General features: G+C 38.2%; 3 protein-coding genes across 7 annotated transcripts; all 3 read left to right on the top strand.

Annotated features, from left to right (window-relative positions):
* Window positions 1-53,645: 53,645 nt before the first annotated feature.
* On the top strand, window positions 53,646-60,524 carry LOC309570206 (uncharacterized protein). Its single transcript, XM_082276856.1, has 2 exons — window positions 53,646-53,776; window positions 60,384-60,524. The coding sequence occupies exons 1-2, from the start codon at window positions 53,738-53,740 to the stop codon at window positions 60,477-60,479; spliced, it is 135 nt and encodes a 44-aa protein (XP_082132982.1). The 5' UTR covers window positions 53,646-53,737; the 3' UTR covers window positions 60,480-60,524.
* Window positions 60,525-60,793: 269 nt separating this feature from the next.
* On the top strand, window positions 60,794-67,307 carry PTP4A1 (protein tyrosine phosphatase 4A1). Its single transcript, XM_082276855.1, has 5 exons — window positions 60,794-60,933; window positions 62,423-62,515; window positions 62,896-63,026; window positions 64,542-64,616; window positions 65,770-67,307. Exons 1-5 carry the CDS (start codon window positions 60,829-60,831, stop codon window positions 65,885-65,887), a joined length of 522 nt encoding a protein of 173 aa, XP_082132981.1. The 5' UTR covers window positions 60,794-60,828; the 3' UTR covers window positions 65,888-67,307.
* A 9,288-nt stretch (window positions 67,308-76,595) lies between these two features.
* Window positions 76,596-130,443, top strand: PHF3 (PHD finger protein 3). 5 transcript variants are annotated; one of them, XM_082302890.1, is made up of 17 exons: window positions 76,596-76,712; window positions 86,139-86,407; window positions 94,185-94,346; window positions 95,446-97,264; window positions 107,956-108,277; window positions 109,322-109,499; window positions 111,016-111,166; window positions 111,293-111,449; window positions 112,494-112,610; window positions 114,665-114,796; window positions 115,433-115,565; window positions 116,059-116,251; window positions 117,833-117,980; window positions 119,078-119,167; window positions 120,413-120,608; window positions 121,769-123,938; window positions 130,365-130,443. In XM_082302890.1, exons 2-17 carry the CDS (start codon window positions 86,164-86,166, stop codon window positions 130,381-130,383), a joined length of 6,231 nt encoding a protein of 2,076 aa, XP_082159016.1. In that variant the 5' UTR covers window positions 76,596-76,712; window positions 86,139-86,163; the 3' UTR covers window positions 130,384-130,443. The 5 variants fall into 5 exon arrangements, with proteins under 5 accessions (XP_082159016.1, XP_082159018.1, XP_082159017.1 ...); XM_082302891.1 differs by lacking the exon at window positions 76,596-76,712 and adding an exon at window positions 93,855-93,930 and having other exon boundaries at window positions 86,362-86,407; XM_082302892.1 differs by lacking the exon at window positions 86,139-86,407 and having other exon boundaries at window positions 76,600-76,712.
* Window positions 130,444-144,179: the final 13,736 nt, after the last annotated feature.

The following is a 144,179-nucleotide window of genomic DNA, read 5'->3' as shown; positions in this document are numbered from 1 at the left end:
ATCTGGCCCAAACCAGGGACAAGGTTAATGACCTAGTACTACAGGCGACTGAGTTTATTAAGGTGGCAGATTCAGAGTAAGAGACACCTCCCATGGCACTAAACTCAAGGAAGTCATGAGCAAGAATTAATCAGAAAACAATGGTGCTTTCAAGGATTTACTTCAGAAGCACTTTAATTGGACTGCACCTCCTGTATGTACCAGATCAATACTCCAGAAAGCAACCTCCTAAAGGAGCTCTTGTTCAGCAGAACACTGTTTGGAAGGGCAAATTCAGGACTGTAAACTCAGAAACGATCTTCTTTTGTCTGTTTCTACAGCAAGGCAGTTGAGTGCTGCATCAGGCAAGGCTGAGGAGGAGGAAGACAAGGGCATCCCTATTTACAGGCGAGATTGCACCAGAAGTGCCTGACTTACATAAGCAATTTGTTCTCTTGTTTGTGTAAGCAACCCAGCTAGACCACAAATACCATCCTGAGTGCTCAGGTGAAAAGTACTTGCAAGTCATTGTTCTGAGAAAATGCTCTGAAAAGCAGAGCCCAAGGCTGTGACATCAATTGCAGACCTCTGTGTACCATGACTGGATGCTGGTGAGTCATGGCATGCATAAACCAGCAGCATTTGAGAAGCCCTTCATAACCAGGTCCAGTAAAATTTATTGCTCTTAATTTGCAATTAACTCATCTTAAATTGACATAATTGGAGAATCTGACTCACAGCCTTTTTGTAAGTGTATTTTTAAATCTCATTTATAAGACAAATGCATCTTCTGTTTCTGAAATGACATAAATATTACTTTTTTTTTAAATGAAGCTATGCTTCATTTCACCCAGTAAAGGAGCCAAACCCTAGTTTGTTAGTACAAACCCTAGTTTGTTTGTTGGTCTATGTCTGGCTGAGAAATGAATCAATACCCTTAAATCCTACCCTAAATGAACTTGTGTGCAAAGTTGTGTCTTACAGCACAAGTGACGATTTACATCAACATGCTGACTCAGATCCTGCCTGGAGCCACAAATGGGTTTATGTTGCTGTTAGAGAGACCAGAGTCTTTCTTTGGCCCCCTTCCTCTTTCTTTTTTCATATAAAACCACCAACTCTAATTCTAATCTGGACTGCAGAGCAACTTCTCCTGTGTCAAGGGAGCTGGCCTGGGGTGGAGGTGGATGGGGCTGCACGAAGCAGCAGAGGCAAGAGCAGGCGCTCGCTCAGCAGCGTAAGGAAGTGTCGCTAGGCAACGAAGGTAACCATGGATACCTGCATCCCCAGCGGCCCGCGGGCTTCTGAGATTAGTCACTCATCTGGAAAAACACTATAAAAAAAATAAATAAAAATTCATGCGTTACAATGCAACACTGCATAAATGTTGTTGTAATGACGAGATTCAGTTTAATAGAGCTTACTTTACTGGGACCTGAGGTTTGCTCCACCCCAAGACTCGGAGAGCTCTAGGTCATAGAATCATAGAAAAGTTTGGATCGGAAGAGAGCCTAAGGGTCATCTAGTTCCATGCCCCCCCCCCCCCCCCCCCATGGGCATGGACAACTTCCACTAGACCAGGTTACTCAAAGCCCCATCCAGCCTGGCTTTGAACTCTTTGAGAGATGGGGCATGGTCACTCACTTTCAAACATTTTGGGCTGCAGCATTAGTGGCAGAACCAGATCTCTGGCCAAGGGTCACACGTTTTTAAATCCTTCATTAGGGAAATACCCCAAAGCTTTAAATGCTACAAGAAAAGCAGTAGAGCTCCTTTACATATGAATTGCCCAGGGAGATTGACTGTCCCCTCCCCAGAAGGCTGGCATTGGTGTTTGGTTGGTAGGTATGATTTCTTGCTGATTAATGTCAAAGTTGTCAGTAATCATGTGCCTACAACTAATGTTTTCGCATCTTTCACATGCTGGAGGTTTCCAATTAGCAAAGGCAGCTCAAAAAGAGCAGCATCCTGGAGACCACAGCAGCAGGACAAAGAGCAGCCAAGGTCACCAACCACCTTCTTTTCGGCTCTTGCAGGAATGTGATTGTGTAAATACACGCGCATGATTCTAGCAAAGCCAGAAAACCTCCAAAATCCTTGGCAGTCTGTGGCCACTACACCCTGAACAAAATTCCCTCCCAGTTCCAAGCCTGGGAACCCATTCAACCCTATGCTTATGTGCCTCATTGCACACATCACCTGCGATACTGGTACTACCAGTCTCTTTCCTACCACTTCTTTCACCTAACTCAGAATACTTGAGTCAATACAATCAATCTGTAGTTAGCACTGGCATTCACAGGAGCATGGATTTGTCCTTGCACAAGGGATGTACTCAAAGTGATTAGCTCAGTCATTCCTGATGGGGTCTTATAAACAAACGATTGATTCCTGGGTGTTTGAGGGATGTTGATTAGAATTAGAATTTACAGCAACAGCTCAGTCTTACTTCATCAGAAGAAACTGTAAAAACATAAGGAGATCAGCTGCTTAATAAAATGTCATCTTTCTTATCATATGATAAGATGATATGCTGGCTATTTAAAATATGAATGTAAAGGAATAAGCAAACCAGACAATGATAATACACATGCTATATATATTACCTCTCTTGCCTTAATTAAAGTAGTTTACTTTGTTTACCATTCGAATGAGGCAGGCCATGTGACCCACTTTAATCTGCTTATTCAACTTCTTTATTAAAATCATGCTTTTCAGCTGTGATCACTAAGCCAAATAATACACAGTATGAGCAAAAAGCTTATGAAAATCTGTATAAACTATTTTGATCAGTCTTAACCAAAAGTTGAATTTGGCTTCAAACAATGAACCTTTTTTTCTATGAAGCCTTTTAGGAAATCCCACTGCAAAAATTCTTAAGCTTAAATGGTAGCTACTGAGGATACCATTTGCTTGCTGGAAACATTTATAAAATTTGATTTACTGTGCATTGTAGAAAAACAGAGAAAGGAGAAAAAAACCTTTTTACTCAGTTATATATTTGCGATACTGACACAGTCATAAACTACACTTTGATCAATCTTGTGGTTCAGCTTCAGTGATGTCAACTTCCTTGGACTAAAGCATTTGTAAGTAGCTCCATAATTTAATAGATTTTTCTTCATGAAGCCTAAATGTATATGCACATATATACAATGTCCTTGCACTCTCACATGTACTTGCACAGTTAGCAGAGATTCTGATTTAGCAAGCAGGAAAAGGCTTTTCCTCAATCAGAGATGTGAACAAGGAACAAAGTGGTTGAAGCCCCAGAAACAGGGGGTTTCATTGTAAATGATGCATTGTGGAGAGAGAAAAGTCTTAGACTAGATAATTAGGATTAATACATTTTATATAAAGGTAACAGCCATCTAAAAACAACCCAAAAAAAGACTGGAACAAGACACATTATAATGGATGCATATTATCAAAACCTATTTGATTTAGAGCTGGGCTACAAATCTCATCACAAATTTATTTTCACATGACTGCCCAGAGTTTCTGCTTTAGCCTGGCTCAGAAATGCCTTGGCCTTTCTCATAGTGTTACTGAATTTCTTCTCCCAAACCCAGTCAAAATCACATCAGACTGTAAGAAACGAAGGAATAGATTATTTACTAAGTAAAAAACCTATATTCCTAAACATTGAAGCTGATAAGGCTTGTTTCCCTTATAAATCTGTGCCTTGAACTTGTTTGATTTTGGCCAGACAAGGCACAGGAAACACTGCTTTTCACAAACTGTGCTGCCCAAATGAAGTTTTCATTCCAAGCGTCAGGCCTTCTTTTTCATGCACATTCTAATAGAGTATACATGCTTGGTGCAGACTTTAATTAACAGACTTTCTGTCCTCTAACTGTTCATTTATTTGCATGAATCTTGGGGCTTAATTATCTTTGAAACGTCTACCACTTTGAAAAAACTAGTAGAAATCAGACAGAACTTTCCAGCTATTAGGGAGGATTCAAAAAAATCACTATATATGCAGAATTACCTCAGCACATGCAGTGGTATAAACCTCATTTCTTTTTGACAAACAGACAAAAAACCCAAACCTTAAAAAAAAAAAAAAAATAGAATTTTGAATTCCAAGATTGGTTTAGCTGCATTAATCTGAAGGTTGCTACATAAGACTGCACTGTCTGCATTGTAAAAGATGCAGATCTGTACTTAAAATGTGAGGATTTCTGGGCCTTACAACCTGGACCTGACCACAGGAATTTACAAAATTTTTATTTAAATCTGGTTTAGTCTTCTTTGTGCCATTATCACCTGGGAAGGTTTTGAAGACCGATTCTTGGTTCAGATTCCCCAGTGATAGCTATTAATCTCTTCATATCTAAACTATCTCTTAAAGGTTGGAAAGCTTCTTTCTCCCATCTTCTCTTCATTATTACCTATTCACAGAAGTGTTGGAGTTGGTTCTGAGTGATAAGGAGAAGCAGCACCTCTTAACTTGCTAATGAGGACAAACACAACATCAATACAACTGTGACTAGCTTTAGAAGAATCTTCTGAGGTGATAAAACTGTTTCTTTACACAAAAAGTTGTTGAATTTTCCCACAGGGGAAAAAGTTGTATATGTGTTTCTTGTATGTCTCTGCAATATTTATTTTTGAACACAGTGTTGGAGCATAGAGTTCATACAATGTGATCAAGTCAGTGCTTTTACATTTCAAACTGCATGAAATGGACTGCATTTCACCCCTGCTGAGCTTGTGGCTGAGCACAAAATAGATTTCTCCCCAGGAGAATGCCTGGAATTGTCTGTTTTTCTTAATAATTTATTTCACTACTTAATGTCCTTCAATTTAATAGGCCAATATCTGTAATAAATTGCATTATTAACATCTGTTTTCACAACATTTTCCTCGTGGGCTTCAATGATGTCCAACACTATGGCACACAGTTTGTGAAATACAAGAGTTCATGGACAAATTCTAGCACACTAGAGTCAGGGTGGCCAAAATTGAACCCACCCACCTATAATCTGGATTTTGGGGATGAATGTGCCTGGACCGGAAGCGACCTCTCATGCTGCTGAGATTCCTTCACTTGCAAGAAATATTACAGCTGCTGGACACAAACAGGACCCTCGTCTACACCTCATCTATATCAAGTTTGTCCACATTTGGTGCCTTAGAGTGTGCAGTAGCCTGGGAGGGCAAACATGAGGACACATGTGTCTGCAGCCTTTTTTAGACAGTGTTTTCCTAGTTCCTGATCTGAGCTCTGCAATACCCATTTAAGAGACATGGGATAAAAAGCACAAACAGTATTGGGAGTACATATTTCCTCATTTTATATGAGTTTTTCTCTTCCTGGGTCCATGAATTTGTTTCAGTCTTTTTGGCATAGTGGTGCAACTCCATCTGCACTGTTGATTGTCTGGCAGCCTGGTTCTTCCCCAGACTCTGAGACAAGTAAGATGTGGTTTCATCATCTCCCAAAACAAAGGTGATGGCCAAGGTCTTGCATTTCTTGGGCAAGTGCTCTAATTCCCTATCTGTTGAACAAAAACAGGGATTTCTTCAAATGCAGCTCAGGGCTGGGAGACTCCAAGGTGATGTACCTGCTTGCAGTGAGTCCCCCATGACAGTGCTCCAGCCACTGAACAAAGTGTAGTGTAGATGACCAGGCTGTGTCTAGCGTCCATCTTGCTGAAAATAGTTTTTCAGTCTCAGGAAACCTCTAACTTTTCTTCGGAGGTAAAAATCAACTCTGGCTTGTTGCAGTGGGGATACTGCAACATGCATATATCAAACCAGGAGCCTCGTGGAAAGCAAAGTATATATGGACAGATTCGTGGTAGATGTTTCAGAGATGTTTATTTCTCCAGCTGCATGGCCAGGGCTCAGCTCAGGAACTCTCAGTCACGGGACCCCAGGGTCCTTGGCCACCCCGGGGAACACAAACCAACCAATGGGGAATGAGACTGACCAGGGGCTGGGAAACCCCGTGTCTCCCCTCAGGGCCCCTCTCCCAGGGCTCCATGGCAGGGGGGGAGGGACCCCAACATCTCACCCGTTTTATTTTAATAAAAGGAGAATGAAAACAACTGGATAAACATAACAAGAACAGTTTCAAGACAAAACAAGCCACCCTCCTGAGTCTTTAAATGTCCAAACAGATTCTCTGGAACATTTTAGGGCTGACAGAAGGGAGACAGAACTCTCCGGGCATGCTTTGTGGGGAAACTGAGGCAGGAGAGGGTTTAATTTCTTCCCTCCCCCTTTTCATCCCCCCCTTGGTAGCGGAGAGGAATTGTAGGGAAATGGAATTGTATAGGGAAGCCATGGGGTGAAAAATGGATTAGGAATAAACTGGGGATAGGGTGAACTTAGGAAAGGGTTCATATTGGGTATAGGATAAAAGGGGAAAGTAGGCTGTGGGTAGGGAAATTGCTGGGATGGATATTGTTTATAATTTTGTGCATAACGGCTGCCTTTGACTGGAATACCTCCAGGCCCAGTAACATTTGCTGCTTGTAAACCCTTCTTTCCTTGCACTATATCAAATTGTACAACTTCTCCATCTCCTACACTTTGCAGGTAATTTTTAGGGTTATTCCTTTTAATGGCAGTTCTATGGATGAATAGATCTTCCCCTGTATCATCTTGTGTTATAAATCCATAGTTGTTTTTGACATTGTACCATTTCACAGTTCTTGTGATTTTCATTGCTATAACTCCTCCTATCACGTGCTTGCGTGTTTGTCGTGGCTGCCGGTCCCGCATGGCCGCTGCCTCGCCGACTCCGACGTCTCGGCCGGGCCCCCGCGTTGCGGCTGCTCCGCGCTCTCCGAGCGGCGCTGCTCCGGCGTGTCTGGGCTCTGCGCGGCCCCGCGTTGCCATCGCCGCTGGCTCCGTGCCCTGTGAGCGGTTCCGCTCTGCCAACTCCACGCTGCTTTGAGAGCGGCCCCGTTCCGGCTTGGTGCTGCGCGGCTTCTCGTGTCGCTGTGGGAACCGCCGCTTCTCCCTCCGCAGGGCTCTCCGAGCCGTGTGCTCAGAGCGGGCTGCCACGCCGATGCCGGTTCCTGGCTGCTCGTGGCCCACGGCACCCGCGGCGCTTGCGGCATCGCTCCCTCACTCGCGGCCGCGTGGCCGGGGACCCCGAGACAGGGATGGGGTCCGCAATAAGGCGCGCGCTCCTGAGGGGGCCGGGCGCATCCAGTGCAGGCACCTCCGCCGGCACGGCTGCAGTCATGTGCTCCCGGGATGGCGGCTGCGCGGCCTCGGCCGCGGGACTATGGCCATCCTTTGCTTTAGGGGTAATAGGACCATATAAATGCTCCTGAATAGCTTCACTGACCACCATGGATCCACGCAAGGGTTCAATCACTAATGCATGTTCTGTTTGATCTTTCATCTCCCACAAGATCTCATCCCAAAAACACCCCTGACAAGATCCAGGAGGTTCAATATTAAAAAGTAAGTCTCGAGAAATATAGGAGAAATTTTTGAAAAGCCAGTTAAAAAAAAGTTCTAGATCTCCCGGTTCCATTACTTTTTTGTTTTGTTGTTCCAGGATTCCTTTAACTTCTAGGTACATTTCCTTCTGTGGCTCAGAGAGCCCTATTTCCCACGATTCTTCCATAGTCCAGAGAGAATATCCAAACCAAGATGAGAAGAGAGAGATCTAGAGTGGTTATTTTACTCACGAATCTTCCTCAGGGATCGGTATCTTGCCCGCATTCCTCCACCAGTTTGTTGCAGTGGGGATTACTGCAACAAGTATATTTCAAACCAGGAGTCCCGTGGAAAGGAAGTATATATGGACAGATTCGTGGTAGATGTTTCAGAGATCTTTATTTCTCCAGCCGCATGGCCAGGGCTCAGCTCAGGAACTCTAGTCATGGGACCCGAGGGTCCTTGGCCACCCTGGGGAACCCAAACCAACCAATGGGGAATGAGATTGACCAGGGGCAGGGAAACCCCGTATCTCCCCTCAGGGCCCCTTTCCCAGGGCTACATGGCAGGGGAGGGACCCCAACACTGGCTCACCTAGTAAACACAATGGAAAATTGCCAGAGCTTGGCTCCTCAGTGATGGGCCTGCTATAGTGGAAAAGTAACAACCCCCGCTCTAAGGTATTTAGAAACAATATGATCTGGCTTCAAGAGTGATCTTTTTCTGTCCACTGTAAAATATTCTAAAACACCAATCAATTCTCAATTAGACTACAGGGGGAAAAAAGCTTAGAAAAAATTTGTTTGCTTTGTTGATTGATTAGAGTTTTGTAGCTTTTTTTTTTGAGGCTTAACTTGTGTAGGTTGCTGACCTTGGCAGGAATGTAAATGGCATCTTGTAGGAGTGCCATCTGACTTACTTAGTTCTGATCTTTTCTTTCTATGTGAAATGCCAAACAAACCCAACAACTAAATCAAAGATTGACCCTTACGAGAATTCACTGCAAAAACGTTAGCTAACATTCTGAAATTCTTTTTGTCTGTGTAATTCACTTTCAACTTCTATATTCACTAAAAATAATACTACTGCATCATCACAAATACTACCTGCCCATGGTAGCACACGCCATCTTTCACATCTGTAGGACTGTAAACTGAATTGTTGTATGATACCTTCCATCAACATAAAGTGTTAATGTAACTTAACTGAAGGAAGAATTTTTAAGAAATCATAGAATCTTAGAATCACAGAATCAGTAAAATTGGAAAAGACCTCCAAGATCATCAAGTCTGACCTTTGGCCAAACACCACCTTGTCAACTAAACCATATCACTAAGTGCCATGCCCAGCTATTTCTTTAACACCCCATGGGATGGTGTCCACCTCCCTGGGCAGCCTTTTCCAACATTTGTAATCATCCTCAGTGAAGAAATTCTTCCTGATGGACAACCCAAATTTCCTGGGCACAGCTTGAGGCCATTTTCTCTTGTTCTGTCACTGGTTGCCTGGGAGAAGAGGCTGACCCTCACCTGGCTACACCCTCCTTTCAGGCAGTTGTAGAGAACAGAAAGGTCTCCCCTGAGCCTCCTCTCCTTCAGGCCAAACAACCCCAGCTCCCTCAGCTGCTCCTCATAGGACTTGCGCTCCATTGCCCTTCTCTGGACACCCTCCAGCCCCTCAATATCTTCCTTGCAGTGAGAGGCCCAGAACTGGACACAGAACTCGAGGCGTGGCCTCACCGGTGCTGGTGCCAAACACAGGGGAACAATCTCTTCTCTGGACCTGCTGGTCACACTATTGCTGATGCAGACCAGGTTGCCACTGGCCTTCTTGGCCATCTGGGCACACACTGGATCATGTTCAGCTGTTGTTGACCAGCACCCCCAGGGCTTTTCTGCTGGGCAGCTTTCCAGCCACTCTGCCCCCAGCCTGTAGTGCAGCCTGGGGTTGTTGTGACACAAGTGCAGGACCCAGTACTTGGTCTTATTGAACCTCATACTGTTGGTCTTGGTATATCTACCTGGTCTATCCAGATCCTACTGCAGATGATAAATCAGATTAAATTTTCATTGGTGAAATGTATGGAAAATTTGATATCGGTCCTGATATTTTATTCGTTATAAACATGAGTGGAACACAATAGAGACAAGCAAATAGTCTACTTTTGTATGTCAGTATCAGATATGTATTTTTACATATCAAGTATTCATATACACATAATGAAAAAGGAGGTTAAAATATTTCCCCATCTAGCCATCTTAAATTAGGAGTCAGGCTCATACATTTCACCAGAGATGGGATATTGAGAAATCTGGAGGATGAGCAATTGGCAGTTGAAATTTACTTCAATCAAATTGCAAGATAACCGTTGTTTAATATTCTTTTTTGAAGTAGCTTATTTTCTGCTTGACACATCTGTTAAGCTGTAAATTCAGAACTGTTCTTAGCGAGTGTCTGAGAGCACGGATTACTCATTACCACCTGATTTGCTATGGATCACAGGAAAGTACATTTGTATTCCACTGTATTTACACCACATCTGCAACATACATATTGTAGTTTAGGTCACCATGTACATGACAGTGAAAAGGTAGCATTACAAACCTAATGAATTAGACAGCCATGATCTTTTGTTAGATGGTTGAAAACATTGGCAGTCCCAGGCTGGTCATCTGTCTGTCTGTCTGTCTGTCTGTAGGAGGCTGTTGGTGAAACGTGAGCAATCCCCAACTGACTTCAGGCAAAGGTGTTTGGGCTGATATCACCTCTGTCACGGGCTATCTTGTCAGTCTTGTCTGAAAGTGGATTAGAAATTGAATGCACAAGTGTTTTGGTAGCCAAGTCATAAAGAACTAGATAGCACATTTGGGGCCACTAATGGCTTCGGCTGAGACAGGTTTAGAAGAGACATTTTCCCACAGACTGATTGATGCTTTCATATAATTTATGTTCCTCATCCAAAGAGTCTGAGTTTTCTGAAGGCAAAAGATTTGTATTGGAATGTGTTTTGAGTACCTTTCTGAGGTCAGTAAATAAAACTTTTTTTTTTTTTTTGCAAAACAATCATCTCCCTGTAAGTTTTCTAAATACTTTTTCTTGGTTGCTTAAAGCAAATGGGACCACATTTGGTCATATTCATGGGCTGTGACAGTATATGGTACAAGGAACTTCCCTTCCAGGAATTAAATGGTGGTGCAATGTCGGGGTATCGCTTTCTAAGTCACCTGCACACACATGACCCCATCAGGCACGGTGCACTCCAGGGTTTATGGCAGAACAAAGCAGCCAGACTTACTGACACAGAAACGGATTAGCAAAAAGTAAAACAGTGCTGAAGAAACACCAGTGCTTCTGGTGGTCAAAGAAATCACTTTAGAGCAGCTTTCCCTATCACCGAGACCTGAATACTGAACTGCTTATAAATGCTTCTGCCATAGCCACATCCCAGGACAGCATACAATGAACTCTGCAGAACACTACTCGACTCATTTTATTACAATTTTTATTACTTTTTTCCTTTCAGAAGGAAATTTTTTTTTTTTTAATCTAATGTTTCAACATGACAGTATTAGGTTATGCAAGGCAAAGAATTAGTCAATAAAAAGTGGCATTTAAACATTCTGTGAATAAAACATGCTGACTCTCTTTTCTTATTTTTTTAAAACTATCCATAGACTATAATCTCTGCAAGGTTGCCCTTTTTTATTTTGCAATTCTGGCAAAAATTTCCCTTTGAAATTACCGGTTCTAGCTACAAACAGAGATGAAAACTTTGCTCAGGCACATTGAAACACAGCCAACACAAAAAGGTGAGCTGGAGCCTGGGGTGGCCCCAGCATAGGGAGCACCCCATCAGTGGAACACAGCCCCGCAGGAGCTGGGAGCAGGGTTACTCAACAGCCATAGCCAAGCATGGGATGTGCCAGGCCCAGGGGCCACCCAGGGTCCTCAGCCAGGAGCAAAGGAGACAGGCTCAGAGAGGCATCTGAGGGGTCCCTCCCAGGACATCAGCCACCTACAGCAGAGGTCTGAGGTCCATCCAGGAGACAGGCACACCTACACCACAGCCCAGGATTAAGGAGAGAAATAAAGGGCAGGGATCCCTGAGGAAAAGGGTGAGGGTCCCAGGGAAGGCTCATCAGAGCCATTAAAGTCAATTCATGCTCTCAGGGCCCTGAAATGTCTCACCATAAAGCTGCAGCAACACTTGTAGTAAGTCTTTTCCTACAAGTAAAAAAATCAGTCCAAGGGCTACAGCAGTATCAGTGGTATCAAAAACATTTCTTACAAGATTGAGAGTAGGAAGTTTTATCTGACATTACATTTCATCTATCTTGAAAATCTTCTAAATGACTATTTTATATCTTACTACTATATGTATATATATATATATATATATCAACACTGGACATAATTTCTTGTCTTGCCATGTATTAAACTATTATTATCTATCCCTTACAGGTGTGTCAGTTAAGGTCTATGCTGCTGGTGCTGTACAAGCATAGAAAAAAAAATAGAAAGCCATTTTTTACCTCAGCAGAAGTTAGTTTCTGCCCATAGCACAAGGCACTATAATAAATACAGTATAAGAAATAGAGTAAATCATAGGGGAAAATGGAAAAGGAAAGACAAAGCAAGTCAGATTGTACATTAACAAAAGGCAGCAAAATGAACCTGCATAATTTTGGTTTAATTCTTCAGTTGAGAATCATACCTAATTGTCAGAAACCCCCTTTGGATGTTTATCTTCAGTGATATTTCTGGAACACTGTTTCAGCTCAGTGTAAAATTCAACTCACACGGTTACTGTTTTATTTCTTTTCCATCAAACATATTCTAGTAATAAGAATTCCTGGTACTGCATTTAAAACAAAACTATTTTCTTGATTGCCCTAGGATCTGACCTGGCATTACTCAATGTCCCCTCTGCTTACTGGCTAAGGCAGTGTCTTGCAATAATGGAAAATGTATACAGATCTGCTGTTTCTGAAGAGAAGCAGCCAAGGAATGTGAGTTGTACAGCAGATACTCTGCTCTTTTGAAATGAACTGGGAACACAGATATTGCTGAGATACTCTCAAATTCTACAGATCTATGAATTTGGGGGAGGAAATATATATTAGCAACAAATGTTTAACTTTTATAGAAGATAAACATTAATGTTCACCTTAAGCATCTGATCACCACAGTAAGTATCTATTCTGCTAGATACCCTGAATTTGTAAATAGCCTATAGAAAAAGGTAGCAATAGAGAAAATGGAATCACCTCCAACCCCAGTGTACAGGCTAAAAAGAAGTTTTCTAAAGTCAGCCAAAAGGAGCCACTTGTTTCTTAAAAAAAGGGAAGTCTGGTCTCTCTTTTGGAGATTTGATTCCTTTCCTAAACCAGCAGTTAAGTTCATCTATTCCCAGAGATCAAAAGCTGAGAATTATCCATGGATGGCTTGTATTTAAAGCCACATTTTTAAGAACTAGGCAGTGAGGCTTATATTTAAAACAAATGAAAACTGAGTACAAAAAGCTATCCTTTAATTTTTATGCATGAACATCAATTTGATGCCACATTTCTTTGAGCAAGGTGGAGGTGCAACCTCAGCACCCTCCACTACTTGAGGAAATTTAAGCCCAAATAATTTCGGATTGTACCTTAAGCACCAAAGAAGGGACTAACTTGATAAAAAGGGTACTTGCCATCATTTTTGCTCTAGTTGTCATTGTACACAGAAGAACATCGTCATTTGGCCACAAAACACAATTGCATGAGGGAATATGACAAAGTAGGCATAAACACACTTTTGGGCAAACAAGAGAGCAACCAGAGCTCTAAGCACTGATACTTTTCCAGAGGTGTTTTACATATATTGCCTATGATGCTCTAATATCAACATTCATCACAGAAACACCTCGAAATTCAGGTCACTCTTCTCCCAGTGTACAACCTAATTATGAGGTCAAGATCTCTACTGTCTTCAGTCTTCACAGCCCAGTGAAATGGTCTGCTTTCATTCTCCAAATGCTTTATTTCCAGAAAAAGCATGAGCAGAATAATTTGTTGCTCATACCACTGTCCACAGTGGGCTGAAAGCAGACAGCAGCAGAACAGATAGAAATTATCCTATCCTGGGATTTGCACATCTTTTAGACATAGTATAGCATCAGGCCTACAATAAATTGAAAGATAACAATTATTATAAAGAATATAAATAAAATCATTAATAATAATAAATTCCCTGAAATCTGAAGTGGAAAAATTCTGACTGTTCTCGTTGGAACCTTTACTTACTTTATGCTCTTGTGCTCCTATATGTGTAGGCCCTTTCCACAGGCTAAGTGGGTCTGATCTATCCATAGCATCTGTACCTGACCGAAGGACAGGGAGCTTACAGCACTGCTTCTCACAGAAGGAGGAAAATTCCAGGCTAAAACAAGGCTTTTGGACCCTTAATGCCTTAGCCTCTATTATAGTTACTTTTGGCAGGAAGAGGATAAAGTGTACTTTAAGTCTTGGGATTTACTCATCCCAGAAATAAATATAAGGCAGTCAAAGGTGTAGCTCTACAGAGTCCAGGCCAGCAGAGTCATGGATGTCAGCTGATATTAAAGAAATCAGGTATCCCTAAAGTCAGCTTGTATCCTCCAAAAATATCAGTAACAAGTACAAGGGCAAAAGTTACTCACTTTTAGATTCAAACTATTGCAGACTGAACTGCTGAGCTGCTTGTGTATGTAATTGGGTTAGAAAATATTCCACTGTACAAACTTCTGGAATTCTGTATGCTTTTCTGAGAGAACAATATATGTGAATACTTACAGGTCTCCAACATTTTTTCCTGTGTGAATCAAGCATACTGTTTTTCTCTGTTTTGCTTCTGAATTCAATATGCACATCTACTTGCTGCCTGTCCAAACCCTGGGCAAGGCAGCCTGGCAGCCTGCACTAAAGGAGAGGCAAACAAAACTCCATGGTGCATGGCTGGGGACTTCAGCCTTTCTTAAATGAAAGTGGCTTCTCTCAAAGGAAGAACAAATTGTGGCTGAGTTTTTTTATATCAGCTAATCCTTTCAGAAACTGCATTGAAAGTCAAGAAAAAAAACTGAATTATTATAATTATTGTATAGTTTTTCTCAAAGAAATAGCTCTTCCTTGTAATCATCATGCAAATAATAATACAAGCGATTGCTGCAAGGTAGAACAATAATTGCTTCTAATAGGAGATTCAGCTGGTTTTCTAAATGTGGGTTTTTACATATGAACTCAAAATCTGCATCTGACATACCACCAAGTTTTCAGCAAATTATGCTAGAGTTTCTTTATCCTCTTAATAACTTTTTTTCCCTCTTATTTCTTTACTGTCTTTTCAGGGAGAGACATACGTATATGCAGTGTTTATTAAAATGGAATCTACAGTTTTTCCTCAGTTTGTGTTGCTCTTCACACATATGCAAAGGACTACAGGTTGATAAATCAAAAAGAATTGTAAATTCTGAAAGTTTAATAAATTTTTGTGTGAATTATGATTCAATTAAACTTTTACTGAAAGTATAAAATTTAGTCTTTCCCTTTCACTTTACTCTTCATAAGTAAGTATGTCTTTCAACCAGGTAGTGGAAACAATATCTCATGACTGCAATCTCTACACATTCTCATCTGTACTGATACAAAAAGGAAGATTCTGTGCTTACTGGCCAGGAATGTTTAGGGAATAAGGCAGAATTGGGAATTGCCCCAAATACTGGTTGAACACAAAACTGGTTAATTTCCAAATGGCAATTTTCTGATTGTCAAACACAGTGACTAGAAAAATATTAGATGCAGCGTCAAAGACAGCACTTTAGATTACAAATGATTTTTTTAGCTTTATTTGTGAAATATCAGAACATTAAATATGTTTGAATAAGTCAGGATTACTCTGGTGACAGAAGCAGACTACATTTGTCCTTACGTAACAGAGACCTTATTTAACAAGGATGCCGCTCTGTCAGCAAGTCCTTACCTGTGGAAAAAGCTAACAAATGCATCTCATGAGTTTTTATTTTATTATTCTAATCTCAAAATTCAGTGTTGAAGTCCACAATTCCACTCTATTCCCGTAATGAGTTCTTATCTTGCACAATGACTTTGAATCATGTATGACCAAATTTAGGTGCATAACTGAAGTCCAAGAGGTAAAGCACCACCATAGCGAGACTCCAGAGGTTCAATAGAGTTAATAAATAAATATCTAAACTTGTAAATATTACTTTTATGTTGAATGATAGTTTAAGAAGCAGTGCAGCTTTACTACATATCTCTATTCAGATATGTTTTCTTCTATAGATAATATTGAATTTCAGCCCCTTGAAACCCTCATTTTTATTTATGAATATTTTAGTACAGTACACCTTTAAGAAAATGCCAATTACTGATATTTGCTTTGTACTTCTAAGATGCAATTTTTTATGGATCAATCTCCAATTCCTGTTCCCCATCTAAACCTTCCTTGAGTATGATATTTTTCACCCAAGCATTTCTACACATAAACAGCTGATACTTGCACAATATACTGGCATCTTTTTCTAGACAAAGAAAATTCAGTCTCCACAATAAAGATGGGTCATAGTAAAGTTTGTCTATTGCTCAGAGATTAAAATCTTATTTCCAATTAAGAATGACTATCAGACAGTAAAATGAGAAAAAAAAATTAGAAGGTTTGGCAAGATTTCATCTGCTTCTTTGATTAAATTTAAGTATTCCTTAACTTGTAAAGTGTCACACAGTGAAGCCAAGATACATTTGGTACCTATTTCTGGTAACCTGCAGTTAAGACCATATACATGCACATTTTGTGACATCTCTGCTTGTCTGTTATCCCACAATCCCAAATGGACTACTTTTATCAATGTGCCCCAGTATGTCTACCCCATAAGGTTGAAGAGCAATAAAAGACATCAAGAGAGGCCTACAGGAGAAAAAAGTATCTATATTGGGTAAACACAATATCTTGTGGAGCCAAGAATATAAAATATAGAAACTGTAGTTCTGGTGTCCCAGAAAATTGGAAGAGATTAATCAGAACCTCAATCAGCCAACTTCCCATAAGTTTGCAGAGGCTATGAACCTGATCAATCTTAGGAAACTACTTCTGTCAATAATCGAGACATATTAGTTGCAGTGATGCACACATGGACATTTATCTCTGCTTACAGTGATAACCAAGTCCTCTAAATTGGTAGTTACTGCAAATCTCTAGACACTTCCTATCTGAATTGTGATTTTAAAAAATATATTTCCCATCTTTCATCCTCCCATGTTAATCACCTACAGGGTTGCTTGGCCCACGGAACCACAGACAGGTTATCAGCTGAATACATTGCTTGGAGATACTCAAAAACCAGCTTTCTGCTACTTCCTTGAGCTTTTCTTCATGATAGAATAGAGACTGGCTGGTGGCAAGTCAGGATTTTTCAAAAGTGTAAGCATGGCTGAATTCTACCCCATAGAACTATAAGTTATTTATATTATAATGAACAATAATTACCTTAAGGAATCAGTATTTAATCTCCTCAATGAATTTAGATTTTCAAGAAGCTTTTGAAAAGAATCTGTCACAAAGGCTCTTTCAAAAAAGTTCAGTGTCAAGAGAGGAAGAAGAAAATTCCTCTCATGGTAACTGGTCAAAGAACAATCAACTAATATTAGAAAGAAATGGTAGATTTTTCACAAAGAAGGAAGGTGCCAGCAGAGTCCCTTAGGTATCTGTGTTTAGACATATGATACTAAACTAATTCTTAAATGATCTGGTTAAAAAATAAAAAGTGAGGGAAAAAATCTCCAAATGGAACAAAATTAATTACAAGAATCAGCACTGGAAATGACAAGTTGCAGAATGGTCTTATATGCCCCCTTATCTGCGTGATAGAGGGGCAGTTAAATTCATCATTCATGAAAGGAAATCCATACCTATCATCATGAAGGGGAACAAACCATAAGGTGACAAACTTAAACTTATAAATACTAGACCTCAAATGACCATGAGGAAGGTGATTCTGGAAGTAGATCTTATGGAAAGTTCTCTGAAAACATATTTTCAATATTAAGAAATGATCAAAGCCAAAAATAGAATATCAAGAACTATTATGAAACCAGTAAAGAATCAAATGGAAATAATCCATCACAAAATGTGATTCTATCCCAAAGAGACACAGTAAAACTAGCAAATAAGTATAATTGGAGATTTGGAATTAAATAAACTAAGACTTATGGGGAAAAAAATGAGGAAATTGTAGAAAATTATGAAAGAAAAAGAGGAGGAAATTAGAGAAGTATATAGAAACCATTAAAGGCATAAGAGAGGGTAGATAAGGAATAACTATTGACTGTTTCCCATAACAAAAAGGCAAGGTGGACCACAATGAAATTACCAGGCAACTGGTTTAGAACAAAAGGAAGTATCTTTTCTTTTGACACATAATAACACTGTAACATTCATTGCTACAGGATGTTGTGGATACCAGAAGTATGAATAGGCTCAAAAAGCAATTAGACAAAATTAATGGATGAATTAATGCAAGATATCCATTCTGAAAGTCCCAAAGACTAAGACTAGCAAAACTTATAACCACGGGAAAAAATAATTATGTCCGTGCCTTTCCCAAAATATCTACTAGTAGCCATTGTCAGAGACAGATCAGTGAGCCAGACAGATCTAACAAAGTTGTTCTGACACAAGAATTCAACCCTTTTTTTATTGGAAGTATGAACTTCACTCCTATTCTAAAGTGAGCATTTTTTAAAGAAAAAGTCAGACTTTCTTTTCTTTTAAAGAAAAGTTAAACTTTCTACTAGTGTCTGGATAGTGGTTGGATGGTGGTTGCAAGCTAGTGATGAAATTACTGGTTTGATGATGTCTCAAGTCTGGAAATGAGTAGAAGCTTCTGTCATTTGATGGCTGATTTGTATGATGGGGTCAGTCTGATTCCCAGAGATGAGATCATTCCATCCAAAAACCATACTCACAAATAAAACTCCAAATGAAAAGCCCATTAGTTCAGTATAACTCAGCCCTCTTCATTAGCAAGACATATGGATTGGGGTACATCACAAGGCTTGTCCTGACAACCTTGTGTGTAAGGTTGGCACAGGCAATCTTGTAAGCAAGATCTAAGGATGTGCTTCTGTAAATCCTCAGTAATGTAATGGAAAACTAATTTTCCAAAAATTATTGACACTATTCAGGATTATTCCCTGCACCTACCAGTTTTCAGGACTGGGGCCCTTGTCTAATTTTAAGCAGTGTATGGAATGAAAATTTCAGACTATTTCTCCGTTCCATGGAAGGGCTTCAATCTAGACCATAGCAAGTGACCAGACAGATATTAGTGGAGGGAGTATGAATGGAGCCCATGTTAAGAGACTTCATTACTTTCAGTGATGAGGCTGAACTGCAGTTTTGCCTACTCTTTAAGTATGTGTTTTCCTAATAGATAAGAAGGTATTGTGCTGTTGAATAGCCATGGGAAGGTGATGGGGTAGGCAGGAAAAGGAAAAAGAAGCAGAGATTCTTTCACATTTTCATTACTAATGCTTAGTTTATACAATGCTTCCTGAACATAGTGAAGGATTTAGAAACTATTGAAAATCAATCATAGAATCACAGAATATGATGAGATAGAAGAGACCCACAAAGATCATTGAGTCCAACTCCTGGCCCAGCACCATCCCCAAGAGTCACACCATGTGCCTGAGAGCATTGTCCAAACACGTCTTTAACTGTGTCAGGCTGGTTCTGTGACCACTCCCCTGGGGAGCTGGTTCCAGTGCCCAACCACCCTCTGGGTGAGCAGTCTTTTTCTAGTATCTGACTTAAATCTCCCCTGAAACAACTTCAGGCCATTCTCTTGGGTCCTGTCAGTGGTCACTGCCTTTGGACACCCTCTAATAGTTTGACATCTTTCTTATATTGCAGTGACCAAAACTGCACACAGTACTCAAGGTGAGGCCACATGACTAGTTCAGAAAAGACAGTACTACTGAGGTTTCTTGCTAATAATAAACATTTTATTTTTTCCAAGCTGTGTAACTTTTTTATTTTTCTGCATCTTTTTCATTAGAGTGTGCTTCCTCCTTGACTACTGTGAGAAATTTAAATATGGTAATAATTATTTTGTCGAATAGAATTGTTTTTCATCAATGTCATTACATAGTCTTGCTCGGAAGACAGGCAGATTGCAGGATTTGTGGATTCTGAGGTGTATTGTGCTCTGCAGAAACCATCACTAGCAGCTCAGATAACATGGATGAGAAACCAGATACAGACACAGAAGAGATTTTAGATAGATCAAGTTTAGATGGTTTCAACACTGACAAATCCATACCTACAAGGTTCCATGAGAGTAGAACAAATAAGGCTGTTTAATAACAGTTTAGCAAGTTTAAGTTGTTAAATATATTGAGAAGAGACAATCCCTTGATACCTGTTAAATTCCAGATAGTCTGAGATTTGACTGAGATGCTTTCTGCCAGTTTGTGCTTACTGCACAGCATCTTTGTAATTCAGGCACCAGAAAGTTGTAAGTTTGTCAGCAATGTCAAATCTTTACTTACTGCTGAAATGGGGCTATAAAATCTGAGGTCCAGAAGAACAGGCAGCAGTGGGAGGATGGCAGGAACTGCTTGCACAGACATGGCATGGGGGTTACATTTCACCATGATCAGCATCTGAAAGACATCAGGAAGCAGCTAATTGTCTGTAAATGACTGTATTTACCAGTTCAGCCAGGCAAATTCTAACCTAATGATACTTAAACTCAATAGCTTGCTACACAGTCAGACAGACTAAAAATAATTTCTTTTAAAATTACAGCTTTCTCACAACAAAAGTAAACAAATATGAGAGAAAATAATATTTTAATTTGTAGTGCTTGCACATTGATGGATTTCTGAGGTTTAGATTCACTCAAATGCCACTTAACCCTTCTGCACTCAAACAGAAATGGATTGATTTAGCTGAAATCTTGTAAGAGGTTTTCACTCCAGCTATCCATTTCTGCCCTCTCAGGAGATAACTGCTTACTTTGCACAAAGTTGCAAGACCAGCATACCACTAAATGTTTTGAACATATTTTCTTAGCTGTTTTTCTAGTTTTGCTTTTACTTGTTACTTAGAACTGAAGTGCATCTGCAAAAGGGGTTAATTCTGTTACGCAAATTTTTGGTAGGCTGCTCCATCTATAAAATAGGAAATAACATATTTAAATCCTATTTCATATTCTCTCTAAGGATATGAACACATCACTTTCCATCATACTTCTGTCTTGAGCCTTTCCCATTGGTCCGAAATAAGCCTGTTCATCAGTTTTGTATTTCTATCCTGCTGTGTCTTCTATACCTCATGAGGCACACAAATAAACCGTTTAATCTTGTAAATACCACAGAAGTGTTTCTGCTTCTACTTTGGCTACACTTTATTGTCTTTGCCATGTATTAATTGCTTATTCAAAATCTTTGCAATGATGTTTCCCATTCCCTGAGCAAAGGAGTAAGGCAACCATCTTGCCTCCCATTGTTTTCCTGTTAGGTTTTTTCACACTGAGTTTTTTGCAATTACAACCTGATGGAAATGTCAGAGCTTATTAGACATGAAATACTTCACTGGCAAAGCAGATCTACACCAAACATTTTGATAAACTGCTAATAAATGCATTCTGATAAATGTAAGCTTACATCCTGAGTAGACAGTAAATATAGTAAGATACAGCTGCACATTGGTGTCTTTCAGATGCTGATACCTCGCCTGGAACACCTTCCTCTACACAAGTTCCTTGCCTAGGCACAAGTGGATCAGGCAAACCACAACAGTTCCCTGAGAGCTGAATAGCATAAGCTCTGAGATACAGGGCTGGTCTAATGGAATTACACACTTCTGCTGATGCTTTTTATCTGCATCCCTTGTGAGATATTAAAGCTGTATTCAGGGTAGTAACTCAGTGCTCTTAAGTGATGCCCTGAGCGCAGCAGAGGATTAAATGAATGTTTGAAGCTGTGACTAACTTTAGCTGTTTGCCTCACTCTTTCTTTGAAGGACCACCATGGACACCTGATGATGTCAGGAAAGAAAGGGCACTTTAAAGGTTTGCGGCAAACCCTATCAAATCTTCCAGATTATATGAAAATGGCTTCATCCTTTCTGGGGATGATGACCTTGTTTCTGGCTTTTTTAATGACTTCTCTGAAGGGCACACAACCACCCCCTAACGTGTAAGGCTATTTGCTACATCTGAAACCAAGGAAAATTAACTTCAGTATCCATAGGGAGCTCTATGGCTAGCCCAGGTGGGCAGCACTATCGCTCCTCCTCCATGAGTGTGCAAGGGTATCAGACTGTATATGCTTTAGCTTCTAACTTTTTTCCATTTTATGGGCACACAACTGGGCTCTGGGTGTTCTGCAAACAGGGACATCTTACTGGTTGGATTTAAAACCCATTCTGCCTCAAGAGATAATTATGAAGCTATCACTATGAACTCCTGGCCAGAATTCTACCTCAGGCTCCATTTTGTCTATGGAACTGTGGCTTGTCTGCACAAAGACCACACATATCCCATGTATCAATGTCCCTGTCACATTACAGCCATTCAATGACTAATTTCACAGATTGAACACAGTCTTTCCTTCATGTGCAGGCACCAAGCTTGTTCAAACAAATCATCACTCTCTTCCACTTGACCTATCCTATTATCTCTGCAAATTTCTCACCCCAACCAGAATCAGTTAATCTCCAGGGAACAATAACCCCCTCCTTGCAGAAGGATTTCTAGCAGAAAGAAACCTATTACCAATCATGGTAATGTGTGGTTATGTACACTTTGCAAAACTTTGCTTTTCCAGTGACACCATATTCCAGATGGTACTATTTCTTGCCTGGGTGCTTGCCTGTCCTTGCAGTATCATGTTTTGATACACTATTAGACAAATTAATCCAGTCTTCTCTTGGATTAAGCAAATGGGTGTTTTCATATTCTTACCGAAACCGGACACTTGCCTCCTTTGCTGTGCTAGGGTTCACCATGGCCTTAGGTACTCCAGGATACCAAGGTCAAAGACACTCCTGAGCTCCCAGCAGAGCATGGCAGGATATTAAACCAATTCTCCAATACCTAACAGAGTCTCAGGTAAAAAATTTCTAGCACTCACTCTTTCTTCCTTAGCATGTGAAACATGGGAATGTCATTGTCCTCATTTAAAACTTTTGCATCAATTCACAGTCATTACAGCAAAACTAACACCCATTTTTCTCTAAAAACTCAGAAACTGAGTGGAATGAGGACGGGACCAACACAGGTGGTGATGAAGCTAGCATGTCCCAGCCAGCCAGTAGGTCTGGACCGCACAATTTCCATGCTCTAAGTGTCCTACTGAGCTCAGAAGTGATTCAGAGGCTGGGCACATATCAGTACTTACCTGCAAAAGTCCTTCCAGTGCAGTGTTTATGCTCTCACTCCAACCCAGGTGGGAAGTCAGATAGAAGCAGTTGCTACATCTGGTAGACTCAGCTTCCAGTGCAGCTGCCTCCTGGCACAGCAACTGAGCTCTGAAGCAAAAAGCATATAAGAGAAGTGGATATGGTAGATTCATGGAAAGTGAATAGAAGATTAGGGTGTTGGTTTTGACTGGGACAGAGTTAGACACAAGACAAGAATGATCACATGAAATACACAAGATAAGCTAGCACAAAATCATAATACGTGATTTTTCCAAGGCAATCAGTGACCATTCATGACCTGACCTTGCAAGTACATATTGAATGGGTCCTAATCTGGTCTACCAGATAATCTGGCTCTGCACAATAAAGCCTAACTGCTCTTATCATTAAATTTCGTATCTATGTCTAAAATCAAATAAACCATATGTTCTCAAACCTGCAAGTTGTATAAATTCATATTCGAATTCCCCCAGAGAGAAAACACAGACACTTTTGTGTAAGAGAACACCAGATTAATTTTTTTTTTGCCACTTCCTGAAAAGTATAATATGAGAAAGCTTTTGCTTTTATATCTATTTTAAAACACCATTTTGAGAGCTTTTTCCCTAACCAACAAACTGTGTGTTGACTAACAAACTGTGTTGCCCAGAGAGGTGGGCAACACAGAGTTCAGAACCCCATCTAATCTGCTCTTGAATACTTCCCCATCCCTGGAAGTGTTCAAGGGCAGATTGGACAAAGCTCTGAGCAACCTGACCTAGTTGAAAATGTCCCTGCGGGGGGTTGGATGAGATGGCCTTGAAAGGTCCCTTCAAACTCAAACCATTCTATGGTTCTATGAGAAACAATAAAGCAAGAGCTAAAAGAATGGCTTGTGTTGATGGCAAAGAACAAAACTGACAGCAACCAAACTGGGAATGACTGAGGTTTTGTCAAGACCAGAAGGTCTGTGGTCTGATAACAGAAGAATGGCAATAAAGATAACATCATGATGTATGTATCACTCCTGTTATTCTAAAAGGAAGGCAGACTGTAAGCTTAAAGATACCTCAAATGAGGAAACATATACAAAGGGCAACCCCTTCTCTAAGAATTATGAAAAGAGAAATTAAATTCTGAAACAGAAGAATCACCCTGAAATATTGTTTGATTTCAAAATGGTATTGAACAGCAGTCCAAAAACCTGTTTGATATCGCCAGTAAGTAAAAAGGCAAGAGACATAGTGAGGAATCAACAACCATATCCTTTGCCATTGACATAAACCACTGATGATCCTTGCCAGACCACTTAAACAAACATATTTTTGCTTTTATGTGGGTATGAGTGAGTGAAAATCTAGGGTTGACTGAAATCAGGGGGTTTTAAATAATTTTGTCTAAGTTCTCACTAGTAGTTTTCTCCATAAATTTCCCACAAAGCCAAGGAGAAAAACCATGGCTGTGAGCACTCTATGACATCAAACACCTAGATTTAAGTATTACAGGTATCTAAGATGTGGAACTATTTTATTTGCTAGTAAGGTCATAGCCTTAATGTCTGCTCTCAGGTGAACTAAATTGCTTTTTCAACTCCAGCTGTGTTGATTAGATTTCTATTTACTATAATGGGGCCATAGGCATGTCTATATGCATCTAAACATGAAAAATCTAAGTTGAAGGGTCTTAATATCTAGCCCAGTATCATTGTCTTTCATATGTCTTGTTCTAGATGCCATCTGTATTTTTGTGTGCCTCTAAATCACAGTTCAGCAATGCTTTTTTATTAATGTCCCTCTATCTTAAAGTACAGACAAGATTTTTAATGTGAGCAATTGGTATTTTTTATGACTTTGTTCAAGTGACAGCATTAAATATTCTCAATCCATGCTTAAATTATGTATTTCTTGAACTTATGTTTCATTTTTTGCAGTTGAACTGTTTCACACATTTAAAAATTGACATATTCATAACTGCTCTAGTTCTTTGGTGTTATTTATGCTTAGTACAAGAGGGTTAACGTAGCCTGGGTTAATATTTTCTGAAAGTTTGACAATGTAAAGATTATGTAATGTGAAATCCAGTATATCTGGAGCAATTATTTGCTGTTTAGCTCACATAGATTTTCCATTTTTCACAGATAACATGCCATGGAAAAATGTTCAGGTATTTCCATTGAAACAGATCAGATAGCATTTTACTTTTTATAGTGAGAGTAAACTCTTGTTCTTGAAAATTCTGACAACAATGATATCTGAAATCTTTTGTTTAGTCACATAGCAACATTCATATCTAATGATAAAGTAAATTTGCCCCTTATTTGGCTGGCGATAGTTCCAGTGCTGAATGAAATACTCACAATTTCAAAATAATGTGATTAAAGCTCCCCTTTTTTTCATGGTATTCTTGCCAGCTCACTATGACTATACAGTTGTGAGAGTACAGGTAGAAATCAAGATGTTGGGTTTTTATTAGCCAATTTTTGCTGTACCTGTTGTACTAGTTTGAAAGCAAACCAGTGGGAGGCACCAAGTCAGAATAACAATTTAATGGAAATTAAAGAAAAGGAAAAAAAGTAAAAGAAAACACTGGTTCAAACTGACAGAGTCAAGGTACAACCTGACACCCTGTTAGGCAGGGTGGTGGTAGCAGTCTGGTAGAATGGTGGCTGCAGTCCTCTGAAGCAGTGATCCTGTAGTAAAAGAGTCTGCTCTTCCTCAGAAAGTCCAATGGTGACTGTGTAGCTCCTGTCCCCTGGAAATCCAGTGGGAAGGGTTGTCTCTGGTGGTCAGAGTCCCAGATTATATCCACGCTGGGATGCTTGGTTCCTCCCTCTGGGTGGAGCATCTCACAATGGGGTAATGAGTCATGAGGCCAAGTGTTGATTGGGCTCATTAACAGATGATAGTCCAGAGGGAGTTATCTATGAGTCATGCGGCAGGACAATGATGGGCCATTAACAGCAAGATGGTCTGGGGGGAGGAGGCAAGGAAACACTGCCCCACCTGATCTCAACAGCTCATGAGGATGGTGATAGAATACACTGCAACCCAGGACACCTGTGCAGTACCTTAACTTTCATTTCTGTTTCTTTGTGCATGGTGTTTATTTTACTGTCCAGAATCTCAGATAATTCAGTATGCAGACAAATTTTAACAAGTCTTGTAGTTTGTAAAATGTTGCTTTTTAAATCTTATTTACCACAGTTGATTTTAGAATGATGCCCAAATCACAGAATGTGTCAGGTTGGAAGGGACCACAGAGGATCATTTGGTCCAGCCTCCCTGCTCAAGAAGGGTCATCCTAGAGCACATTGCACAGGGTTGCATCCAACCAGACCCTGTGCCACTGATTATAACCCTCTGCGACCTGCCATTCAGCCAGTTCTCAAGTCCTGATTATTCTTCTTGCTGTTACACACAAAGACCCTTCAAAACTTCATTTTGATTGTGTTTATGTTTGTCTTGATCTGGGTCACTTTAGAGAGCTTCAGGAAGGAGAATCTGCTTTGCTCCCTCACAGTGGTTGTGGTATGAAGCCAAAGAAAGAATGCTGCACTGGAAGTGCAGGAGAAATGGGAATGCTTCCTCCCAAAGAGGCACCCCTTTTCATCCCTTGAACTGGAGCTAGAACCTGTGGAGTTTTCCAAAAGGCTTGGCATCATTTCACCCACACACCTTTGACAAAGCTGATCATGGATGGGGCTCTGAGCAACCTAATCTGGTTAAAGATGTCCCTGCTCACTGCAGAAGGGTTGGAACTAGATGACTTTTCAAGGTCCCTTCTAACCCAAACCATTCTGTGACTCTACACCTTCTCTGCTGTTTATAGTGCTATAGTCTTGGGTATTCCTGCACAATTTTAATAAAGTTTTATTTCTTTTTATTTACAGAAAAAAAGCAGATGTCTAAGTGCAAGGGAAATGAGCTCTAGAGGTGATACAAGAAGCCTTCCACTAGTCCACATATATCCTGACCGTGGTGTAAGGCACACACAAATTTTAGAGTCCCATAATTATTTTTTCAAGTCTGTCAGGAGATGTATGATGCAAAAAACATCTATGGAAAACAAAAGATGAGTGGCAGAACACGAAACTCTTTTCTTTCTTGATTACAGTAACAGATTTGGCTTATCCTGTTCCATTTAATTTCGCCAAATATGCCAAAAGTCACTGTGTAAATTACCCTCAAAATGAGTCGTCCTTAGCCTAAAGTTTGAAGTGATTTTTTCGCTGTTTTGATACATCAGTATCTGTTAATGTTTAATATCTGCCTACTGTGATTTTTGAAATACATGATTTTTTTTAAAAAAAGTAGATTTTATCCTCCATAAATTGTTTTTTGTGGTTTGTTCCATTTTGCCAAACTCAGTGTCTTACTTTTCAAATGGAAAAATATAAAATATACTAAAACTAATCTAATGACTCTCTTATATCCCAGTTTAAATCTGCTCTGTTGTCTTTTCGAACAAGTAAATAATTATTTGATAACCTGAAAGTGTTTCTATGTGTCTTTTTCTCTCCTAACCCTAACCCATATTCTGTTGATTAAAGTGCTCTCACAGAAAAGGGGAAGACTGCTCCAGACCCTGATATATTAGAATGAAAATTTAAATATACTTTTCTTTTTTGCCTCCCATATAAGTGGAAAAAAACCCCAACATTGCTTTTGAGGGAATTAATATATCTACTTCCACATAGACAGTAAAAGTTTTTATATCATTCATTGGAAATTGTATGAAAGCATCCCCTAAACTGGTCCCCTAAGAAAAGATAGCTGAGAAGATGCCTGGTTTGGCAATCCTGCAGGAGATAGTTTTCAGTGCAGGTCCCCAAGCAATGCAGTGATATCCAGTGTAAGGTGGCAGAAGCAGGTCGGTGGCAGAAGTTCAGATGTTACATGAATTGCAGGATAATGCCTCTGCAAAGTTGAAGAAGTTGCCTCTACCTGAAGGAAAGACTTTTACATTAAGCATCTTTTGGTATTAGACATTAGTGCCTCAGATAATGGAGAGAACCATTATCTGCCCATCTTGCAGGGACTGTGGGGAAAATCCATGCCTTAAAAATTGCAAAGCTCTCAGTCGAAAAGATAGTCATTCACCTCGCTTTCTAGGATAACACACTGTGTTCAGGACCTATGAGAAAATGCTTAGTCTAAACAGATGGACAATACAAAATAAGGGGGTGGAAAACTTACAGATGGCACAGAAATATTCTGAGGAATGAAGCCAACATTTTCAAGTGTAAATTCTCAGAACCATGCACACAGTGAAAGAAGCACCTTCTTTGAAGGAAGTTGCTCAGAAGTGTTGACTCCACCAACACAGGCTGCCCCTGGTTATTTATTTCAGGTTTAATTTTAGTTTTAGGACTTAAGTGAGCATTCAAGCTTGAAAATGTTTGTCTGTTGCTCACTTTAATGCTCCAAACTAGGAGTAAGGCAGGTCAAGCAAGTCATGCCATGACTATGAGTCAGTCATACAGCCTGACTCCCAGGTATCAAGGTAATTTTCATTATCTAAAGAAGAATTAGAGCATCCAGCACTTGTTACGCACGGGCATCGACTGATCATTTTGGACAAAAATTTGTTGCAGGAAAACAGCAAACATAACAGTGTATGTTGAAATAGAAAAGACTTTACTGCAAGATTCTCTTCTTTTGGTTCTCTTATTTTGCTCTATTTAGTTTATCTTTTCCATTTTTCTCACTCTATTTTTATCTCATTTAACATCCTCCTGAAACTGTATTCCCAAATAAGCCTCCTATTTCTCTAATCCTCACTCAGTAACTCCTACAATGGTGTAAACAAGGCTTTGGAATCAGTGTACTGAAATTCTTCTGTGATTGATGAGTCAATGGATAAAGTGTATTCAGATTTCTGAAGGTGGTATTTCCTATCCCTGACTGACAGAATGAGTTCAGGACAGATGATTTTAACTTCCTCTCTATTTTTTTTTATCTTTTAACCTAGCTTGGATCTTTATTTTTACTCAATGCCTTACAGGACTAAAATTTCTCATTTCTCTTCTTTTCCTCTTCCTGTTCTCTTTCCCAGTTGTCTTCACAACCTTATCTTTTAGCTTTCCTTTTTTTCCTCTTTAAGAAAAATATCAATTTAACTTACACTATATCTTTATGGTTTTTATTCATATTTAAGAAACAAAACACCCTGATGGTGCAAGGAAGGACTTTTTAAACACAGTCATACTTTTTAAAAATTGATGACAAAGAATCACACAGTATTTCACTTAGTTTATGTAGTTCACAAAACAATGTTATGCACTCCAGAATACGTACCAAAACATCTAGTTTATATGTACACAATGAATAGACATATGCCCATATGGAAGGATGGGCAGGTATGCATGTCTGTGGATATATATTATCATTTCAAAAACAAGACTAGGAATATAAAATGGAATTCTGTCATAAAAACACATAAAGGGCCCAAATGGCTGAAGTTTCACTTTCCAAAAAGCAACTGGTTTATGATTATTTTCTGCATTTATTCAAATGAAATAGAGTGGTTATTAAGTTCTACCTGTAAATTAATGCCTTTGAGTTTTTTTCTGTGCAGGTCATATGGCAGTGCATTATTTCTTTTTGAAAAGAAGACAAAGGTATGAATATCAAGAAGATGTCGATATTTTCCCAAATTTGGAACAATTTTGCTTTTGCTGAGGGTAAATTCCATGTACTTTCAGTAAAACTTTTCCTGCAGAGTTGTGGATTCAGTCCCAGTATTTCCAGTGTCTCACCATGACAGACAGAGTACATTGCAGTCATAAATAAAGCCATCTAACTAAACCCATTACATTTCTTAAATCATAGCATATTTGAAGGGTGCTTAATTTTCTGTGCCAAAGCATTATGAACATGTGATCCTTAAAATGAATTCCCAAAGCAAATTTAGAGACAGACAATCATATCATTTTGTGGAAAGAACAAAATTTTTCTAAATGTTGTATCTTCTATTTTAAAGCCTTTGACAGCATGTTTAGAATAACTACATGTCAGACAGTTATTTAAAAGAGAATGAGAAATCACCAGTGTGTAATTCAGAAAGGAACCAGAATACCACTGAGTTTGCAAATCCAGAGAAGAAAGCCCCTCTTCCCAACCACGTTTTGCTTCATTCACAATTGCTACACAGCAGTACTCCTTCTCCTGGGCAGTAAAATAGATTTTTATGGAACAGTTGGTTGAAATGGCATTTTCACCTTTCCCTAACTTATGATGAAGAAAGAATTGTTTATTTAAAACTACTCATGTAGTAGTTTAAAAAACTTCCTGCACTGTTTTTCTGAATCCACTGTGGGTCTTGGGCAAGCAAATTGGAGGATGGCTTTAGAAAATGCCAGGATAGCACAGAGAGAACATGTATTCTCTTGACAGAAGAATCCCAAAAGGAACAGCAGAGCTGACATTTGACACACACTGGTTATTAAACTACATCTCAGGGAGTGTAACAGAAGTGGATTTGCCAGCCATGCCTCGGTTAATAAAGATGAACTGCAGTAGCTACTGTACTTAGTAACTCTACTGGAAAAAAGTTAATTAGTGAGATTATATGGAAAACAATTGCATTTGTCAATAGCTTTTGAGATCACTTTAACTTAGATGTAGAGTGAAAAGAAAAAAAGGTAGATTTTTTTTTTCCCAATGAAATTCTGTCAAAACAGTCCTTTAAATTTCAAGAACTCAAGTGCGATCACTAGTAATAATTAGAGAACCCTGTCAGAGATTAATCATGCTATTAAATTCTGCTGAAGATTTCTGAAAATGTACACATCTGAGAAATATTCCAGCTATGGTAAACTGGATATTTCAACATCTTTCCATTTTAATGAAAATAGTTCTTGTTATAATGTAGAAAAATAACACGAATGCTGCCACTCCTCTCTTGCAACAGTGCAACCACCTTAGTAACATGAATCCTATTTTGCAACTTCTATAGGAAATTGGTTAAAAGGAATAGGAAAAAAATGCAATGGAGAACAGAGATATTTTGTGATCCTCTTTTCTCCTGGGTCAATTCAGATCTCTTGTTTTCAGAAATTATAAAATTTTTTAATTTGATGTTACTTTTATTATTTGCTATCACTTTTTCACTGATTTTTTTTGAAAAAGTGAAAATATTTTGGACTTGTACTGATGCAATTTGAGGCAGAATGAAGCCCTTAGATTTACAGGGAGGGCAGGTGGCTGAGATAACCATAGCTAACACTTTCCAGCAGAAGTTGGATCAGATAATTTAAACTTGCCCAACACCAGTTGTTTAGGATAATAGTTTCCATGCTGGAAATCTGGCTGAGCCTGAAAACGTCTAGAAAACACTAGCAATAATACTTTGATTATTTATGAGAAGGAAATAAGGAAACCCAGGTTGTTTTCTACATAATAAAAAAAATCTGAGGTCTTTTATTGGCAATATTTTAGCCCTATCTCACTCTTCCTGTCTTCCCCACTTCCTTACTTTGTGCCACAGTTTTGAACTTGAGCAAGATATGGACATTTAAAGGATGAACTTGTCATTGTCCCTGTGAAATACCATCTTAAATGGCCACAATGTAAACTTAAAAGTATCACTGACACATACCCTCAGAGTCCTGTGAAAGAGAAGTCAAAATCCTTAGAAATTCCATAGTCACTGAACACATTTAAGTTATACAAGACTTGGAGTGATGAGTAACCTGTTCCTACACCATCTTCACAAAGTGAATGATTTAGCTCACATGCACATTCAGAATTTTTTTTCATTTTCCTGGCTGTCTCAGCTGCTCTGCCTGGGACAAAAAGTGAAAACTGCAATGTTATAACCTGTTTCTTTAAGTATTAAGCACTCACACTGTAACAGTTGTTAGAGGAACCTCTGCTCTAGACATATGGCTTGCTAAAAATACTACCTAATTTGAAAAATGAGGCCTCAGTCTTCTCAGTTAGATACATGAAATTAAAGGATCCCTTTGACCTTAACCTCTCCATACTTCAGCTTCCTTCAAATTAGATAAGGATAAAATATTCCATTGTTTCACAAGGCATAAAGTAATAAATCAATGAATTTTGTGGTGCTTCCAGATGCAAGTGATACATCTCATAGAAAAATCTGTGAGAAAGGTAATGATTCAGAGAAGAATTTCAATAGTATGCACTGTCAGCTGTAATGAATTAGGTAATATTATAAATATGTGCTTCTATGTCATAATACATAAGCACTGGAATGCCAAATTAAGATTGCAGAGGCATTTTTCATTTTGGCATTTATGAACTTTTTAGTGCTTGGTTTCTCAACCTTACTCACATTTTTATGTTTGTGCATATGTTTGTAGTCTTTAAAACAGTGAATTTTGCTGCTGCAGCACTTTAAGTCTGTAGTTTATGTTAAATTCTACAGACTCTGGATAGAAAAGGACTTATTTCTGAGTGCCACAATTGTTTCTCCTTGCAATTGTTATTAATCACTACTGAGAATATTTTGTATTTACAGTTTTTCTCACTGTATGACCTGCCTTGCATGTTTGCAACTCTTGTGTGAGCTGAAAAGTCACTGAAGAGATAATGTCCCTTACTGTTTTGGAACTTAATCTTTCAGTTGCTGACCATCAGGAAAAATAAATTATCAATACACTAATGGAGAAAGGATTCACTCTCACTACAAGCTATGAAATCACATAAATGAACAGCAGAACAGATAAAAATTTATCATTTCTTGCCCTGTTTCACCTGTAAAGGACCTTTTTACTGCCCAGTTGGTTTTAGCATCACTTGACTTTGAAGGTTTGAAATTTTAGTCTGTGCTACATGTCCACAGACTTTATAGCATTTTTAACTGCTGCCAGCTAAAATCAGCCATACAAATATGTCCTTGATGTTAAATCTAGAGATGTGAATGGAGTTAGCAGGAATGTGAATGGAGTAGCTGGAATGTATTTTCAACTTGGTCAGTTGCTTACTTTTACAGGGGTGGCTCTCAAGTAATAAAGGAATAGATTAATCTTGTAAGAAAGTGCCATATTTACAAAAACAGTGTCCAAGGAAAGCCACAGCTTGATACTTCAACTAGAATTGGAATACACTAGAAACTGCAGTATTCAATATCTTAGAGTTGATAGAAAGCTGTATATTCACTTCAATACCAGAGCTAAAGCCACCACAGAAAAACACCAAAACTAAGAGATGCTGTGGCAAATATTGCACATTGTCAGAAGACGACTTGAAATGTTGTTTTATCTGTATGCTGTTCAAGCAGGCAGATTTCTAGAAACAGCCTTTTAAAAAGTGCATAGCCAAAAAGACCGAGTCTGGACATAATGACAGCAAGTAGGTCACCAAGAAAACAGCAACACAACAAAAATAAAACAGAAATAATCTGAAGAGGAAAACTACACACAAAAAAACCCCAATAAACAAACAAACCAAAAAACTCCACTCAGGGATATAGCTGAAACAATCATTTAAATCCTAATGAAAAAAAAACAGGTTAGACAAAATAATTTCTCTAAGAGAGGTCACGATAAATCCAGATCAACAAAGATTAAAATAGAGACAGGAGGAATTCACCATAGCAAATCACTTTTACAAAGCAAAAGTCCTTTATCTCAGTGTTAAATCAGAGACAAACTAAAAGCATGCAGGAGAAAATCATATAAAAGAATAACTGCAACCTTTGGTGTAACATATCGAAGTTAAATCTGGAATACCATCCATATTTTAGTAAATGTAAAGATCAAAAATATGAAGAGAAGATGAAACTTTTGATGAATCCTGTATGTTAGAAATATCCCAAAATCCCAGACAGAAACAGAGTCCTGTGCACAAAGAAACTATTCTAAGCAATACAGTACAAGCAAGATACAAACTGAACTTGTTTTATTCACTGGAACTTTTCCAAGAAAAATGATGGGGTTTTTCAATAGATTTACTTTCCTGCTGCAAACTTATCCATAGTGAAGGTCACACAAATTATGGGTGTTATGATAGGATACATAAACATGTGTAGTAGGCATTAATTAAACACAGTAAGATTCTAGGGAACAACTAAAACACCACAATAAAAGAACAGCTTTTATACATTACAGTCTAAACTTGAAAGAAGTTAAAATTCAATTAACTGTGCACTGCATTGTGGTTCCCCATGTTATATCAATAATGGCAATGTTTTAAACTTTCCTACAAAATACGTAGAGACCAATCAGCATTACAATTAGAAGAGAGCTTGCATCCAACATTTTAAACATTATAACAAAAATGTTCTATTTGGTCTCCTTCTAAATGCTTCATCAGAATTCCCAAAACATAAAAGGAACTTTAAAAATACATTGAAAGATAGCAGGACCATGCCATCAGCATTGTTCTCTATAAATTCCCTGTAAATACCAACCAGCCAGATGCGCTGTTGCAGACCTGACTTGATCACATTTCTAATCTGCCTGTACTTTTCCAAACCTTCCTCCAGAGATACAAATGGTTTCATTTTGTCAGAATATTATCCAAAAACTGTTCCTCCTTTACACTTGGATATCTGAATAAGATAATGATTGGGATTCCATCAAGTAAGTGTAAAAATGTTTGCAACTCTAAATAGCTGCCATCTTATGACTTCAGTTAATGAGAAGGTCCCTTAGTATGGTACAGAATTAACAGAATTTTGAGTGAGTGAGAACAATTGTGAACAGCACTGGACCAACTCAGCTCATGGCGCAACAAATACTTGCAGGATGTAAATCTAATACAAACTTCAGAAATGGACTCCCTAAGAGGCTCCTGCCCCATTCTTCTCCTTTTTTTTGTAATCATTTTCTATTTACATCCTATTGATTGAAATACCAAGGTCCTGTCTCATTTAGCGCTGACCTCAAGAGAAAACCTTCACTGGATTATCTGTACAAAGTTTGCCTTGAGTCTTCAACATCAATTTAGGGACAAAGCATGGATTGTCTATTCTTTCAGTTACTCAACGATTTATTTAAAATTATGCTGGTCTTAAAATATATTAGTATTTTCTTCTCCCTCAGCATATAAATGATTCTGCCTTATCTGGAGGCATGGAGACCTTAGGAGCAAGGAAGAGGAATACAACACATATACAAGCACTGGTATGTGAAAGATAACTTTAAGCTAACTTGGGCAAGAAGTCTACAAGCTGTCAGTACTTCACTTCAGTGACCCTAAGGCCAGTAGTAAGACTTGCATTTGATTATGGACTTTGGGTTGAAAGAACACTTATAGTTGGATTCTAGGCTTTTCCAGCCACTAACAAAGGTTTAGGAGGTCTTTACCTGCTTAAATGCTAATGTAGGTGAGCAATCTGTAGCAAAGAATATAAATACATGCAAAAAATTGCTGAACTTTTAGAATACTCTCTGTATTCGTAGCTTTAGAATGTTAAATAAGGGACTTGATTTCCTTTTACCAAAGAAGAAAGAAGGTTAGTTTCAACATGGCATTTTTACACACATAAACAGTTGTTTCTTGTAGTACAATCTCTGGGATTAAAAAAATTCTCAGTAAGGAAGTTTGCTAACTTTTTAATTAGTGTAGCTTCTTTCACTATTAATGAAATATTAGCAATATTAACAAATAAAATATTTCTTTATATACCTATTGGAACAAAAACAGCTCTCTGTGAATATCAATATTTGTTAATTTGTATAATTTACTTGCAATTAGCAGATAGCAACATCTTTGGTTTCATTTTGTAATCATATGAGAGTACAAGTTTACTTAATCTTCATGGATATCAAAAAGGAAGTTTACCCACTTTTTTTTTAACTTCATATCTTTATTCTATTTTTCTGTTATTTCTCTTGACAATGCACAGCTGAATTGAGTATCTCCCTTTGCCTTTCTCATCTCAGATCTCCAAATCACTAGACAGTGAAAAAAGGTGATTGTCAATTATTAACAGGGAGTTGTCTGTACTTGTTTTACATTTTACAAGTGCTGTATAAGTTGCATTATTCTTAAATGGCATTTTGCAGAAATTGAGAAGCTATTGTTTTCTTAACTATGTTTTTGCAGTCATAACCATGGAAGAGTTAAAACCAGTAATTACTCTGGTTCTGACTCACTCTTCACTGCCTCTGAAGACACTTGTGTTAAATGAGTACAAACAGTACGTTTAAAAGGTATTTTAGCCATGAACTGAGCAGTAATGCATTGATTTTAATTTCAGTTCAAAAAGTTTGCAAATCAAAACTGCAAACACTTTTTCCATAATTTTAAGAAGAGAATAAGGCAGGTTGTACTGTTATTTTGCTGCTCTGTTCAAATGAGAGACAAGTATCTTGCCAAATCTGAAGAGTTTTCACTGATTCAAAAAAATTTTTCTGTTGAAAATATAAAATTATATCTTTTAAATACGGTTCTGTAACATCTATATAGCAAAAGTGGGTTGCAGCTGTCCTAGGAATAAAATCTAATAGTTTGGTAGGAGCTCAAATTGATGCTAGGTCAATCTGCTTCTATCAACTATTTCTACAGCATTTTATCCCAGTGCATCCAACACACATGAAAAAAAACCTTTTTTATTTTCTGCTTCTTCTTTCAAGTCAGCATTTGCCAGGCAATAATTCCAGGCCAAATTGCTCCAAGCCAAATACCATAGCTCTTAGTGGCATATAGGCAAGAGAAGATTTTTCTAAGAATTTTCTAAAATAAACCTTTGGAATGGTATCTCCGTTTGCAAAGAGCAAGTAAGACTGGAAATTTTAGGTTCCTCACTCCTTTGTGCAGTGTCTTTTTTAACCTACAACAAAAGAAAGAAGAAAAATAATATTTGAGATGGTCATTTGCAAGCATATGCAGACCTGCTAGAACTGCACTGAATTTTCTACCATTGCAAGGTTTTTGGAAGACCTGTTTTTTCCCTTAATGCATCTAACCATTTCACCCATGTCCCTACCCTCTTCTTAAAACAACTCAGTATTGTAACAACCATACTGTAACAACCACCTTTTGGCCCTTTCTGGTAAATGGCCTACCAACTAATTTCATATAGTTAAAATTAGAAGCCAAAAAGCTTTACTCATCTTGGCGTTAATAAGAAAAAAAAAAAAGAGCACAGCTTTTTAACATAACTTTGTTATTTTTACATGTGAGAAGACATAAATTACATGAAACGGAGCCTGTGTCTCTGAGACTTCAGTCCCCAAAATACCAGCAGCATTACAATCATAAAAATAGGACTCTGTAGAGGCCACCCCTGTTTAGCTGAAGTATTGCTCTCCTGACACTGTCATCCCATAAACACAAAGCTCTTCCTATTCTCAGCTCCCACTTGCAGTTTATAAATAGCTGTGGTGCTTTGTGCATAAACAGGTTGCAAACAAGATGAAAAGAACCAGCACTGGGAAACAACCCACCTTTTTCCTGGGGTTTAATTGCTGTTTGTACTGCTGCAATGTCCAGAGTCAAAGCACTTCAGAGTCCTGTGTGCTTTATAAATGAACTATGCCCTTTCCCTCTTCTTCAGGACTTTGCATCATTAAATTGGGGTCCATTAATGGTAGGTTGATCACAGAGAAGTTGAAATTTAAAATCATTTTCCTTTTTTTTTCTCCATACTATCACTCCTTCATGATTCTTAAGGCAACATTTCTGACTGGCACAAAGACAGGAAGTGAAAGTTTGGTGGGATGAGGGCAAAGGAGTACATAACATCATTACAGTGATTAGGAAGTACCCAGTGGCCCCAGTGGCAGCAGGAGTACAAAGAGGATCTACCAGTTACAGGCACTGGAAAACAGCCCATGTCATCTGGGCTGCCTGAGGAAAGGCGCTATCAAATTAGACTTTGTCTGGCCAAGACTTGTGGGACAAAGAGCAATTTATATAGGAAGCAATGATATTAAAAATCCCAATAGAAAAATGCTGGACTTCTGCCAGTCAGCGTATTCAGAGCTTTGGGAGTTTTTAAAGTGGTAAATTTCCCCTCACAAGGGAATTGCCCTCCACATGTACTCCTTTGCTTTTATTTTTCACAAAGATGCTATTAACCTTGCAAAAATCCAGTAAGCCTATAGTCAGACAGTTCTTCCCCCACAAAGCTCAACACAGTGTCTACCAGATCTGCTCTTAAGACTAAACAGCACCTGTTTTTCCAATACAGTTTTGCTCCTGTGTCCTCCCTGTCATTGGTATTTTCAACTGGAAACCCTTAGCCTAAAATCCCATTGCATCTTCTATTCAAAGAAGATCTGAAAAGAGACCCAACAGAAATATTCAAACAGCTGGTCCCAGGAACAGCTTTCAAAACTGAGGATTTGGCAACCACATGACATATATAGCACATAACAGTACGTAAGTGACTCAGAATGACAACACAGCAATGTGATACCCTGCTGCCCAGACAATAAAAAATCCTAGGATAGTGACGTGTGAAATCCATCCTGTCCAGAAATGTTGTGTGTCATGCCAGACAACATGCCAGACAGGCATTCCTGCCCCTTCATGATCCACAGTCACTCAATTCTTGCTTGAGAGTAGGCTGGATCTGGATTTATTCCTTTCCTTCTACACTGCAGTGAAATGGCTCCTGCATAACTGCCTTGATGTTAACACACTGTTAAGGGAGGGAATGTATTAGGTTTAATATTTGTCTTCAGCCTCAAATGTATATTTTCTAGAGAATTTCCTAATTGACATGCTAAATAAGGTTCCAAAAAGAATTCTAACAAATATTAAAAGGAGGAATAGAGGTAATTAGGAATTTACAAACCAGTCAGCCAACTGTAATTCTCAGCAAAATATTGCAATAAACAAGCAAACAATATGAATGCCTTTAAGGGATAGCCTAAAAGTTTTTTAGAGAATCTCTGGATTTAATCCAATTTAATCTCCTTCTAAACCAGGTAAAGATCATATGTATTAACTTACAAGAAGTTTTTTGATACTTCCATATGACCTTATTGAAAGCAATCACATAAAAATATCTTGATAAAACTAAAGAAAGAGGGGTGTAAAAACACTTGGGAAACCATTTCAACTATTTTCTTTTAATTAAAATTAATAGTTCATTGTCCAAAGGGAGAGATGATTGAGTATAGAACCACAGAAATTTTCTTTATACCAGATACTACTGAATAATGTGAATAACTAAATTATCAAATAAAAGAGTAATTTATTACCGTTGTATTTTATATTAGGTTTTGGAGAGTGTACAAGATTGAAAGGCAGAATCAGAATTTGGATGCTTGAATAAATTGAAGAATAGATTAATAGAAAAAAAAAAGAAGAAGAAAAATGCAAAGTATTATTCTGTTTAGAGCTTACCAAAAGTACAACTGCAAGATGACTTGGCAAAATTTCCTCAAAAAAGAACCTGCGAGTCACTGTGGTTCATAAACCAAAGTGAATCAACAGTGTCTCACCATTGTGAAAAAATAAGCCATACTGAGGTGCATAGACAACAGTATTGCAGACACTATATTTGTAATATTTAACTAAATTAGTAAATATGTTTTAAAAGATCAGTTTTAGCCTTTTTAAGTTAGGGGAATATTTACTGAAAACAAAGGCATTTATGCTGCATGCCTCTGTTTTTAACCAAATGACTAGCTGCTACCAACAGGAAGCTGGGCATTAGCAAAATCTTCCTTACACTCTTTAGTTCAGAAGAAAAACTTTGACAAAAAGTAATTAAAAACAATTCTTTAACTATTAATACTCAATTTAGACTTTTTAAAAATTGTGCTTCCAATTTAGAAAGGCCTTAATATAAAGATCAGAAATTATCACATACCTTGTCCAGTGAGCAGGAAAACTGTTTACTTCCATAAAGAAAATCTAATTTTACATTATAGGACTTCCCTCCCAAATTACAGGGAGATGTCAGACTTTGATAATCAACAAACATAATTTATGAAAGGCGTGAAAACATGTGGAAAATGATGCTTCCTAAGGTCTGTATTTCATGTTAAAAGGCCTAACAAATGTAAACTCTTTGTCCAAAATCATGCCTGAATTCTTTTATTTCAACACCATGTGTGGTTGAAACCATATTTTTGAAAGCATATTTAAGGACTGAGCTATTGAACCTTTTAGATAAGCAGAGGAAAAGAAGGATTCAATCTGAACGCCCCCAACAGAAGGCAGTAAACAGAACCTAAATTCCTTTTTGTTTCACACTAACATTACATCCGTAGTTCGAGTAAATTCACAGTACAGAGCTCCATTAACCCTAGAGTTGAGGGATTTGTACCTTCTAAATTGATATTAATCTCAATGCTAGCCTTTTAGTGTTCTGTTTTATATTATGCCAGATTGCTTAAAATGTTTGAAATATATTAGACCTTCTTGCCTTTTTAAATCCAGATACAAGAAATAAATTACTCATTATTAATGCACTTTCCTTGAATGTTTGAGACTTCTGTTTAAATCATTATGCATTAAAAAACTGATGTAACTTCCTACTCAGGATAAGAAGATCAGCTACTAGAATTCAGAACAGAATTTGTGATAGGGGCAGCTGGTGTACTGGACCACTGATGATACTGCTCCATTATGATTACAAAACATAAATATCAGTGAGTCAAGGACCAAAAGAGTAGTAAGGTAGACAATTCACTAAGAGCAAAGGTTTTTTATCTTGTTGGAGAGGCTCTAGTCACTCATTATATACTGAAGACATGGTACAGTCTGAGAATTAAGGGAGTCTTCTGAGAGATGCAGACTCAAACACCAGAAGATAGATGAGAGGATTAAATTTAAGGTCTTGCACTCCTATCAAGCACCCTGACCTGCAGTATTAGGCCTATACAGAGACATAGTTGTATTTGAAAACCATGTGAAGCTCCTTTTTTTTTTTTTTAAATTTCCTTAGAAGTACATAAATCATTTAAAGTCAAATAACCTTTTAATGCTGAAAAAATGAAATGAAATTATGATGGATTCTGTTCTTCATGGTTTCTAAATCTTCTCAAGGTAAGGACAACAAAAAAATTAACCCATTGCATAGGACAACTGAAAGCACCAGTCCGAGTATGGGAACAGATACTGTTCAGAACTGAGCCAACACATAGCATGGTTTTAGACACTGATGGGGCAATTTTTTTGGATAGGTGATACATTAGAGCCAATGGTAAGGAGAATCCATTGCACTCTAGACTGGTAAGATTCAGGTTACCTCGCTAGCAGTTTGAAATGTAGGTGCTTACTCTAATTGCCCATTCTTTCTCTACAGTCATGAGAAATACTGCTGAAAAGCAATTTATCCCATCTTTAATACTTATGTCAGAACAGGATTTATCAGCCTCTAGAAGGACTTCTCTCTGTCTCTCTCTGAATTATAGAAAAAGCCTAGATCACTCTCTCACATTTGACACCTAACTCATGGTGGCAAAAGGAAGCTGGATGTCTCCTACTATGGTAGGTTTCTACATGAGGTGCAGTCCAAAATTAGTTAGTCTGGTTTTTCACTTGAAGAGAAATTATTCTGATTTAGCTTTAGTTAAATGTCTGAATTTGTATAAATACCAATTCATAAATTTACTTCTGATTAGGGTACTTTATCATTTGGTTTCCTGTTCTCTGTTATAACTTTTATTATGCAGATTAAGGAGTTTCCTTGTAAGTCTCTCTTAAGGCAATGATAGTTACTTTGAAGACAACATTTTACATAATTTTTTTTCCTAATAATAACATGACAGAAGAGAGAACATAAAGATACAAATATGCAAACTGGAAAGGACAGCTCAGCTCAGAGGAATTTTGTAAAGACATTATAGGAGAAATAAGGAGCATAAGAGAGAAGACCAACTGATCCCTAAAACTAAATGCAAAACTGTCGTCCTGATAATTCAGCAGGGAGAAATAGAGCAACATATTTTCTGAGGTTGAAAACTGTAATCCTTGAAGAATGTTCTAAAGAAGACTGAAGTATCTGGGTGCACAAGATGCAGGCTTGAACTCACAGGAATATATAAAACTTAATATGCAGTCTTGTGGCAAGTAAGATAAAGATACAAAATTGCTGGTCCCTACAATGCCAGCAGAGAAAAAGCAGAAGGAAGGGGTTATCAAACACAAGAAAGTGAAAACCCTTAAAAATACAGAACTCGTACTGCAAGTAGAGAAAGCAGTACACAAAAGCAGTTAATTCATAATTGTATCAATGAAGAATGTTTAGTTTCTAGAGAATGAACGGATTTGAGTGAAGCAGTGTGTGAACAAGAAAATTGTAAGTAGGGACCTTTAGGACCCCGTTTTTTCATTATTATGATGGATAAGTAGATAATTTTAAAAATTAATTTTGTTAAAGCCATGTTATCCTCATAGTGTTAGACAGGTTGAAAAGCGCTTATCAACTGACAGGAGCAGTCATTTAGTTCACTGATAATTTTCTTCACCTGCAAGCTGTATTGATATCTCTTCCCTTTTTGTGTAACTATTCAGTATTTTTAGAAATATTTTCTCAGAAAACATAATATCTTTTTAAAATGTCTTTCTCTTTAAAAAATATTAATTTCCTGGTTATGTTCAAGAACTTTTATCCCATGTTTGCCTATTTTTTTACCTCCTTTTTACTGCAGCCTGGCTAAAGAAAGTCAACTTTATCCTCTAAGGGTTGGCCAAGCTAATTTAAGTTTTATTCCTCTCCTCTACAGTTTTTGTCTGCTGTATTTTCCAGTGAGCCATGCTGACTCCTACTGATTTCATTTTTAGTCTCCTAGTCCTTCTCATGTTTTGAACAGGAATCTGTAACATGTAATTAAGGGTGTAAATTCCCTTATGCTGGAGCTGTCTAAAGTTGAGCATCCCCAAGCAACTATTCCCTTGGAAAACATGACTTATGCTCTAAAATAATATAGATACTTTTGAAAAGTAATCTTTTAAACTAAAGGGCAGCTTCCAAAGGCAAAATATACTTTTTGTTTAACTGTTTGATGAGGGATGAAGTCATAGTTATTTGTTTCCAAAATTAGTATCATATTAGATTGTGCCTGAATAAAGCAGAGTATAATCTGACTTTCAGGCTATTTACTGAAACAAGACTAAGCTAGGATATCATTCTCCCCTAAATAAGAGTAGTGAAATTACATAGAAATTGGGAAATAGTATAGTAAAAAAGCCCCAAAATATGAGCAGTGGAAAAGTATTTATGGCCAGTTTTATTCATAATGGTACCTTAAAAAAAAAAAGTCAAGATTCCTGCATTACCTTGCAATGTATTTTATTCAAATTGGAGAGAAATTGGTAGCCTTTCTCTTGTACAAGCTGTGCTTAGTTCTGAAAGCTTCTGTTCAAGTTGAGGCTTACTGGATCACTAACAGGATGAGAGGCTTCAGAGAATGTATGGATGAGAGCTGCATTATGAACCTAACAACAATGACAGCAGAGCATCGACTGAACAGCATAATGAGCTTGTTTCCAGAGGCTGTCTCCAAAGTTTGTGGTGTTAATCCTTAGGAGTAGTGTCTCTAAAGCTCATTGCCTAGACATTTGAAAATGTCTCCAGACTACTTCTTGCTTGTTTGAAAATGATTAAGTAAAATTAGATCTTGAAATGTATATTGGAATTTTATTATTTTTTCTACAATGGAGTTTATTTAAATACTGAAATTTCTAATAAAATTACAAGCTACAAGAATGATGTCAGTAAATTTTGGAGTCTGGTTTCTTTTAGGAGTATATTTTATGTAGAGAAAATGCAAGAGCCTGCTTCTAAGCATCCTTAGTTATCCTAAAGTAATGCAGAAAAAATTATCAGTTTTACATTAATCTTGTCTGCATCCTAAGAATTTTCTTCTAATAACTAGGAGGCCTTTGCATCAAGTTCCTTTTGATATACTGAAATATTTCTATATCTGACATATTGAAATCTTTCTATATCTGACAGAGTGTCTGAAAAAAATAGTGGTTCTACTGACATCTTGAAGAGCTTCTTAACTTTTTTCTATCATCGCAAATACTGTTAATCTGAAATACTTGTTAAGACCTATTTAGTAAGACTAAGCACTTAGCTCTATATCTTTCTACTCCTTTTCCCTCCCTTTCAAAGGTCAGTTTCAAGGATATGAGTTTCACTACATACAATTATCCACAGTGGGGTTTGTCACACGACAGTGTTTTCACATCTACTCAGGCAACCTTAAACCAAACTATCACCAATTATTTACAATTCCATAAACCAAGTACATCCTGAATATACAGCGGCGCACTTGCTTACTTCAATGGCTATGCTGATACTCTCCAGTTTACGTACTGCCCTTCTGAGTGGTGTGTCTCCAGAAACAAAGCAATCAGATTATTTTTCCTTTCTGGCTCTAAGAACAGTGGTTATTTTAGCTTGCCACCACACACACCTGAGGTACTTCTGGCCCCTATAGCTCTGACTATTTCCCGCTTTCATCACAGACACATTAAACATGCTGCCCCAGTTCTAACTGTTTATGTTATGATGCAGGCATCCAAGTGATGTTTCATGTCTTTTGGACAGTACCAGAATGTGAAAAGAAATTACCACCATAATATTTTCATGACAAACTGGGCATCCATGGAAACTGCTGGAATTGTTACTCTATCCCCAAGTATACAGCAGTGTTTCAGGCAGGGACTGTGCAATTCTACAATGGGAACATTTAAACACAGATAGGGAATAGTTGCAGAAGCTCCAGAATTTTGCATCTAAACAGATGTAGAAACGAATGTGTCCCACTTTTCTCGGTGTGGAGATGTTAACTCTCATTACTAAAAAAAATTATCCATGTGGCATCAGAAACATGTTGAAGTAATAGTTTCAGAGAACAGAATTACTGCTGAAATGCATATGCCTGCAGCTGGTAGTGCTGAGAGAACATCTGAGTATGTGAACTGTAGGAATATTAGACAGGAATATACAGTTTTGGGCTCAATGGCAGGTTCAAGAACATTAGTTTGAAAAATTTAAAAAGGTGCATGGCACTAGGGATAAAAAAGCGGCAGTTCTGCATCAAGAATTTTGCACAAGCAAACTACAATGTATTCAGTTATATTTTCAGTGGGGTAAAGCTCCCTACCATTAGTTTGGTATGTATTATTTTGACCAACAGTCTGCTGAACAAAGTAATATTCTGACTGTGAAACCTTGGGAAAAAACCAACATAATCATACACATAGCAAAGGCTGGTGCAGAGTTCATCTGGCAAGTTGGAAGCAAAATAGCCTAAGACCTGGAGTACCATTGGAATGTCATTTATGTCACAAAAAGTACATGTTTACTGATAGCCTGACACAGTGTACCTGCTCTAAGACACAACAAAAGTCTTTTTTTTATGACAAAGACTTAGCGTATTTTTGATTTGCTGAAGCAGTTTACTCAAGCAAAAGGCAAAAGAAATTAGGGATCCAAAAGAATTCCAGCACTAGATCACGGAGGCTGACAGTTCTCAGATGCTTTCTTGATTAAATCCAAATACAAAAGCCACTACATATTTTTAGGGCATTTTGATAACTACTTTTCCTTACAGCTTACAGCTTGATTTTTAAACATATGTAATTTTCTTCATTTAGAGAAATACTAGTTAATCTCCCTTGTTTGTGAGCTTTAGATCATAAGATTACACATACTTTGGTTTCCAAGTGATTTGTTTTTCCTGTTAAATTGAACACAGGTATATCTCTTTTCTAATACACCGGCAATTATAATACTGTAAAAAAGAGAAATGTTCACTAATCAAAGAAACAACAAAAGCACATGTATACATACTAAGAAAATATAGTAATTTATATTTTTTAATGACACATTCTAAATTTCCTTCTTGTATAATAATTTTGTCATTTAATGGTATAAGGTCATATTTGAGCATGGAATACAACTGCAACAGATCTTCCATTACCAACTTTAGCTTCTATTTTTCAATTTTTAATTCAAATATCAGAAATAAAATGAAAGGCAATGATTTTTAGCAATAATGGGATTCCAACAGTAAATGACAAGATAAACTTTGAGTCTAGTGACAGTACAGCATATCAGCTGACAAAAGAATACAGTGAGTTATACAAGTGGATTTGAAAAATTTTCCTATCTCAATAAATTGTTATTTTGCTGCACAAAACAAAAAAAAACAAAAAACCCACAGAAAAATTAATGAGCATTCCTCCCTAGCAACAGAGAGGAAAAAATCCAGAGCGGTGTGAAGAGGATGCTGAACAGGCAGTAAGTGACTGATAGCTGCAGTAATATGAACAGACTGAGCAAAGGGATGTCTGTTTATTTCTGGCTGCAGCACTAATAATGCAAGGCAATAAAATATGTGCCTTACATTTTAGAAACATAAATGAATTTTCACCCTCATCCAAAGTAACTTCTCAAAAAGGAAGAGTTACAAATCCCTGTAATTGCTGTATGTTCTTGTAATTGCCATTAACATCTGGTATTACCATTATCAGTTTGGCAGTTTTCACGGATAGCATTGCTGAAAAACTGTAACACAAAAAAAAATATTGCAGTATTTTAACAGCAGCTGTATAGGATCCTTATGACAAAATTTCTTAGAAAGTAATAGGAAATATGGAAAGCACTATTAGCACCAAAGGCCCTGTTTGTCATTCCTGTGACTAGGCTCTGATTTGCTGCTAACATACTTGAGAAAATATTCCCAGGCCATCAGCTCAAACAGCTTTCTGAGATAAATGTTGTGATATATCCAGAATGTCAAACCATTGGACTGTTCCAAAAAGGGTTTGGAGAAAACCTAATTAAATGAAATCAAAAATGTCCAGTCTTCCTAATGTACAGGTGTTACGACCCGGTTTAAACACAGAAAAGCAAAGCAAGCTAAGTCTCTGTGCATGAACCGGAAAGAACTTAGAAGGTTCAAAATATTCCCAGAAACGAGATTAAAACCAAAAGAGGTTAGATGTTGATGCCAAAAAATGGATGTATTTTATTTAATAGTAAAGGAGGCAAAGAGAAGGGAAAAGAAAGAAAGAAAGAAATGGAAAAAAGAAGTGTGCGTGGGGGGTGGGGGAACAGGGAGAGGTGACAGGGGTTAGGTGGAAGCAGATCACCCATCCAAGGGTCCCAACGAGGTCTCGTTGCTCCCCTCCATCCGATCTGCTGGTGGTGAGGGTTCCCCGTCGCTGCTGTCACGCTGTCACACACTGCCACCCGCTGAAGAGTGTAGAATCCTGTGCATTAATACGTGTTTTGGCCAGGTGGGAATGCCCACATGCCTCCTCTTGCAGGGGCCGGTTTAACACTGTCCCTTGCAACACTGAGGGTCTGTTGCATCCTCTCTGGTGCAGGGTCTGGGGACCCCTTTGAGGGGGGCCCCTGTGATGGGCCATGTCACCCCTTCTGCTGTGGATAAGCTTCCCCCCCACCCCATGAGGACCCCTCAGCTGGGCTCCTCTGCACAGTGGAGGATGGGCGGTCACTGCGCCTCTGACCAGAGGCTTTTCCAGGACACCCAAAGGCTCTCCTCCCCCCACTCTTCTGGTGCAGGGAGTCTATTCGAGCCTGGCAGCTGATAGCCCTGGCGCTGTGATCTCCATTTTGGAGGTGTTAAGCCTGTGCTCAGTGAATGTCCCCAGCCCTGAGTTTGTTACTTTATCTTCTCTTCATCAGTGAGCTGTGTAAGGCCTCAGTCAGGGCACCATTCAGGGTGTGGGAGTCTTCTCTGCAGCTTTTGTAATACAGTCTTAAAAGTCCTTCAAGAAAATGTTTAAGTCATAAACTACAATATTTCTGTCTCTGAAAATAGGCTTTATTTACTTCAATGGGAAAAACTATCAGATAGGTTGAAAAAGAGCCCAACAAAAGAAAACTTACTAGTAAGCAATATTGTGCAAATATTTTCTGAAATTATTCATCTTTATAATTACTCCTGTAATACTTAAATACCATCTACTCAGATTATATGTTGCCTAAGGGCCAATTATGAATGTTAAACCTGCCAAGTGACTATTTCAGCATGTGCCTGTAAAGGATCATAATTTCTTCAGTCATGAAAAATCCTTCTTTACCACATCTTCAAAGTTTTAATACAAACTGGGCATTATGAAGACAATTATTTTATTGAACAGACAGAAGCAATATGAGAAATTCACCAATTCTTTCCAAAGAACAACTGAAAAAGGGCTTCATATTGCTTGTATTTGTGAAGTCTCAGTAGTAGTTCTCTAATCCCTCTGACCTGTCCATGGCCAAGGCATATAATCAGGGTTCCAGAAAGAAATTAAAATTACTTTCTCTTCAAAATACAGAAACCAGTTTTGGAGCTGAAAATGGAAAATAATTGTCATTATCACAAAAGCAAATAGACAAGATCTAGCCCAAGATCATGATGCTATACCAGAAACCTTTAGCATACCACAGCTTGTACATGAAGTGCTCATTTACATTAATAGTGAAAAAGTCTGTGTTATATCCTCACAATGAATTCAGAGTATTTTTTTGTAAATATGCATGGCTGAGGAAGCAAACAGATATTAAGAATCCACTGTAAACTCTTTCAGTTTTGATAATGTGCTAGAGTATCACAAATCGATCTCCTACAATAAAAATTCTGTATCCCTCTTCTAGCACATCAGCATAGAAATTTCCATAGCAGAAAGGTTCCTCTCGAGTACAGGTCTGTCCCACCAATCTTACAGCAGAACAGTGTTCCTTAGGTGCTATTTGCCAGCAGTACAGGGCTCCATGTGCGCTCTGACCACGTGGGCCCAGGCCGCATCCTGACTCTGCTATTGACTGAAACTTGGGACATAGGAGAGAAATGCATTAATGGTTAACAATCATGAGACTTTTTAAAGAACCGAAGAAAAGAAAGAAGCTTGAAAAAAGATTTTGACTGAAGACATCCATAAAAAATAAAGAGGAAAACATGCTAGAGCGGAGAATAAATGAGACCAAGCTGCAGAAATGAAGCTGGCATAGTAAGAACTGACAACAAGAAACTCAGTAATTTAGAGGGGTTTTATACACACAATGAAATTATAATCAGTGGAAAAATAAAAAGAAGCACTCAGTTAAGTTATTGATATTATTAAACTTTAGAAATATTAAAAGCAGAATTTCCAGTTAAGACATAATATAAGAAATTCTACAGCTTCATTGAAATAAAAATGCCATAAAGAGTTTGAACTAACTAAAAAAACCTGAAGTAGAGCATTTTTTACTAAAAGTCTTCTTTTCCTGTTAAACTTGCACTTCAAGATGTAAAAGTCTGTATTTTACAGTTTATGATCTGTACATCATAACACAGGAAATTTCAACCAGTAATTCCCATACTGAAGCCAGTAACTTGTATCTTCAGTAACTTCAGACCAAGTGAATTTGTCATACATTTATAAATCAATCTATCTTACTCTTCAAATTAAAAAACCTTTAGAGGCCTAGATTTTCTCCTTGTGAGATATCACTGCATCTACTTTTTGAGTTAAACAGGAAGAATCCTTATATGTCTCACTGTTTCCAGTCTTTGAACATTTTCTGCAGATTTGCATTCTCAGAAATTTATCACTCTCTCTTCTGTGACACAGCTGTGGACCTACCACTCTCAAACACAAATTGACACTGTCCTGCAGACCCTTCCATCCATTATCCTGTTCACCAGAGGATCACAGATCCAAGAGATGCCACAGCACTGAACATAATCTGAAGAGGGAGGCAAAAAAGGGTTAAGAGGTGGAGCAGTAAATATAAACAAAGGAGCAGGTAACAGGGTACATGAAAAATGCCACACACAGGTTCTACACAAATTGGTTGGGGTTTTATGTATATCAGAAGATCAGGTAAGGTCGGTGGTCAGATCTGCACATGGTAACTCAATAGTTAGTACTGATGCTATTAAAAAAAAAAATCCCTCTACTCCTCACAATTTCACATTAGACATCTAAGGATCACATAATGATCATTTTTATTGTTACCAAAGCACTGCCCTGGGTGTTCATATTGACTTGTCCATTATAATCCCTATACTCCTTTAAGAGTAACAAAAGTAATCTTGAAAACCTAAAAATCTTGCTTCTGTTTCTTGTTCTAGGTGTATGACTTTGCAAGTGTTGGTACTAAAAGCACATTTTTGAGTGAATGCAAGTTACTAAACAGCCTAGACTACTCTGAAGAACTATGCTGGCATCGTCGCTACTTGCTATTCATCAGTCTTTGCATCAGTCACACTTGTTTTTTAGAGTGATCTTTGATTACACTCCTCTGATAAAACTGTTTGAAAACATGAACATTTAGTGTTACAGCTATGCAGTTACTTTTATGCCAATCTTGTAATCTTATCAAAGCATTAAGTCAGCTTTCTTGGCAATAGCTGTTTTCCCTAGAACTACATTGATTTGCATTAATTACATTATTTTCCCTTAATTATTTTTTTGTTTTCATCTGCTTAGTCATGTATGAGTTTTCTATTAGATGGCAGTCTAACCCAGTGATAGTCAACTCACTTCACATTTTTACACACTGGCATAACACAGGCATTACCACAGCCTTCAGAAACCTCTACACAAAAGGCTACAGTAAATATCAGCAGATCAAAGATCTAACCAGTAGAACCTTAAGTGTATACATTAATTCTATACACATAGACTAGTAATGGACATGACATTGATAGCTATATAAAATCCCCAATTCCACTGAAATTTAAAATAGGAATAGTCCATGTAGACACAATGAAACTACATCCAATTGAACAAATTCAGATTGTGACATTTCTTTCCAGTGCACAACTGATAGTAGGTTTTTGCCCTAATGTTAAGTTACAGAAGACCCAGACAAACATTAGGAACAACTGACTGACTTTTAGAAGGACTAAAGAAGTTAAGTGTCTGCAAAAAAACATGCATATTAATTACCAGTACTTTTATTTAGTCTTTGAGTAATATTTATCTTAGTTGTTATATAAAGATACATATTTAAAACATAAGAGTAATATTTTGAAGTTTAACTTTCATGAATCCCATAGAAGTAGCATTCTCAAAACAGAACACATATAGTAGCAATAAATTAAAACCACTTCAAAGTGATACATGGTCTTGGTGAGACTGCATGTTGAAAACTACTTCCTGCTCTGGTCCCTCTGACTAAAAAATAATATAATGAAACTTTTATAAGTACAGAAAGGTTGACAAAGATGATCAGAAGTAAAAAACTTTTCCCTAATTATATTAAGATTCCCTTTCTTTACAAAAATGGCTAGCAAAGCATATAAAATATTTACACTTTTACATAAAGAGTGTGAATAGGGATTTTTTTTCGCTGTTGTACTTAGGAGAAAAGAAAGCAATCATAAGGTACAACCCACCATTTTGATTTCTGAAACTTTGTATTCTTTAAATTGACTGCTTTACTGCACAACTGCCTACTAAAACTTTCAAAAACTCTTGAGAATAGACAACTAGGTAAGGACATTCAGTCTATGCCCACATTTTGTTTTTCATTCCCACTGCTTCAAAAATGTATTCAAGCTTTTTCCTATTATAGCCTCTTATCATAAAAGTTGTATTTATCTTCCTAATACCACAATGGTGATGACATCTTTGCTTCTCCTACTGGTAGTATCAGTCTCTTCTGATTATAGCCCACAGATTTCTCTTTTCAAGCATTTATTTTTTTCTTATATGTAAAGTTCCTTAGGAGTCTCATCTCTTTCTGTTTCCTCAACCCACTTTGCTTCATCAGTTCACTAATTGGCATCTTTTAACTATCCACTTGTCTCTCTCTCCCCTACAAATATCTCTGATACCTGCCTGTATTATATGAAATAGGAGACTATTGTAGTCTCCAAGCATCTATTGCCATCTCAGATCATAAAATACAGGAACTGCGTAAGTGACAACTTGTATGACATAATTAATCACACACATTAGGGGGAGCACATAGGGTCAATCCAATAAAAATTAATATTAAATCATTAAAATTATCCATTGCATTCTTTACTCAAAAAGAATAAATCCTTTTAGACCAGAAGTTTTCTGAGCTAAATCCTTTCTTCTTTGGGTATATAATTTCAGAGAAACTGCCAGACTTATTTTCAGAGTAAACTACTGTGCTAGAGCACTCAAAGGATGTTGCAGCAGAAAGTAATTTGATTGTAAAATCATGATCAGTTTATTGTGCAATGAAACAGTAAACAAAAGCTTGCATTGTTGGAGGAAAAAAATCCAAACACAAAAACCAAACATGGATTAAAGCAGGTAAAGAGCTGTTTAATCACAGAACTCTATTCAGAGCAAATTCCTCAAACTTTACTAACGATGGAAGATACGTTGACTTTACTTCTTTTCCCCCAAAACCCTCCTATCATTGCAACCACCAAAAAGTAAACAATATTCCAAGCAGCCATTAACCTTGAGATTATCTTATTTTATAGCATTCTGAGCACGTTTTCAAGAAGTTTTATATGGAGAAGTGGAAACAGCTGCAAGTTCACCAGACACGTGCCCTAAGTCAGTAAATAGAAAACACAATGTAAATACAGCCTAGATCTATTTACAGCCCAGAAAAGCTAAGTACATTATCCTAGCAGACACATGGCTCCTGGTTAGAAATTAGTTTATGGCCACCTGAAGCCAAGTGGAGGGAAAGATAGTACAGACATGTTCTGAACAGGACGTCTCTCACGTGTCAGATACCATGAAAACCTCCTTTGGACAAACCACGGTTTATGCAGGTTGTACAAACCCAGGACATCTGGGCAAAATCACAAACCAGCCATGCCTTTGTACAGGGCAATACTAACTTGAGGAGGCTCAGATTGGAGCGGTTTATTTTTTAGATCAAAACCAACTTCTGCAAGCTCTTATAATCGGTATAGCAGCAATAAAATATCATGCAGAAGAAAGACTTAACTAGTTAAATACAATTAGAACAGTTCCAGACAAACTCAAGCTAAAAATAGGCTGTTATTTCACAAAGCTGGCAGTGACCCACACTGAAATGTTTCCCCGGTTGCCGGTGTCCAGGCAGGGACTGCCGGCCGCGCCGCTATCCCTGAGGCACTGCAGTGATACCGTCGGTGCTTCCCACCGCCGGCTCCACCTCCTCACGTCTGCCTTTCGGGAACCCCTATGCCCTGGGAGACACTTTCCCAGGAGCGAGAGGGAGCACAGGGCTAAGCGAGCCCTGTTGTTTCTGACACCGCTTCTGGCGTACTTGGCTGAGCTCCCATCTGCAACACCAGAATCACGGCTTTTATCTCGACTTAAAAGACACGGGGTAATCTGCGGGCAGAACGTTCTAAGAGCTTCCTGTCGGCATTAAACTCGCCAGAGCGGTTTTGCAGCCCGCGGCCGAAGGGGCCGACAGATTAAACCCACACAGGGCCCGCGCTGCGCCACCCCGCGTCCCACGGCCGGCGCAGGAGCGGCTCTCCCCCCTCGCCCCGCCGCGGCGGGCACAGGGCTGCGGAGCGCCAGCCGGCCGCCGCGCACCGGCGGCGCAGGGAAGAGTCTGGAACTCTCCGTCCCGGGGGAGCTGGGGCTCGCGCCAGGCGCTTCCCGGCGAAGCCGCCTCCACCGGCCCGAGCGGGCAGGGCGGACGCGGGGTGTCCCGGCGCGGCCCCGGGGGCCGCTCCCCGCCCCGTCCCCATTCACGAACCGGTTCCCGCCGGCCGCCTCCGCCTCTCGCGCGCGCCCGCCCGCCCCGCCTCCGCCGCGCCCCCCGCGGCCTCGCGCCCGCCCCAGACGCGCCGATGGCGCCTTTGATTGGGTGGGCGCGACGCTCGTCAGTGACGTTCGAAAGGCGGGGCTCGGGGCGCTCGTGCGGGAGGCGGCGCCGAGTGTCGCTCCTGGTGCAGCCGCGTCCACCCGGCGCCGCCCGCAGAGCCGCCCGCCCGCCGCAGCCGCTGTATGGTCCTTCCCCGCGCCGCCGCCGCCGAACCCCCGCCGGCAGCTCCGCGGCCTCCAGCGCCTCCTCCTCTTCCTCCTCCTGGTTCTGCTCCTCCTGCCCCCGGCGGTGGCGCCCGCACCCCGGCTGTATGATCAGGCTACAGTCTTCAATGAGTAACCATATTCCTGTGAGTGCCGCCCGCCCGCGCCCCCCGCCCTGGCCCCTCGCTCCGCTGGCCTCCCAGCTACCGCGCCTCTCCTCCCCCTCTCCCCCATCTCCTCCATGTTGTCTCTTTGTTCTGTCGCCCGGGCCACGCCGGCTGCGGGTGGCTTCTCGAAGCGCCGGGCTGCGTCTCCCGTCGGGCGGGCCGCTGGGGAGCCGAGCACGCCCGGCTGCGGCACGGCTCGGCCCCCCTCCCCCTTGGTGCCCCTCTCCTGCCCCCGCCTGCTGGCGCCCCTCTTCCCTCCTCTGCCGAGAAAGGAGGAGGTGACGACCTCTCCGCGGCTCCTGGGCGGCCCGGCCCGGGTACAAAGCCGCTTTGTGAGTCGGGCTGCCGCTTACCCCCCCGCGGGCCCGACCTTTTCCCTGCCGGGCTCTGTGCGGTGGAGTCCGCCGAGCCGGGCCGCCCGCCGGGAAGGGCAGCGCCTCGGCGGCCGTGGCTCCGCGCCCTGGGCCGTGCCGGGAGCCCCCTGCCGGGGGGAGGCCGAGCCGGGCGGCGGCTCCGGGGGACAAGATGGCTCCGCGTCGGGAGCCTGATCGAGGCGTGATGCGAACCCGTGACCGCCGCAGTCGGGGCGACGGCCCGGCCTTGCCCGCGGAGCGCTGTCACGGCCGGGACAGCGTCTCCGCGCTGGGGAGAGATTGGGACAGACAGGCCGGGAGCCCGGCTAGCCCGCGGCTGTCCGGGCAAGCCGGGGCTTGCCCGTGGGCGGCTGGCTGCCAGGCTGGTTGCCAGGCTTGGCTGCCAGGCTTGGCTGCCGCGGCCGGCGCTCGCCCCCCGCCGTAGCCCCACGTGCGCGGCTGCGGCCGGGGCGAAGGCGGCTGGGCAGCTGCTTTGTCTCCGCCGTGCTCGGGCGGAGAGTCGGTGTCGGCTGCGAGCGAGGACGTGAGTCCTTTCCCAAATGAGCTCTATGCAGTAGAGGTGGGGTATGCCCGAACTCGGGTGTGCAGCCGGTATTTTTTGGCAGGAAAAGTCCGCAGAGGAGTCATTTAAGTACACGTTGAAGCAGACATTTCTGTAACAATCTGCCTTGAGCCTCAAAAGCTCACGAATACAGTCAAATACCTTAATTTTGACTGAAACTGCTTTCAAGACCTTGCCATCTGTCTTTTCAAGGCATTTCCTTCTGGAGGTGATCACAGTTTAGCTTCGGAAGGTTTTACTTGCAGGATTTTGGTTTGTTTTCTTTTTTTAACTCCCCTAGTAATCTCAGTGCCTGTGCTGCCTAACATCTGTAACCACAGAGCACAGTGTGTATTTAAGCAGAAAAAATCAAACAGTGTATGGCTTGCTGGTGGTAGTATGCTCTCCAAAAGCAGGGAAGCAAAAAGGACAAAGAATTAACAAAATCAAGTTGTCTACGATGATAGAAGCTGGTAGCCAGCCATGCACATTGCAAGTGTTATGAGCTGTACAGTTTGGTGGCATGAAGGTCCTGTAATCTGGTGTTTCTTACTCCTGCTGGAGACAACTTTCCAATATGTCTACCTGCATCTGGTGAGTCTTTTGAAAGCAGTGACTCAGAAGTATGAAACCTGTCTCTTTGTAATCTCATAAAACTGCCAAGTCGAGACACCTAAGATTACACTTAAATGTCAGCTCATATTATTCCAGTGATGGAACAGCAAGGGGTTTTGAAATTGTCTTCAGAGTAATTTCAGGGGGCAAATGTAGAAGAGGCAATACAGAAATTACACATCCATGAGAGGAAATGTGAGAATGAGAAATAAAAATGAATGACAGATATAACAAGAGCCAAAGGAACAGGATGTCATTGTCTTACTGAAACTAAATGTCAGTAAGACGGGAAATAAATAGAACTTAGCGTTATCTAATAACTTCTATCAAGTGAAACTTCCCTGTTCTGACAAAATACATGCTACATAAGAATGTCGGATCTATCCCAGCATGTTGGCTGACTGTAAGTGATCACTTGTTTTAAACATTAACCAGAACACCCAAATAAGGATATTAGTGAACCATAAACTAACAACAGATTGTCACCTTTTTCAAAAAATTAAAACTCACTCTATTGGATCAATACAAGAAATATTTCTGTGTTAAATGGAAGTCCTTACTGCTTTCTTCTCAGTTGCAACTTTTTGTTAGGCATTCATGGCTTAATTAAACTTGATGAGATACACGCAGACAGTTATTGCTGTGTGTGCTAAATTTCTCATGTTATTGCTTAAAACATAATGGAATAGGTTTTTAGTAGAATGACAGGATTTATGTAGTTTGCTATTGAAGTGGCAGTGTTAAGTCATTTGGAGATTCCTTGCTTTTGGAAACCCAGGAGGTAGTGCTAGACAAGGGGATGGATTGGTTTCTGTGATGTCTAATTTTCTCCAATATCTGTTAGAGCTTCTTTGCATAATGTTTTTGTGGTCCAAGCAGAAGAACTTTGAACTGAGTCACATGGCCTCAATTTCATCATCTCTAAAAGCTGCATTGACTTGTTATACAGGAAGTTTTGAGATAATTTTTTTTTTCCCCCTTCGCTGCATACTTGAACCACAGGAATATCCTTCCGGCATAGAGCATGTTGCAACAAATTTATGATAAACCTTTGGTTTCTCCCTTCCCATTGGTAAGATATGAATGTGTTTTCATAGGCAATGGGTCGCTTTCCGTAGTCTAAAATGGACAGTGTTATCACTGTGGATATCATAAGACAGGCATTTATGTGCCCAGTAGATAGGAGGTACCTCTTGTCAAGAGCACCTTATGAAGGTGTGCCTCTACCTTGCATAATGACTTCACAGTTTGTACCCCTTACCCTCCTGTTCTTCCCTGACTGCCTTAGCAGTTGCTACTGAGGTCTTGAATAGTAAGAGGAAGTCGGTGGTATTTGTCATTCAGTATCTTTTTGTTGAGTAGTAATTTAGAACAATAAACTTCCTTGCAGGTGTTCTCAAATTGTCATGAAACTTAGCTTATTTTAGTTTTCTAGTTTTAGTCCTGTGGTTTCAGTAGGTGAGTGTGTGCCAGGTCTTGACTTAAGAGAATGTGAGACCACATAGTTGGTTCTGGATATAAATGTTTTTGGTCTATGAGCAGGTGGATTGAGCAACCGTGAACCATTGTGCACATCTTCTGAAGGTAAAGGGTCATTTAACTGTGTTAACAAGTGCTTTTGTTTGCATCCCTTTTCAAGATGCTACCGAGTTGTGAACCAGTATGTCTACAGCGTGGCATAACCTTGCACCTCTCTGTTTTCCCTATATCAATAATGATCTAATAGATTGCTTTCATAAACCAATTTTATCAAACGTGAGTGACTGTTTCAAACCCTAAATTAACATCCATGTGAATCTGCTTGTCAGTGAAGACAGGTACTTTAGCTTTCTGTCCCAGAGAGGGGCATGAATTTAAGCCTTTCCTTTCAAGATGCCATCCTTCTATATGAACAGGCTATTTTCTGACTTCTCCTAGCTTGAATTGTAGTAGGTCATACAATCATAATTAATGCAGCTATAATGGACAGGTTACCACTCAATAGATGGTCCTGGTACATAAACTTTAGCTTTGTTTTCCAAGTTTATTTTGATGGCTCTAACAATCTAAATGTTGGCCTTTCTGTTGGGATGGAAACTGCTACTTTTTCCAAAATCCTTCAGTGTTAAATTTCCTCAAGGAAAATTTATACGTAAATTGAAAAGAATGTGCTGGGGTACCCAACTTGGTGCTACAAATGATGAGTTGGTGTTACTCTGTTGAAGAACCTTCCGCATTCAACAGTCTGCATTTGAATCTCACTTATGCAACTTTTTGCTTTCATGCACTGTCTTGACCGTTTTGATAGCTTACCTACCAAAACTGTGAGACAATATAGTAATTTCAAAGCTGTATTTCCAAGACTTTTGAAAGCTCATGACATCGTTTTGAGTTCCTTCGAAGTCTGATGTCATCATAATTACTGCAACACTATTTTCACAGCTGATTTCTCATCTTCCAGGTCTTTTTGCTGAAGGTGGGTGAAGCCTTGTACTCTGGCTTAATGCTGTAACACAAACAGCATGCCCATATACTACTCATCTTTAATTTTTATTTGACTCCTAGAACAGAATGAAACTAGGTTGGCAAAGCTGTCTTGGGATAGTTCAGTGTGTTGCTGCCTTAAGGAATTGGTCTGCCTATGAAGCTTTCCTGTTAGTGTTGGTGAGAAGTGATGGCATTCACATCAAAGGAAACTGTGAGCTTTGGTCCTTTATAATGTGGCAGCAGTAGTTGCCAAGGCAAACAAAACAGTGAGGCTTAAGTATGTGCTTGGTTAGGTCCTTAGTTGTGTGAATTACTAAGGTTGTGATGTGTCTTATACTGACTATTAAGTCAGTAATTAACAAAATGAATTCCTTTGTAAGGGTTAATAACACATAGAACTCAAATGTAACATTGCATAATCTACTTGCTTCTACTTTGTGTAAGAATTTGAACTGTGCACCCAGTTTCTAAGATGTCATTAGCAATATGCATTAAAAAGAAGGATTTTTTGCTTAACTAATTCTGTGCTGCCTGCCCTTTTCCTTGTTTACTGGTTTGTCTGGTGTCTTGAGTACTCCTAGTTGCAGACTAAGGGCAGCCTGCCTAGAAGACTGGATAAATCCTGATTACTTCTTTCTACCTACCCACCCTAGTACGGCAACATGTTAAATGTGCATTTCTCCCCAAAATTTCCATTTTGCTGATTGAAAGGTTTTCACTCTAACAACTCCATTCTGTGTGCTCAAGCTCACTTGCATGCATTTATGTTTCTGACAGCTTCACTCCCTCATCCTTAACCAGGGCAAGGATCTGTCTGTTACTCTTCTTAGCAGTCTTAAGAAGAGATCAATATGAGATCTTCTGGTGCAGTGCAAAAAGCAGCACAAGACCTTGTGCAGCTGTATCTGCCTAAAGCCGTCCCATCCCTTTTTGCTGTTCTGCTTCTTAAACTAATTGAAAGTGACTTTAAATAAGTTACCTTCAGTTCTTTTTTTCAGTTTGTATTTTAGCTATTTTCTGGATCTGGTCCTAGGAGGCTTTTAAATGCACACCTGCCACCTTGCTAGGGCATGGCTGGTGAGTCAGATGATGACTCTTGGAGTTCTTCCGAGTCTCAATTCTCCTGGTTCCTGTTACTCTGTTGACTTGTGACTTAAGAGGATCCTTCTTACTCTTTTTCCACGCCTATTATATTTAGAGTTCTTGCTGTCTTGCAAGTTGTTAAAGATAAAAACTGAAGTAGCTTTTTTACAAGAGCTGGCAAACTTATTCCTGTAGTCTACATCACTACCAGGTGATGGTAGTATCTCTGGAGTGGCAGCAAAGTTGATGTGAAATTGTCATCTTAGTTTCTTTCTTTTAACTTCATTCTCGTGTTTATTAGCAGGTTGGGGTTTTCTTGTGTGCTTCTTTATTTTGTTTGTTTGTTTTTTACAAGTCACGCCTGTGACATAACACGCATGTTAAAACTCTTACCAGGAAGCTGTCTGAAAACATGAAAATAAGTTGACTAATCAACATAAATAATTTTTTCTGCTAAATATTTGTAGGATTGATTATGTTTCTCTCTAATACCTAAGTATATTTAGTGGACATGTGGTTCGACTTGTACCTCTCTTTTGGAAAACAGAACTTGCCTCTTCTTCCCACCTGTTCCCTAGGCAGGTATAAGCAGTAGCACTGGTAAAGTAGCTGGGCACAGAATTAACGTGTCTGCTGTAAGGGTTCCACGGTGCGTACACGTACATATGGGTCGTTCATTTGCAGCATCTGCAAATAAATACACAACTTGGAGCACTTCATTTGCTATCTTAATTCCTGGTTGCATCTTGCAGTAATTATATATATAAATGTAACCGTAGCTAAGCAGCATACCACTGGACAGGAATTACCTGTTCAATAAACTTGCTATATATGTTTTTAGCTAGGCTGTTACTGCTATCTCAGTATATTAATGAAGTCATGGTGTAAAAAGACTGTTAAAAGCATATAAGGTTGCCATTGATCTTCAGCCTTTAGTGTGTGAAATGTTTCTTAGTTAGAAATCCATGTGTCTCAAAAGCCTCTGTTCAAAAGCACACATTGTATTGCTAGGCCACAAAGACTGCATTTGCTTTCAAGGCCTCCTGTTTGAGTCAGGTGGATTTATACGCATTTTTTTTCTGTAATTTTAGGCACTGTAACTTTAGTAGATGTTGTGATGTCTCTCAATTCAAAGTGGAAAAGGCAGGTGTATGGGTATCCTGGAAGAACTACTCTTTTTATAAATACGGGAGTTCTTAAAACTTGTTGCTATGTTTAGCACAAATGAAATTGGTATTTTAATACATTATGGGATTTGGTGTTGCAAAAAGCCTACATGGAAACTTTGTAATAAGTAAATGTATTTATTTTCAAGTAATCCATGTTAAGAAAGGTAACAGGATTCTTACACAGACCTAATTCTTGGAATAAAAAATAAACCTTGTGAAACTGCTTAGTTGCTGTGTTTTTATTTTTTCATTTTGTAAAGCTTGATGTCTTAAAAATAACCTTGTTTCACCTGTACTCATTATGCTTCCCCCCCCCCCCCCCCCCCCTCTTTTTACAGCAGTTCTGTGGTGTTCTTGGTCACACATTTATGGAGTTTCTGAAGGGCAGTGGAGACTACTGCCAGGCACAGCACGACCTCTATGCAGACAAGTGAACTGTAGAAATTCATTACTACTCCACCAAGAAGCCCCCCTAAGAGTGGTTGACCAGGATAAGAAGTGTTGAATTGAAATTGGCAGAGCATTTAACAACGGAATTCAGACCTGGATGGGGTAAACCTCAGTGCACTGCCTTTCTTTTGCCTCAGTATTACTGGATTGAAGAATTGCTGCTTCTTGTTAGGAGGTTCATTTCATTTCCCATTGCTCCCAACTTCATACTTCCAAGCACTGAGAATTTCACGTGGAGTATAGTGAAGTAGACTTCAGTTTCTCTACATCACTTCTGTATTGGAATTTTTTTTAATCCTTTCATAATCTTGTTGCATGTTTAACTAAATCAATATGGCCCGAATGAACCGCCCAGCTCCTGTGGAAATCACCTACAAGAACATGAGATTCCTGATCACACATAATCCAACCAATGCAACCTTAAACAAATTTATAGAGGTAAGGCCAGTACAGAATTCTTACTGATGTATTTTTTTAATGCTTGAACAGCATGCTGTATTTAAAATTTCCTTTACTAGATTATAACTGGTGTGAAAACCATATGAGGAGATACTGAGGCTGTATATTGTTTTTTTTTAAATATTGGTGCTATGCTTCAAAGATCTGCAGACGAATCTGTTCACATATACTTTGGCCTCCACAAACATCATTCTGAGAGGAAAGCAAAGTAATAATTACACTGTCTAGTACATGGTACATTAAGTACATTGTTTAGGTTTGAAAACAGGAATTATCTAGCAGAGTTGTGTAGAACAACACAAATATCTTTTAGTGGTAGGAGCTCACATTCAGACTAGACTGAAGTGGTGTAACATTTCCTTGCACTTGCTGCATAGTGATACATATTGTGGGTCAGAACCTTAGAAACAAATAACAGGATTGCAATATGCTTTCACTGCCCAGCTTCCTTCACTATTACCAGATAATGGTTTCAATGTCGCTTAAGAGGATCCTCTGTGTCATAGCATCTACTTGAGTGAAATTTGTGGCATCCAGAGGCTTACTCTGCATCCACAGCTGCTGAAGCTACTTTAAGTGCTTTGGTACATGCTACTGACGAAAGCCAGTGGCTTGGCATATATTGCTAGTACTGAATTTATCATCTAAACCACGTATTTAGCATGTTGGAACTATAAAGTGCATGGTCGTATAAAGTGTGTGTGTATGCTAATAAGTTCCTTTCAAAGCTGCTTTGTGGGAAGGTCCAGGTTTGCCAAGTCCCTCCTTAGTAAGATTTTAGGTGTACTACAGCTACTTCTGCATGTGGTGCAGGATTATTTACAGGAAACAGTGAGATAACATTTGCTTGCCTTTATACTCTCACAAATATATTAGGTATGCTTAGGCAATGCTTTAGTCATTACCGTGCCACTTGCAGTGTGACTGATGGGTTGGAATGAAGAGGGATTGCTTTTTCTTTTTTTAATGTAGGGTAACAGCAAAATGGAAAGCTTAATTTTGTTATGACAACTCGGGAACTGGAATAATTCATTGTCCTGTCCTTGTAACTCTTAACATTAAGTGGTCTAGCAAACCTGTTGTTTTAAGCAGAGAGAGAGAAGGGGAGGACTTGAACTTCGCTCAGAATGCTTTTAGTGAAGTAATTTGCAAACCAGGAGGCTTCCTGTTCCTTTAAAATGAATGATCTTTTGGATCTGGATCTGGTCTTAAAGGAAAAAAGTCTGATCCAACATAACAAAACTTAGTCTGCAGATTAAGACTATGTTTGCAGAAAACCTTAAAGTATTTGGCATTAGCACCCAAGATTTTAGTCTTTTCAGCTTTCTGTGTTCTTTGCAGGATGTTAAGCATTTGCATGAGTTTACTACTGAAAATTTTGCAATGAGTTATTAAGTTAGCTTATCAAGAAAATTAAATGGTAAGTGAAGCTACTTTACTCTTACAATTTTTTTTTTTCACTCCCTAGGAACTTAAGAAATACGGTGTTACCACAGTGGTAAGAGTGTGTGAAGCTACTTATGACACTGCTCCGGTGGAAAAAGAAGGCATTCAGGTTTTGGTAAGTAGTGTAGAAGCAGGGTTCAAAGCCAACCTATTTCCTGCTTCACCCTGCCCCCTTCTCCAAAAAAAGATTATTTGACACCACCTTGTTAATTCTTATGAGTGTATTCCAGCAGCTGATGGAGGAAAAAGATGTGCAGACATCTTTTCTTAGTAAGGAAAAAAGGTTCAAGTTTCGATCTAAATCATATGCTTAATGAGAACTGATTAAAAGGAAGGTATTTGTAATCTTGCTTATAGTTACACTATTAGAAAATTGTAGGTTTCAGTGGTTTCCTTAGCTGTCAGCTCTTTGTCCATTGTGTCCCTGTCTTTTTTTGCCTATGCATGCAGCTTACAAGAATTCTATCTTTATGTATTTGCAATCCCGTTCTCTAGGACTGGCCCTTTGATGACGGTGCTCCACCATCCAACCAGATTGTTGATGATTGGCTAAACCTCCTTAAAGTTAAATTTCGTGAAGAACCTGGTTGTTGTATTGCTGTACACTGTGTTGCTGGTCTTGGAAGGTGGGTGAAGCTTTAAAGATTTGTTGAATTGTCATCCCTGGTCAGACTTGTTAAGATCTAGTGCAAAAGTTTATTTGAGGCAAATGTAAAACAGTCACGTATCCAGTATTGGAGTGTCCTCATGCTTAAAAGTAGTTAAGGTGGCAGGAAACTTGTATGTATTTATTAAAGGTCTTTAGGTCAAGAGTTGATGCTTCTGTCACAGCTCTCACAAAGTCTACAGAATTAAGTTAACAAGTATGTTCTTGTACCCAGTATATTGATGAGTGTCCCACTGATATTTTTGTCTTTTTTTCCTAATGGATTTGTTTTTTGGTGACTTGCCTGCTTCCTCTCCATCTCCATTTCAGTAGTATTGCCAGTCTCCTTGAACCAAGGGCATTGTAACTGTTAACTGCAAACAAGTGGGTGGTTCTGGCACATCAAGACCAGCTTTCATCCACCACCTATTTGGGGGATGAAAAGTGTTTTCCAAAGTCCCAAAGCTGTTTGTCTCATTGCTAAATGACATGAAAATTTCTAGGGATAATGCTAAATATTCTCCTCTTAGCCTGTTTTTTCTTTCTGCTGGCACTATCTTAAATACAGTTCCAACAGATGTGAGAAAATAATGGTTTTTCTACTGTTGTTCAAGACTACCTGGGAACTAGATCTGTTCAAAAAGGAGGTGATATATTCTAGCCATGGATTTCAGCATGTCCAGTATAAAATTGAGGTTTCTGGTCTTGTCTGTAAGCCTGGCTTATCCACTGCATTGTGGCTTCACACATGACAAAGTTCACTGTAGTGATGAATGTTACCAAAACAAGTCCTCTTCTGCTGCTTAGAATGATACTAGTTGGTTTTTTGTCAGAACTGGGCAGGTAATTAGTTGAAAAGATGGTCCTAGCTTTCTGGAATGTATGAGGTTTTGCTTTGATTTTTTCTTTGGAGTTATAAATTGCTAAGGTATTTGAGTTGTTTTAAGTCAAGCTTTTCTAACTGAAACTTGATTCTGTCAGAGGAAGAACACCGTGGCCAACAAGGAAGTCCTCAGGGGAGTGCAGCAGCCTGTGGATTGCATCTGTTCCTAAAACTTGTAACGCTAGTTCTAGGATTTGTCAGTTCTTATTGAACTCAGCCCCTCTTCTGACTTCTGCTTTGGCATCCTGACTGCTTCTAATGATGACTCACTGTGGAGAATAGAACCCCATATGCAAGTCTTCCTCAGAATCAATTGATTTGAAACAAATGGTTAAAGATGACTTTCATTTTATTCCTGTTGTCCTCTCCTGTTCCTAAAGTCAGAAGAATGAAGCTAAGGTGGATCACAGTTAATTTAAACCCCTATTTAAATGAGAATGGCTAACTCAAAACCAGGTGATTTAATGTCTCAATGAATGGAGAAATGCCTTCTGCCTTTTCTGCTTTCCCAGAGAAGAAACTTCAGATATGCGGAAGAGAGAACTGGGTAAATTGTTTTTCTGAGTATGCTTTGACAAAAGCTAAACTGATTTTATTTTTTTTTTGAACCAGAGCTCCAGTCTTAGTTGCTCTTGCACTGATAGAATGTGGAATGAAGTATGAAGATGCAGTGCAGTTCATAAGACAGTAAGTATGATGCTAACATGTAGCTATTCCCAAGATTCAATATGTTGATACATCCTTGGGTAGTGAAGGAAATTCTGAGTGTTACTCTTGTCTAGTATGTCTGAAATTGTACTGCACACAGTCAGTCAGTGTTGTACGACTTGGACCTGTGGAATGGGTATTTTCCTGGTGAAACCAGAAGTGGTACATAATTATTTGAGGAGGTTTTAAAAAAACCAAAACAACCATTAACAAACCCCCTAACTTTCAGTTAGATTTGCAGAGTTTTCTTTACTTATTTTATATATGAAAGACAGAATACCTTTGGAATTTAGGTTCTGTTTTCTAGCCAGAACTAATACTCGTTCATGTTGGTGGATCCTTCCTTCTTTATTAGATCAAAGTGTGCTGTGAAGTTCTTCCTAGTCTTTTCTGGTGGTCTGCTGAAGGCAAATAATTCCTTGGATTTTTTTAATCAATGTATATAAGTTGGATGAGAACAGTTTTAGTCTCAATGTTTTAATTTCTCAGGATTCAGCTATCTTTAAAAGAAGCTGCATCCATTATAAACAGTAACAGAATACTTCTTGCATAATTGCAGGCCTTTGAAGAATTAAATTCAGCTTGTACTGGTTGTATATGAAATGAGGAATAGGAAGCCAGGTACATACTCCAAACGGTCAGCCAACATGTACCTTTTTTTCACATATTTACGGTTTGAGAAAACAAAGCTTAATTTCTGTTCAGCATCTTATTATGGGAACTTAAAATATTTATTTACTTTCTTACTATTGTAGTATTCTTCATAATTGTTTTAAGAGAATGAATAACTTCAGCTCTAAAGAAGACCATCTTGTATCTGCTCTATAGCTTCCTTTTAAAGTTTCTTCTAAAGATCTTAATGTAAAATCTCTGGCTTGTGCTTATCATAGGCTAGAACACTGTCCAAAATGGTATGTACTCCTTCGAGCATGTGGTCCAGTGAGGTATTTGTGAAAGGAAGCTACCACCCTCTTTCCTGGCACTTAACTTCCAATTATCCCTGTTTTGGTTACCGCCTTGACTTAAAGGTGGCTTTTTTAAGTGACCTAAAAATATTTTTCTCTGATTGGTGATACTATTTCATTGGGCAGTAGATTAATGTTCTGTTTAAAATCTGTTTTTCTCCACCTAGGAAGCGGCGTGGAGCTTTCAACAGCAAGCAACTTCTGTACTTGGAGAAATACCGCCCCAAGATGCGTCTGCGCTTTAAAGACTCCAATGGTCACCGAAATAATTGTTGTATTCAGTAAAGTTCAACAGCCTATAGTACTTCTTTGGGAATAAAGGATGGAAACTAGAATTAAGCAGACTGCATTCCAAAGACATCAGTCTGGTATTTTTAGTAGTAAAGGAAGCTTCCTTAGGAGTATTTATTAGGCTAAAGGCTCAGTAGAAATGCAACTTCTACGTTTAGATAAATATCTGTCTATTTGGAGACCCAGTAAATGTTTTTGCTGTACCCTGTTTCTGAGCTGTCTCCTTGTTCATTAATTATCGGATGAAATGCCCTTTAATCATGCCATTGAGTCTTACCGACCTAGTTTCAACTGCTAAAAATTGGGGTACTAAAATAAATCAATCTGTAGAGAGATTAGGTGCCAAAACACCCAGCATATCAGCTACATGTTTCTCCTTAAAATGAGCATAGTTCTAATGATGTGAGAACTAGCAGCTTATCTGGACCTTACTATCTTTTTTTCAACAGTCATTTCAATATTGAAGAATATGGCCTCTAAAGTAGTCTTGCCTGCTCACTGTATGTTTTTGTCTCCCACAATCGCACTAGAATTATCAGGATTTGCACAGTCTGTCTTTTTAATACTATGAACTACAGCAGTTTTTTACCCCTGCATCTGTACTTTTCTGTTACCTGAACCTCTCCATTTTACAAGTCATTACTCTAGTTATTCATGTAGAAGATCTTTTAAATTGTACAGAAGCACACAAGTCTTTAATGTCTCCAGACAAAAAGCCTTACAGTAAAATTAATGTTGGCACTTCATGTGCAGCTTAACAGAGGGCCTGAAAAGGTTGGGAGGGGCTATTTAATATTTCTAGTAAAATGTTGCCTTTGTCTTGTGCAGGAAGTATAGAATATGCCCTTTACTTTAGTAAATATTTTTTTAAAACGTAGAAATGCTTTGTTATTGTAGCTAAAAATTCTTAATCAGAAAATTTCTGAAAAATCTTGTAGTTTTCTTTTACTGTACCTATTGAGAGTTGTTTACCAACTATTGCTTTGTTGAAAGTGTGATCTTCTTCTTTTCTTTCAGTTTTTCCTTCTTGAGTTTCTGCTATGACTTGGGCAGACCTCTGTAATATTTTGTATGCCTTTCAAGCTGCGTAACTTAATATTTGGATACTTGATAATTTGTTTTATTATGTAATTGATAAAATGGTGATGTGTATTAATGTTAGTTCAACCATATATTTATACTGTCTTGGGAATGTGTGGTTATAGTTCTGTGGGAGAAATACTTTTGCCAGTGTTCACCAGCTTGTAAAATCTAGTGCGAGAGCTTAAAACATCTAAATAAATACTGAAATGCACTTACGAAGTTTGCTGAAATGCTCATCACTTTAAATTATTTTTGTGTACTTTGTCAGCAGTCGAGGTGCCTAAATTCAGAATCTAGTCAGGCATCTGTTTTCTTCTTTTTTAAATCTGGGCCCGAGTGTTCCCTTTGCTGTAATGTTTGCTGTTTGTTTTACTCATAAATAAATGTGGACAAATATTAATGGCAGAAAGTACAGTATTTCTTAATGTAGCTTACTTGTGACTTGCTGTCCCCAGTACTGAAACAGGTTACTTGCTTAGTGTTCTTGGAGCTGTTTTTGCAGTAAAGCAGAAGAGTATATATGCATCAGTAAAGCTTGGAGAATACTTAAATCAGTACCATTAGAATTCAGGTAAAAATAGTATGATAGTGTGCTTCATTTGTCAAGACTGAAGCTATGTACAAACAGATGATGTCCCAAAAATTGTGTAAGCAAACACCTGTTATGTGAGTTTCCAGAGTGGTGACTAAATTTCCTGACGAGAACTGGAAGGTGCTCTTAGTAGCCAGCTGAGGTGATCAATGCTCATATCTGCTTAAACTATGGTTATACATCTCTTCATTTCTAACCAGTGAGGTGGGAATATAGTATCAGTCAATGAGATTTCTAAAGGATTGCTTCTGGAAAAGTTACAGCCTCATAAAGAGCACTGTATTATTTAAAAATGCCTGAAAGAACATAGCGCAATCTTTAAAGTAGTAAAATAAACTTTGGATCATCTTTCCTTTGGAAGCTGAACATGGTTTAAAAGGTATTTTGTTTAACGGAATACAGCTTCATTTGACTGAGGAAATTAGATCTTTTGGAATGACATCCAAAGTCAATGTTTCTGTTATCAAGATGGACTAGATTATGGGAACAATGGCAAAGACAAAATCTTCACAAATGCTGTAACTTGTCAGTACGCTGGGCTGATTGATATAAATACTGGTTTAACACAGATTAGTATCCAATTCAAGTTAAAAATCCTGATTTGGTCACTCATGAAAGTAGGAGAAATCTGTAAAACAACTGCAAGTAAAATGCCTGGAATTTTTTTACTTAAAATTAATACAGTTTCTGTACATAGATCATATTTTGCTCTGTCTTTACAGAATTTATCATGGGTAAGGAGGGTTGTGTTTCACTTAAGAGCTCTAACACATCAGTGATGGAAGTTTGGTTCATTGAACTCTAAACTTGAGACTGAGCTTGACTTCAGTTGATTTCAGTAAACAAGAGGAAACATTTGCATAAGCATGTGTCTGTTTAAAGCAAAGAGTCAACTTCTGAACTCTCCCTGTTTAGCCATGACTAAGGAACAGAAAATCTCTTCCTCTTTTGTAATAATACTGGTAGTTTTCAACAGTACTTGAATTGTGAAGATAAGATAGCAGATGGAACTACATAAAACAAGTTGAATGAAATTCCATGTAATTTGTGTATATAATTTTTTTTTTTCACAAATTCAAGTGAAGAAAAGCTTAAACTGTATTTTAATTACTCTATCTTAAGGCTAAAGCCTGGCATGGAAGACAGACTTTAATGTAACATTTAATTTTGGATGCTTAGAATGAGTGTATAACTGCTTTGCCCCCTCAAGAGGTATGTTATAGTACATTCTTGTCATCTGCTAGACTGGTTTGTGCTGGGGACTTAATGGCTTATTAATGGCTTATGTAAGGTGGTTTGTAAATGGTGGTAGTATTTACTGGATTCCTTAGCATGTAGCAGAAATGTTCATGGGAAATGGGTGAGAGGGAGAGTTTGCAATTAGTGCAGCAGAAAATCGATGAATTCCCTATATTCTGTCATGTGGTTGCTAAAAAATGCTGAGAAAAGGTAGTCAGACAAGGTACTTTGTTACTGATTATCCAAAATCAGGTATAAAATTGAATGTAATTTTCTTGAATCTGATTCTCAAAACTGCTGAGCAGTCAGTTTCAACTTAAGTCTGTAAATACTGTACTTAAATATATATGAAATGATGTAGAACTGTGTTTCAGACTGTACTCAAAACTAATTAATACTTCTGGTTGTTAATCTCCCTGTCTTGAGTTCTGGGTGCATAAAAATCCATTCTAGTCCTTACACTGGTGGGGCAGTTGGGGAGATAAGCAGTAATTTCTGAAGTAATCAGATCCATCTACATTATTGCAGAAGAAACAGTGAGAAAACATGTAATTCGGTATTGAGGATGAATCCGAGGTCAGGATCTTGGGCAGCAAGAAAAGTAGTAAAGCACTGCCCATTTACATGAGCATTGTTTATCCTTAAAAATGAGATGGGGGAAAAAATCTTCTGTAAGTAAATAAATGTATTTGACAGGGCTAAATTTGAGACTGAGGGTTCATAGATTACCTTACCTTAACTGTTTTTAAGATTCTGAGTGCTTGACTGCTGCATTAAGAACATTTTTTTTTTTTTAATATGTGCAGCATGATTTAAATAATTACCGAGAGATAGTACTCAAAACAGTATTTTAGATTTGCTGGGATTTTGCTGTATCATTAATAAGTGAGTATTTTATTATTTAGTATTTTATTTATTATTATTTATTAATATGTCAGTATTGGGAAAGTTAGCAAACCAGAGATAATGTTGTTCCAAGTAGATTACTATTATCTTTTTGTATGTGTTTGTGTAATCCCACTGTAAAAGAAAAAGATCAGTTATACTTCACAAGTTGAACTCAAAACCAGGCTGAAATTTTGTGGGCTTTATTAACAGCTGGGAGGGACTTAACTGAAGAAATACAGATGTTTACACATAAGTAGAAGATTCTCTTACACTTAGTGAAAGGAATTTTGCACTTCACAGGCATATGTCTCAGATCTCCTACGCTAAGAGATACCTAACATAGGTTAGATGAAGAGCTCTGTAAAGATGAGAGCGTAGTCTGTAAAGGGAGTGCATGGGATGGCAAATTCAGTTTGCAGTGTTGGTATCTACAGGTAGATTAAATAAATTTCACCTAACTTCTTAAAGTGCAATAGTTCAAAGGGTCAGGTAAAGTATTTCTCTCCACATACCCTGCTCTTAATGTGTAATAACCATTGACAATTATAATTGATTTTTTTTATTGATACGGGTTTATGTTACACATAACCACAGCAAGTGGCATTATTTTTGTCTTGATGGTCGTGTGCATGACTGCTGTAAATTCTGATACATAATGTCCTAATGCATTGATAATTATCTCAATAACAACACAAGTTCCTTATCGGTGGAAAGCCTCTTTGTGAGGTAATAGTGTTTAAATAGTGGTCTGACAAGAAACGATAGGGACAGTGCCAGAAGATCAAGTTGCCTGCTTCAATTTCTGATTCAAATGAGAACTCTTAAAGTTTAGCTGAAGAAAATCTGATACCACAGTGTTTAGATACATAATGCTCAAGACAGAAATACTCAGAATGTCAAATAGTAGACATTCCATCTCAATATTACATGTAACCTGTGTCTGTAACAAAACCTAAATGTATGGAACAGGTATTTTCTAGTGGGGCTGGATTCTTAATTTCACTTTATTGGTGGAGTAGCAGTTGTTGATTCTTATCCTTCATATAAATTTGCACATGCTTTATCATGAAGTTTTACTGATGCTTGTTCTGAAAAAGACAGAACTTGAATTACATTGGACTTTAGCAAGAATTGAAGGTGATGAACTCTTCTTCCCTATTCATAGAATCATAGTTATGATGATGTTGGGGTCCCTCCCCTGCCATGGAGCAGGAACTGCTGGACAGGGATTCCTGCCATCGGTTTGAAAAGAGACCAGGCAGGAGTTGTTTTGTTTGTTTGTTTTTTTTTTTTTTTTTTTTTTTTTTTTTTTTTTTTTTTTTTTTTTTTTTGGGGGGGAATGAGACTGAGCAGGGGCAGGGAGACCCCGTGTCTCCCCCCCAGGGCCCCTCTCCCAGGGCTCCATGGCAGGGGAGGGACCCCAACACGATAGGATCTGAACAGGACAGTGCAGCTCAGCATTGTCATGCACTTCCACAGCGCTAACAGGAAGCTACATACATCTTAGTTTGCTTTCTTAATTCCCCTGTAAATCTGTGTGTCTTTAGGTAGGGCATGCAAACCCTGAACTTGCCTTTAAAATTTCAATTCAACTCTGTAACAACTTTCAGTTCATCATAGTAAAAGCACATAAAGACAAGGGGGACATAGCAAATGTGCAAAACCATGGAGTTCCCTCATACTGCAAATACAGTCATCCCTTCACACTTGATACAGGTTTTCCACAGTAACACATCCCCTGTCTGTGCCAGGGATGGGCTACCCTACTCTCCTCTCCACGTCTTTGTAAAGCAGGACTCTTAATTCTTCCTGCCTTCTAACTGAAGTTCCTTGTAGGATGGTATGCAGGATGGGTACCTGGCAGGAGTTATACACCCCTGATGCTCTCGGATGCTACCTCAGGCCACCCTACATGGAGTATTTCTGCACTATGTCTTTATTCAGACAGAGTTTTGCTAATGAGCAGACTTTTTTCTAGGCAGACACTTGGTGGCTGTTTCCCATTTTAATCTAATCAGTGAGACAATTTTATAATATCCAATCACTTTGTGTTGTTAAGGAGGTTATCCTGATGGAGAGCATGCAAACTTCCCCATATTTGTGTTGAATTACAAGCTTTCTTATTTCTTCCATTCTCAGGCTTCATTCAGTTGTTGGATCTTGAGTTAGCTCTTTGCTGCATAAGGTTTATTTCATACCTTGAGAGTCTTTACCTCCCAAGTTCTTGACTTTCTTATTTTGTTCCTGTTTTCCCTGTCCCGAAATTCTTGGTAATTTCTATTTCACTTGTCTACTTCTCATCAAAACTTCCTTCTGGACTTCCTTAATTGCTACCTGGTTTTCTTCACTGGAAAAAAAATTAAGTACTATTCAATGGCACTTGATGTTTACATTCCTGTCTCAATTGTCTTTCACCTACCAGAGTATTTATGCTACTTTGAAGTTGGATCTCAGTAAATTCTGTTAAATGGCAAGCCCTTTGCCTTGGAAGAGGTTCTGAGCCAAGTCCAGGAAGGGAACTTGAGAGAATTATCATATACTATTGGGTTTTGAAGCATTAGGATATTTTTGAAGGAAATCCCCTAATTGGGCCATTTAGAACATAGAGTAATTTAGATTGGAAAAAACATTAGGAGGTGATCTCATCCAATGCCATGCTCGAAGCAGGGATAACTTCACAATTAAATCAGGTTATTTAGGAGCCTATATAGTCAAGTTTTTAATATCTTCAAGGATGGAGATAACAGCTCCTTCCCAGTATCTGCCCCCCAGCTGAAAACTCTTCCCTTGGAAGCTAGTTGGAATCTCCCCAGATGCAATCTCCCCGTTTCTCACATTTTTTCACTGTGACCTCCAAGACACGCTGTCTCTTCCTCTCTACATTTATCTTCTAGGTGACTGAGACAGTGGAAATTTCCCTGCTCAGTCTCATCGCAAGGGTGAACAAGCATAGTACACTAAATGCTCCAAGCCTCTAACAATCTCAGCGACCTTCCACCAGGGTTCATTCCAGTTTGTCAATATTTTCATGTACTGGGGAACTGGAGACACACTACCATATGACTGCCTTCACAGAAGATAAAAATTAAGGTAAATAGTACTGGAGTGAAATATCAGGTATTCAGAGAATTAGTAACTAGCAGCAGTTCCATAGATAACTGCCCAAATTAGTTTCGGACATAAGTCTAAAAGGCCTATTTTGTGCTGGCTATCAAAGTTTGTTTTCCTCTAGCACTCCAAAACTTCATCTGAGCATTTTTTTTTCCTGTTTTACACCAGTCTCTGCAAAAAACCTGCAACTCTGTCTCATTTTTTGGGATAATGTGTCCTTTTCTCAGTCTTGAATCTGTGTATTCCATTGAGTAATTCTTAATAGCTTGTAGCTTCTACACCTTTTACCTCTCTACAAATACCTGCCCTTAGTCAAAAAATCAATGGCTAAACATCCTTTGTCTTCAGAACCTTGCCTACCTGGCTGTATGGTTCATTTTAAACGCCTCAGTCCCTTTCACCTGTGGAATTGAATGTTTTTCTGCTGCTTTCAGAATAGGACACGCAACTTCTGTTTGATCCAACAACCGGCAGCTGCTAATGAGTCTTTTTGTGGGGAAACAGGATGATCTTGTCGTAAATTTGGTGAAAAGTGTGTAAGGGGGCACGTATTACTGTTCCCATACTAATTAAAGCAAGGAAAGGTAGGCAATTAAAGGGAAAATAGTGTCAAACCAGATATTCTTAATAAAAAAAAATGGATTTCCATTATGGGACTAGAAAATTTTAGATTATTGGCTGTCACTGTTCTGCATTTGAAAAAGTCAATTCTTATTACACAAGAAATAGAAAAGATCTGAGGAACTAACAGTTTTAAATTTTGCTGAAGATATAATTCACAGTAACTTACAATAGACTTCAAATGAGCTAACTATGGAGCCTCGTGAACTAGCGACACTGGCAAATCCCAGGTACTGTGAACAGTGTCTGCTGTTCATCCTGGGAAAAATCATGGCAAGTGCAGTATGAAAAGCAGTTATCTAATTATTAAGGGGTGTCAATGTAGTAGACTCTTTCAGAAAATAGTCATCAGGAAAAAAAAGAGCTTGTTCAATATTGTAAATTCAGCAGATAAATGCAACTGGTGCTGTAGCACATATACTTCAATTTATTTCAGAAGTCTGACTCTGCTTTGTATGACATTTTAAGTTACACAATTTACAAAGTAAATGCAGCACTTGGGTTTTAGAATCATATAAATTAAGTACCTTGCAGAAAACAGAAAGATGTTCCTGTGAGACATTGTTTGAATAGTTAATGGCCTACTGCTGAAACATATCTCAGCTTTTTCACAGTAGCAAATACTGCCCTACAGCACGGGAGAAAACCTGTTTGTCCACCACCAAACCCAATACATTCTTTATCCAGGTAAGTATATGGAGCAATCTAACTCCTTTCCACATTTTGACAACCAAACAACTAGTAATTAACACTCAAAAGCAAGCCATGTGTAAGACCAGTGTGATCATAATCTGACTGCATATAGCATATTTGAAAAAATTCCATTTAGAACAAAAAACATGGAAAGACTCTAAGGAATATAATTCATGAACCTCTTGGAAAGAGTTGTGGCTGAATAGAGACTTGGAACTATAAGCAGAGAAATTACCTTCTGCTGCTTTTTCTTGTGTTCAGGGCACTAGGACACTGTTCTCTGAAAATAAATAGGTTGCTTTCCAATGGAAACAACTTGCAAGATCTGGACTACTACAAAGTAGCTCATGTGTAAAGGGATGACATGATAAAAATATTACTAGGAAAGATAGCAGATGGTACAGTTGTAATTGTTTACACCTTGTCTGTCAGTGTATACAAAGACCTCTGTAATACCTATGAAATTTGCTATTGGGGTGCGTTTGTCTTTTTTTTCTCTTTATGCTAAACTGCAACACAGGTGCTACAGATGGGCAAGTTCATTACATAAAGGGAGTGACACAGTGTGGTCACAGCAAAAAAAAGTGCACAAACTGTTAAACCAAGATAGGTCACTGGAGTTATGTGACTTCTGACAATGTAAAGAAAAAACTCAATAGAGCAATGAACAATGATCATATTACCAGCAATGCTTTCCCTGCTGCTTGTGTCAAAAGTAATGAAATCAAAAGGGCTGAATGCTGGAAAATCTGAGCAATGTAAATTGTGTTTAACTGAATTTTGCGTCAGAAAGTAATTTCATTTCTTTGTATAATGTCAACAGTATTTCAGAGAGTTAGCACCTTGTTGAAAGTCTGTGCCTAAAAAGCCTTTGAAGAAATTAGTGTAGCCAGACCAGTAGCTCAGTTCTATGCCATCATAAGAATTCAGGGGTTTTTTTAAAGATGCTTGCTTTGGAAAGGAGAAGAGTACCTTCTGAAACTGGGAAAGTACAGGTAGAAAACTCTAGAAAACCAACTTGTGGTAACGTGCATAATTGTAACTTTGGAAGGGCAGGGAGAAAAAACAATGTTGAGTAGGTTAAAAACTGTCCTCCACTTCAAAACTGTTTTGTTGCAACTACCTTGTGTAGTGCCTGTAAATACTGCTGTGTTACCATGCCTTCAGTTTAATGCTTCCTTTCTTAGTGTGATGGTAGCAAGAGAAGTATTTAATGTATTTCAGCCTTCATGGCACCACAGAAGGCCCTACAGAATACAATCTCACAGACTCAAAACAGAATTGAAAAAAAAGAAACTAAAGGAAACACAATCCATTTTAACTTCCTCATCTTTTTTTGTCCATACATCATGTTTGCATTTCATTACAAAATACTAGGAATACGTAAAGGCAGTGCTGATATAGTAATTCATAAGATAATTCCAAATTTTATTTTTAGAAATAATATTAAAAATCGGTTTCTCTTTTGGATGCGTTAAACTTGGTATATGCAAGAACCAGCCTGCGCTGCACTTTATGCCAGCCACCAGAACTCAAAGCAGTGTAACGAATGCTGCATTCAGCTAATGCAGCAACACGAGTCAGGAAAGACAGTCCTGCTCTTTGATTATGTGAAGACCAAATTACTCCAGATGCTGATGTCCCAACAAACACACACCGTGACAGCCCCTTAGGTGACAATTTGTATGAATGTGCGCCAAAGCTCCTGCAGCGCACACGGAGAAACTGTTACGAGGAAACGAGAATAAAGGAAAACGCGCCTGCACCAAAAGGCAGCATGAGACATGTCTGCCCAGGACCGACCGACTGCAGAGACTTTTCTGTTCAACGTATAGGACCGACGAACCTGGCACATCGCGAGCTGAAGGAATCTGCCCGGGGCCGCCGGCGCACAGGACAGGTTAACAAGCAGGTTGTGTAACGGGGCTGCACCGAGGACGGGGGTGGCAGCTGCTCCCCGAAGACAAAAGGCCACATCACTACACACGCATCGGTCACACCATGTGCGTCCCCAGCCAGCCAAGACCCTCCCGGCCGGCCTTCCATCCACCCTCCCGTGGACCCGGCCCAGCCGGGCCCGTCAGCACGGACAGGCCCGCAGTTGCCACCGGGCGCCTCTCCCTGTTGCGGCCCCCGACTCCAGCGAGGGTGCCCAGGACACCCGCGGCTCAGCCAGGAAGGCTGGTTCTGCTGAAGGGGCCTCTTCGGAGCCTGTCAGGGCCGGGGCCACCGGCACAGCCCAGCACCGGCCCGGCCCGGGGTCCCGCGGCTCTGCCCCGCCCCGCGCCCCCGGCCCCTCCCGCCCGGCGCCTGCGCAGCGCGCGCGCCCCCGCCCGCCCCCATCCCCTCCCTCCAGCAGCGCCGTCCCGTGAGCGGCCGGGCCCGGCGCGCCGGACGCCGCGGGGGCGCGCACCGGCGGGGCAGCGGGCACGCGGCCGCCACCGAGCCGGGCCGAGCCGGGCGCGACCACCTGGGCGGGGGCAGCCCCCGCGCGCGCCCCCGCGGAGCTGCGCGCGCCGCTCTCCCTCCCTTTGGCGCGGCCGCCGCGTCCCTTCCCCCGCGGCCGCGGGGCAGCGCTGGGCGGCGGAGCGGGTGAGTTATCGCGGGCTGCGGCAACGAGCGGGGCAGGCAGGGAGGGAAGGAGCGGGGCCGGAGGACCCCGATGCGCTCCGCGGCCTCCCCTAGCCTTCTCTGCGCTGGGCACGGCTGGGCTGGGCCTGCGGCGGCGGAGCCGCGGCCTGTGCTGGCCAGGCCCGGCCGGGTGGCGGGGGGCGGCCCGGCGGGACGCGGCTGCTTCCGCCGTGGGGCCGCGGCACGGGCTGTGCGCGGAGGCGGCGCCGCCGCCGGCCCATGGGTGCAGGCGACCTGCGCTCCGTCTGCGGGCCCCGGGGCCGCTCCCCGGCCGAGCCCCGGCCGCCCCGCTCTGCCTGGGCGCGGCCCCGCGGCGCCGGCGCGGTTGTTGCGGAGGCTGCGACCTGCGGGCCCTGGGCCGGCCGGTCCCGGCTCCTCGCCCGGCCACCTGGCATGGCGCTCTGGCCCCGGCCTTGCTGCCTGTGGCGACCGCTTCCGTGCCGTGTGCGTGCGGGACGCTGCCGCAGGCTCTTTGGCCGGAGCCGTGTTGCTGCTGTGAGGTCTTCCACATCGCCTTGCCTGCCCTGTAGTTGCTGCGTTTTGACCCTTCTACTTTTGTCCCTTCTCACCCCATGAGCCGCCGATGCCTAGTTGTCCCATATAAACCAGAGAAACAATTACCAATTTAGACCCTGCTGTTCTTGCTCTTGGTCTGACCTGTTCCGGTGGCCTCCTCCCGTCTCCTAAACTTTGCATCGCCAACAATTTCTGTGTTCAACTCCTGTGTATAGTACCCACTGTAGGAAGTGCGGGAGAAAATGTGGTCATCAGCAGTGCTGTGGGATTCAGTGGCCTGGTGGTATTTCCACATCCTGATCTGGGATGAGGTTCTCTTTCTGAGGCAGTGCGCTTATTGCTTGCTACTGGAATGCAAATAATAGCTTTCAGGCTTTAGAGGAGCCGTCGTTCGTGTGATTGCGAGCGTTCACTCTGTATGGTGTGCACAAGGGAGACCTGTTAGAGCCTCGCGGGGTGCGTTTGGATGAAGAGCACTCTGTGGCATAGGTTAAGTTAGTAAAAATAGCCTGTACAGTGAAGCGTAAAAACCAGTAAGGAAATATAGGAATGGGGGCTGACGGGAGCTATAGCATGGAAATTGTAGTTGTGGTGTCCTTTATGTAGTTGTTAATTCATGATGTGATTTTCATACATTTGCTTTTATAAAAATGGACACTAACATTGCTAAATAGTGGAAATATTTTAGAATTAAGTGTAAGGATGATAAACATATGGCATCTCTTTAACACCACTAATTCATGGTTTGTTTTGCTTAATAAATTAATCTGTTATGGTTTGGGACACAATGGAAGGGAGATCTTGAAAATGTGGGTTTTTGTACTTCTTAGAGTAATTCCGGTGGTGTTTATAGTTAGTGTGTATCCCTCAGTGAAACTCTTCTTTTTGCTTTACCAAGTACCTTCTGCTTTTAATTTCTATAGTTGGCTTTAAAGATTACGCATATAATTATGGAGTTCTGAACACCTACATCTTTTTCAGCTGTTGGTGTCATTCAGTTTTTATGTGCATTTTACATTTGCAAACTGAAGGGGTACCTAACTACAAACCATGTTGGGTAGAGTTAATTCAACACAGTTAGCTGAGGTAATTCAACACAGTGATAAGGTGCCTTGAGGAAAACAGAAACTAATAATTCTCACCTGCCATATTTCTGCAACCTCTCTCTTAAAAAGAGGCTCACCTCTACCACCTGTGTTGTGCCAAGAGTTGAGCTGATGAAATTTTTTAGTTGTTATTTTAATTTTTTTCCATTAATTTTTCCTGGTCAATTTAAATATTGTTGAATCCAAGCTTTAAGGGGAGAGCCATGTTATATTAGAAGCTTTTTTTATAGGAAAGGCATATTTTTGAAAGATAGTATTACGAAGTAGCAATGATAAAGTTCACTGAATTGGGAGAGTTCATTTTATTGAAGCAAAAAGTGGAAAATACGGACAGCTTGTCATATCCTCCTGAGTGGTGTCAGTATAGCTACATGATGGATGGCGTATTTCTATGAAAAACTTCACAAGGCTTAGCCATTAAGCTTTTAACTCTTGCTAAAAAAATCCCAACAAACAAACCCTAATTCTAATAGGTGTTTCCAAATGAATCATTATGGGAGAGACACTGACAAATTCAAAAGGTATTACAAATGAAATTATTCTCTCGGGTGACTGACAGATAATCAGCGTAACCTGTTACACAGTTTAGCATTTTATACTATGTTTCAGCTGCAAATACTTGAAACAAGTATTCAGGAACCTGAAGGTGGAAGAGTTCAAGAGAATAGCAGTAGTAATGGAAATAAAATCTGTCCTCATCTTTTTCTTTTCAGTGAGATGTCTCTTGGTAGTGAGCTTACAAATTCCCAGGGTATATGCAGCGATCGAGAGATTAATAAAATTATGGATGATCTTTGATTATGCCTAATTTTTGCAGTATTCAGGAGTGTTCATTGGTGGGACAGTCCAGCAAAGAAAAACAGATTGTGAATGTTTCACAATCTAAAAACTTTGCAGTTTACATTTTACATTTGCATACTCCACATTTCACAGTGTAAAAATGTTTTTTAACATAACACAAGTTTTAGTACAGCACTGTGTGCCTCTTCGAACTATAAAGTGAGGGTCAGAAAGGTATTTTTTTTTGAGGAGAGGTTATACTGTTCAAAATATAACTGTTAAGATGATTTTTGATGATACAATATGATATTGTATGATTAGGAAAATGTTTCTCTATTCTTTCTGCATTTCTTTGTCTTCTAAGTGAATACCTTCTTTGAAATTTATTTTTCCTTTCTGCTCACTGAAATGAGGTACAGTTATGGCTGGTGAATGTGTTTTGAATAGGGAAGGTTTAATAAAGCAAGTATCTTGAGCTGTCTTTTCTCTTACTGCGATAGCAAGTAGTAAGAGATCTGCTCTGTCAGTGAGGGGAGCAGCACATAACTTTAGATTCTAGTTAGATTTTGGGAGGTGATTATTATTTGTTATGTCTGTTGAGATTTCAGTAGCAAGGGGTTTGTGTCAGTTGGTGTCTGAAGACTTCAGAATGAGGTAAACACAAAAACAGTGTAGAAGAGCTTCTTAACAATGAATGAAATGCTCAGATTCACATTTCCTGTTTTTTGGTCTTTAGCAAGGCTTTGTTTTGGTGCCACTAAAAGCTATATCTTAAATTTTAAATGAGGGATTAAATTAATAAATAATAAGTCGGGGATTTACATAAGGGAACAGGTGGTGTGTGGATACCTAATGGGTTGATGTTTTGGCATATAAGTTTGTCAGTGTACCTGGCCCTCCTTTACAGCAGTATTGATGTTTCGAATAAACCTGTTTGCCTACATGTTCCTGTTAGGCAGGTTTTTGCCAGTGTCCTGTTTTTTTGGGAGATAGGTGAATGAGGAAGGTAAAATTTGATGATGCTTAAAGACTACTCAGTAAACCGTATTCTATACAAGTGTTGTATCTGCTTTTTTTTTTTTTTTTTTTTTTTGAGAAAGGACACTGAAATCTTCTTTTAACTGTTCAAAACACGTTTTTCTGGCTAGATGGCAGTTCATATGCTCATAAATCACATTGCTTGTTCTGTCAAAAATATTTTGTCAGTTAATTTAGTTCTTGAAGACTGCCCTAGATTATGGGATTTGTGCCAATAAGAACCAGATGAGAAAGCACATTGGTGTGAAAGTTGTAAACTCACCAAAAAGTTGTGAAGTTGATGTCTTCTTACTGCCACTGCTACTGATGCACTATCTGGTATTGATTTTCTCTTTAATCCCATGACGTGTTTGTACTGTGAACTCTACTGGGTAAAATCTCTTGCTACAGAAGATGTGGGTCTCAGTTCTGGCTTTTGGTGCTGTAATATCCATGAACATAGTGCACGCAGCTTCTAGTGCCTAAAGCGTGGCAACATGGATACCTGGCACCTTACCGTTAATTTTCAATTAGGTACTTGCAACCTTAAAGTTTGTGTAGGAGGAAGGAGGAGGATGGTAGTAAAATGTGCATCAGGGCTTTGAAGTAATATTGTTTGGTAGGTGGGTTTCATCAAGGTATCAGTGAGTCCAGGGGGTGGTCTGACAGCACGGTTCCAGTGAACAAAGGTAGACATTTCATACCTTGAGTGCTCCTTTTGGGTACAGTAGTTGCCACACAATGTGGGCAAGGGATTTTTTTTTTTTAAGCTGTCGGTGTTATTAGCTAATTGCATGCCAATTGGTGCTGTTCCCCTCTTATGATGGAAAGTTTTTGTCAGTTATTGTTACTTACTGATTCTTCTGTAATAGTGCTGAGTCAGCCTTTCCCATTTGTTTTGATATCTAAGGTGCTGGTTGTCCCAATAACTTGTTCCTTTTGTTTACTGTCCTACCAGAGTTTACTACTTGAAGAAATAAAAGTAATATGGATATTTTTAATGGAGTCTGTTACAGTTGTTATGACTAGTGCTTGCTGTTGGTCATTTGGTGTGCATAAGCACAAGGTCCAGAGACCAAGTCTTGTGTTTTGAATGTTGCAATGCATCCCACATCATCCAGTCAATAACTAGATGTACAAAAACTTTTAAAAGCACTAGACAGATTCAGCGAATTGGAAGCGATAGACACTATTCAGAAAGGTACTTCAGTGAAATGGAAGGAATTGTAGCATTTCTATGCTATCTTCAGCAGTTTCAGACTCACTTATTCGGGCAGGTCAATAAAGTAGATAGGTTATTCAACATCTGGGATTTTTTTTTTTTTTTCTTTTGTTGGGTTCCTTCAGGTTTTTGCCTTGCCTTGTTCCCAATTCAGGCAGTTCTTTTTTGGTTAAGTTTCTTTGTAGAAGTGTTTTATTTTTTTTGAAGTCCAACTGCTGAGGACTTTCATAAACCAGATTTATTTTGAAATTGACAATCGTTAAACATATAGAAGCTTCTATTTTATGTTACTAACTTTATAAGCTAAAATATGAAAGTCAAGTTTAAAAGGTAAACTGATATATTAAATTCACCCCCTGGGCAGAGAGGGAAGGAAAGAGTGTACTTACAGTGAAACCTAACATTTGCTTAGTAAAATAAATGATGTGGGAGTACTGTAAAGAGAGAACAAAATGTATGTAAAGGAAAATAAAGAAAAATAATAAAATATCAAGACAAATGTATCTAGAATATATCCAAATATGTAGATGAAAAATGAAACACTTTTGCATGCTGACGTTTAAAGGAGACTTAATTTAAAATGGCAGTCAAGAGTGTGCTCAGACTGTCCATCAGCTAAGTAACACACAGGATGCTTGGTGGTAAAGACAAATAGTAATCGCCCCTGCCTGAGGTGGATTTTAGATAAGATGGTAGAAATGTGCGGATGCAGTTGGATATTTCCACTAAATTATTATTCTCTGCTGTAATTAAGCAAATAATACAACAGGAACTGAAGTAATTCTTTGCCTCTCTCACAGACAAACTAAGCAATGAAAAAGCGTAAAGATGTACAACATCTCTTGTCCAGTTTCTAGTCTTCCTTTCATTCTAAGATTAGTTTGGAAGGATGTGCTTGTTTGAGGTCTCAGTTTCTTTTCTTAGCAAGTGATCATTCTGGTTATTTACCTTTTAATTTTAGAAAGTCATTTAGAACTGTTAAAGGTGTGATGAAAATATGATAAATGGGGAAAAGATAAAAATCTGCTGTGGCAGATCCTATAGCATATTTATTTCATACCAGATTTGTTGGGATTTGAGGCAATAAACTTAATAAATTTATAGCTTAATAAGCTAATTCAACAATGGAAAAAATTATTTTTTTAAGCTGAAAGACTCAGACTGTAAAAGAAAACAGTGTTGAGAGCATGAAATTTTATCGTAAAAATGTGGGGGAAATTCTGGAAGTCGTATTTGATTGTAGTGCTTTCTAACAGGGTTGTTTATAGTGTTGGATCACTTAATGATGACAGGTGTTGGTTGATGAGTTACTTTGTAATTGTTGCAGTGTTACTTCTGTCACTGTTGCTCCTGTTTTTGCAGTGGAGGGGCTGATAGAAGCAAATCAGTTTCAAAAGTGTAAGAGAAATATATTTAGAGAACTGAGGAGAATGCTCTCTATACTTTAAGCTTTTCTTGATGGTGAGCTCTTCTTTTACCCAGACTCCTGTATGTTGCTGTGCTGCAGTCTCAGTTCGTGCCCTGATGCTCCAGGAGCCAGTGGGTGGGAGAAGTTTCACTGAGCCTGGCTGGGACTTGCTCCTTTGCCTCATTTATGAGCCCTCCTCACTGGTTCTGCATGCATAATACTTTTCATATCCTGTTGCTTCTGATTAGCTACCTAGTGGGAGAGCACTTGTGAGTTACTGAATGATGGGAGTAGAACTGGTATGTGCGCATCTGCCAGGAGCGTTGCTGAGGCACTGGCCATTAGGGCTCAAGTGGAGGACACAGCTGTGTTCCAGTGGAGTAACACATTCTTCCTTTCAGGGGTTAGAATTGTCTTTGGAAATGACTGAGCATGAAAATCTTAACTGTGATTTTACCTGTACTTCTGGCTATTTTTCCTGATGTTCATAGTGTTTTAAATGTAAAGTAAACCATTCAAAATTTATACACTTAAGGCATTGTGCAAGGGAAGATTTTTTTTCTTGCAGCAACTGTTTCTAACAGCCAGTTGTCTAGCTAAAGAAGCGTATCTTTCATCCTCAGTCCCACAGATTCTACACTTACTTCTATGACAGTTAATCTAGTAACGTTAGAAATAATTTTCTAAAATAGCTTGGTAGTGTATGAATCATGAAAAGAATCGCACAATGTTTTTTTGAACTAGGTAAAGCAAAATTTTATTTTCATGTGTTTTGCTGGCATAAACTTTCCATTTTAAAAATGGTAGAAAGAATTCTTTTTGATTAGATTTTCTGGTAGTAGTATTTTTATGTAAACCCGCTGACTTTTTGATGCAAAATTTGGATAGAACTTACGCTTGATCATAGGCTCATGCTCCAGAAATAAAGCTTTCAATAAAAATCCTCTTGAATTTTCTCTACTAGCTACTTAGATGTCGTTGAAGGTGGCTGTGGCCACTGCATGTATGGTTGCTTTCACATTTACTTCACAGTGCTTTTAGTGTTCCGAATGGCTGCATGGTAGTCTTACAAAACTGTAGGTAGTCTTTTTTTCTTTATCACATCACTGAAGACAGAGGTTAATTTCTGTCAGGAGGGATTTTTGTAGCAAGAGAAAATGTTCTTCTCTGGTTTTGCTACTTAACATTGGTTTTAATGAAGTGGTCATCACTGCTTTGGGAACAACAATATTTGAGTAACAAATATATAAATGTTCTCAAATCCAGAAGAAAGCTTGGGGTATGTTATTGTAAATGTTTTCAAAGCCTCTGCCACTTTTTAATGTTGGATGCAAAAGGTTTCTTGCATTCTCACAATATGTAGAGCATGTTCTATTGCAGTGTCATTGACACTTGCTAATGTCAGGGTTCACCATAATTTTATCCTGTGACTCGTGTAATGCTAATATGAAAAAAACCCTGTCATTGCAGGAAGGTGCTTTAAAGTACTGTATTGGGGCATTTGTAATTATTTCCTTATTGGAGTCACTGCATCTCTTGTAGTTTCTCCTGTGTAGTATCAGATTGTTGTAACTACTTGGCATAATAATAAAAACAGATTATACAGTGCAGCATAGTACTTACTCCATTAGTTTGCTTCTTTGTTTATTGACAGATTTGGAGCTTTAGAAACAATGTTGACTGCTGTAGGTGCTAGTTAGTGTATATGTAGATGCCCTGCATTGCTTGATAAAACCGGTCAATTTTTTTGGTGAGGAAGCTTTCAAATTATGACTTGCTGCTGAAGTGTATTACCTGCTTACTAAATGCATGTGATTTGGCCAAACTTTACTTCTTGCTGTCTGGTCAGTAGGACCTTGTGTAGTGGAGTGCTTTGTTGTGGTTAGTGTGTAGAAATTGGAAAGATACCATGCTCTGCAGAGACACAGTGCCATATCTCACCATTGTTTTCTTCTGAGCTGCCATATGGGAGAAGGAAGAAAGACTGTCATGTTTGAAAATAAAACCCCAACAACCCAAAACCCCACAAACAAAAAAACCCTAAGAAACCCCACTCAAACAAAATGAAACACTGTTCGTGTCAAACCTGTAGTTTCTGTAAATTTGTGAAATGAAATGAAATAAAATAAATGGAATAAATAGGGTTGAAATTATAACAGAGCCTGTATATGTATCTGGCTAGGGTATTCCCAGTTGATTGCTAAAACAGAATTGTTCTGTTGATGTGTCTAACAAAAAAAACTCTCATGTGGGAGGAGGATGATGAAAGAAGGAGCGGGAAAGTATGTGTGTCCTTTTTCTGTTTCCAAAAGTTTTAACAGCTTTATGTGTCAAAACTGATCTTTCAGTCTATCCAGTATGCCAAATTAAGCCAGGCAGTCCAGCACTGCTCCTTTTTCCTTACCTGTAAGATCATATTTTTTATAGTTATCTCTCTCCACGTTGAGTATATGCTAAAGCAAAGTGTTTTGCTGACTTTTTTTCCGTTCTGTTGTTTAGTTATACATTCTTATTAGTTAAGTCTCTGCTGCAGTAGTTGCACTTCTGTTGCATTGGAAAGAAGATCTAGAAAATAAAGAATTCATCTTTGAATACAATTCGTTAGGTAGACTTCTAGAAGGGCACCTAAACTTCTTCAAAACTGAAGTTTCCAAAAGGGTCCAACTCAGAATTCTCATGTACTTGATTGAGATCAGATTTTCATATAAAATTTTTGTAATTTTTTTACTGTATTGATAGGTGAAAAATAATAGCAATGAAACCTTGCTGTCTAAAAATACTAGCTTGATATGAAGTACTTGGTGGTTGCTCTTTGAACAGAAATATAGTTCTTCTCAGTAGTATTGGTAGTAGTAGTATGGCAGGCTCTGGAACCTTCTCAGCTCCACTTTTGTTAGTGGAAGCTGACCTCACATTTTTACATTTAAAAAGAAGAAAGAGTCATGCTCACAGTGCAGCTATCCAGGTTCACTTGTTCTTGATATCCTCTTCCTCTGGTGTCCTACCCCCTTGGGTTGGTCAAGGTTTAAACAAATTTTAGAAAGGAGTTTAGTTACCTTTGTTATACACACTCTGTAGAAGTGTGTGTAGAAGCACTCAGGTGCTGATAGAGTAGATTATATTAATTTAGCATGGAATTTCTTTTAAAAATAATTAGGGAGTTGATTTTTAGTTATGCAGAGGGCCTTACTAAGCCACAAGCATTTTTTATTTTTTATAATTCTAAAATACCTTAAGCATTATTTATAAAGCACAACAGCCAAAAAATTTGCTGGTGTCTTAGGTGTTTTACAATTTGTAGCTTATTTTCTTATGGTATTTTTCTTGTCTTTCTATAGGGCTGAAAGACACACAGGAGTCTTCATGGATATAGTTGATACATTTAACCATTTAATTCCTACTGAACACTTAGATGATGCCCTATTTCTAGAATCCAACCTGGAGAATGAAGTCTGTGAGGATTTTAGTACAAGTCAAAATGTCTTAGAGGATTCGCTGAAGAACATGCTCAGCGATAAGGATCCTATGCTAGGATCTGCAAGTGCCCAGTTCTGTTTGCCTGTTTTGGATAGCAATGACCCCAATTTCCAGATGCCTTGTTCTACAGGTAAATCTTAAACTGTATTTTAAATTGTAATCTTAAAAAATTGTAACTTGAGTACCAACCCTTTTTCATAATGTAGAAATAATAAACTGGGATCTCTGTTGCCTTGCTGCCCTTTGTAAGCACAAGCAGGTCTTTTTAGTTTTGTAGTGTAACAGTAGAGGAAGGTTCCTTATGTGGATCAGAAATAGCTTAGGCTTTGTCTCTCAATTATTACCAGTGAAAGTCAAGATTTGTTTAGATACTGTGCTTGATCACTGAAGTCTCTGGTTGGCTTAAAAAAATACTGTATTTCTGGATTAGCAGTAGGAGCAGGAGAGTTGTACAAATTACTGCTCTGATGCCAGGGTTATTCTGTTAGTGCTAGGCCTTCTGGTACTGAGCTGATTCCGAATTCTGGGTGCTTTGCTTTGGTTGGCTTCAAGACCCTGGAATGATAATAAAATTCTTTTTTTACTGTTCGAAATACCTGATTTGAAAACAATTTAGAGCGAAGTTTTAAATATAAATAATTTCAGAAGTTTAGAAGATAAAAAAAAAGGATGATCCAATCCCTAAAATTATTAATATTTATGAATATTTGGAATAATTACACTGAATTTAATGCAAGAGACAAAAATATACTCTGTTCGTAGTAGTGTTCTTTATTTGACTGGAAGTTTAAAAAATACAATTTTTAGGCTCATTACTGAGAAATGTTGTAGATTAATGCAGTTACATGATTATATCAATGTTTAATTTTTTTTTAGTTAAGTGTTATGAACTGTTTCTGAAAATCTTGATAATTTCCTTATATAATATATATTTTACTAACAGACTAAATTCTCACCTTCACTAAATTAGGTGGTATTACATCATGGAAAACTGTAAATCAAAGATTATATTGATTAAGGCAAGGAAAAAAGCAACCTATCAAGCAAAAAAAAAAAATTTGGGTTTTTTTCCTGCTTCAGTAGATTTTGAGTGTGGGTTTGTTTCCTGCTCTTTTTCTTATTGCTGCACGGGTGTTAGTTTTTTTTGAGGGTTTTTACAGGCCTGATCCAAAATGGTTACTCATCAATATGTTTTGCTCAGCTTTAGGGTTTATACTGCACATCATTCATCGAGAACTAAGCTTTTTATTAATACTAAGCTCTTTTTATGGTGAGTTACCTGATACCTGACTGTACGTGAGGGATGCTGGTAGCAATTGATTGTATGTCCTTTAAACAGTTCAAGTGCATGCCTGTAGGAAAACACATAGATAGCCACATCCATCCAGAAAATGCAGGTTTGGTAAGTTGAATTACAACTACATGTCTTGGGGAGAATAGTAGCATAGAATCATAGAATGATGTGGTTTGCAAGGTGCCTCTAAAGGTCATCTAGTCCAGCCTCTCTCCAATAAGCAGGGACATGTTCAACTAGACCAGGTTGCTCAGAGCCCTGTCCAATCCGACCTTGAAGGCTTCCAGGGATGTGATATCTACCTCCTCTCTGGGCAACCTCTTCCAGTGTTTCACCACCCTCATAATAAAAAAGTTCTTCCTTACATCCAGTCTGATTCTAGTTTAAAACCATTGCCCTTCTCTGTGTCGCTACAGGCCATACTAAAAAGTCTATTCATGTTTTTTTTATAAGCCCCTTCTAAGTATTAAAAGGCTGCAATGAGGTGTCCCCCTATTCTCCAGGCCAAACAACCCCAACTCTCCCAGCCTTTCTTCAAGGGACGGGTGCTCCAGCCCTCCAGTCATTTTTGTGGCCTCCTGTGGACTTGCTTCACCACGTCCATGTCTTGTTCCAAGTGTCTCAGTCAGCAATACTGATATATGACAAATAGAAGGAGTATGACAATAGATGTTTGTTGCCTATCTATTGATAGGCAGAACTATATCAGTACCAATAAAGCAGTCTCATGTTTATCTCTTGGCCTGAATCCAGACTGCAGGATTTAGATGATTTCTTTAGTTAGGTGACACTGTTGGTCAAAGACCAAAGACAGAGCAGACCAAACTTGCTGAGCTTGCTCTGTAATTGCCACTGAGTAATAGAATGGGGTTAGAGTAATAGAATGGGGTTATCTTTTTAGCTTTGATTGAATAATTACATATTTAGAGAAGAGAACAAGATTCTTTGCAGGTGATCCTGGTCATGGCTTTGATCACATGTAGACGTAACTCTTTATGACTCTCACAACTCTCACAGGCTGGAAAGGGTAGAGGTCAAATTATGCTGAAATCCTTATAAAATGTGTTTGTGTAGGGTGATTGCTAAACTATAAAGATGTAGTTAGGTTGCTGGTTATGAAGCTAGACTGAGGATATTGCTGGTCTTACAACACAGTTAAGAAGTTCTGTTACCTCTCTGAATCAAGGTGCAAACTGTCCACATCTTACTCACTGCAGCTCATAGGAAGTTGGCTGTTATGGAGGGCTCTTCCTGTCCTGAAGTAGGTATTAGCAGAAAGACCTCATGTTGATAGTAGAAATTGATATAATTGCTCTCCTTGCCAGTTAAAGTACAGAATTTGACAAAATGAAACTTTGGAGAAATAAATGGAATCTAAATTCATGAAGCAATTAGAAGTGCCCCAGGTCATGTTTTAGGTGCCTCTCTGCTTCTTTTCGTCAGTTTGATCAGGTGGCTGTTCTTCCAATCTGTGCATGGCCAATGCATGTGAGTGGGTGTGGAAGCGTGCTCTTGGGGTTGTGTTGATTTTTTTTTTTACCTTATTGAACAATTCATTGATGAGAAGTGGAAACTCTGAAGTTTAGAATATGACCTAACTCAAAGAGCAACACACTTATTTCAACTTTGAATGGTACCCTAGTGATAGGTTTTCTGTTTTGTTCTGTTCTTGCTGGAAGACACGCTGGAAGCTTATCCACCTGTGAGCACAGCAGGTCATAGTGGTCACATGCCAGTGAGCTAAGCAACTTAACATTCATACTAAATTGGTACTTCTTAGCTATCACAAACTCTGTAGCTTTTCAGGATGTCATTTACTGGGGTAGTTTGATTTATTATACTTATAATACAGGGAATGGAATGATAATTGCATATCATCTGGAGACATTTCTAGATTTCATATTAAAATCAAACTTTTAACTAATTTAGTTTATGCGTATGTTTATTAAATCAGGTACTTACCATAAATGATGAAGACTGATGCTGTAAGAATATACAAATGTGTTAGGTACATGCTTTTAATTGCCCTTTTTTTCCTGTCCCTCTGGATTGCTTCTGGGTAAGTGTTTCCATCAAGTGCCATCTGCTTTTCCGGATTTTAGCCTGTGTTTTCATGAGTATTGTTAAAAGCAGCATTACCTCTGCTAAAATCATGATCACCTACTGAATCTTTGGAGCCAAACCAAGTTTTCTGACTACAAATACTCTTTTCTTTAGCTAGTGTGATGCCTGGCTGTATTAGGCATTTCAGCCTCTTTTCACTGAAGCCAAGTGTAGATGTATTTTTCTTCCTACATTTGAAGTAATTTGGAATGTAACTTTGAGATTCCAGCCCAAAATTTGGTCTTCAGTTGTTCTTACCTCTTTATTGCCTTCCTTCCTCCAAGCTGTCCATATGAACAGTGTTTTATGACCAGTAACTTTTCTGTATAAAATTTAATTTTACTGTATTGGTATTGAGAATCTGGAGAATGCTTATTTTGTGCCTTTTTCTGTTTGTAGGTGGCAAAATACCTGTGTTCCCCAGCTTAGGTCCTCCTGAAGTATTTAGTTATTTATGCCTTTGGATCAGTTTCATGGGTGGAGAGAGATTGGATCTGTACTGATTTGCAAAGCAATTTAGATTAGCTCTGTGATTTGTAAATATGTGAAGACTCCCTTCTTAATAAAAGTAATTAATTTACATTAAAGTACTTGGTTCGGTGCAGTGTTTTTACTTTGTTGTTGAAATTTGTGCTTTACTGCTCCTTATTTCCAAAGTAACAGGCTTGTGTCACTAAAGAACCACAAATCAGTAGGCTTGTGACGTAGCTCCATCTTTGTAATAAAATGGGTATGCGGTCCTCTGTCAAGATACATGCTGTATTAAGTTTATTAATCCTAGTTGATTTTCATATGTCTTTATTCTAAAGACTGTAAAATACCTCTTTACAACACAGACATTAATGGAGAAAGGGAGCAAATGTTTAGTTAATATTTCATGTTACTTACTATGATTCTTTTTTGCACTGGGGAGTCAGCTCAAGGTACTTGCAGGCCAATTCTCAGTTCATGGGGTTACAGGCAAACTTTAGTAAAACAGTTGGAATTTGATGTTTACTTATGTAAGTTATGTCATCAGTCATGCAATTTCTCTTAAAAATACATTTTTTTTTAACAAAAAGTATTTTTAATCCTGTTTCTTGAATATATGCATCACAAATGTCAATAAGGGTAAGGTTTTTCATAGAAAGTATACCATCTTCGTTTACAATCTTGAGACTTACTGACAAAATATCGCTGTATATGTTTTGTTGCTTCACTGGAGTTTATTAGCTCTTCTGAAGGCTTACCTAGGTGTGTTAGTTACTGCTTTAGAATGTAACTGTTCTTTTCATGGAAGCATAATGTTATGTCTTTATGTTGTTATTCACATATAACATAGTGGAAATTTTAAAATGTTCAACCATTTCCATATAATCTGTGATGCTTGTATGGAAATTGTTGTGGACTTGCACATCCCTTCCCTTAGTGTGATTCAGCTGGACATAGCATTTTACAGCAGTGCAAAGCAGGAACAACAATGATGTTCTGTTTGATGTGCTTACCTAAGCAAAAGAAATCCAGGGCTAACATGTACAGGAAAGAAATTTACTTCTACACTTGAGACTTACCTTGGTCAGTGTGTCAAGAAACTGAGTATTTCTTTCTTAGTTGTGGCTGAAAATAATCAAGGGAGGTCTTACATTAATAAAGATTTATAAATGTCACAGTTTTTGATGATGTATTTAGGGGTGTTTTCTTCTCCTTGCCTCCACTTTCACCAGAAAGTAAGGCTTATTTTCTTCAGTTTTACATTGCTGAAGAATTTAAAAATGGTCATGGTTTTGTTTTAGCATAGGAAAAACATTGCTTTAAATTTGCAAATAGACTGTTTTTACTGTATGTTGTTCTGTTATGGTATAACATATATAAAAATGAGTCAGTAGTACAACACAATTGTTTGGAAATATAGATACTTTATAAGTAATGGAGAAACTCAAAATAGTAAGGTGAAGGTCAGTGGTGCCTTTTCAAGTATAAATATGTTGAATGTGACTCATATTTTTCTTATTTGCAGTCTGTTCAATTGTACACTGGTGTACAATTCTTCCTTTTCAGATATGTTTTTTCTTTATTTTTCTAATTTCTATACTTATTGCTGAGATAATCTTTAGATATTTGTTACTAAGATGATCTCTTTTTGTTTAGTTCTTTCTGATTTTGCTTTTGTTGGTTTACTTTTCCTAAGGTGGTTTCTTTACCTCCACTTCTCCTTCATAATTTACTTTCCTAGTCTTCTTTGTATCTATTGCTGTTCTCTGCCACTTTCTCTCTTCCCAGCAGGGTCTGTGTGTGGAATGCTCCTCATCGGGGGCCTCATGAGGCTGTCTGTACTAGCTGAGTTGTAGCTCAGGTGGTTTGAAATTAGCAAGATTCTGTGCTTCAAATTCCTCTGTAAAATTAAAGCTACAGCACAGAGTCTTGTAAGTATGAAAATACTTTAATTCTAATATTTCAAACTGAATGTGTCCCTTCTGTTATTAATAAAGGAGAGTGTAAAAATTCATTAACTTGAGCAAGAACATTGTAAAGCCCAAGGCTCTGTCAGCCCTTAAATATACTCCAGAGTTGTTTCAGAAGCTGTCCTAGTAGTTGTTATTTTTCATGTTGTCTTCAATAGCTTAGTAGTTTAGTTCTACACAGAAGGAGCAGAAGTGGACCTGAAAGGAGTCTCTTTTGTCACAGTCTGTTCCCAAAAACCAATTTCGTGTTTTGTAGGAACACTATGAAAACACAAATACCAAAGTGCAGAGCTGCTGGGAGGATATAATCTTTGAGAACACGAGATTGGGCAGCTGGAGTTAGGGTGAGGGTCCATCTCATTCAGGTTTCCATCTTGGACCATGGCCGGTATTAGATATTTAAAGGGAAAATAATGTCTAATAGGGCAGTTACAATGTCATTTTTTTTTGCCAATGTGTCCACTATGTAGCTTATAGCAAATAAGTGATTAAGGAACACTCTTGAGTGGAGTAAGACCAACTTTATCAGCCTCATGCACCTTGTGTGTGATATCTGTATGTTTGTAAACACACACAGATGTAGAGGTGGTCCTGTGGATTGGAAAGTGGAAGTGCACGGTAATTTCCACAAACACTTTTCCTTGTAACTGATGTGTACCATGCAGTAACTAGAAATTATGGTTAGAATAGAATGAATGACCACAGATTGTTAGCTTAAGAAAGTCCAAGCTTTCAGCTCCTGGCAGCCATCTGATTACAGAGGTTCAGAATGCTGATTGCCTGGTGCCATGATCAGCCTTCCTTAAGAGGCCAATAAAAAACTTTCTAATATTTGAACTTCTTACAGCTTGCTTGGTTACTTTTATTTTTTTAATTCTTCATGGCAGGTGATTGTAGATTGATAGACTTGGTTACTGTCAGTCTTTGGCTTCAGCAGTGTTTTACAGCTTCCAATTTTTGTTATTTTAAAAGTATGCTTTTTATCGTAGTGCCTTCACAAGGGCATTGGTTTTTTTTTTTTTTAAGTTGCAGTAATATCAGACTTGAAAAGGACCAGGAATTGACAGATTTTCTGAGCTAGTCTAAAAATTCCAACAATTTTTAATTTAACTTCTTGCTTTTTTGACTTCTGTGATTGATGTATTTATTTATATCCATTATAAGTAAGCAATTCTTAGAAATTTGTAGCTATCTTATATGTGTTGTGTGAATTTTTCTTAAAAATTCTTCAGGGTAGGTGTCTTAATAGTGAAAAACAGGCATACTTGATTATTTGGAACCTCTGGTATATTTGTCAGACCTTCCTATGTGTTTTGTAAAATCACTTGGGTGTTTGGCTTGGTCTCACAAATTTTGCATCCCATGGGGACCAGGATTCACACATAGGAACTTTGGATAGGAGAGCCTACCACTGCAAGAACCTAACTTAGAGCAAGGAGAATGGCTGGTATAGTGACCTGACTGCCTCTTAGGAAACCTGTTTTCAAGAGCAGCCTCTGGGATCTTTCTCAGGTTAGTGGAGGGTAGGAATTCACCAAAGACAATGTTCCCCATCTCTCCTGGGAGGTTACTGGTTGTTGCACCTAAAGCTCTTTCTAAAAGGCATTAAAGATGCAGATATGTGGTATGGGTGGGGCTGAGAGTTTTAAAATGGTATTCTGTGAGAAAACTGTGATTTTTGAACTCTGCGTTTCTGGATCAGCTCTTTCTGCTGTTTACCTTTCTTCACTTTTTCTTAGGTGGGAAGGGACAGTGAGGGGCAGCTGATCCTCTAAGACTGGGGACCTTCCTGTGGCAAAAAATCCCAATAAAAATGTGAGTCCACAAAAAAGCTATAAGGACTATCTACAGAAGTTTTAAGCTTTGGGTGATAGCTTCTACACTGAAACTACCTCACATGGGAATTTTCTGTCCTTCATTTCTTAATTTTTTTCCCCTGTTGTTTGATTTTAGATGGCCAATTTATTTATTTTTCATTGTCTCTTCCCCCGTCTTGCTCAGCATTATATCTCCAAGGCTTTTTGACCATTTTAAGTTTTAGGCTTTTTCTTGTTTGTTTTTTTTTACAGTTATTGGTCTTGATGATACTATGGATGGAGAAGAAGTTAAAGAGAGTGGTAATGACACCATTGATGACGATGAGCTTGCTTTACCTAATAGGAATTTGAGAAACCGTGCTGAAGAAGCATCAGTCACATCACCAAGGAAATCACCACGTTTAATGGCACAAGGTGATCGTAGATTGTGTTTGCACATTTGAAGTCAATTCAATCTTTAAAATCCCACCCCCAACAAATTATAAATTTAATTTGGTTGTGTGAATTCCAATATAGACACTTCCTTTTTTATACACTGCAGCTAGCACCTGGCATTCATAGGGTATGAGTCAGTTAGAATTCCTCTTTAATAACTATTTAGTGTCTTCCTTATGGCTTATGGTCATTAAACTAATATTTCAGATTTTGATCCTTTTACCTACCAAAGATTAATAATGTGGTTCTTCAACAACAAAAGATGATAGAGTTGCAAAACAGCATTGGAATATTAGGTTAGCATGTCTATTTCCAATTAAAGTTTTGATTCTATTAATTTTTATTTGCATATTCTCTTTTTGTTTTAAATTAGGTTATAATAATTGCAGTCAGAACATCTTTAATCTAAATATCTCAATATACTTAATAAATATTTTATTAAAATATTTTCATTGTTTGTAGTAACTAATTGATTATAGTTAGGGGTTTTCTAGCTTGTGGAAGTGGAATTATTTACTGCTATGCTTTTTTCCCCCTGTAGAGCAGTTTGAGTTAGTAAGATAAAATTACTTAATATGGAGATCAGAATTTAAATAAGAGCCTGTGGTACAAAGCTGGTGATTATGCTGTTTAGAAAGGCACTGGAATGGTTGTTTGTTTAGAAAATGTAAAAGTTGTCATCAGGTGAGAATGTGACTGGATCTCAGATTCGTAGACTGTTCTCTAAAACACTTTTAAACTTCAGTTATACTTCTAATCACAAAATAGCTTGTGCAATTTTTGTTTGAGGTAGAAAAGTAGAGTTGGTTTGATTGTCTTTCTATCATCACTTGCATTTTGTTCATACTATTTAGAAATTCCATAACCTTTAGAATAATGAGATTTTACATCCAAACTATGTCAGTTTGAAATTTGAAATGAAAGTAATTTAGTTTTGGGGAGGTTTTTAAGTAAGTTTTAAGTTCTCTTTGTAGCCAGTAAGCTAAATTGGGGTAAGTCAGTTTTATTCTAGGTAAATCTTGTATTTGCAAAGAGAAGGAAGCAGAATAGCTAAGAGACTTTCTTTTTTCCTTCGTAGAACCAGTACGGAGTCTGCGGCAGAGCACGCTAGCCAAGCGTTCGAATGTTGCTCCTCCTGTTAATACCAAGAAATCTTCTGTAAAAAGTGGATCTGCTCCAAAAAATGGACAGAAACAAGACAGAAGTCCAGTTAAAGAGACAGATGTTGCTGCACGCTTGAAAACGGAGCAGCCTAGGGAGGTTAGGCGTAGTACAAGACTGTCAGGACAGGTAGAAGGAACAGCAGCAGCAGTAACAGCATCTCAGAGTAAGACAAAATGTCTGCCTGGTCCTGAAGATGTGAAAGAAATAAAGTCTGAAACCCCTGAGCAGGCAAAAGTTGAAGAAACATCCCAAGAGTTAAGTTGTGCTAATTTAACAGGACCCTGTTCTCCTTCTCCTGGGGAAGCAAAGGAAATAGCAGAGGTTGCCACAAAGACTGGTTCTGGGAGTGCTGAGTCTGTTTGTTCAGTATCTGCAGATACTGAAATGATTCCAGTTAAAAATGAAACAAGTGATGTGATTGATTCAATGGGCTTGGAAAATTCTTCAGAAGAAAAGACTTGTAATAAAGCAGAGGAATCAGAGAAGAAAACAGAAGAGCATAATAAAATTGAAGTAACTGGAAAAGATAATGGTTCATCTAGTGCTTGCATGAATACAGATGAAATTTGTGAGACCTTTTCAACTTCTTCCAGCTCTGTGAAAGAGGGGGTTGATTGCAGTTTAGGTTCTCACAATGTGGAAGTTCCTGATGAAAATACATTGTCAGTAAAGGAATTTGTAACAGAGGCTGGAGGTGATGACAAGGGAGTGGAGAAAACTGAAGCTCCATCAGAGAAACTATTGGACAGTACAGACTGTGATAATAAAGACTTGAAAAGCAAAGAATTTACTACTTCTGACCCTGGAAATAGCATTTTAGAAAGCACTGTTGTTGACCAGTCAAGCCAAAATGTGCAGCAGCAGATCAGCAGTGCTAAAGTAAAAGGCCCAGAGGCATCAAAATTTCAGGATGATGAGAAACAAATTGGTATTTCAACAAAATGTGGAAAGAATGTTGGGCCCCGGCATAGTAAATCTGTAGTACAGAATAAACAAAACCTGACTGCAGGTACTCGGCAGAAGTCGGGTACAGTGCAACAAGAAATGGTGCGGTCAAGAACGAGAGCTGGTGTTGCTGTTTCAGGCCTTCACGGTCCCTCTTCTGCAAATCTGAAGCGAAATGCGGATGAGCAAGAGAGTCATCAGCATCCAAATAATCCAGTTAAAATTAGGAAGAAACAATCTGATCTGGGTTTGAAAGCAAAGAGTAGCATTTCTGGGGTGACTGTAAAAAAGCAGACCAACACAAAGCTGAAGAAAATACCCCGAGTCCAGGCTTCTGGGCAAGCCCAGAGGTCATCAGTTCAAAAAGCAAGTGAGAAATCTCCTACTCATCAAAGCAGTTCTAAAGATACCCACCACTTTGTGCATTCATTGTCAGGCCATGTTTCACATCCTGGTCAGAAGCAAGCCAGCAAACACCAGCTTGCAACTGGGCTAAAAGCAAATAGCTCCACAAAGGAAGAGGGAGAGACTAAAGATCCCCCTGTTGTAGAACATCTGAAGGAGGATGATAAAGAAAAAAACAAGCCAAAAAGAAATGATAAGAATCTCCAACCTCGCCAGAGAAGAAGTAGCAAGAGTCTTTCACTTGATGAACCCCCCTTGTTCATTCCAGATAACATTTCAACTGTTAAAAGGGAAGGCTTGGAACATACCTCTGCTAGTGAAAGCAAACATATTTGGGTGCCCAGCAAGCAGTGTGGCTTTTGCAAAAAGCCACATGGCAACAGGTGTGTGTGGCAGTGTGTCTTAGGAATTTATTACTGGTCTTGGAAGATAATTTTTTTCCTTTCACCAAATGTTTCATGCTGCTCATGCCAAAACAGAAAGTCATAGTTTTGCAATAGAAGTCTGTATGTCATACAGTCAGTTAATTTCCTTTGCACTCATACACTTTTTTTTGGTCATTTAAATAGAGCATTAGAAACTAGTTTGGCCCAAAAGTTTGAATAGAAATGTTTTATTATATAAATACATATTTTGATAAATGTATAATTCTTCTATGCTGTTCAATTATGCGCTTTAAACTTGACTTTTTTTCGTAGAAAAGAAATTAGATATCTGTGTTCCAGGTTGTCATTTCCTTCTTTCCAGAGACCTCTTACGTGGAAGGATCACCATCAACCAAAAAAATGAAATAGTTGCTTACATATGACTTTTATCTGGTACAGGTGCAATTCTAATACTAGAGATACAGAGGGTTTTTTCACTTTGTGTAATCACTGCAGTGAGGTTTCATGTAACAGTAATTAAGTAGTTGACAGGGAGGGGAGAAAGAAGAACATGAAAAAGCCCCATTAAACTTCCATGTGGGCATATCTGAAATTGCCTTTAAACTTAATAACGAGATTGTGTCTGAAGTTGATAATATCCCTCTGTGACAAAAGATACTCTACACTGTAAATGAGCTGAAAAAGACGGTAGGGTTTCACTCATGATCTATCAGTCCAAGAATAAGAATGCCTTTATTACCCTTACTGTGTTTTAATATTGAAGTATTTTTTTTATTGCTGTTCTACCTGCTAACCTACCTTTTGTTTTTTTAATATCAAATTGAAGATATTTGTGATTAGTCCTTTGCTTATGTGAGAGAAAGTTTTAATAGTAATTTTTAGACACTGTGCTTTAGAACTCCATACATCAGAGTGAAATATAGAACAATTACCTTTGGCACCTGGGATTTTTTTGGCATTTGTTTGTATCTAAAAAGCCCTTCCGAGCTTTATTGACTCATTGTATCATGTTTGAAAAACAAATACATGAAAATTAATTTACTGTGCAGCTATAATAACTGCATCATTGTGGCCTACCAAAAGAATTAACAGTAGCTTTGCTCTTCCTGGTTGCTGAGGACTGCCTGATTGAAGGGGTGCTCAAATTTAGTTCCATGTGGTTTTATTTAAAAAAAAAAAAAAGAATTCCTTTTATTTTTAAGACTCCCACGTGTGTCTTTGTAAGAGTGTTTAATTTTAAACAGATTGCGTTTCCTTAGCTTTTGTCATCTTGGGCGTTACTACGACAGCAGAATGGTGTGGGTAGCCTGTATTTCAGTGAATTGTTTACATCTCAAAAGGCTGCTTTCTGGATACAAAAATGCTTCTTTGAATATTTTTAAAGCAAAATATGATATTTAGAATTTAAACTACTTGATAGCTGTTAAAAAATGCAGCTTTGAGTTGAACTAGTCCTATATTCTTTCTGTTTTTGCTAATGTTTTGAAGCATTCTATGGGTTTTCTTTTTTCAATGTCTTGTTAGAGTTCAGATTTTTTTATTACTAAATGGATCTAACCAGTATGGGAAGATGTGGCAGTGACTCAACTAAATCTGCTTATTTTAGTTTATAACATCAAAGTAGCATTACAGGAGATACAGGGATACACAACAGTATAGGATTAAGTTCAACAAACCCAGTTTTGCATTGCCAGTTCTTACTGCTGCCAGAAGAATAATATAGTGTATGAATCACTAGCTGAGGTTGGATTGAGACAGCCCATGAGTTGCCACAGATGGTGATTAAGGGTATCCTCAGGTTTGTAATGTCAGTCTTAAGTGGTTTAGGGTTTTTGTTTTGGAATTGTGTTAATTTATATGTTTGCATTGCGAAGCTGTTGATACAACCTGCCCTTTCAGCAGAAGATAATCAGGTTTGCTAAATGTAGAAAGATTCTTAGCACATAATCACAGAATTTTTGTATATAGAATGTGACTGAGACACAATAGTGGTATAAGGAAGCTTGCAGTATTGAGCCTCATGCCTAATAGCAGAAAATTTAAGACTGTCAGTGCATCACTTTTTATCATCACTAGTCTAAGTAATAAAGTTCTCATTTGTTCAAATTACTTTGTAGTTGTATGCTACAAATAACTTAAACCTTGCAGATTCACTTGCTATCATTAAGATACAAGAGGGAGCAAAAGTTGTATCTCAAATGCTTTGGCATTTTGTCCTTGTTTAATTATTAGTGCAAGAAAAAGAAAACACTTTTAGTACAATGCAAAAGAGAAGAAGTGCAAGATGATTAATTTGAGTTCTGTCTCTTGGAAACCGATCAAAACCGTCAACATTTATGGTAATGGAAAGGGGGTTTTAATTTGCTGTTTGGACTAATTTTCAAGGAATTTTTGTTTCCCTTTTGAAACCAGCTAGATGGTCACTCTTACCCTTTTTTCTCTGTCCATTGTATTGGAGAAAATTAGAAAGTGTAAGACACAAATGCTATCAAATTACTGTTCAAGAAATATCAAAGGCAGAACTAAGATCTGAAACAACATTTGTATTTATATCTTGCTCTATAGTTATTTCAACTTTGGAAATTTTTGTCAATGCTGTGGTACAAATTGCTTATAGGAAAAGAAGTTAAACTGAAGTTGCAGCCCCAAACAGGGGAAATAATTTGCCAAGAGCTTTGCAGGATGTCATGTTAAAGTAACGTATTTAAAATTCAGGATGCAGAGTAGTAGTCACTTGAACCTTTTGTATTCCCTGTAACAAATGCAAAGCCACTAACTTGTTGTTATTGTAATACCAAGCTTGGAGAATTGATTCAGGTTGAAGATAATGTGTGGAAATCGTGTAGTCAGCTTTCTTTGTGTACAGAATTCCCAAAGGGCGATGCTTACATAGGCCTTACACAGACCCAGGGTAATTCTACTCTGCCTGCTAGAACAATAGTAGAAGGATGGTACTTCAGTGTTGTTTTATTTCAGATCAGCATGTGACAAATGGAGTCAATTTATATCTTGAGGAATACATGCAGTGATTTGCTGGCCACATGGAAAGTCAAAGTATGCTTACCTTGTACTGCAGATATAGTGGGTTTGTCTGGGAAAGGGGGAATCCTGTTTTATAAACATGAGATTTGCATGATCAAAAAAGTTTACAAGTTATACAACATCTTTCTTTGTAAGAGGCAATGCTTGCTTGCTTTCTGTTAATAGGTCATCATTTGGCACCTGAGCTTTGAACAATGACTTCATGCTCTCTTTTCCATTTGTCTTGAAGTTTATAAGCTGTAACCATCATAGCTGTTTTATATATATTTTTTTCATTACTCACAGAATGGGTTGTCAGTGTTTCGCTTTAGGACTGTCTCAGCCTGTTTGCTTGATGTATTGTGATGTACCTTTGCTACATAACTAAAAAAATAGCTCTTTCATATGAAAACTAAACCTTGTGTTTCTGCACAAGTCAGGTAATGACAATTTAACTTTCTGTAATTTTCAACACATCTGAAAGGGTATTTTTTCAGTGCAGGGTTTGAATTGTTGTTACTCATAGTATTGTTTTCAACATGTTTGACTTTGCCAGTGTTTTCCCATATTACTGTCACATGTTTTCTAATCAGCTAATAACAGAAATCATATGCAGAAATTTTCATTCATCTGTCTGCAGATGAAACATGTATGTGTATGGATACACATATCACATCAAAAAATGTTAGGCTGAAGTTACTACTCAAATTCCTAATGAATCCAAGCAGTGTTGAAAATACTAAGCTTTGTCACAAACAATAGTTACTTTTCCAGAAGACAGATTAAAGGTCTTTAAAGATAGTTGAATTTTAAAAATAATATTTAATTTCTTGGCATAGTGCTAGGTGAAGATGGTAGCTCTGCAGACATTGAGAAATATAAGATTTCTTGTAACATCCGTCTGATGTAAGGGCTCATGTTGTAAATTTCTCTGGTTTTCACCATAGATGTTCAAATTCTCTGCAGGCTGGAGGGCTGAACTGGTTCCTTGCTTGTACAAATAGACAAAACTTAACAGATATTTTTCAGATTGTCTGCCTTGTCAGCAGTCTGTCTTCTTTAACAAGAAGTTCGATCAATTTTGGATGAATAATTCGTAAAAGACATCTTGAGATACTCTGTTTCTAAGCAAATGTTCTAGAAAGCATTATCACAAAGGAAGTTTATAACTTTAATGTATTACTGGTGACTTCCTCTTGATTTCAACAGTTCCAAGTAAGATTTTTTTAATAGGCTGTGGGAGTTTGAGGATTCTCTTCTGCTGTTGTTTTGTGGGGGCTTTTTTCTGGTTTTGTTTTGTCATTGCTTTGGATTCGATAATCCAGTTTGAGTGGTCAGACACAAACTGACCTCAGGCTTCACAGAAAAATTAAGTGATACAGGACTAGATTTTACTTAGGGTATTCCTTTCTCCCCACATTTCAACTATGCTTTAATATAGAGGAAAAGTTAGTAATGTTGTAGAAGGTAATTAGGAAGTGCTGGAGTTGATTTAGCAAAGGTATTCCTGGTCTCTTGCTTACACATCATTCTTACAAAGTTTCTTCGCAACTGTAGTACAGAAGAGTACTTCGGTTGATTGATGCAAACTGTTTTTACGTGTAGTAAAGATTATTATTAGCTCATTTGTATTTTGAAAAAAGTGTTAATTGTCAGTAAATTATATTGGATCTGGGTTATCATACAGTTTGCACAGCCAATACAGAAGAGAGTGGTTCAGAAAGGAGCTTAAGGCTCCAAACTTGTAGCCATCCTTAAATTACAAACACGTATTTTTTTTTTTTTTTTAGGGTGGTGGTGCCTGGCATCAGTGGATAGTATACAGCAAACAATTTGTTGTGAGAACATTCTTCACAAGGAGCTGTAATTAGAATAATGATGGTGCCTTAGTTCTAGTAAATGTTCATTAAATAGTATGACTATGCTCAACTATAGATGATGCAAGATATCATCAATTTACAGTAACGGATGATGCTTTTAAATTTTCTGCCTCTGTTGCTGCTTTCCTCCACTTTGAAAAGCCTTGCAACATTAAAAACTGTCATGCTTGTCCACCCACAGCTGTGGAAAAACAGAATGACATTATAAACAAAACAACATTGTAATGTATAATTAACAAATAGAAGGACTCCACTGTGATTTTTATTTACAGTTACATAATTGTATTAGTAGGTTTTATATGGATTATATTACTATGCTGCAGTATTGGTAGGATTATTATTAATACCAGTAGCATTAGGGAATCAAGCAAATGGATACCATAAGTTGTCTAAAATAGTTATAAAAAATGAACATAAATACAAACTGCTTATAAATGCAGTTTATAAAGCATATGATGCTTATCCTGCAACATGCAATGTGTGTAGAATCAACTGGTAATGGAGCTTCCCTTAATGATTTTATATATATATAAAATTTTTAGTGCAGATTTGTAATTAATGTTAGGAAATGTACTCATTTTTTTCAGGGTTTTGGGGAAGTTCAGTGGTTTTGGCTTGGCTGTCTGGCATATTTAATAAATTCGTCTTTAGTTCAAAAAGCATAGGGTTGTTTGTCTTCCTGCTGCTTCGTTTTTGGAGAGTTTCCTGTAATATGAAAAGCAAAGAAAATTATGCTTTTAAGAAAGAGAAGAAACATATATGGGATAAAATATGGGTTATTGAAATTTAGTACTTGGGCAATAAGTTTGCAGTGTCTCTTTTGTATGCTGCAAATTCCATGTAAAGAGATCTGCTGATAGTGAGTGAGATAGGTTTGTGGGGTTTTTTCTAGAGGATCAGAACTTGAAAAATCATGTCACTTGTGTTAGACTTTGTCAAAAAGCAAACAAGTGGAACTGCTCATGTCTCTGTGCTCTGACAAGGTAGTGCAGATTTTTTTTGGACATACACACATTTCAATTGAGTTTTATATCAAGCCATGCTACTTCACTGATGTGGAACATACACTCTGCTAAAGCTGCCATGCCATGAGTATCTTGTCCCTGTTTCAATGTTGGCCGGACTGTAGCATCAGTGCAGCAGAGAAACAGTTGTAATGTTAATGCAAGTGTACAACAGATCTGTAGAAGATTGGTGAACAGTGCTATTAAGGGACAGAAATGGAGATGGGGGACTTGCTTTAAATACTGAAGTCTTAAAAAATGAACAGTGAGTTTACTCCTCTTAGATGAGTTTGGGGCTAGGGTGTTGTTTTGAATAGTTTGGTTTGGGATTTTTGTTTGGGGTTTTTTTGGGTAAGGTTTGAGTCCTGTTGTGGTATTTTTTCCAATTACTATGTACTGCAAACATGAAGGATTCAAGAGAAGCAATTGCTTCCAAAATAAATTATTTTTCTGTGGCAATGCAACTTACATTATTAATTAATTTAAAAATGCTGATTACTGGCCTGCGCTGAACTACTCTTGACAGCTCCTGATTTTTTTGTCTTTAGTTTTACTCATGTATAGCTTTACAGTGAAAAACTGTGTTATGAGTAAGGTGGTTTCTGCTCATTTTACAGTAATGAATTTCTCTGTAAGCTTGCTGCTGTTACATAACTTGAATGTATGTAAGTTAATTTTAAAACATGGCCCATATATTTAGAAAATTAATTGTCCAAGCCTGAGTTTTTCATCTAACAAATGAATGTAGTTTAGTACAAATAACACACCAAAGAAACTCTTCCGATCATAAGAGAGATGGTGGCAGGATTGTGTTGATTATTTTGTCTATTTTTATGTTTCATCTATTACTTTCTGATTTCAAGGTGTCTCTTTTCATGCTGAGATGTGGACTACCAAGGGGATTCTTTAAAGGAATGACACAGTAGCATACTCTATGCAAAAGTCCCAATGAGCTATAGTACTGTCTGCTGTCACCTGTCAGTTATTTTTAAATTTTTCTTCAAAAAAAAATTTTATATTAAATTCCAGTGAAAGCAAGTCTTTTATTGAATGTGGCATGATTTAATATTTTAAAACATATTTTTCTTTCTCTTTCAGCTTTGCATCTTTCAGTCCAGCCTTACAACATGGGTAAAAGTCCTGCACTTCAAATTTGAAGCTATCTGCAGTCAGAAACTTTGATGTTTTACTAGTCCAAGATATCAGAACCTCTTCAGTCAAAAATAACAACTGTACAAGAGGACATCCTTGATCCTTCAAATCAGGCTTCAGTTTTTCTTGACACCACTATTTAGTCTGAACCTTGCCCATTACCCAATTATACTTGTTACAAATTGTAGTTGTTTTGTGTGCAGATGAGCGAAACAGACAAAGATATAAAAGTGGCCTTATGGTAAAAAGGATTATTTATATTGCTGGTATCAAAATCAGTATGTTCTCTCCCAGCCTCAAAAGCTGCAGCCTTGCAGTTGACTAGTATGAAAAAAAAACCCCAATTAGTAGAAATAGTGAATTTTTTTAAGCAGTCAGCACTAGTATTTTTATTACTATTTTGTATAACTAGGTTTAAACAAAGCATTGTAAACAATACATTCTGTTTTATACTACAGGCATCATGGACATTTCCTGATTCTTTTTGTAGTCTTGGTTTCTGAATCTTGATTTCTGAAGTTTTGTTGTGTGTGTTAAAATATAGTGTAATTGAAACCTTGTTGTGAAGACTGGAATGAAGCCAAATGAATCTTCCATCTTCAATAGTTTGCTTGAATGACGTCTCTCTTGGTGGTAGTTTTAGTGAAGAATGATCTCTTCTGAGCCGAATTCATTGTAGGTTTTTTGACTTTTAAAATTTTTATTATTTATTTGATAGACCTGAAAATAAAGATCTAAGACTGGATACCTATCCTAGTGCCTTACTTATACACCATCTCTATTACCCCCTTAATATGTGTGAGCTAAGGTTAAAAATTCCATGTGCTGTCGGTTTAAAGTTGAGGATGTGCAGCATCTTGTGTATTTTAGTTTCATCTCTTCAACAAGTATCTCTTTTCTAAATATGAATCAAAAGTTTATTTTGGTTACTAAATGCTGCAGTCCATCTTCCTCATTTAACAAATTGGTCTCTGATGCCTGAATTTACAAACTGAGGAGAAAAATATATATATTTTTAATAAAAATTCAATTAATGGAAGTTGTGGCTTCATGATGGTGTATTCTTGGTTTCCTTTTGTTTTTGAACAACAGGCATTAGTTCCTTAGGACACCAAAACACCTTTTAAGCATGATGCTATACTGTATGCGTTGACCTTATTTCAGCTTTTGCAGAAAATCTTACACGGGGAATTTTTGTAACCAGTTTCAGTGTTCCCAGAGCTTTACTAGTATTTTATTGCAGTGCTACAAGATGTGTCCTATGTAAAGCACCCGCTGTGTGGACCCTTGCAGTTGTGAAATAAACACTCATATTTCCTGCCTTTGCATGTTTGGCTCTAGGCTCTTGGAAAGGAGCAGTCAGCTTTGTGTAGAAGTCCTATCGCTTCTTTCTTGTTTTTCTGTTGTGTTTATAAATGCTATGGTATTACTCTGCTGAGACCATCAGAAGTAATTGCCCCCTAACAATACCTTTCTTGTTTTGCACTTTGCTGGAACATGAACCTGAAAAGACTGAGATACTGACAAAATGTGAAGGAACCTCTGCCTTCCTAATTAAAATTATGAAGTAGATGGACAGTTATTGTTTGGTAGTGACAAGTAATACTATTAATGTACTTGCAGCTCAGAAAAAGAAAATTAAAAATGAGAAAATACTTTTCTTCCCAAACTAGTTTAAAAACCAGTTTCTTCAAATCTGTCAAACATCATCTTAGGCTTTTTCTTCATCTGATGGACCTTTAAAACTTCTCAGATTCATTTTGCATCAAAACAATATTTTCTTCAGCAGAATGTAATATTTTGAGTAGGGAAGGACAGAACATAAAGACAGATTTTTCTTCTGTTCTCTTGTCTCAAATGTCTGCTGTTAATAAGGATTTTCATCTCTTTGAGATACCAGTAGTTTTTGAATACAATACCTGCATCAAGCCACCTGGAACATTCATTTACAGTTCTGGAGAATGAGGGTTGTTCTAAGCACATCCTGTAATTATATGGTTTTCCAAAGTAGGTAAGTCAGCAGATAGCAGATCCTAGCCTGAGTAGGGGCATACATATGTTAGGAATCATTTGCTTAGAATCATCTTATGGAAGAGATCTATAAGGTATTAGATTAAAGAAATAGGGTTTGCAGGTCACTGTATTTAGCTTGTTAAATGTATTGCTGAAACAACCAGGTTTTCCTGAATTACTTTTTAAGTCAGGTTTGTCTTCTGTGAAATTTCAAAACCTAGCAATTCAGTAAATAATTTTTCAGTATTAACAAAGAACTTGCACTTTCCTTAATACACTTGCAGTCTTTCTGGATTTTCATCATCCAGACTATATGTAAAAGTACATATCTTGAACATAGTTTATGTAAGTATAAAACAAAATGAAAAGAAAGAAATAAAAATTAAACAAAAAACCCAACAAGCAAAAAAAATGCACACACAAACCAACAACAACCAGCCCCAGCCTCAGCCCCCCCCCCTTCCAAAGTATAAAAGGGGAAAGAGAATGTAAGTGGATATTGCAAGAGATCTTCCTACATCATTTGAAAGCTGTTCCTTGTTGCCAGGTTCAGTATTTGAAAAAAATAATTCCTACCATGTAAGTCTCCTGAAGCAGACTTTTTTAGCCTGTGGAACTTTAAAATTCCACTTTGCTAAATACTTGGACTAAAAATTGTACCTATCGGTGCAATTTGGTATTCATAATACCTGATGAAGTTTTCAAAATGCTTCCACTAAATGGTCAGAAATTATGCTTTTAGATTAGACCAGGTGATCTTTACAATGCTTTGAAAATACTGTCTGTACCTAAAGTTGATTCCATTTTTAAAATAATGCAGTTAAGTGACTTGTGAGTTGAAGGGTATCCTTTAAAAGATAGTCATTTTGGTGTTTGAAACATTCCTTAAATAACTGTTAGCTCTGGATAAAATAGGTGAGTAGCGCAAAAGTGTGTACCTTGTTTAAAAGAAAACAGTCACTGCAAGCTGGACAGGTGGTTTTGGAAGCCAAACTCCTGGCCCTGTATTCACCAGTAAAGAGAATGAAAAACAACTTTCTAGAAATAATTTAGTAATAGTGGTCTGAGGAATGAGGTGTAAAGTAGCAACTAATTTAGACTAGGTTGATACGCCTGTACCCATTGTGTTTGTCAAAACGTTTAAAGACCTCATACTGCTGTGGAAGATTGCAGCTGCTGCTGTGTTTGTGATGAAAGATGACTCATTTGTAGGAAAGTGAAGGTAATATTTTGCAAGAAAATTCTCAGGTCTTTTCAAACAAGTTGACTGTTTCTGAGAGTTTTGGTTTTCTTTTTTAACATTCATAAGAACATTAATAGTAGTCTGAAAAGAAAGTTGGTAGGATTTGGAAGCAAATTAGACAAACAGTGAGGTTTTGATCGTCTCTTGGACTACTGTAAAAAACAAAAAGGCCAAAAAAATACCTCTCGGGAAGATCATACCATGTCGTAAGGCTGGAGATGGATGTAAAGCACCAAAGAAAATCGCTTGCTAGGTAAGAACAGATTGTTGAGATGCACAAATCAAAACAAGTATGGTATATCCTGCTGAAGGTGCTGTATCTTTCATAGTCCTCTTTCACAGTTTTCACTGACTTACATCTTATTTTGCTTTCAGGTTTATGGTAGGTTGTGGTAGATGTGATGATTGGTTTCATGGTGATTGTGTTGGATTGAGCCTTTCTCAAGCACAGCAGATGGGTGAAGAAGATAAAGAGTATGTCTGTGTGAAGTGCTGTGCTGAAGAAGACAAAAAAATGGAGTGTTTTGATCAAAATGTACCAGATACACAAGTGAAACTTGAGCATAAAGAAGAAAAAGCAATTGAGTGTGAAAAACTGGGGGTATCGAAGCAAACAGCTACTTGTAATCAAAATACGACTGAAAAAACAAAGCAAACGGAGGACATTGGGAAGCACAAAGTCAAAATCTTCAGACGGGTGAGTCTTAATGTTTTAAGTTCTCTTAATTACTGGGGTTAGAAGGTTTCTGCCTGTCCCACTGCCAGTTAATAGACCATGTTTCAGATGTCTTTGTGAATCTAATATAAAACTTAAATTATTTGCAAAGTTACTTCATTTTCTAACTGGCTTGACTCTTTCAAGATGGTATGGCTAAACTCTTCTTACATTGAGCAGGGATATGTGCATGTGACGTGGTTATAGAACATCCCGAGTTGGAAGGGACACATAAGGATCATTGAAGTCCTACTCCTGAGTGTGTATCTAAACCTATACATACAGGTGTATGTAGAAATGGTGAAGAACCTAACGCATTTTTCTTCCAGATTTCTAAATGCATTATAGGACATCTGCCAATTTGTTGTATGTTATAAGCTGCAGATTTAAAGTATCTGTAAAACAATATGATAACAGTATTTTTAGTTAAACCTGTTTTTATTTCAGGTTGTATGTAGAAAAAAATGCCTAGTGCTTTGATTGGGGCCTTTCTACTTTTTATGTTTAATTTTACTAACCAAAGGATAATTTACAAAGATTATTGAGACAGTTCTTTAGTGTGTTAGTGTATAATGTCATATTCATGATAACAATCATCAGTAATCCTATCTTATTTCTGAGTAGTAGTATTGAAATTCTGGAATGTAAGCTGTTATTTTTAATTTTGGTTTACATATGCTTTCTAAACATCAGTGACCTCTGTGGCTAAAACAGGTTAAGGGATGTTCATTGGTATCCCTGACTTTTTTAGAATAACTGTGAATTTAGTGGTTTTCCAACACAGAGCTTAAATGCAAATTGCCTGTGCTGTATCTTGAGCCAATATTTAAGAGAGATTGTTAAGCAATGCTTGGCAGTAATTTGGGATATTTTTCAGTAACTCTTTAGAAAATTATATGGTGGTACATACATCCAGGGTATACATTGTACAGTGTAAAAAGGAAAAAATGGGAAAAATGTGGTAATTACGTAGAGGTTGATTGTAGCATTCAGTAGCATGCTTACATATGTAAATGTTTATTTCAGGAATCTGGGGATGGGAAGAACTTACCGGAGTCCAGAGACTCAGATACTAAAAAAGGGCAGCATGTTCCTGCTCGGAAAGGATCACAAACTGCTGTAATTCCTCGGCGGTCCCCTGAAGATAAAAATGAAAAAATAAGTAAAGAATCCATTAGTACAGTGGAAAGGTCCACAAAATCAGGTACCAATGTTTGGGGATGTCCTCCATGCTGCAATTCACATCTGTGTAACAGTAAAGGATGATAACTTTGTTTATAGCATCAGTTTTTCAAATCACATGCCATAGTGGAAGTGATGATGATCTGAAGAGCTGTTTGTTCCCATAACATTTATGATCTTTTTTTCTCATTTCTTTTTAAGTTTTTTTTAGTAGGTAAATGTGTCCTAGGTAGATGTGTGTTTGCTGTTTCAATAGTGGAGGATGCTCACATAATCAAAAGTGGGAGAAAAAGTACATCGATCTCTCTGTACTAAGCTTTATTTTACATTGCATGAGACTTTGAAATACTCTTTCATAAAATTCTATGAAATGCTTTGTATATATAAAACTGATTTCAGTGCTGTATAATTTATATTTTGACTTACTGATGTCTTTTGCACAAATTGACAAATAATTTTATCAACTCATTTCAAAGGGGAACATTATATTGCTTGCTGAGTCATCAGATTTTCATCTAAACGTCATTCAAAAGTTGAAGGGACATATTTTCCCTCACAGCAACCTCCATCCTCTCCCCAGCTCCCTTCCAGGAAGGATTTTTCTTCTCAGATCGTTGTAATGTGAAGTTTTTGTCATTTGGGACAGAAATCTCAGCAGCAAAGCTAGTGAGATTTTGTGTGAGAACTGTCTTTACTCTGAAACTCAAGCTTTGAATTTTTGTCTAAAAATAAATATAATTTAGCTCTTCTGGTCTTTGGCCAATGCTGATGCATTCTAGAAATCTTTATCAGTCTTCAATTTGTTCCTTTTTTTCTGAGTATAAAGTGAAAAAATTGGTATTATTTATTTCCCATGCTTTCCTAAATAGAAGGGTACTGCTGGAAATTAGTGACGTGTTCACATGCTGACACAACTGAGCTTTCAGTTGACCCTCTGAAAATTAGTAATTTGGCTTTAATGATTTTAGTTTGATTAGAGTTATCCATTATTTTTATTATGTATGACACAAAACTTAAAATGACCTTGAGTGTTACCTGAATCAGAAGATGAGATAATTGAAATAATTTTGATGGCTAACAGATGCAGAAATGCTACGTTTAATGTAAAATGGTATTTTAAAGTAAAGCTTATTATGCTTATATGTGCTTCATAGTATATTATTTCTCAGTTTATTCATTGAAAAATTAACCTATGCTGTTACAAAAATTCAGAGTCAAAAAATCATCCTTAAGATCAAGCTAATAAGCACTGGTCATCTTGGTTTAGTGTAGAAGAAAATACCATAGGTCAAAGGGCAAACCCCCTGTTTCTGCTAAGGAAGTTTTTATTCTGTATTAATCTAAGTAACATAAAATCCAAACCAAAGAAGAGAAAAACCCCAACCAAACACAAACCATCCATCCTGGGGTCCACTCCTTGATGGTCAATTCTTAGCAGTTTAGAAGTAAAACTTCGTGAAAGTAATTCCATCAGCGGCAAAAGTTTATAAATAAAGTTACTTCAGTATTTTACAATTTTTAACTGTGTGTTTTGATAGGTGTGCATGAGAAACAAGAAGTTAAGAAAAAGAAAAATGAGAAAGGATCCGTTAGTGCAACACACCTGCCAACTGTGCCAGCTTCCAAACCTTCTGCTGATCAGATAAGACAAAGTGTTAAGCAATCTCTTAAGGAAATTCTGATGAAAAGGTAAAGATATATTAAGAAATTAAATTACTAATTTGTGTTTATGAATATTTTCATTTGGAAGGCAGAGGAAAAGCTGTTAATTATTTGGATGTATTTTGTAATTTTTGCCATTGTGTTCTCTTACAGATTGACAGACTCCAGTTTAAAGATTCCTGAGGAGAGAGCAGCAAAAGTTGCCACAAGGATTGAAAGAGAGCTGTTTTCTTTTTTTCGTGACACTGACGCCAAGTATAAGAACAAGTACAGAAGTTTAATGTTCAATCTGAAAGATCCTAAAAATAATGTATGTGTGATTTGTCTGTTGTCCTTTGCAGAAATCATTGATTTGCTGTAGATTAAAGGAACAGTCTTCAATATAGAAACATTATAAATCCTCCTGCAATTTAACCTGTTCAGGGAGTTTTTTTAGGTTTCCTTGTTTTTATAATTTTGTTTGCTCTTTGGGCACTCAGTGTCCTCTGTGTTCTTCCGCATTATTAATTCTCCAACTCCTTGCTCCCAGTGTACCTTTTTTTGTTTGGTTTTAAAGTGTAGTAGATACAGCCTGCCTCGTTTGTGTTTGTCTTTACTACTGATCTGTTATTTAGATATTCCTGTTCCCCCCATAGTTCTTTGATGTTTACTGCACTTACTGTTTTTCTGTCCAGGATCTTCTCACTGTGCTTTTTCACACCCAGATTTCTCAAGCTTGGTCTTCACTCTCTATTCTGCTTTCTATGAACCCCTTGTTCAAAATCATACCTCCTCAGCTTCTGTCTTTTGTCCTTTATCAGTTATTCTGATCAAGTTGCTTTGTTTATAGTATTTTGCCCTTACAGGTAGCCAACTGTAAATTGTAAGAACTTCTATGTTAACTTTTATCTAACAGCTAACTTGTTTTCTCTTTGCTCATACTGCTAAATTAGTTCGTTGTCTTTTTTTTACCCTAGGACTTCATTTAGTTAAGAAGCACAGATATCCTCTTTGGTACTTTCTTCTCTTTCTTGTATGATGCAGAGGATTTGCACCTTTTCAAAAAAAACAACAAAATGTCTGAGTTACTGCTGCAGTGGGCATAAACTCTCTTTCTCTTTTGAAATGGTAGTTAATTATACATTGGATCATTAAGGGTATATGTAGATACATTGTTATGTAGAATAAATGGAGCTCTGGAATGAAGCTTTTTATGTTATAAAATCTAGTACTGCTTCCTGCAGTGGAGATAATTACAAACCCACACACTCCATTTAACTATACAGAGCATGTTGCATGTTACTTCTCTGATTTATTTCCTGCTTCAAGCTGTTCTTGTCTTGATAGAAACAGTTACTTTTCTTCTTTCTTCTAGATATTATTTAAGAAAGTACTGAAAGGGGAGGTTACTCCTGACCATCTAATAAAAATGAGCCCAGAAGAACTGGCTTCGAAAGAACTGGCTGCTTGGAGACAGAGAGAAAACAGACATGTGAGATTTGTCAACTTATGTAGTTTATTTTATAACCTAAGCATGTTTAACTTCTGTTTGCAGGTTAAGTGTATGCAGAAAGAACAAAATGGATGTTGCACAAAGCAGCTCTGACCAAGCAGGAGGATGTCTATAATTAATTTAGTATTGAAAACCCAAAGATGTTGTTAGGACAGAAGTGAAAGTGTAGTCAAGAGTTTGAAAGGAGGAAACCATGAACTTTCCGTTGCCTTGCAACTTTGTTGCTGCTTGCTCTTTCTTTTTTCTGTCTCAAGAGTGAAGGCTTCTTTGTCCTTATTTTCTGCAAGATTTTAAAGCAGTTGCTGAACTTTATAAACACCAGTTTCTTAAAGAGGGAGAGAGATCTTTTTGGACAACCCAACCAAAGCAGACTGATGTTGTTTCTAACTTACTGCTGAAGCGTTACAAATCAGCCCCCAAGAAGTAAATCCAGAGCTGAAAACCTGATCTGCCAGTCGAAAAAGCAGCCTAAAGGGACAACAAAGAAACAAAAAAACCCAAGAAAGTGTAGGAAGTTTACTAGGTTAATTTAAGCATGACTTCTTGAAACAGAAAGTCACTCTCTAAAACTGTGCTGAGAGTTTAGAAGGAGAAACAGGAATAAGAGGACCTGTATTATTTTTATAGAAAATTCCTTTTTGCTAGACATTGCCCCATTTATTGTGCATTTAGTCTGACTATAACTGCAGCTGCTTGGAAATGGCCATTTAAAATTTTGTAGTTTACAAAATGTGGATTTATGTTGACAGAATCTTTGGTATTTATATTCCACATCATAGAACCTAAAAGCACGATATTTGGGTAGTGTAAATTCATCTGTGTGCTCAGAATGAATGTTTGGTAATAACTGATAAGGTAGAGTGGGATGCTGTTTCAGAGACTGCAGTGTGCATTGCAGTAGTAACTATTCCTGTGTTTTTTCCTTGTCATTGCACATTGTGGCTAGACCTGTTTATGAATCATGATAACTTTTGGTACTTTCTATGCAAAAACAGTTGTTGATTATCTTCAAGTTGTTTCAAAGACCTATAAAGAATGAAAAGTTTGTTTATTCTGTATCTATCCAAAGCCCATTTTTTGTAGTGAATCGTTTTTACATTTATTTTTATAAAAATCAGGGAAATTCTGAAAACAGACCATGCAAAGTGCTATTCCACTGCTATGAGAAATGTCTTCCAAACAAAAGTGTATGCTGCTCAAAAGATTGCTGAAGGGTCCCAATTATTTCAGAGAAATGCTTCAAAATTACTATAAGCTTGTAAAATAAATAGGAATGTATCATCTGATGGTATTTTTCATGTTACTATTTAAGCAAGGCATTGAGACTGCTACTCACTATTTTTTTTTTTTTTCCCCCCCAGGATGTTTAAAAGTATGTTGGTATTTTTCGGGCAGATAAAACAATCATAGGATCCTTGTTTCCTTAGTAAATCAGGCTTAAGATATTTGGGACAGCCAGCACAACCCCTTCCTGGTGTAAGAAATGGAAATGTGCTTTAAGAGGCAATGTTAGAAATAATGCTTTATATATTTTATTTTATTGCAAGAAAGCAAAGCAGCAGTGCTGATCAGAATTAACATCTCCATTATTTTTAAGAGTACCTTTAGATTGTTTTTTGAGGTGAAGCATTAGATTTATGTACTAAAAAGAAGCTCTTGAAAAATGATACAAATCTGCATATATTTATGTCTTACCTTGTCCCTATTATTACGGGGAAAGAATGGATGTATTTTTTCTTTCTTATTTAGTTCTTGGGAAATCAGAATTGCCAGTACTTTAATTTAGGGTTGAAGGTTTGTTTTATAACTTATTTAAATGCATGCCTGGTAAGTACTTGCTTCTACACTGTAGGAGAAGTTGGACAGGCTGCTTGCATGTTTCCTTTATGAAGCTACTTGACACTTGCAAAATAAGAATGTATTCCTTTTCTTCCTGGAGGGTTTCCTAATTGCAATACTATTAGCTCTTATATTTCTGGATTTCCAAATTTTACTGTATGGGAATAATTACACATAACTTCTTGTTTTCACAGACAATTGAAATGATTGAAAAAGAACAGAGGGAGGTTGAAAGAAGACCTATCACAAAAATTACTCACAAAGGAGAAATAGAAATAGAAAGTGAGACACCAATGAAAGAACAAGAGGAAGTAATGGAAATTCAGGTAGAAAAGAAAGCATGGCACTATAGTGTATTTAGTTCATAGACAACATGGTTATAAAGTGTTTCGTTTATGATTTTGTTGTTCAGGTCTATAATTACCTGTTAGGTCTGGTTTGAGTTTAATTTTTCTTTTCTCTTCTTGGCCTGGTGATTTTGTTGATTCCTTTCCTTCTATGTTGTGTCTGTGACTGTATGATGAAGTAGTAGAAAACAGAAAGTAGAAATTAGAAAATATTCTAAATGTTACCTAAAGTTTAAAAAAAAAAAAAAAATCTTCACTGAAGTAGTCATTGGACACTGGAATTATCTGCCCAGGGAGGTGGTGGAGTCACTGTCCCTGGATGTGTTTAAAAAAAGACTGTACGTGGCAGTCAGTGCCATGGTTTAGTTGATGAGGAGGTGTTAGGTCATAGGTTGGACTTGATCTTACAGGTCTTTTCCAACCTAGTTCATTCTGTGATATTTGAGAATACTGATTAGTTATTGTAATGCATTTGTAGATTTTGTGATAGAACTTTACAGATGAAGAAAGTTTATGTCTGAAGGGAGGATAACACCATAAAAATTTTAAGGAATATTAGGAATATTAGAAGAGGGATAAAAAAAAGGCTAACTGAAATGTGTTTACTTTTCTTAGGAACCTAATATGAAGTTATTTGAGAAGTCAGAGGAAGCTGAAAAGGATAAAGAAATAAATGAATCTGCATCTCCGGACACCACAAGTCAACATAAAAATCATCTCTTTGATCTAAACTGCAAAATCTGCATAGGTAATTTGGGAAAGCACATGAAAATAAATAGATCATGCTTCTATAATTTTCAGTCATAAATATCAATATACCTCAAGAATTAAAATAAATGTGAATTTTTACTTAGTTTGCTGACAAAGTTATGGAAGGAGTGTTTTACTTCATAATTTACAGAAGAGACTATTAAAAGGATAGTCTATTGGCATAAACTTGTCTTCTTTTTTAAAAAAATGAGCTTCAGAGAGCGAAATCCCTATAGTGGATGTACATACTACTGTTCATTCCTCATTTCTTTATCCTATGCCATTGCAGTGGCAAATTTATGTTTAATACTGTATAAACATATACAATGTATTAATTTATACATTATATAAATATATGTAAAGTATGTGAGTTTCTTATCCTATCGCACTTCAATGGCAAAACTTCTGGTGTGTCTTCCTTGTGTTCAGAGGAAGTCCTCTTTTTGTTTCTTTAATAAAAAATGAAAGCCATTGCACTTGCTTTTGTGCAGGCCGAATGGCACCACCTACTGATGACCTCTCTGCGAAGAAGGTGAAGGTGTCTGTTGGGGTTGCACGGAAGCAGTCAGACAATGAAGCAGAGAGCATTGCGGACGCACTCTCCTCCACATCAAGTATTTTAGCTTCAGAATTACTGGAAGATGATAAGCAAGACTCATCAAAATCATTCACACCTCTCCCAAAGTAATAAAAGCTGTAGAAACAGTATTTTTAAATGAAAGACATTATTAATCTTGTTAAGCTATTATGTCTAAAGCTGCTTTTTTAATGGCATTTCATTAATCCATTTGGGTACTCGAAGTTGTACACATTTTAAGAACAGAGTTCTCTGCTGGAGTAAATGATGTGCATTTATATACATAATGCTACATACATTGTTGTCATTGCAAACTTCTAATTACCACATAGTTTACTTTCCCCAAGAAAACAACGTTTTCTGGTGCAACAAGGTTTAAAAAGAGTTCATATTACAAAAAAATCAGTATATGGATTTCATATTGCCTTTTGCTGTTAAGGCATGTAGTATGTATAATGCTTCATTTAAATAAGTGTGCCTTTGTATATGTGTATATATAAATTCAGGGAATTTGAGATTGCTCTAAACAGAGCATTTGCACTGATAAATCAGGCTAGTTTCAAATTCCAAAGTAGTGCTTTTCTAGAAATGACGGGTAACAGCAGCTTGTTTGATGTTTTGCTATATTTGCTGTCAGCTCTCTCTTCATTTTCTTCCACACACTGCTACTCGCTAAAAAGGAAATTGCAGTTTATGAGACTTTCTTTCTGGTTTGAGGAAGGCTTTTTTAGAAAAACATCAACTCCCAATTATTTAGAATTGACCAGAGTTCATGCTGAAATTTTGCCTTAATCAGGGCAGTGTGATCTTTTACTAAGGACAGTGAACTTTGGTTTTTGAATAGCTTACAGCAAATTCAAGGTAATTTCCAGTGTAGACAGAAATAAACATAGGTTACCCTGTTACTGTAACAGCACAATATCTGGTACTACTGAGCAACTTAAAACTGCTAATAGCATGCCTAGTATATTTTGATAGCAACATGTTGGGAAATGTTGAAATGTGTAATCTTTTTCATAAGGAAACACTCAGGTTGAGAAACACTCTCCTGTGAAATTATTTAAGTCATCCCATTAATTTTTTCAGCTGCTTTGTTGACAAAACTGAGGCTTTTTTTCGAAGGGAGGAAAAATGGTTTTCTATAGGTGGAATTGGGAGGAGGCACTTACAGGAGGTGTGGAAATGATGCATAGGTGAGAAGACATGAGGAGCCAGTTTGTGGGACGAGAGAGTAGGGTGACATAGGCGTTCAGGTGGTGGACTGACAGTGGTGGCACAAAATGTAGGGGATAGAAAAGCAGGATAGGCCAGCAGGCAGTGTGTTGTCGTCTTGTCCCTAGCAGGGGAAGATACTGCTGTCTCTGCAGCACCTGTGCGTGTTTGTGTCCTCTTCAATAGCATTTGATAATTCTTGAACTAAACAACTCCTCTGTTTTTAAAAGGTAGATTAGTGAACTAATGTGCTGCTTATCTGACTGTCCTTCCTGTACCACAGAGGTACTCCACTGGAAGATGAGAAACGTGGTTGACTGCTGGTCTCTTTTTGTTGACCCTCAAATATGCTTAACTGAAAAAGAAAATTCTTGATAATACTGCATTTCTGTGATAAAGAAAAATGATGATTTACACTGTCTTGCATGATATATCATGTTGTAAACCAAGTGGGTTTTTGTTCGTCTTTTTTTTAGGTCAGAAACACCTGGTACTGTGGAATGTGAAAGTCTGTTTCTGGCACGCCTGAATTTCATCTGGAAGGGCTTTATCAATATGCCTTCAGTAGCAAAGTTTGTTATTAAGGCTTATCCAGTTTCTGGCTCCTTTGAATATTTAACAGAGGTATTTATATTTATTGCAAAGAATGAACAATTCATTTATTAATTTTGCCAACTTGTTTACCTTATACCCTAATAATAGTATAATGATGGAAGACAGTGACACATGATCGTTTTACTGAATAAAGTATTTGTGGGAGGACATAGGTTAAGGTCTATGTTTGTAAGTCAAGCATTCATTACGTGAACCTCTGGTTCATCTTCCCATCTATAACAAAAACCTGCGTAATGGGGTTTATTTTTTTTGCCTATCTGGTGGCAGTTCTTGTCCTAACCTTGCATTGTGACTAAATTGTCTCTAAAAAAAAAGTTTATGTAACATTCTCTTCTGTGTCTGAGAGACAATAAAAGCATGCAACTGCTTATAATAGTTGTCTTCATGTCACAAAATATGGATCAGAGAGCTTATAAGGCTCCATTTTTCTTCTTGACAGCTACACAGGATGCATCACCTTTCTGATTAAAGGGGCTTAGGTCTTCTATTAGTAAGATTGTCTTTACTTTGCTGTAGATCTTCAGGGAAGTGCAGGCCATGCAGTAATCCTTAATACTAAAGGATTGTTATATGAGTATGATGCACTTTTCAAAACTCTTCTGATTTATTTCAAAAAATTATTTTTGTGAAAGTCTGTTTCTTTTTCTTGGGAACAGTGAACTCAGTAGTATCCATGAAGAATTTACATCTGTATATACATGCACATGTAGGTTATGTTTTCTCCTCATAATGAAGATGTTGAAAGTTTATTATATACATGGGTTGGAGCTCTCATTGTGGTGTGATCTTACGGATAGTTTGAGTGTTCCAGAGCACAGTACAGTTACGTTTGCAGTTAATGTTACCAGAAGGAATAGTTTTGGCAAGGTATAGATGAACAGTATTGAACAATAACTAATTTAGTACATATCATTGACTTTGCACTGATATCTTAAAGGTCCAGAGTTTAAATTTTTTTTCCTGTTGTAACTTCTACTGATATTTTTAAATTATAATTTAAGAAACAAAAGAACTAAGTATGTTTTGAATTTATGAAACAGATACTGGATGAAGGACTTACCACAATATTTATGTTGGATTCATATTTCTGTTGTCCTTTCTCATAGGATTTACCTGATAGCATTCAAGTAGGTGGCAGGATATCTCCCCACACTGTCTGGGATTATGTAGAAAAAATCAAAGCTTCAGGGACCAAGGTAAGAATTTTACATAGTAGACTTGCTGTTTAATATGCATCTTAGTCGTTGTAAAGACTTGGTTTTTTTCTCTCTGAAACATTTGCAAAATAGGTGAACTTTAGGAATATCTCATGGTTATGTTGAATGGGATGGGTGGCAACTGCTGGCAGTTACTTTCTTCCTACCTAACCTTAAACTGTCATTTGCTGTGTGAGAATACTTGTCTTCCTTTGACACAGTAACTTGCTATGAATGACTGGATACAACTTCACATCTCAAGTGTTACCCTTTCATTTTCAGTAGAGTTACATTGTGCAAAAAAATCCAGCTTTTTGCTGGACTTGTCCCAGTGTGTGCCAGTTGTCCTTGTGCTGGGAAACCTAAAACTAGGAAGTCTTTTCCAGATGCTGTTTCACAAGTGCTGGATAGACAGGAATAGCCATTTCCCTTGGTCTGCTGGCTACTTTGATTCTGACACCAGATTGCAGTTGGCCTTCTTGGCATGGATACATCACCCGTTCATACTCAGCTTGTCCACCAGGACCCCCACATCATTTCATGCCAAGCCGTTTTCCAGCCAGTCAGTCCCCCAGCCAGTCCTGGTGCATACGGTTACTCCAGCTCAAGTGCAAGATTTTGCATTTTGCCTTTGCTGACATTGACAAAGGTCAGCCTTTTTTTTCAGCCTCCTGAGGTCCCTCTGAATGGCCACCAGTCCTTCAGCATGTGCACCACTGCCCCTGCTTAGGTGCCATCTCAGTTTTGCAGAGGGTCTTATGTCCAGACTTCCAGGCTGTTCATTAAGCCATTAAACAGCATCAGCATCATCAACTCCTGAGCTGGGCTTTGGGTGTAATTCTGGGATCTGAAGACTGGTCTTACACTATTATGAGTGGATATCTTGGGCACAACAGACTACAAAACGCAACTTTCTAGTAATGTTTAGGGTAGGGAGTAGAATACTTCATTGGAAGCTGGCAAGCTTCCCTAAAACTTGTTATTTAGCTGGCTGTTAAAATATTGTCTCTTTTGTCACGCACTTCAATTAATTTTTTCATCCTAAATGCTTTCTATTTGTTTTATCTAGTTCTGAACTAATTTTGGCCATGTTTCTGCTCCTTCTGTCTCCTCTGTTCTCTGCTTTTTTGGCATAGCTTTTTCTCCTCAGCAGTGCTCTTTTAAATAAAGAGCAGTCAGTAAAAAAAATAACATTTCACAGAAAAATATGCTTGACCATCTTTTTCTCTCTCTTCTTGTAACCAGGAAATCTGTGTGGTTCGCTTTACCCCAGTAACTGAAGAGGATCAGATCTCCTATGCATTATTGTTCGCCTATTTCAGCAGTAGAAAACGTTACGGCGTAGCAGCCAATAACATGAAGCAAGTGAAAGATTTGTACCTCATCCCTTTAGGTTCCTCAGATAAAGTCCCTCATCATCTTGTGCCTTTTGATGGGCCTGGTAAGTACAGCTTGGAAATTGGACCTTTATTATTGTAACGCTACTTAAAGAAGTTGGCAACAGAAATATAAGAATAAATAAAATTTTAAAATGCAAGCTATTTTGTTCAAATATGTGATGAGTTTTCCATAGTATTATTATATTAGTTTCCTTGAAAAGACATTAATTACCCCTTACTAGATTATTCTGATATTTCAAAGACTAAAAGATTAGTGTGTACAACCTTGTTTTATGTCTGCTACCCTCTTTCTCTAATACAGGTGGCTTTGTAGGTTTCAATGTCAGTAAACTCAGTCACACAAGTGGACTATGGTAGAAGTCATGAGTTCCAAATTGATACTCTCAATTTAAAATAGTATTTTTCATTATTTGAAACATACTAACCTTTTTTTCTAAAGTATTCCAAAGTTCCTTACAAAAAATTCATTGAAAGTTTAAAATGTAGATGGGCAAGAAAGAAAAGGTCTGGAAATGGCTCTCAGTTGTTCTGCTTACACCTGAGTTATTTTGCATCAGTTTATCTTGGTTATAAAAACTTGTAGATGATCTCTCTTTTTGAGATAGGCAGAGCCAAAATGAAGAGAGAATGAGCTACAACTCAATTTTTTTGCAATTATAAGAACAAAATAGATAGTGAAGAGATAGGTAATAGTGTGCCTTGAAGCACGGTGCCTTTCCTGGAATGAGGGAAACGTTTCTGAAATTTGCTCTTGGTAAATCTTTGAAGAAGTATGTCTAACACAAATTGATGAGGAGGCTTTGAGTTTGCAAGTGTTCTGTTTACTTTTTTTTCCTATTATACCTTGCTACCGCTGTTAGCATGTTGTAGCTATGTTAGACTAACACAATGTTTAACTTCTGTGCTGTTTCTGATGAGATTAGATGCCCTATATAACTCTTGTATTTTCTATTTGGAAGTTACAGTGTATGAAACAGTTTTAATTGGCAGTGCTTGAAGTCATAATTTCAATATTGGAAATACATATTTTTATTATTTTAAGTATTGTTAATGTTTAACATGACAAGCAGAACAATTTCAAATACCATAAGATTATTACTTTCAATAGTACACTGTACGTGTATGGGGGTTATTTTTGTTGAATTTATTACCTTAACCACAATACAAAGAGATGATAAATTGCTGTTACAATTTTGTGCAGGGATTGAAATACATCGACCAAATTTATTACTGGGATTGATAATTCGCCAGAAAATGAAGAGGCAGATTACTGCTGTTTCAAGTGTTACCAGTAGTTTTGCAGATGAAGCTGCTGAAAGTACCTTGAGTAGCTTGCCACCAGAGAAGAAAAGCAAGCCAAGCAAACCTGAAGTCTCTCATCATGATTTGGCACTAGAAGAAGAAGAGGAAAATAATTTTTTTAATTCCTTTACAACTGTGCTACACAAGCAGAGAAATAAACCACAGCAGTCTAATACAGATGATGCTCCAGCAGTTATTGAACCGTTGGTGGAAAGTACCAAACATGAACCACCAAAGCCTCTCAGGTTTCTTCCTGGAGTCCTGGTTGGATGGGAAAACCAGCCTTCTACTCTGGAGCTGGCAAATAAACCGTTGCCAGTGGATGATATTCTTCAAAGCCTGTTGGGTACGACAGGGCAGGTTTATGAGCACAGCAAGTCAGAAGTAGGTCCTAGTGAAGACATACCATTATTAAATGAACAGGCAACCTTGAAAGAAGAAACCATGGATGTTGCTGATGTAACTGCTGAAGTTAGTGAAGCAAAGACTAGTTTGGATGATCCTCAAGAATCCACTAATGCTGCTGTAACTGTGGATGCAGCAGTTGTAGGGACCTCAGGTTCTTCAAGAAGTGCTGGTTCTTTGATGGGGCTGAGTCTTAAGGGAAAACCTCCAGATGTCTCCACAGAAGCATTTTTAGCAAATTTGTCTGCTCAGTCACAGAATAAAGAAACTGAAGAAAGTAAAGAAAATGACCCAAAGCGACAGTTACTGGAAAAGGATAGTGTTGCACAGGAAGTTAGAAGGAGCACAAATTCCAGCTTTTCTTCTTCATCAAATTCAGGAAAAAAACCCAATGAGAACAGTGTTAATGTAGGCTCTGCTGAAGGTACCACTGCTAATACTTCTAAATCACCACCATTTATTAATCTTAAAAGAGACCCACGACAGGCAGCTGGACGAAGCCAGCAGACTATTATTTCAGAAAGCAAGGATGGAGATATTAGCAGAAATGAAGACCGACAAAATGCTTCAGGAAATGATCAAGGAGAGTCAGAGAATAAACAGCCTTCTGGAGAAGGGGGCTTAAACATGTATCAAAGTGATGCACAAACCAATGAAACACAGTTCAGTTCAGCTGCAGCTAAGGCAGATAACACAGTTGCATCACAAGCAGAAGATACCAAACACTCACAGGAAGATGCACTGATGCAAAACATTGAAACAGTGAACTCATTTAGAAGAGGACCAGCCGCAACTTCATCTCATTTTGAAACTGAAAACTCTTCTCGTTCTGAATTTATTTCCAAAGTCCCAAACCCTATTGCAAGTGGCAGCTTCTCATCTGTTGGACCTCCGCAGCAGAATTTTCAGCATCCTAAATCTAATCCACCTGGATTTCAGTTTCAGGCTCCTGCACCTCATAACTTCCCTCCACAAAACAACCCTATGTTTGGATTTCCTCCTCATTTACCACCTCCGCTTCTTCCTCCTCCTGGCTTTGGTTTTCCTCAAAATCCAATGATGCCATGGCCACCAGTAGCTCATTTATCAGGTCAGCCACCACAGTATGCCGGACCCATTGCACAAGGGCTACCAGTGGCTCACAAACAATCAAGATTTTTGGGACCAGAAAATTTTTTTCAGAGTAAAGACAGTAGGAGGCCAGAAAGACGCCACAGTGATCCGTGGGGCAGAGAAGAACAGCATTTGGAGAGAGGGTTCAGCAGAGGCAAAAATGATCGACAAAGACTTTACAGTGAAACCCATCCCCAAAAAAAGGACAGACATGAAAAAGAGTGGAGCAACGAAAAATACTGGGAACAAGATTCTGAAAGAAACAGGCGCAGAGACAGAAACCAGGAAAAAGAGAGAGAGCGGAAGAGTAGAGAGGAAGGACAGAGAGACAAAGAAAGAGTGCGATCTCCACACAGTGATAGAGCTGCTGATGGAAAAAGCCCCCGAGAGACTAGAAACCCAGAAAAAAAGACAGAGAAGCCTAAAAGTGATGAACAGGCTCATGAAAAAGATAAGGAGAGGGAGAAAAGCAAAGACAAGCATAGAGAACGAGAAAGTGAAAAGAACAGAGAGAGACATAGGGACCACAGTGACAGAACTAAAAGCAAAAGGTAAAAAGATGCAGGCAGTCTTTTAAAATTATTTCAATAAACTGTTAGAATAACATTGTAAAACTTTGTATGACAAAAAAAAAAAAAAAAAAGAGCCTGCTAGGATTGTGCCATCTTTTTTATTCCGTGTTGGTGTTTTGCAGAAACAAGTCTGTGTTTTGGTACCACTCAATGTACCAATACTCATCCTTTTTTTCATTATACCAACTATCGCTAGAAGTAGGAGTTTAATATTTTTAAGAATTTTACATTGCTGTATATTCAAAATTTTAAAGATTTCTTTTATTAATATGCAATAAAGGCTTAGGAATTTTCTTAGCTGAGGAAGTTGGCATTAGTAAAGTCTGCAATATAGTTGCTGCCTTTGGTAATTTGTGCTCTCTTCTGTTTTAAGATGCTCTGATAATTTTAAAGGTGGTTTTCATACAATAACCTTCTTTTTAAATTGCACTGTTTTTAAAGACTGCAGCAAAGCCTCAGAATCCACACATTACAACAAAACATAATATGCTCGGTGGTGTGAAGAGTTTGGGTTTTTTTTTAAATTATTCAGTAGTACAACAAAAAACTCAAATGTATTTCATTATATTATATTTCAAGTATTTCCTAAGCATCTGAAGCAGTTTGTGACCAGAAATTGGAAGGCTGAGCTGCTCAAATGTTACTGCTTTAAACTGCACTTGTTTTAATAAGAAAGCATTTCTAACCTAAATTCTTGAAAATTATTTGTAGTAGTAAATTCATTTCTCCCACCATTTTCCATGCTTCAAAAACTTGAATACCTAAGCTTGTACATTACTTTGTGTTTTGCTATCCTTTTTACTGTAAAATGTAAATATTTTAAGGGATATTTTGATTCTAAAATGATAAAACTTTCTCACATACTGTGTGTGTTTGATTTCATAGCTGTGAAACTGTAGGCTAAATGAATATAGAAGGCTGAGTCACAGAATGCCACATTTGTTGTACACTTCATGGCTCGGTTTGTTTTGAGTTCTGGAGAACAAAGAGGGGGGAGAAGGTCAGAAGTGTTTGTACCCTTGGAACTTCTGGTAACTTCGTATTTTGTGGACTACCATTCACCAATGCCAAACAACATGCAAACATGAAAACAAATCACCTACTCTTATACTTAAGAGTATACTTATTAAAATACACTGGGCATCTCTTTGAGTCTATCAGAAACAACAAAAATATTCCACTGTATAAAGAAAAACTGAGGTTTATTGTTCCAGTTTTCAGCATTTTGTTTTTCCAGTCTGAGTACACAACCTTACTATGCTGCTGACAGAGCATTTTGCACTTTGCTGTAGAAAAGCCTCTTCTTTCCAGAAAGGTCTTCCCAGTTTAACAACACCTTAATTGTTGGTTTTAATTATGAATATATTTTAAGGTAAATTTTTACTTGTATACCTTTCAAGAAACCTCACAGTCAAATTGGCTAAAAATCTTGCACTGAATGAAGGAGGTGGTAGACTTTTATTAAGTGATGTTTCTTAGGCTCACAGTTGAGAAGACTAATTTTAAAAAATCCTCAGTAACTAAAAGAAATATTCAAACATCTTTAAAATAAAATTAGTCTTTTCCAAATTAATTCCATGGTCTGTGTAGCAGTAGTGCCATTGACTATATCTGGTAGTATTATACATGTGTTTTGTTGTTTAAGTATTTACACCAGAGTTTTGTAGGCACAGAAGTGCACCAAAGCATTGTTCTCATTTTTGGAGTAAGCTTTAAACTGACAGTTCTGCATGTGAAGATTTTCTTTCAATCCATTGAAAAGTAGTCTACTCCAAGTCCACTGGTGATCTGCCTCTCACATGTGCATCCATCTCTGCTTTGAAAATAAACTGGAAGCAGTGAAAATTGCAACTGCCTGTATGGAAGGGATGGGAATGCTTTCTGCCAGAACTACCAGAAATAATTTGTTTAAAAGAATATGTAAACATTTTTCAAGTTTGCTGAGTGCTTTGCTACCTGCCTTGTGTATGTAAAACCTGAAGAGAGCCACAGTAAAACAGCTCTTGAGGGAGAGTTTTGTTAAGTGTTTAAATTAACAAACAGCAACAGTCTCCAGGATTTGTTCCTAGGATGTGAGTTAGTGTAATGGGAATAAATCCTGCTACTACAGGAATAAAGGATTTTACTTCTCCATGGCCTTCAGTCACTGTCCTTCCAACATTTGTGTTAGCTGGAAGTACTCAGATTGCTTGTTCCTTGTTTTACACTGAATCACTGCTCAGATCACAAAAGGCAATGTGAACTGCTTAGAAACTGGCAGTACACCAGAAGCCCCAGAGAGAACAGGATAAACCTTAAATATGCTCCCTTCTCCAGCATCACATGGTCATAAAAGGCCCTACTTAGAGAAACTGGAAGAGAAGAATGTGGGGACAGCTCAAATGCCAGGTGGGCTTCATGAGCTGCCTTTTGGGAAAAGGTGCAGAAACTGTTGCATCAGGCTGATCACTTGAGGGCTCAGAGCAGCTGAAGAAGATAGAATGAACCTCACAAAGATGTTTGCAGATGCTTAGTAAAACATCTGTGGGTAGCTCCCATGCACTTTAGTTATCCTTAAGTCACCTGTAACTGACTTGACAGTGCTTTCATTGCTACACACTAAGTATGGTGATGTGGAAGCAAACGTATGTCACCTAGTTCTAGATGCTTATGGCCTTTGCTCCATAATGCACAACCCATCCTCACCTCCCTCTCCACCCCAAAATAGTTACTTGTTTCTGACAGGTACATGCTGATGACTTGCTTTCAGAGAATTTCCATGCAAGGAGGTGATGGTTTATTATGTGCTTTTGAGCAATAGTAAAGTGAAAAAGGAAAAGATAGGAAACAATCACTATTATTTTTATTTAATAATTTTACTTATATACTAAGCCAGCAATCAAATGAGAAATGTAGATGCCATCATACATCATGGGTGTAAGCACATTAAAATAGAACTTGAATTTTTTTTTATTGCTTCCTAAAGTAGAATATAACACAGCTTTTTGAGAAGGAATGGAATTTTTGTATTTATGTATGAACAGCTCTATTTACTTTTGAGATTAAAAATTAATGAAAAATATATTCATAGAAATTTGGTTTACTATGACCAAAACCTCTGTCTCTTAACAGACTCAGAAAGGAGGGAGAACAACTTCATTACCTAATTACTCTTTGTGGGCTTAACAAGTAATTACAGCTGTTAAGATTTTAAAAATTCTCTGCAGTTAATGTGCTTTTTCGCTCAAGTACACCTTTTCTTCCCTCACCAATTTCATTTTTTACACTTGACCATAATATTATAGAACTATAAAAGAAACATTCTAGTAAAATTTAAGCGTTGGAGAAATAGGTAACAGTTGTCTGTTCTCATAAAGCAACAAACAACACTTGAATGATGGTTGGCTTTATAAGCTTCACTACCTCTTTGTTTACAAAACTATTTCCAGCACAATAAAGAAAAAAAACCTGCAGACTTTCCCATTATTTTAAAGTAAATGCTAAAGAGTATGTATAAATAATTCTAGGAGTAAAACAGTTGATCATATTTTATATGCTATTAATACTCCACATAAATTTGTCCCTTATTACTTTTTAAGTGCTTTCTTACATTGGTTGCTGAGTCATACACTGCCAGCTAACACAATAAACAGAAGGAAAAGGAATTTTATAATTTTTTAAAAGTGTCTTGGACAGTTTTTTCAATTAATTTCCAGAATTTCCATCATAAATGTTGTACCCTTCTGCTTTCATTAGCTGAATCTTTTTAGAATCTTGGAAGAGCACAACATCTTTAATTTTACCAATGAATTCCTTCTGAAAAAGCCCTGTAGTGACTGTATTGACTTTCCTGCCAATTTCAAACCCACCAAAGTAGCAAATGCCACCGTAGTTTAAAGCAGTGTATTTCTTTTGTGGGTCAATATCTTCAAAAAGGATTAGTTCCTCATCAAGATAAACCTTAATACAAGTTTGGTTTTGGACTACAGTAATGAAATGCCATCTTCCAACAGAACAGGTAAAGTATTTGCTGTGCATTAGAGGAACAGAGATTCTTTCTCCAAGATTAATCACAACTTTTAAAGTTCCATTGGCAAGACCAATGGCAAGGAAGTCATTATCTTCATTTTCACTTTTTCCCATCCATGCTATTAAGCCTTCAGTTTGATTGGTAGTAAAATTTAAAGAAAGGCGGCTGTACTGGAGATCTCTTTTTCCATAAAAAGGATCTGTGTATTTAATGTAGGAGTTACCAACAAACTTTGCTATATAAAATTTGATTTTGTTATCGCAGTACTTACCTGTCCAGCCTAGTGCACATACACAGGTATATGAAAATGAAGAAGGTTGAGGAATACAGAGCGCGTGAGACCCACACATATTTTGTGAACAGTGAATAGATTGTTCACACGTGGTCCCTGTCCACTCTCTTGGGCAGGAACAAGAAAAGCCTGAGTTTTCAACTAGACACGTTCCATTATTTTTGCACACAGTGTAACCACAATCTGTTCCGTCACAGTCACCAATGTTGGCTCCACCTTTGGGGTCAGTCACAGTAAGCTTCAGTTCCCTGTTGTTTATAACAATTTCTCGAATACAACCAGTGAAACCTGTGGGTTCATTTTCTATTGCCATTGGATTAACAAGGTTTAAGGAGGACACCCCTCCAACAAAAAAATCTGTGTGTGTGTCTAGTGCATTCATTCCAGGACTAGCTTTTTGAGTAACGTTTATGCCATCCAGGTCCAGGTAGCCTTCATTACCAACTCTTCCTGCACTGAGTGAGTGCCATGTATTTCCATTTGCATGGACCTTCTGAAGGGTCTGTAGGATGACAGTTTTGTCTCCAAGGTTGTAGCGTAACTGTGTAAATCCATTTGCTAATGATATACATAGAAAGTCACCTGTAAAAGACAGTATAAAATAGTTTTAATTTTTGGAGGGGTTGCGCTGAAGAACAACATATTCATAATTCTGATGCTTTTGTGCCTGCATTTCCTTGGACCATCCTCATACCTAAATCACAAAAAGGGAAATGTTCCCTGATGAGCTGCTCTTGGCCTTTTTTTTCTTTCCATTATTGGAAACTGAGCTCATATTTGCCTCAAAGTAAAAAGCCCAACCTTCTGAAAAGCTCTGTTTTTGTGCAGAGACTAGGTAAGTGAGGTAGGAGGAAACAGGATCACTTTGGCATCCAGGAAATATGAATCGGTGTTCCTGATTCCACTCTCCCAGTGGAAAAGAATAAAGTTTTGGCCCAAGTTACAAAGGCAGAAATACTCTCAATATGCTGAATAAAGGCTTGATAGATTTGTCAGTTTAATGAGCAGGTTTGTCTGCACCAGACATACTCTGCTTTCCCTGAAAGCTCCTTTTCACAACAGGGATGTTTTGGGGTTAATAATCTGACATCTGGAAAAGCAGATACGCTTTTTATTGCATTGTTCTTCTGGAGGCCTTCATGACCTTAGAAGGGAGTTATCTCTTCTTGTACTACCAGTGTTTCTGGCCTTACAGGCAGTGCAAAAGGGAGAGAGAGTACCACTTCAAACTGTACTTTCAAGCATGAAGAAGGAAAGCTGGGAAAGGTTAGGAAATGAGAGCTGGAAAAGTTTGTAAGAGCAGCAACAGAGCCTAATAGGGGAGGTGGCAGGGAAGCAGAAGAGGACAGCAAAAAAGTCTGCAAATTAAAGTTATATTCTCAAATTTTTTGAGGTCTGCCTGTGCAATTTAACTTTTATTTATTACTTTTGGAAATAATAGACATCAGGTTGTTATCAATTAAACTGGTATATATGTTTGTTAAATTTGAATGCAAGCTTTCCTAATAGCTACCAGTCCAGTTTTCTTAAAGATTCAACATTCCTAAGGGTGGACCTGTCAGTAGAATGATGAAGTTTGCTCACATGTGTGTTTAATTTCTGAGTATTTCTAATCCTTGAATTACATTGCCTGTAGTGAAATTGAATGGCCTAATTTACTGGAGGCTTGTGAAAGTTGCTAAAATTATACCTCCCTAATCAAGAGATGTTCAGGTTGCCATTTAGGCCGGGTGGGGCTGTTTCAGTTGTATTAGTGGCTGTAGAGCACGTTGCTTCATGCCTCACCTTCCCTGCTCCAGATACCCGTGAAAAGAACAAGAAAAAAGCTCTTCCTTCTTTCAACTCTGATGATGGCAGAGCACTTCCTTGTAGCTTGCTAGTTCCAGTTGTGATGATCTGGCTCACTTCCCTGTATGTGGTGCTCTTTTCAAGGACCTTGCTTGGTTGGTTTTTTTTCCAAAAAATTAATATAATTTCCTTCACTTGTGTTTTCTCCTGCTTAGTGATGTGGCTTTAAGTGTGCTTGATTTTTAAGTGCATAACTTGAATGCACTCGTTTTATTTCAGCAATGTACATAACCTGCTTGTCTATTTCTTTTATCAGGCCCTCAATCCTAGGGTAAGAAAGGAACATGAGGAAAAGTTTCTGAACTACCTCTTTGGCAGCCTTCAATCCTCTCTCCTACCCAGACATGCAGACTTGCATAAGGACACAAGTATGCATATTTTGCTGTCTAGGAAGAAGGAAAACATCTGACCAGGGTTGCTGTTGCATCTGGCCTGTAATCAAGACCCAAAGAAGCTGGCAGTTTTCCAAGACTTCTGGCCCGCAGGGAAGGGTTTTGGTAGCTTTGCACATTTGATGATGATCTGTCTGTTTTAGAATCTTTAATCTTATCTCAAGAGCAAATCTGTGTTACTGAATCTGCTACCTACAGTGTAAAGAGGTTATCGCTGAGGACTCTGTTCTGGCACAAATTTGAAGCCTCACTTCGAATTGGAGTAACTTCTGCTCCTTGTGAACAAAACAATTACTTTCCAGTTTCAACTCTCCCTGAGGCTCTTGATGTACTTTCTTACTCCTCTGGTTAGACCCTCTCTTTTCACAGGTGGCTTGCCATTTTAGTCTTTGGCAAGAACAACAGAGTGATGAGATAAATTTTAGGATCTGAAAGTTGATCCTAGGGTGCACTCAGTATTTCTCCATGAAGTTTATCATATCATAGGTAATACTAGGGACAACTGGCTGAAAACATCTTACAACTGTGATGTATGTTCAGTGTCCAAGAAACTTCCTCCTAAAGTGAAGGATGAGCTTATCTTTGATCCTTTTCATTTTAGCAGCCAGTAGCATTTTCAGCAAGGGATCTCCATCTTCCCTGTCTCTGAGGGCCAGGTTGCACAGCTGGAGCCTGTGCAGGCCAATGTCATCATAAGAATTGTATCACCAGTTTAAACAGATGTCATTCTTGCCACTGATTTTCTCTTCTTGGCGGTCTCGGTGTAGGAGACAATGAAGCAGGGTGGTTTTTCACTATTTCAGTTTGATCATTGCTCAGACCTGTGTCATATAACCTGTGGCCAGAGACCTTTCTGAGGAAGTTTACTTTTGTTAAGCATGAAGGAGATGACATGCTTAGTTTTTCCAGCACTAAACTGTATAGCTGGTCCCCCCTTTCTTGAAAATACGACCTACACACAGGACACACAACTTTGCTTCTGGCTTTTCAGATTAGCATCTCATCTAATATGTGCTATTCATCAGTGGTGTCACAGAAAAAGCAGAGACTCCCGAGGTAGGCACTCACAGTTAGTCTTTTGTTGTGCATGCAAGTCTTTCCCCAACCTGTTGGATGCAAGGAACTGTAAGGCAATCTGTGGCAGTAAGGTTGAATCTCCTTTAGAAGTAGACTGTTGTAGCTTAGCTGGGCCTTGAAACTGCAACATGTCAAGACTCTGGGTGTTGAACAAAATTATTACTAGCATTCAGTTCTGTTCTGATGCACCTTCCTTCCCCTGTCATATTCCCTGTTTCAGTAAAACAAAAAGTGTTTTTTTATAGCCCAAATGCTAAAAGATTGTTTTCTTCTCAAGGAAAGGGAATTTTGTAGCAGGTATTGCCTTAAGGAAAGACCTGTTCTGAAGATAAAACAGCACTTCTACCTGCAAATCGTAGTTCAGGGTTTTCACCAAGTGACAGAACGTCAAAGTTGCTCTGCCTCAGAGTGGATTGTCTCTATTCCATATTAGCAGCCAGAACTCCAAAGCAGGTGTGAATTTTTCTTTGTAACCTTATTTTCATGGTTTTATTATGTGCACAAGTCGCACCAGCTGCCATATCGGATGTCAGAATTCCCAGAAGCCTAGTCAGCCCTGTGTCTTGAGCAGTCAGTTCCTAAAAGTGGCAGTTAATGAAAAGTCTCCTGTAAGTACATCCAACTGCTACTGTGAGATCTGGATTATCTGTGATAGTGTCTTCTTATGATGAATTCTGAGTGCATCACAAAATTTTTCAGCTTGCTACTACTATGAAAAAGTATGTAAGTCTCTTCAACAAATTGGTTAGTCACACTGTCAAATTTTAAATTCTTCCAAATGGTGACAATGCCCTTCCATATTCAGTCTTTATCTGGACATGCAGGTGTGTCTGTATACCCCCATCCAAAGAGGGAATCATGCTCAAGCAGTATCAACTCTCCATATTTCTATGTTACCTTAGGAAACTCATGTACATCATAATTTGTCAAAACTTGGTACAGTTGGAAATGCATTCTAGGAGTATTGCACTCTACTTGGAGGTGTCATATTCAGGCCAGAAGCATCACCAGAGTAAAAAATGTGATAATATTCAATTTACACAGCTGTGTTGGGCAAAGATCTCTGCATTTACTGCCTATACTACCAAATATGCCTAATACGGATGTATTTCCTAGGAGGGCTGAATACAATGTCAGAGGGTCTCAGGCTGACACACTGTGAGCTGGGATGGCATCCTGGATGGTATTTTTAACATTTCTGTTTCAAGGTCTCTTCTCTTCTTTAGTGACTTAAGTCTACCCTTGTGCTCTGGTGTGTGTGTGTGTGTAAGGCAAGGCCTTTATTACCTATTAAAAGAGTACCTGAGGTTTTTCCTACACTCCACTGCAAATTAAGATGGATTTCCCACTAGCTTGTATGGCCAAAGGAGCTTCCGGAACATACTTTTAAATAACTTTTGAAGTAGTGGATGCAGTCTTGTAGTCAGTTCACTTTTTTGCTGCTTTTATCATGGTCCCAGTGATAAGAGAGATGCAAGTGTCCCTGAAGGCTCCCTGTGTGCTCAAAACTCACATTAGTTCCTGGGACTGCTGAAGGTCTAGATTCCTTTAAGCCACATGTTGCTTGTCTTTTGTCTCATCCTGTGTTACTGAGCAGAAGCCTCTATGCTAAGCTGGGGACAGAGGCTTTGATGAGCTCAGTGCCTCAGCAGCTTCTGCAGCTTAAGTGTGTCCCAGGAGTGTCACTGTGGTTTCCTGGTTACTGAATATCTACAGTCTTGGTTCCTTTAGTTGTTTCGGAGCCCTGAGACAGCATCTTTGGATGTATGTTTGCAGTCTCTGCCTTCTCTTGGTTTTACCTCACCCTTCTGCCCTCTGGCTCAAGCCCAGAATGCCAGTTTCTATTACTGTGGTATTGAGTAGCATTTCCTCCGCTCTCCTTCCACCTTTTTTTCAGAAGTTGTTATTGATCATTGGCGCCATCTTGGTGGCAGAGCAAACATTTGAACCTTTCATTCTCATAAGCAGTAACATTCATGGGAATCATTCCCAGTTAATGAAACCTTTTACTCAGCAGAACTGTAGGTTCTGCTACGTGCTCATCTTCACTCTAAACTGACCTTGTTAAACCACCATAGTGCAATGCCTGTGTCTTGAGCAGTATTATTGCCTCGTGTTGGCATGATGCATCCTATAACCATCACAGCTCCAAGAGGTATCTGCTCACTGCTCCTTCCTGCCTTGCTGAGCTGAGGTCGCATTGCTTTCATTCTTTTTTTTCATCATTCTGTTCTTCACGTTTTCCTCTCATCCTGCTCTCCTGTAGGATTTTACATGGACCTGAACCACATCCTCTTACCCTGTCACCCCTTACATATTCTTCCAGGAGCAGAAGTTTTCTTATCTAGAAGGGGTTGAAATAGCCCTATCAGCCTCCAACTGAATGGCTACAATCTGTGGCCAAGGAAGATGATGCACTGTGGTGTCCACCTGAGAGGAAACCTAACTGACCAGTAGTTGTCCTTGACATGCCTCCTGAGCATTTCCAGTAGCCAGTCACCCCAAGACACCAGAATAAGGCCCAAGGCCAAGGAGAGAAAACAGGGAAAAAGAGGAAGAGCTATAAATGGATAGAATGAGGGAACGAAGAACAGAGAAGAGATGAGCCTTATTCTCACCCTTCTGCAACTTCTGCTGTTAATTGCTAGCTGGTAATATGTCAGCATGGTTGAAACTGCCTTCCTTTAAGTATTTTAACCTTAACCTTGTCTTTGCCCTTCTCTGAGTGTGTGCGTGCAGTTAGGTATCAGCTGGCTGACAACGTGAAGGAGCTTGTTGCAGCTGTTGTAGCTTGATCTTTTACCTCGGGATGACCATAGCCAGTACCCCTAATGCACACTTAGAGGAGCTACCCATGGATATGCTTTCATGGATGATTATAATTTATTCTGCTCCATGTATGGAGTTCCATCTCACAGCTCATGCAAGGCTGAAAACTGGTGTCAAGCCAAGCCTGTATATTTTCAAACCATGTAAGTGTGTCAATAGGTAGAGTCCAGCTTCAGTTTGGAGCACCATCCTATAGCAGGAAGGGCATAGCTGGGATCCAGAGCAACCCTACAGACCGTGATGCCCATGCAGCTGCAAGGCGTGGGCAGTTATCTATTTGTAGGTCAGAATATTCAGCATCACCTTTCCAAAATGTGTTTCTTCTTTGTGAAGAAATTTTCTGTGCTTCCTTTAGTCACCGCTGTCAACCTGGCACATTTTGGCAGCTGGAAGAGCCACCTTCCTTGAGCAGCCTCAATTTGCCAAACTTTTTTGTTTTGCTTGCCAGTGGCAAATGGGTAACAATAACATTTCATATGAAACAGATTTCAAGACAGTGGGGATATCTGTTCTGTCACACAGCTGGCTGGCAGTTCTGCTTCCTACACTGCTGATTTAGTCCATACAAATAATTCCAAAACTAGTAACAAAGCAGAAATGATGTCCCTGTCAGCTAAGGAAATATGGCTGCAAAGAGAAAAGACTCTAACCATTGAACTTCTTGTTTTAAAAGTGGGTGAATAATCAGTTTCTTTCTGATTAGGGAAACAACACTCCTGCCTTTTGGGTATTCTAGAAATTCTGAATATTTCCAAAAGATTTTAGTCCAGTTCCATGATTCAGTTTTCATCATGAGCAATGTTTTAGAAAATCATACAGACATCACACACTTGTACTGGCATTCTCTTATTTTCATGTTATAGATTTATAAACTGAAATGCCTTAAATATCAGGAGTTAAAGTTTTTAGGTTTTTCAAACCAGGTAGGTAACATCATCTGGCTAAAGAGAGACAGAGAACTGCTGTGGCAAATGTGAGTGTTAAATTTAGCATGAGTCATCCCACTCTGTTTATTAACCTGACTTCATTCTTAGTCACCTAGCATGGCTGTTCTTTCTCATCTCTTTGCGGAGCAAACCTTTCCATCACCCTGGCCTGAACTCTGGAATAATGCAGGCAGTCTACGGCACATTCCACTTTTGTTAACAAAGGTAAAGCTTCAGTAATGCTATGACTCAACAAAAAAGCAAGGCTCCTTCTAAACTGCCTTTTACACAGAGTGCCAAGGCCTCCAAGTATATAGAGGGGTTGCTGTGTAAATGGACTGAATTATATACATTCTTCAAGCACTTGGTGGGCATCCAGCAAGCCCTGTCTGAATTAAAGGCTGTTTAATCATTAGGGGTCTCATGCTTTCATTGGTAAAAATAGGATACATTGCCCTTGAGAAAATGTGAAGTGAGCTGGCCTTCTACAGACAGTATGCTGGACTCCACATGAGTTTCGTCATGTTTGCAGAGACCTTGCCCAGAAGCAGTGCATAGAGCAAGTAGTCAGAGGGGGAAAAAAGTCCCCTTGTAATTCTATCTTCAGGTTTCTGAACTCAGCTCACTTGTTGGGTTGGGTTATATCCCCAGCTTATTACTAATATTACTAGCCACATAAATTTTGCCAGCTTTTGGAAATTATATTCTTAGGGCCTGCAGAAATCGGTAGTACCAGACTTAAAGTCATGAGGCAAATTCGGAAGGAGTTGACAAAGCAACAAAATGGATGACTGGCAATTAGAGGAAATTATGCTAACGGATTCACAGGATGTTTTCCATTTCATGCCAGTTTGTGAGGTGTTTAAATGTGTGTACCGGAGTAGTGATATTTTTAGAGGAATAGAAGCTGAAACTGGCAGATCAACTTTAAAGTAAGGAGACTTACCCTTTCTAGAAAGTTCTGTAATGTTCTTTGGAAAGAACAAAGCTGGAAGAAAATGTTTCAGCAGAAGTCTCATGTTTTTTTCTTCACCTTCTTTTTTCATCTTACTAAAGATCTGATTTTATTTTTAATGATGGGAGGATTATTTGATGGGACATGCCCCTGAAGGAAAAGTCCCAGTGTAGTGTTTACATGGGTGACTAACCAAGCTGATATATAACTGTGCTACTCAGTATCATTGCTAAATTAGCTTCATAGTCAGCTCATTTCTTTTAAGAAAACAGCACTGGCTAGTGAGGAAAAAAAATTTCTAATTATTTCCTATTAAAAAGGAGTTTTAGAAACAAAATCCTGTGATTTCAGCAATTAATTTATTAAATTTTACATAACTGTGTAGAAGAAGCTTTATTTAAAATGCTTCCTAAACTAATCCTCAACAGAAAGCTCTATCTCATCTGCTGGCTGCTAAGAATACTTCTGAGTCTTTCATCAATCTAATTCTGCCTGGATTTGACAGGATTATATGAAGGCAAATATAAAAAGCCAGACAATTAGCTTTTTCTAAATTTTTCAAAACTTGAGGACAGTGAAAGTGGAAGTGAGAAATTTGTAAATAAATTACTCTATATAAGATGAATTTTATTTTGAATGGAATTGCTATGATTCTAGAAAGAGATTGAAAGAAAGTATTCCTTCTGGTGCAAATGAAACACTCAGGAATGGCAATAGAATGAGGGCATGCTTGAACTAAACCACTCCTGGCCCAAGTTAAACATACTTAGCACTCTCTTTGATGCTTCCGAAGAGATACTTAATTTCATTATATGCTAGCTGCTTCCATGACCTCTGACTATACTTTTTGAGAGAGATCCTTCTTTTCTCTCTTCTATTTTTCATGGCCCATGTAATGCTTTAGTTTGTGCAGGAGAGAACTATTCACCAAGAATCTCAGAACTTGGCCTGTAAGGGATAGAATTATAAAAGATTGATTGTAGAAGAAAGAGCCCTTTGCTAATACATGTATTTTTATTACAGATGCTCCATATATTTTTCTTTGGAGCTTCTTCTCTGTATGTGGTTGCAATTAGAGTAAGGCAAACTGGAGGTGCCAGCAGTGTATGATGCATTGTCAATCTGTTGAAACATCTGTGTACACGATAAGGTGTTGGTACATTGGGCATGTGTGTGATAATATTAATTTGTGCCTGAGTATGTTTATTGAAATATCTCAGAGCTTTAGACTTTGCACAAAGGAATGTAAAAATACATGATCAATAGTTAATTTGTTTTTTGTCTAAGATGATGTTATGGATGACACATAATGCTTCTGTTTGAAAATGTGCAAGTCATCATGTAAATGCAATTGAGTATGGTAATAAAGTAATTACAAAAAATGTACACCTTAAAGACTAAATTTTAGGATGTACTTACACTATCAAAGTATGTTTTCTTGACATGAAGTTTTAGGAATGTTAACTTAGTAAAGTTTAAAATAATTCTATGAATATTTTATTTAGATCTATTTGTCACTCTGCATATCTGGGAAATGCAGAACTTGGATGTTTTACATGCTGCACCAGCACACTTTTCAACATTATATAATAAAAAGCTACACTTCTGAGAAGCCTCATTCGCTCTGTTTACTTTCACTTAACTTGTTTGATCAGTTTTTATATTGCTTTGGTTTTGGTCATTTAAAACATTGGGCCAGCCCCCCAAACTGAAAATCTTAGTGTAGCTTATAAGAAGCTGTCCCTGGTCACTTTTCAGGGAGAAGTGCTTTCCTGAACCATTAAATAAGTTCATTATGTACTTGCTGGCTTTAGACTAATCTAAAACTTTGATTTTGCATGTTCTTTTCTTATGAACCTAATTATTCACAGTTCAAAACAACTGTACAATACAGTTCTGGTGTCCCCAGCATAAGAAGATATGAAATTATTGGAGCAAGTCCAGAGGAAGGCCTGGTAAGAGAACGGGAGAACCTCCCCTACAAAGACAGGCTGAGAAAGTTGGGACTGCTGAGCCTGAAGAAGAGAAGGCTGTATGGAGACCTTACAGGATCTGGAGTGGGCTACAAGGAAGTCAGAGAGGGGCTTTGTCAGGAACTACAGGACGAGTAATGGGTACAAACTGAAAGAGAGGAAATTTAGGTTAGATATTAGGAGGACAGTTTTCACTGTGAGTGTGGTTAGACACTGGAACAGGTTGCCCAGGGAGGCTTGATGCCCCATGCCTGGCAGTGTTCAAGACCAGGCTGGATAAGGCCTTGAGCAGCCTGGTCTAGTGGGAGGTGTCCCTGCCCATGGCAGGGGACTTGGGACTAGATGATCTTTGAGGTCCCTTCCAATCTCCTAACATTCTATGATTCCATGATAAAACCCAGCCAGCATGAGCCGTGAGTTACAGACACTGCATGCCTGAATGACTTCAGTGTACTGCCTTTTTCACAGAAGTACCTGGCTGTATGATAGCAGCAAGCTGGAATCCCCTTACCTGACTGAGTCCCCAAACGCTGTGCAGTGTAGAACAGGATACCATCTGGAGAGAGAGGCTGGAACTGCAATTTAATATGGGTCTTATGCCGGATATAAAAGGGTGCAAATGACATCCATGATGAGTCATTATTTCTGAAGGATGGATCACTAATGGAAATATCTGAAAAATACAAGAGGAAATGTCTTCTGAAAGATATTTTGGGAGGACTGCATTATTATGGACCAGTTATTTTGTACAGTACTTAAATGCTGTACATAATACTTCCAATTCTTCCCTTTCCACAGAATAAAAATAACCTAGATACAGAACAAAACTTAGATAATAGCAAATAAATGCCATTGTCTTCTGGATGCCTTATTTTCCTCAACAATCAAGGCTGCAGTTCTAATGCAAAATAAATGTGATTTTGTTAGCATTCATTTTCAAATAAATATAAGTGTAAATTTCACATTGTTTAAAAATTGAAATGCAAGATAGTGTTGCAAGAGTCAAAATAAACATTTATTTCGTCACCATACAGAGGAAAATCCTAGTATTTGTAATGAGGTGCTTTGTGTGTCCTAAGAATGTACTTTTTAAGTGGGAAGTGTTCATTAATTGTTGCTGAAATTTGTTTTTAGGATAATAATACTGAGATGTTTGATAATTCAGATCATCCTATCTTATTGTGAAAGAGAACACACAGAATTACAGGGAAGATACAATGTACTTTTGAGCTATACACAATCATTATGTCTTGCCTCTTCTTTCAGTGCTGATTGTTCATATACCCCTACAAAATCAGTCTGGTTCAACTGCCTTCAGCCAACTGATAAATTATTATACTTTTCTATACTGTTTATGTGACTTGAAACCAGTTCCAGTTTTTCCCCCTGTAACAACATTTCATATTGGAGATATAATTATCACAGAATCAAAGAACCACAGAATGGGTTGGCTTTCAAGGTGCCTTAAAGATCGTCTAGATCCAGCTCCTGTGCTATGGCCGGGGACACCTTCCACTCCAACCTGGTCTTGAGCACTTTCAGGGATGGGGCATCCACAACTTCTCTGGGCAATCAGTTCCAGTGCCTCACCAGTCTCAAAAGATTTTTTTCCTAATATCTAATCTCAACCTATTCTGTTTCAGCTTGAAGCTATTCCCCCTTGTCCTGTAACTACATGCTCTTGTAAATAATCTCTTTAATCATGTTAGTTATTAGCTAATTCATTATCATGTAGTTGTTAGTTTACTGTATTTTTGGGTTCACTGGAATAAATCAAGCTACTTAGATGTGCAGGGTGTATTTAGACCTGTGTGTGATTTTTTATGATTTAGTTAAACAGCAGTATTAAATGCCTGAGTTGTAAGTGTTCCCTCCTCACTTCTCAGTTTCCCAGCTGAAGCTGTGCTGTTTCCCTTCTAAGAGGTCAGCATCTTTCCTTGTTTTGGCGCTCCCAATTTCATAGTTTTATAGTAACTTGCTCTCAGTCAAATATACCTTCAGGATGTCCTTGAAGTGCATTCCGAGATACCTTTTGCTATCTTTCCACACTCAAGTTTTCTGAACAGCATCTGCTGGTGAACCCACTCACCACTCAGCAGCAACTTGCACTGCCTATCACAGATGGGCCTCAGTTATTAGGCTGGAATACAGCCAGCATGCTGCAAGCTCTTGTGATTTGTCTATTTGTCACACCACCTCCCTCAGAATAGGGTTCAATGTGTTCCTGGTGGACTGTGTCCAGCAGTCAGGTGCATCATTATACAGGATCCAGATCTCTCACCTGTTATCAGCACAACCTGACCATGCCTCTTGGATGGGCAGTGACTGCGCAGCTGACCTTTTTATTAATTCCCCAGTAGATTACAGATAATACTTCTGAGGAAGGTACATGGATTTGATGGCACAAAATCTCAGTAACTCTAAAAGTAAGTTTTAATCATTGGAATATCAATTATAATGGATTATTAAATGCTTGAATGATCAGAATCAGGCTTTTGATGAGCTGTTATTCAATCTATATATATATTCTCAAATAACTCCCATCCTGAGTATCATAATAGCTGTTACACATCCTATCAAGGCTAGGCAGTGTCTGTAGGAATATATTACATAATGTCAAAGGTATGAAGTTCCTGGCATCTATACTCAAAATTTGACAGAAATAAAAGTAGTTTTGAGAATAGCAATTACCCTGGAAGATAAATAGTAATAAAACTTGCTAAACAGATTTGGTGATGTACTTTACATCACTAGAACTTATAAACACTATCAGGGACAAAAGACAGAGTAATACTTATTATTCCATATGGATTCCTTTTCAGTAGATAAGGCCGTCCATTAGTAGTTAAAGATAAAATCTTTACTTTACTGATATCTTCATATTTAAAAATCAATCAGTAATAAGAATTCATTTTGTACATAGACATTTTTTCTTCATGCATCATTTGTAAGTCAGTCTCCTCTTACCAGATTTTTGTACAGTGAGACTTGCATGTGGAGGAACTGTGCCACAGTGGTCAATCTTACATGAAAATATGCTGCTGCTTAAAAGGCTGCCTTAGGCAAAGTGTATAATGAGGTATCCGAAAGTCTCTATGGCAGATTCAGTTTACTTTGTCAATGTAGTTAATTTTTTGCTGCTTATGGAGGAAGCCTGGACAATGACTAGTGTGAGAGCAAAATCAGCAGGATTGAAATGCTACACTGCTTGTCACTGGAAGAAAGGAAGATTGCTTTGATAAAAAGCCTTGAAGCAGAGAAAGAGAACAAGGCTAAAAGGTGATTTTATAGTATCACTCAGAGAAAGAATTGAATCCATGGTTTCTTATTACAGATAGAGTATTAAAAAATAAGACCCACAGCTTCAGCAACAGATGTCAGAATTCTTTACTAAGGAGGTATTATCCTGATTTATAGATATCAAATACAATACTCTATTTAATATACTTCATTCTGAAACTTCTAAGATGCAAATATTTTATTTTCATTATCCTTAAAAAGTAGGCTTATTTCCAGTAAATATATCTTACAAGTGTCAGAAAGTAACATATTTTGCCACAATGCAGCAGGAGTAACTATAGGAAGTACAAGAATGATTTACAATTTTCTTGTAAATGATCTGTAGGTCTTGCAAGTACTGATGATATGCATGGAAAAAAATCTGACTTGACAGGTGCATGGAACCCATATGTGCACCCATATCCCAAACCAGAATGCATTCACTCAGCCACAGTGCACAGAGGTGAGCAGTATGAAATTTCATTTTTGCAAAATTGTTTCTATAGACAGACAAACTTTTAAGGTGAAGAATATGACAATTTAAGCTTTTCAATTTGCTTTCATGGCAGGCATATACAAAGCTAACACATCAGAGGCTGAGGTACTCTAACGCTGTTTTCTAGGCAGCAAACTTTTTTTTCACCTAAGATAAGAAAACAAGTTGTTCAGCTAAACTTGCACAAGACAACACCTGTGTTACATATGCTTACTCCCAAGAAACTCTGCTAAAACAAATGAGGTAAATGGATGCCTGTGCTGATCCTATAAGCTAAATTGGTAGGACCTGTGCTGTGTAACTGCTGCGTTACTCACTAGAACACCCAGCACCGCGGGATGCCTTGTAAGTACAACAGGCATTTAAACAAATCCTTCTGTTCTGTATCCGATTAATGGCTCGGTTTTCTAAGCTGAATACTAGTATCTGATGATGCTACACAGCACAGTTGGAAGAGACCACAGTGGATCACCTGGTCCAACCTCTCTGCTCAATCAGGGTCATCCTAGAGCACATTGTACAGAATCGTGTCCAGACACTTCTTGAATATCTCCAGTGACAGAGACTCTGCAGCCTCTCTGAGCAATCTGTTCCAGCTTCCAACAAGAATGGGAAAGGAAATGTGAGTCACTGCTCAAAGGAGTGAGGACCTAATAACAAAAGACATAGAAAAATCCATGTCTGGCTCATTTTTCACTTGGTAAAGCCTGATCAAGCCTCCCAAGTCCCCACACCTGCTAGCTGAGCTTGAGCAAGTGAAACATCAGTTCCACAGTGATGAGGCAGGTGTTAAGGTCAAGCCTGCAAATTAGTCTGTGAGTCAGGGTCCAGATCAAGTGGATATTGATGCTGCTGCAGTGAATTTCAGCACAGGATCAAGGGGTACTTGAAGTTCCTCCTCAAGCAATGTAGGAGGAAACTCCTGCTGGGGCTCCTCTGCAAAGCTGTCTTTGAGACCAGACACCAGCCCCATCCCTCCGTGCTGAGAAATGCTCTCATATCTTTAGGCTCATAATAGGAACTTATATACTGAACTCACATTTAGACGCTTAAATCTAGTTGCTTTGCCTTTAAAACCAGTTCCCACCATTAGCTAACTAACTACCTACCTGACTAACTCTGAAAACCTTCACAAAGTATGGTGGCAAGCACATTTCCAGCAAATCATTCATGCTCATAGAGGAAGTCTAAGTAATTTCAGAGTCATCCTGCTAAGTGCTAGTTAGCTGGCTGTATCTTGTTCTTAGTCAGTTGGGTGACTGGAGGGAATAGTAAGTAGATGATTGAATTTTTATTGGAACATCACATTCCATGATGACATGGCTGACTTGGTGTGAGGGTATTATCATCTCCTTCATTTTATTATACATGACTCCTGCTTGCATTTATACATGATGTATTTAAGTAGGTAACTCACTTTATTCTACTTGGTGTTTTAAATTATACAGATAAATATTACAAATGCATGTTCCCTTGTGTTTGCCATGAATACTAAGTTTACTGGACTGTTAATGATAAAGCTGAAAGCTTAGATTGCTTTTCAGGTAAACTTTAGACAACACTTTTTATCCTTATAGGACATGAATGCTGTAGTTACTATTCAAAGATTTTCTCATGTTGCCACAAGTTTTCAAAAAATATCAATGGAAACAAAGCTTGATGGGATTGGCATTGCTTAAATGACTAAAAGACAATAGTGACAATAGTCACTGTGACTCAATAATAAATTGTCATTATGGTTAAACATAGAAACAAAAATTTCCAAATGATAGCTATGAAATAGACTATGCAAGTCTAACTGCATTGTCAGGTAAACCCAACATATGTGTACATGTATGTGTGCTTGACTGTGTATATAAGGTATCTTTTCCTGTAAAAGTTGAGCTAAATCATACTGTGAATTAATTTGTGTTACAATAGTAGTCAAAATATGTCAAGTAACATTCTATACTACGTAGAAAGTAAAAAATATTTATAGTAAAAATTATTTCAAAAGTCAGGGTTTTTTTCCTGTCAGTTTATCAGGTATTTTCAAAAATTTTCCATACTTTTATATCAAAATAATGGAATTTGACATCAAAATAATATCTAGAAAATTTACTTGAGCTGAATAAACATGGCTCAAGGAAGTTGCTTGCCCTTTG

The sequence above is a fragment of the Coloeus monedula genome (genome assembly GCF_965178545.1).
Source record: "Coloeus monedula genome assembly, chromosome: 2".
Lineage (NCBI taxonomy): Eukaryota > Metazoa > Chordata > Aves > Passeriformes > Corvidae > Coloeus > Coloeus monedula.
The sequence above is the reverse complement of the archived record's forward strand: the minus strand, read 5'-3'. Positions and strand labels throughout refer to the sequence as shown.

Excerpts from the sequence above, each read along its gene's own strand:
- LOC309570206 (XM_082276856.1), top strand. The coding sequence starts at position 53,738 with ATGATCAGGCTACAGTCTTCAATGAGTAACCATATTCCT. Across the intron at positions 53,777-60,383 it reads CAATGAGTAACCATATTCCT|CAGTTCTGTGGTGTTCTTGG; the intron begins GTGAGTGCCGCC and ends CTCTTTTTACAG.
- PTP4A1 (XM_082276855.1), top strand. The coding sequence starts at position 60,829 with ATGGCCCGAATGAACCGCCCAGCTCCTGTGGAAATCACCTACAAGAAC. Across the intron at positions 63,027-64,541 it reads TGTGTTGCTGGTCTTGGAAG|AGCTCCAGTCTTAGTTGCTC; the intron begins GTGGGTGAAGCT and ends TTTTTGAACCAG. Across the intron at positions 64,617-65,769 it reads GCAGTGCAGTTCATAAGACA|GAAGCGGCGTGGAGCTTTCA; the intron begins GTAAGTATGATG and ends TTCTCCACCTAG.
- PHF3 (XM_082302890.1), top strand. The coding sequence starts at position 86,164 with ATGGATATAGTTGATACATTTAACCATTTAATTCCTACTGAACACTTA. Across the intron at positions 86,408-94,184 it reads CCAGATGCCTTGTTCTACAG|TTATTGGTCTTGATGATACT; the intron begins GTAAATCTTAAA and ends TTTTTTTTACAG. Across the intron at positions 115,566-116,058 it reads AAACTGCAAAATCTGCATAG|GCCGAATGGCACCACCTACT; the intron begins GTAATTTGGGAA and ends GCTTTTGTGCAG.